This window comes from Phacochoerus africanus, chromosome 8, assembly GCF_016906955.1.
Source record: "Phacochoerus africanus isolate WHEZ1 chromosome 8, ROS_Pafr_v1, whole genome shotgun sequence".
Lineage (NCBI taxonomy): Eukaryota > Metazoa > Chordata > Mammalia > Artiodactyla > Suidae > Phacochoerus > Phacochoerus africanus.
Window position 1 is genome coordinate 52,316,140 of NC_062551.1, and position 117,912 is coordinate 52,434,051.

The window sequence follows — 117,912 nt, forward strand, 5'->3', positions numbered from 1 at the left end:
CAGATGTGGAGTCCATTGCTCTCGAAACATTCTTAATCTTTTTTTTGGCTGTGACAGCTGCAGGCAGAGGTTCCTAGGTCGGTGATGGAACCCACACGGCAGCAGTGACCCAAGCTGCTATAGTGACAACGCCTGATCCTTAATCCACTGAGCCACCAGGGAACTCCCCAAAGTCACAATTTTCATGGAGTTCCTGAAAAGAGAGGGAGAGAAAGACAATGGGAAAGTAAAGAATCACAGTTGGAGTTGCTATTGTCAATGTCACTATCAATATTCCTTGTCCGTGGGGGGAATTCCACCCCCACCAGTAGATTCTCAAGGCTTTGACCCTTTGCATGCATGTTTAGCGGGAGATGGATGTGTAATTTTTTTTGTCTGAGAAGCACTGCCTTGGGATCTGCATGTGAAGACAGAAGGGGAGCATCCACTTGCCTGAGGGATGCTGTGGGCTCAGTTCTGCAGGTCGCTCTGTGCAGTGCAGACTAGAAAGTCCTTCTCCCAGATTCTGCAGGAATCCATCTCTTGGGGCAGGGAGACCCTAGACTGCCCCCCAGCAAGGACAAGTTACTCTCCAGAGCTTGGAAGGGTGACTGGTCACATCTGTAGGGCAGCTGCACCCCACTTCCTGCACTTGGAAAATCCCTGCCTTCTGTGTCTCTGCTTCCCCAGTGGAGCCTCCAGTGCTGGTCCTCTCTGTGGAGCCCAGGCCCAGACGCAAGCTCCTCTTGAAATACTCCCCTTCTGGACAGAAGCCATGTGAGTGACCCAGTAGAGAGATTCCTTCACGGTAAGGCAGGAAGTGCATCAGTGTCCAGACCCAGCAGGAGCAGAGGATTTGGGGGAATAGCCAGGTCAGCTCGAAAAGTTGTCCCCCAGGTGAAGGCAGAGGGGTCCTCACCAGCCCAGTTCTGCGGGTGGATGTGGTGTAGACACTGATGTCCACACGTCCGGTTTCCTGTTTGGAAGTTAGCTTTACCTCTCTGAGCTTCAGTTTCCTTCCCTGTAAAATGGGGATAATCAGCTCCAGTTGAACCCCCCTTTTTTTTTTTGCTTTGAGGGCCACACCCACAGCACATGGAAGGTCCCAGGGTAGGGGCTGAATTGGAGCAGTCACAGGCACACAGGATCCAAGCCCCGTCTGCGACCTACACCACAGCTCATGGAAATGCTGGATCCTTAAACCACTGAGAAAGGCCAGGGATCGAACCTGTGTCCTCCTGGATGCCAGTCAGATTCATTAACTGCTGAGCCATGACGGGAATGCCAGCATTTTTTATTTTTGTTTATTTTTCCTTTTAAGGGCTGCACCAGCAGCGTATGGAAGTTCCCAGGCTAGGGTCGAATGCAGCTCCCGGCCTATGCCACAGTCACCATAGCCACAGCAAGGGGAGCTGTGGGGTAGGTCACAGATGCAGCTCCAATTCGACCCTTAGCCTGGGAACACCCTATGCTGCAGGTGCAGGCCCTCAAAAGGCAAAAACAAACAAACAAAGAATTAAGGAGGTATTTGGATTTTAGGGAGACAGCATGTGTATATGAATATGAGGTCAGCCCCGCTGGGTTCAGGGTGGCTCCTGGAATCAAGAAGATCAATATTTCCATGGTGAAATGTGGGCTTTTCACACCACAGTGAGATAAACACAGATTTAAATATTTATATTCAAATTTATTTGAATAGCCTGTGTCAGGTCATGTTTCGCCATCAAGTATGCCAGACAACAATCTCTCCTTTTCAGAGCTATTTGGATCATGGAATTGTGGATGACTGAGGGCGAGCCTGTAATTTATGATACCTATGAAGTGTTCCATTAGGGCCAATATTCACAGACATTACAGGACCAAATGTTCCTGCTGCTGACGGGTTGTAAGTTTAGATTTAAGGTAAATAAGACAAGATTCAGTCAAATATCTTTCATTATAGTTGACACTTTGAAATGAGCGCTAAATAAGTATGTTCATATGTCGGAATTCCCATCGTGGCGCAGTGGAAATGAATCCAACTAGAAACCATGAGGTTGCGGGCTCAATCCCTGGCCTTGCTCAGTGGGTGAAGGATCCAGCGTTGCCGTGAGCTGTGGTGTTGGTTGCAGACGCGGCTGGGATCCTGTGTTGCTGTGACTGTGGTGTAGGCTGGCAGCTGTAGCTCTGATTAGACCCCTAGCCTGGGAACTTCCATATACCGCGTGTGGGGCCCTAAAAAGAAAAAAAATTCATATGTCTATTAAGAGAGAAGTCACACAGATCCCTGGTGGCCTAGTGGTTACGGAAACAGAATTGTCACTGCTGTGGCTCAGGTTCAATCCCTCACCCAGTAACTCCTGCACACTGCAGATGCGGTCAAAAATGAGAGAGAGGAGAGAGAGAGAGAAGCCAAAAAAAGACTGTAACAGGCTAGATAGTCTGGGATTCCAGTGCCGTAAAGAGATTGACGTGGGTGCTATGATTCTGTGATATGGCCAACACTCCCAGGATCACTTCTGCCCTCTTTCGGGTATGATCATTCCTTTTTTTTTTTTTTTTTTTGCTATTTCTTGGGCCGCTCCTGTGGCATATGGTGGTTCCCAGGCTAGGGGTCAAATCGGAGCTGTAGCCACCGGCCTATGCCAGAGCCACAGCAATGCGGGATCCGAGCCGCGTCTGCAACCTACACCACAGCTCACGGCAATGCCGGATCGTTAACCAACTGAGCAAGGCCAGGGATCGAACCCGCAACCTCATGGTTCCTAGTCGGATTCGTTAACCACTGCGCCACGACGGGAACTCCCGGGTATGATCATTCTTTGATTCACATGCAGCTCCTGGAAAATTCAGAGTACATTAAAATAGTGCAAAATTCTTGCACTCTTGCTGTTGTAGAAATGGGAGCGGCTGTGGCCTGAGCTGTTAACAGATGCTTCCTGCGCCCGCGGACTCCAGCAGGACCCAGGAAACCCTTCCTGGTCTGGGCTGCGCAGTGCATCGCAAGAATGTGGATTCCCTGGCCCGGCCACCAAAGCCTTACAGATTTACACGCATCTCCTAGGACGGGCCCCATCTACAGACTTACTGAACCCTGAGAGAGGGATGTGAGCGCGAGGGGGCGGGACTCCGGGCGCTGGGAGGGGCCTCCTGGCCTCCCAGAGTCGAGCCAGAGATTTTCCTGCAGGGGGCGCCAGAGGACTGAGCATGCGAGCGGAGGACTTGGACCGCAGGCTCTATCACACTGTCGCGGGGCAGTTGCGTGCACCTGCACCAACAGATACATCAGCGTCTGCACAGGGAACCGTGACGTGCAAGAGACTTTTCCCTGTGTGTGGCTATAGACGTGTGTGTGAGTTTTACATGTTTTATTGGTGACAGGTGCCTTTATTACAGAACCCAGTTATGTAACCATGTCATTGTCCCTGCATGCAACATGCTTCCATGTGCTGACATCAAGAAGCAGGCTGACATCAAGGTACACCTAAGACTCAGGCGTAGATCTTGACCATGGTATGTGCAGACGTGTATTTGTCAGGCCCCGGGTGTTCATGCTGCATTTTGCGTTAATGGCAGCCTGTTACATGTCACTTACGTGTGTGACATCAACATGCACATGAACACATGTGCCTGTGGACATGTGGACAGTGAAAGTGCCTCTCTCAGCCTTGTGTATCCAACCTCCAGGATGGAGCCCCTTGGCTGGAGATTTGGAAACAATAATCCAACCTACCACATGGGGTATTATTATTATTTTCTTTTAGGGATATATATTCCTGTGGCATGTGGAAGTTCCCAGGCTAGGCGTCAAATCAGAGCTGCAGCTGCTGGCTTACGCCACAGCCACAGCAATGCAGGATCCCAGCCGCATCTGCAACCCAAGACACAAGATGTGGCAACTGGATCCTTACCCACTGAGTGAGGCCGGGGATGGAACCCACATCCTCATGGACACTATGTCAGGTTCTTAACCTGCTGAGGCACAGTGAGAACTCTGGGGATAGTATTTTTTTATTAAATGCATTTTTCAGAAATGACTCTCTGAATCACATGCCCAAGGTCACACAGCTGGCAAGTGATGGAGCCAAAATTTGAACCCAGGCTGGCTGGTTCTAGAACCATGGGTCACAACCACTAACCTACAGGAAAATAAGGGAGCTCGCCTAAGGGAGCTGTCACGAGGTTCCAATAAGAGCAGGAACAGCACTTGGCACTGAACCCGGGCCTAAGGCTTAGGGCTCGTCCTATTTACTTCCATCATCTAATTCCAGCTTGGCCTTGGCTCAAGTTTTGGAGGGAGTTTCTGCCCCTGGCAGTGTTCCAGGAATGCCAGTTGACCTTTATAAACCGGTATGATGAGGAGTCAGCGTCAAGGGAAGGGAGAGCGGAGATAAAATCAGATCACAGGAGGCAGCTATTGAGAGGTTAGGAGTCATTCCCCACGGTCTTGGGCATCAGGGAAGGCGAGTCATGCAGTGATGAATGAGCAGACGCGCGGCAGACAGTGGCCAGAACCGCTGACGTGTCAGATTGTGTGTGCGCATTGTTCTTCGGGCGTTATTGCTGAACCCTGTTTCTCTGTTGATAAAAAGCATTTTCCCCCCATATCCCAAAACCTAAGACTCCACCGCCATGGCTCCGCTCATAGGCAGAGCTCCAAGACAACGTCCCGTGAAGAGTGTGGCAGATATTTCTTCAAAGTGGCCACAGTCATATTTCCAGGTCCACGTGTTCTTCCCTGTGGAATCTTGAGCTTTCCCATCAGGAAGTGGAGTGTGTTTCCTTCCCTTGGGCCGGAAGGCGTGACTGCCTTGATGAAAAGAACGAGGAGGGAGTGACACTGCATGACTCCCAAGGCTAAGTCTTAAAGGAGACATGGTGTGCCTGTGCCATCTCTTCACTCCCGCTCCCTCACCCTTGTGACCAGCCGCCATGCTGTAAGGAAGCCCAAGCAGCCATGTGGGAAGGTCCCATGTAGACGATCCAGCCACAGCCCCCCCTCAGATCATTCCAGCCCACAGTCTATAAGCTGCCCCAGCTGATGCCAAGTGGAGGAGAGATGAGCTGTCCCCACTGAGCCCTGCCCAGACTGCAGATTTGTAAGCAAAATAAATCCTGTTAGGATGCTTTGTTTTGTAAGCCAGGGAACTTCCAGGTCTTTCTAACCTGAGAGGAAAGAGGACTTCATTCAGACCTAATTCAGGGAGTTCCCTGGTGGCCTAGTGGTTAAGGATCCAGTATTCTCACTAGGGTGGTGTGGGTTTGATCCTTGGCACGAGAACTTCTGCATGCCAAGGTCGTAGGAAAAAAAAAAAAAGGAATTCCCATTGTGGCACAGTGGAAACAAATCTGACTAGGAACCATGAGGTTGCAGGTTTGATCCCTGGCTTTGCTCAGTGGGTTAAGGATCTGGCATTGCCATGAGCTGTGGTGTAGGTGGAAGATGCAGCTCGGATCCCACATTGCTGTGACTGTGGCCAGCAGCTGTAGCTCTGATTCGACTCCCAGCCTGGGAACCTCCATATGCCATGCGTATGGCCCTAAAAAGCCAAAAAAAAAAAAGAATTACTGTGCTGATTTTTTTTTCCCCCACCATAGATGAGCCTTGCACGTTCTGGCACATCTTAGAATTGACATCACATTGCATTCTCTTTTGTGTCTGCCTTCTTTCATTCTGCATAATAATTCTGAGATTCATCCATATTGTATGTGTATCATAATTCATTCCCTTTTCTTACTGATAGTATTCATTGTATGGGTGTCCCTCAGTGTGTTTATCCATATCGATATAGTAATATGTTAATATATGCATGAATCTCAATATCTGTCACTCTGTCACCTCTCCTCTACCCCCTTCGCCCCTTCCTTGGCCCAGGCATCTCTTCTTTACACGCAGGTCTGCACCCCAGCCTTCTTCCTGTTCTCTGACCTCCAGTCTCACCTGTGTTATGCATTCTTTGTACAGTAACCAGAGGAATCTTTATAAGGCGCACATCGTGTTCCTGTCCTGCTCAAAACTCTGCCATGGCTCCCCAGGGCTCCCAGGACATTGCCCAGCCTTCTTTAATGGTGTTCGGACCTAATTTGATCTCACCTGCTTGCACCACTCCGCCACCACCTCTGCCTCCTCTCTTTACACACCATGTTGTAACCATAGGTAATTCTCAGGTATCTCAAAGTACCAAGACTTTTTTTTTTTCTGTGGCCACACCCATGGCATATGGAAATTGCAGGGCCAGGGACTGAATCCGAGCTGCAGCTCTGCAGCCTATGCTGCATCTGGAGCAACACCGGATCCTTAAACCCACTGGGTCAGGCCATGGATAGAACCCTTGGTCACCATAGAGACCAGAACCACTGCAGTCAAATTCTTTGTGTGTGTGTGTGTGTTTATTTATTTTATGGCTGTACCTGCAGCGTATGGAAGTTCCCTGGGCTAGGGCTAGGACTTATGCCACAGCCACAGCAACTTGGGATCTGAGCCACATCTTCGACCTACACCACAGCTCACAGCAACGCTGGATCCTTAACTGACTGAGCAAGGCAGGGGATTGAACCCTCATTCTCACGGACACTCTGTTAGGTTCTTAACCCACTGAGCCACAACAGGAACTCCTGCAGTCAGGTTTTTAACCCACTGTGCCACAGCGGGAACTGTTTTTTGCCTCTGAGCCATTGTATTCTCTTCCCTCTGCCAGGAATACTTTTCTCTCCCGCCCTCTTTACCTTCTTCACTCCTATTCATCCTTCAAGTCTCCATTTGCATGTCACCTCCTTAGGAAATCTCAACACCCCCACAGCCTGGGTGAGGTGACTCCATTAAGCTCCCAAAGTTCCTGGTGACTCGGATCACTCTATATTTTATCTTATTTTATTTTATTTATTTTATTTTTTGGCCACACACACAGCATGCAGAAGTTCTGGGGCCAGGGATCAAACTTGAGCCACAGCTGCACCCTGAGCCATGGCAGTGACAACACCAGATCCTTAACCCTCTGTGCCACCCGGGAACTCATCTACATTTTACTAATGACAAATTCTGCCCTAAACTTCTGCTCTGGGACCAAAATTTGTCTCGAGACAAACAGAACATATCCTTCTAGCAAGAGCTCAAAACCATTTCAACAAACACATTTTCCATATTGCCTTTGCTGCCAGGGACCACCAAGTGAAGTTTAATGCTAACCTAGATCATAGATGCTTCATGCATCCATGTATAAAAGTTTTAGTTCTGTTTTAAGATTTGTTTAACAAGTGCCAGTTTGCCTCGGGCACTGGAAATCCTCAGATTGCCTATCTGGTAGGACTCAGATAACCCCTGCTTCTTTGGATAGGACACTGCTTCCCTGCAGCCCTTTCTAATTCAAGCCTCTCATTCATATCAGCCCCAGTCACATATCCCACCCGCTTGGCAACTCCAGCAGCAAGAGAACCTCTTTCGTGGTAGTTGCTGCAAATGTCTCAGGGTTGGTTCTCACTGGACCAGGTTAGGGCACATGCCTTCCTGGAACCAATCCCTGTGATCAGGGGAAGAGAATAACCTGAAGAGGTCCAGTCCCTGGAGCTGGTGAGGGGAGGGGTATGGCCAGCCATCTTCAAATTAAATAGAATGAGAGGGGAGAGAACTGGTTTCCCCAAAGAAAACTGAGTAGGATGCCAGGGTGGGCAACAACCACAGACTCTGCTAGAGTGTCCTCTTCCGTGCCCCAAACTGCATCCAGAATACTGATGCAGAAGTCTTTGGAAGTTCCCATGTGACACAGAGGGTTAAGGATCTAGCGTTGCTGCAGCTGTGGCGCAGGTCGGAATGCCAGCAGGGGTTCCATCCCTGGCCCCAGAACTTTCATGTGCCACAGGTGCAGCCAAAAAAAAAAAAAAAAAGAGAGAATATTGATCCTCTTTGGATAAGTGCCCCACTACACACACCCACACACACACCACACACACCACACACACACACACACCACACACACCCACCCTCCTGCTTCTTATCCAGTTGTAATCCTTTGGCTACTCCTTGGTGACATTGTGCCTTTCACTTCTTACTTCACTGGTAGAAAGTCAGCATTTCTCTGCTCTTCTTAAAAGTGGGTGTGATTAACTTTGACATGTTTACTTGACATAAAGTTAATCACTCAACACAATGGGAACCTGAAAAGGGAGAGGCAAGGAGGTGGGGCTGGGGTACAGAGGGTGCCAGACCGGAGGAGCTGGGGCCGGAGGGAGTGGGCACCAGATGGAGAGATGAGGGTGGAAGGAAGGGGCCGGGGACGAAGAGGGAACGCTGGGGGTAGAGGAGGGGCGGGATTGTAGAGCTGGGGTGGGGCGGGGAGTTGGGGGCGGAGGAGAAAAGCGGGGGGACTCAGCGGACTGGGAAGAGAAGCTAAAGGAGGCAGAACTGGGCTACTGAGGGGCTGGGCTGGGAGGTCGGAGGGGCCCAGCCGGGGTGGGAAATGGAGGGATGGGAGTGGGAGTCAGAGGGCGGGGCCTGGGGTGTAAGGAACAGAGTGAACTTGGTGGGTTCCGAAGAGTGTTGGTGTCCGAACTTGGCGAGAGAGCCTGGGCCAGAAGGCTCGGCCCTCGGCCCATGCGTGGTGAGGGATACCCTGCCGAGAAGTCCGCGGCCACGGGTGTGGCTGGGGGGGTGTTGTGTATTCCACGGTACCCGCCCCCCATATACACACACTCCGGAGTTCCAAGTCTTCGTCTCTGGTCCCGCCTCTTTCTTGGAAGTGACAGGCCGCTCGCCCAATTAGAGCCGCGGGCCTGGCGCGGCGCAGCCAACCGCGCGTCGGGGGGCGGAGCTGGGGAGGGGGCTCGCGGGCCAGGGGAGGGGGCTGGGGGCCTCGAAGGGCTCCAGAGCGGCGAGTGGCGAGCCATGGCGCTGGGGCTACAGCGCGCAAGGTACTGGGCCTTGGGTGCAGGAATGCTAGGAATTGGGGGGCTCTTCTTGCAGCGACCCCCTGAACCGGGTGGGGAAGACGTGAAGGGCTCCCTCGGACGCGCGGTTGGAGGCACATCCCCGCCTCCCCCTCCACCCTAAGGGATTGCCGGGTGGGGGCATTTCCCCAAGTCCCCTGCTGCCACGCCCCTCTAGCCTAGGGCGACTTCGGGGTCTAATCCTTGATTTCCTGCTGCTCCGGGTTCGCTTCCCCTCCTCGTAGGGGGTGAAACTCGGGGTCCCCACAGAATTGGGGGTGGTTGCGTTTGAGCAGTTCCCGGTTTCTGCAGGAGGTATTTTCCGTCCGCATATTGACCATCTGGCCCCTGAGCCCCCAGAAGTGAAGTTGCTCGTTGCCACCAGACCCGTGGGATCCTAGGGGATACGAGGTGTCCCCAAATTGAGCCTTCCCAGATATAGTCTCTAGGAAGCGAAATCCCCTTTAATTGGACCCTCCCTGACATAGTCTTCCAAACCTTAGGTTCCCTAGAACTAGGCAGAGGGGGTCACCTTTCAGAAGCCACCTGGGACCCTTCCCGGGGCCTTTTTGTATCCTTTGGAAGGTAGGGTCACCCCTTTAATACCAGGAAAACAACCTGACCCAGTTATCAAGGTCCAATCTCTTATCTCACTCATCCACCCCCACGTAGTCCCTGCGAGGCTGGGAAGGGGCACCCAAGCCTTATTTTGGGAAGACCCCCGAGAGGTGCCCAGCCTGATTCAGGTCCAGCTGTGATGGGAGCACCCCTTGCCACGGGCCCAGGTGGGGTCACCCTGAGCAGGGGGTGGGTTTCTGTGTCCCCTCGCCAGCAGGTGCAGATCTGCTGGGGCAGCACAGACCGGTGCTCTGGGGCTACTGTCAAGGGGTCCTCTCTGGTCATGTTTTCATGGGACCCGGGAAAATGTCCCTGGCCCTTGGTTTCCCCCATCCAATCTGAGGCGTCCAGGAAGCCTCACCCCTTCCCCTCCTCCCTGGCTTTGCAGGTCTGATTGGATCCGTCCACACTTCCATGTTTTCTAACCCCCCATCTATTCCCCCCACCAATTCTATTCCAGTCTCTGGCTCTGGGCCTGCCAGGGAACTCTATCCCACCCTTTCTGGGCCAGCCCTGGCCCAGCCCCTTCCAGCACCCCCTCCTGGTCGGGTGGGCGCCCCTCTTAGCTGAGCTGGGGCGCGCCCCCCTCCCCATCCAAGGCCAGCCCTTTCCTGTGGTGTCATCCGAGCCCACGCACCTCCCATTCATAACTCGCACCCCGATCCCGGACACACTCCATCCCCTCCTGCACCCCCAGGATGGCACGTAGGCCAAACAGGGTCTGGGTGATGGTGAGTGGGGCCCCCCCATACTCCCTTACCCCCATCCCTTCTTCCAGTGTGGCCTTATGCCACCCCGCCTCAGGCAAGGATGCTTCTCGGGGGATCCCTGATGGGCACTCAGCCCCAGGCGTCCCCAGGTCAGAGGGTTCCTGGAGAACATAGGACCTCGGGCACAGGCCCCTCCCTGGATTACCATGTCCTTGGGAATTAACAGAGTCAGGGGTAGAGAGACTCCCCCCAACCCCAACCCCAACCCCAAGTCCCTTCTCAAATCCAGACTCTGGCTCTGGCCCCTCGGGTCTCTCAGGTCACCTCAGGGCAATCCAAGAGGTGTCTCTGCATGGATTTCAACCTAAACACCCTCCCCAACTTCTGCACTCTCTGTAAGACCCCCAATATCCAGCTGAGTGTCAGAAGAGAGAGGCCCAGGGGCAGCGCTGAATGTGAGGGAGGGTGTCCCGCTTTCTCCGTGCCTTTGCTCTTGGGGGGCAAGTTCTTCAGGGTGGGGAAGAAGTGGGCTTCTCCCTCTCTTGGCTGGGGTTGGGGAGGCACCAGGCCTCTGTCCCCGTTCCCAGACCCTACCGTGGGGCCTCCCAGCCTGGCCCCGCCCCCTGTTCTCTGCCGGAACACAGAGGAAGGGTGGCAGGGTTCCAGCTGCACGTCCCAACCTGGGCAGAGTGCCAAGGGGCTGGACCAGGGCCGGCAGGGAGCCAGCTGTGGAAATCTGGAGGCAGTGGGGTGGGACAAGGGGAAGGGACTGGGACCACTGGGCAGAGAAGGGGCAGGACAGGGGTCCTTCGAGTGGCACGCCCACCAAGGCATGGCATTTAAGAACATAGGCCCAAAGTCAGGGTTCACATCGCCGCTCACCCACTTCCTGGCTGTGTGGCTTTGTGCGGGCGATTGCCCTTTGAGGCTCAGTCAGTTTCCTAGCCTGGGCAGTGAGGGTTATGCCCCCCGACCTCGGCCCCTGCACCAGAGCAAGATAAGGAGCAGTGAGGGGACGGATCTTAGGTGTGGGCCACCTGAGAGGTGGGCAGTAAACTGTGCTCAAGTCAAACCAAGTTCTGGGCAGAAGCAGGTACGTGGTGGGACCGACAGACGTGGTGAGCGTTGTTGTGCATTGGCCGAGGGCTCCAGGATGACCAGCTAGGTTCTTTGGGCCGGATTAATGCCAGTGCTTAGAGCCTCCGTTTCTGACTCTATAAAAGGGAGCTTGCCTTTCCTGGTTCATAGAGTTACTCCAAGGATTTAATGGGGTCTCCAAGCTCACAAGTGTCCAGTACAGCAGAGCGCTCCTTATTATTGCTGTCACTATGATTTAGTCTTCTTTTCTTGTTTAAAAGTTATGTGTGCAATCACACACACACACACCCCGTGGGGTTACCACGGAAGCCCAAGGGTTTCTCTAGTGCCTAAGAGGCTCCTAAACCTTCCGCCCCTGATATGGACAAAAGCTTTATACAGCACTAGCCAATGGCCAGGCCTGGTACCAAGCCTTTAATGTATATTCACTGAACCTTGACAACAACCCTGTGAGTTTGTGTGGTTATTAGGCTCAGAGAGGCTGTGCAACTTGTCCGAAGTCACACAGCTAATAAGTAAGTGCCAGAGTGGAGACTGGAACCCTCGAACTGGAGGAACCAGCCACTACTCTGTTTAAAGGGAAAGGCTAGATCATCTGTGAGGCAAGCGAGAGGCCCACACTTTCTGTCAGAAGAACCTCTGGAGAACTGGCTGGGAGCTAGAAGGAGGGTCCCTCCGCAGCCACTAGCTACTCCTTCTATGGAGGGAGCAGGCACTGGGCCATGGAGAGGATTATAGAGCCCAGCTGCCCAGGAGGTGGGGGGCCAACCCCACCCCCACCCCATTCTTCTTCCCACCCCCTGTTCCCTGGCCCTGGGCCCCCAGCTCAGGGAGGCCCACCCACCCCCACCCTCTGGGCAGGAAGACAAACAGGGCTGGAGCAGAACGGGACAGGAGGACGGAATGTCCTCTGGGCAGAGCAGGACTGGAGGCCCCTGCCCCCTGCCAGCCAGGCGGGAGAGGGTGAGGGCAATTGCTGGCTCCCTCCATGCCTCCCCCAGCCTGGCCCCTTCTATGCCTCCCACCCAGTTGCAAGGAACAGTTTTTTCCTCATCTGTCTGCGGAGAAAGGAGAGTCCCCTCCTCTCCCCGGACCAAGCCTCTGGGTGGGCCCGGAGGTCTCCTGCTGGGGAGGGCAGGGAGTGAGTCTGGTGCCAGAAGTGGCCTCAGGCTCTTAGGAAGGGGCAGCTTTCCCTCCAAGAGTTTTGTTTGGGATGTGTGTGTGTGGGGGGGGGCGGTGCGTGTGGTGTCACAGGGAAAGAATTAGAAAAATGAAGGGTTTGGAACCTCACTGTCTGAGTTCAAATCCCAGCTCTGCCAGTTAATGGCTTTGTGACTTTGGGGGCAAAGGACTTCACTTCTCGGAGCCTCAGTTTTTGTTTTTGTTTTTTTTGGAGCATTTTTGTTTTTATTTTTTTTTTAAGGCCACACCTGGAGCATATGGACGTTTCTGAGCTAGGGGTCAAATCAGAGCTGCAGCTGCCAGCCTATGCCATAGCCACAGCAATGCTGGATGCAAGCTGGATCCTTAGCCCACTGAGGCCAGGGATCGAACCCGAATCCTCACGGACACTACGTTGGGTTCTTAACCCATTGAGCCACAATGAGAACTCCTGAAATGGAGGTTTAAAGTGCCCTTTGCCTGGCGTTCTCTTGGGATTGAATGAGTATCTGGAGGCTGAGCACTTACTTAGTGCAATGCCAGACAGATAAATACCTAGAAAATTATAGCTGCTTATTAATTGTTTTATCAATATCATAAGTATAGATAAGATTACATATACTATATTATATGCAATACATGCTATAATTTTTTCTCAAAAATATAGAGTTGGGATTCAGACAGACCTGGAATTTAACTTTTTTTTTTTTCTTTTTTGTCTTTTTGCCTTTTCTAGGGCCACTTCCACGGCATATGGAGGTTCCCAGGCTAGGGGTCCAATTGGAGCCATAGCCGAGGGCCTACGCCAGAGCCACAGCAACGCAGAATCCGAGCCGAGTCTGTGACCTACACCACAGCTCACGGCAACGCCAGATCCTTAACCCACTGAGCAAGGCCAGGGATCGAACCCGCAACCTCATGGTTCCTAGTCGGATTTGTTAACCGACGGGAACTCCTGGAATTTAACTTTTAAGACAGTGGCAGAAACAGGGAGATGTACTGAAACCTGGAGATAAACCCAGGGACATACAACTGAGGAAAGTGAAGGGTTCAGGAGTTCTCACTGTGGCTGATCAGTAACAAACCCAACTAGTGTCCATGAGGATGCAGGTTCGATCCCTATCCTCGCTCAGTGGGTTAAGAATCCTGTGTTGCCTTCAGCTGCAGTGTAGGTTCTGGATGCGGCTCAGGTCCTTCGTTGCTGTGGCTGTGGTGTAGGTCAGCAACTGTAGCTCTGATTTGATCCCTAGCCTGGGAACTTCCACATGCTGAGGGCGCGGCCCTAAAAAGACCAAAAAAAAAAAGGAAGTGAAGGGTTCAGGCATACCAGTGTTCAGACCTGGGCTTCACTGCTTATGCGAAAGCACTCTCCCTCTCTGAGTGTCATCTCTCTTTTTTTTTTTTTTTGGTCTTTTTGCCATTTTCTTGGGCCACTTTCATGGCATATGGAGGTTCCCAGGCTAGGAGTCGAATCAGAGCTGTAGCCACTGGCCTACGCCAGAGCCACAGCAATGCGGGATCCGAGCCGAGTCTGCGACCTACACCACAGCTCATGGCAACGCCAGATCCTTAACCCACTGAGCAAGGGCAGGGATCGAACCCACAACCTCATGGTTCCTAGTTGGATTTGTTAACCACTGAGCCACGACGGGAATTCCTGAGTTTCATCTCTTTAGTGAGGATGATTTTATTACCCTGCTTCTAGGGGTGTCAGAGCTAAAGGGGTTAATGTAAGTTACACATTTGGCACAGGCTCTGACACAATAGTAGAAGCTGGATAAGTGGCAGATATTTCTGAAAATACGATAGTCATCCACTGCTTCCAACCCCAAAGGCAGAATCCTGGCATTTGAAGTGGATTAAAGGGAAGGAATGAGTGGTTAGCCGTTGGCTGGACAGACCCTGGGGTTGGTTTGCTGTGTCACCCTGGCAGGGCCCCTGATGGTGGGTGGTTGGACTTTGAGATCTGTGCGCCAAGATTCTGAGAACTCTGCTCAGCTGAGGAGGGGAAAGGGCAGGAGAGGGGGTTTTGGGAGGCTGCAGCGCTGGGGACCTGCGGGGGCTGCAGGCTCTTCTTCATGTGCGCTCTCTTCCCTGGCTCCTGGCCAGCTCTGCCACCCTCCTTCTAGCAGGAGGCCTCCCTGTTCCCCAGTCGCCCCAAGCGCGGGGAATAAACAGCAGATACGTCAGGGAGGGGACAGAGCGGCCCTGGGCAGCCTTGGAGAGAAGTGAGGCGCCAGAGGGCAGCATGGGCTAGCGCGGGGACAGATAAAAGCCACTCCACGGTATAACCCAGCCAGGCCCTGAGAACTCTGGGAACTCACCAGGGCCACACAGCGAGGCCCTCACAGTCTCGGCTCTGCCCTCTGTAAGCCCAAGGCCCATGTGGAAGCACCCCACGCGCTTGTCCCATCCAAGTCCCTTCCCGGGGCGCCGCCAGTGAACTCTGCCCATGCCCTCAGGTCGAGCACCGAGCTGCGCAAGGAGAAGTCCCGGGATGCGGCCCGCAGCCGGCGCAGCCAGGAGACCGAGGTGCTGTACCAGCTGGCACACACGCTGCCCTTCGCGCGTGGGGTCAGCGCCCACCTGGACAAGGCCTCCATCATGCGCCTCACCATCAGCTACCTGCGCATGCACCGCCTCTGCGCCGCAGGTGAGCCCCGCCCCTGGGAAGTCCCCCCTCGGCGAGGCCCTGCCCCCGAAAAGGTACTTCCCCAGGGAGGCTCCTCCTCTGGGAAGCCCTATTCCGACAAGGCCCCGCCCCTCTGGAATCAACAGCCTTGCAGAGGCCCCGCCCCCTTCGAGTTATGGGCCCAACGGAGCCCTGTTTCCTAGAAAGCCCCGCAGTCTCTCATTTGCGAGGCCCCGCCCCTTGGAATGCGCCCCTGGGGAGTTCCACCAGGGAACCGGAGGCCCGCGAACTCCCGAGGGTTTTCCTTTGGAAGATCCCTACCTCCTTAGAATTCTGCCCCTACTCCCACCCCGGAGGCCCTGCTCCCTTAGAATTCCGGTCTGTGGTGGTCCCACCCTCTTCTTGGGACTCCAAGCCACTGGGACGTTCCCCGCTCCCCTGGGGGTACCTCTAAGTTCCTCTGAGTGAGGGAGGGAGAGGGTGGCTAGCCAGGGCGGGCTCACGGCTGACTAGAGATGCCCCATGACCCTGGCCCGGACACCAGGGGAGTGGAACCAGGTTGGAGCAGGGGGCGAACCATTGGACGCCTGCTACCTGAAGGCCCTGGAGGGTTTCGTTATGGTGCTCACCGCCGAGGGAGACATGGCTTACCTGTCGGAGAATGTCAGCAAACACCTGGGCCTCAGTCAGGTAAGAGGAGCTGCCTGCTCTGAGCAGGAAATGCGGGGATGCAGAGGTGACCACAATCTCCTTAGCCCTGTTTTGACACAGCACAGTGGGGAGACAAATATGTCACCAGACAGGAAGATGTGGAATGCGCAAGGCTGGGGCGGGGCAGCCTGGGGGCTGTACAAGCCTGGCGTGGAAGGTGGTACCTGACCCCTTCTGGGACGGAATTGAGGGCTTCCTGGAGGAGAAGGCATCTGAGCTAGAACCTGAAGGACTTAGCCGGGGGGCATGGATGGGGCCAGAGAAGACTGGCCTTGTACGTGGCCGAGGGAACAGAATATGCAAAGACACAGAGGTGAGCCAAAACAGCATTTTCAGCATTCTCTTGTGGCACAGCAGGTTAAGGATCCAGCATGGTCACTGCTGTGGCTCTGGTCACTGCTGTGGTGCAGGTTCGATCCCTGGCCTGGGAATGTCCACATGCCAAAAAAACAAGAACAAAAAAAACAAACCCCCACCAGAGCATTTTGGGGAAAGAAAGGCATTTATACAATCTAGATGTAGAGGCAGTGGGGAAAAGTGAGAGAAAAAAAGGCTAGACAGGTCATCATTTAGGACCAGAATAGAAGGTTTATCTCCAGGGTACTGGGGAGCCATGGAAGGATTATTAAGCACGGGAGAGGTTGTGTCAGAAAGGAAGAACCTGATTTATACTTTATGAAAGATCCCTCTAGGTGCTGCACAGAGATAGGAATTGGAGGGAGTGAGACTAGAGGCTGGAAAACCCATAAGGAGGAGGATGCAGGGCCCCAGGTGGGAGAAGAGGAACAGGGGTAGCGACCTGGGGATGAGAAGACAAACAAGAGACATGTGGGGAGTAGAACCACTTCCAGCTGCTCCTTACAGCGAGCGCCTGGAAGGGCTGCCGGCCTTCCGCCCAGCTCACATCCACAGTTGGCATCCGTTCCTTTCCCCCGCCTGGTTATCCCACTCGGTACCAGTTTCTCTGTCAGTCTGAGCTACAAGAGCTACTGTCAGGAGTTCCCATCATGGCTCAGTAGTTACTGAGCCGGACTAGTATCCATGAGGATGAGGGTTTGATCTCTGGCCTCGCTCAGTGGGTTAAGTATCCGGTGTTGCCATGAACTGTGGTGTAGATGCAGCTCAGATCTGGCGTTGCTGTGCCTGTGGTGTAGGCTGGCAGCTACAGCTCCGATTCGACCCCTAGCCTGGGAACCTCCATATCCCGCGGGTGCCGCCCTGAAAAAGATAGAAGACAAAAAAAAAGAGGTACTGTCAGGTGAGGGCCCTTGCACTCCTCCCCTAGCCAGCATTGGCTCAGGGCTGGGAGCTCTGGAGGTTCCCTTTCACTTATCCATCCCCTCCCAGCACCAGGCTCATTTTCCTGAACCGAAACAAGGAGTTGGGTCTTTGGCTTGCCAAACAAGTGGAATTTGACTGGAGTCTCACCACAGGGCCTTTGCACTTGCCGTTCCCTCTTTCTAGGACACACTACTCCAGAGAGCCACAGGGCCACCTCACTGGCTTTGTTCAGCAATTTGTGTAAATGTCACTTCCTCAAGACACCGTCCCTGACTTCTGCCCCTAAGATAGCATCTCTATCACTTCCTCTTCTTGCCCTGCTTTCATTTCCGTCGCATCATTTAGTATATTGTTTGATGCAGTGCGTTGTTTTCTTTGTATTTGTTCATTGGCTATCTCCCCCACAAGCCAGTAAGCTCTGAGAGGCAGGGATTTTGTTTTTTGTAGTCACTGCTGTGCCCATACCATTTGGAAGAGTACCCAGCATCTAGCAGGCTGAAGAAAGGAATGAATGAATGAATGAATGAGTGAATAAGGAGACTGGGGGAGACATCCAGGGTCATGAATGAGGGCAGGGCGACTAGGTGGGAAGGAGATGGGTCAAGGCCCTGATGAAAATGCTTTTCCTGGTTGTTCTTGTCATGGTTCTGTGGTTAAAAAATCTGACTAGGAACCATGAGGTTGCAGATTCGATCCCTGGCCTCACTCAGTGGGTTAAGGATCTGGTGTTGCCATGAGCTGTGGTGTAGGTCGCAGATGTGGCTCTGATCTGGCGTGGCTGTGGTATAGGCTGGCGACTACAGCTCTGATTGGACCCCTAGCCTGGGAACCTCCATGTGCCATGGGTGCGGCCCTAAAAGGACAAAAGACCAAAAAAAAAAAAACCCTCCCCCCCGCAAAAAAAACCCACTAGGAGTTCCTAGTCATGGCCCAGCAGTTAACAAACCTGACTAGCATCATGAGGGCACAGGTTCGATCCCCAGCCTTACTCAGTGGGTTGGGGATCCGGCGTTGCTGTGAGCTGTGGTGTAGGCCAGCAGCTGTAGCTCTGATTTGACCCCTTAAAAAGCAAAAAAAAAAAAAAGCTTTTCCTGCAAGACACCCTCCTGTTTCCCCCCTCCCAGCTTGAGCTGATCGGACACAGTATCTTCGATTTTATCCATCCCTGTGACCAAGAGGAGCTTCAGGATGCTCTGACTCCCCGGCAGAGTGAGTTCCCTGGAGGCCTCTGTCCCCACATTTCAGAAACAGGCTTCATTCTTCCTTCGGCATGCCCCCTCCCCCTCTGGAACACTGGCCTGAGAAAAATGGGAAGACGAGGACGTGGCCCTGTCTAAGGGTCTATGGGGACACGGCCCCAGCCTGGGGGCCTGAAGAAGCACGACCACCCCTGGGAGAGCCTCTCTGGTTCCAGGTCTCCATTTGGGGGGTGAGGCTGGGGAGAGCTTAGTAACCAGGGTGCTAGAGGGAACTGGGCCCTGCCCCCAGCTGCCCGGTGACCTGCTCCTCCCGGCCCCCCTGTGGCCCCCTCAGGCCTGTCCAAAAAGAAGCCGGAGGCCCCCACCGAGCGGTGCTTCTCCTTGCGCATGAAGAGCACGCTCACCAGCCGCGGGCGCACCCTCAACCTCAAGGCGGCCACCTGGAAGGTGCGCGGGGCCTGGCCTGGAGGAGGGTGAGGGGTGCTGGGGCTGGGCCTGAGCCCTGAAATTCCAACAGTGCGTGGGCGTCTGGGGGTTCCCTGGTCAGGGATGCAGTGGGGGCGTTCTCAGGCTGGCTCTAACGCCTCCTTTGGGTACCTAGGAGGTTGGGGATCTGGAGGGGAGGTGTCTTTGTATCTTTTCTGAATCTGGTCTCCGTGGGCCTGGGGCGGGGTCCTCAGCATCCTGGGCCTGGAGTCTCCATGGGGTTGAAACCCGGCATCCTTAGAGCTCCCTGAGTCTTAGAATCTGGAGGTTGTCAGAACCTCCTTAGGTCGGGTCTCTAGGGAGTTGAGGTCTGGGGGTCCTCAGAGTTCCCAAAGCTGGGTCCCTTCTCCACCTCAGCTCCCTGAGGGGAGGGGCCCACAGGGACGTACCTTCCAGCCCCTCGGGTAGCCTCAGGTCCAAGGGCATCACCGCCTTCCCTGCCCTCAGGTACTGCACTGTTCTGGACACATGAGGGCCTACAAGCCCCCTCCGCAGACTTCCCCCGCTGGGAGCCCTGGCCCCAACCTGGAGCCCCCCCTGCAATGCCTGGTGCTCATCTGTGAAGCCATCCCCCACCCTGGCAGCCTGGAGCCTCCGCTGGGCCGGGGGGCCTTCCTCAGCCGCCACAGCCTGGACATGAAGTTCACCTATTGTGACGAGAGGTGGGCAGGAGCCTGGGGCCCACCCATCCCCTACCCACCCACCCGCCCGCCAGCCCGGAGCCTCTTCTTCCTTTCTGCCCAAGTTCACTCACCAGCCACTCTCCTACTCCCCAGCTTCTCCCTCGGGTCTGTTACTGTCTCTCTGACTCAATCTGTCTCTGTCTCTGAATTTTCTGTGAGTCTTCTTGTTTGGGTTCAGATGGTGGGATTAAATACCAGCTGTTCACCCTTGGCCAAGTGACTTCACTTCTCTGTGCTCCTTTCCTCATCCACCCTATGGAGCTAACACAACCTACTTGGAACAGGTGTTCTGAGCACTCAGTTGTCTAGAATGAGGCACTCTTGAAGTGCCTCTTTTTTTTTTGTCTTTTGTCTTTTGTTGTTGTTGTTGTTGTTGTTGTTGCTATTTCTTGGGCCGCTCCCGTGGCATATGGAGGTTCCCAGGCTAGGGGTTGAATCGGAGCTGTAGCCACCGGTCTGTGCCAGAGCCACAGCAACTTGGGATCCCAGCCGCGTCTGCAACCTACACCACAGCTCACGGCAACGCCGGATCGTTAACCCACTGAGCAAGGGCAGGGACTGAACCCGCAACCTCATGGTTCCTAGTCGGATTCGTTAACCACTGCGCCACGACGGGAACTCCTGAAGTGCCTCTTTTTAAGAAATCATTATCATCATGATTACTTTTTTATTTTTAATTTTTATTTTTTTATTTTTTAGAATACTATTTTTATTTATTTATTTATTTATTTAGGTCTTTTTGCCATTTCTTGGGCCGCTCCTGCAGCATATGGAGGTTCCCAGGCTAGGGGTCAAATTGGAGCTGTATTTGCCAGCCTACGCCAGAGCCACAGCAATGCGAGATCCGAGCCGCGTCTGCCACCTACACCACAGCTCACCGCAATGCCGGATCGCCAATCCACCGAGCAAGGGGCAGGGATCGAACCCACAACCTCATGGTTCCCAGTCGGATTCATTAATCACTGCGCTACGACGGGAACTCCTATTTTTATTTTTATTTATTTTAATTTTTTTGTCTTTTTGCCTTTTCTAGGGCCACTCCCGTGGCATATGGACGTTCCCAGGCTAGGAGTCAAATCGGAGCTGTAGCCGCTGGCCTATACCACAGCCACAGCAATGCAGGATCCAAGCCTTGTCTGCAACCTACACCACAGCTCACAGCAATGCCAGATCCTTAACCTGCTGAGCGAGGCCAGGGATCGAACCCACAACTCATGGTTCCTAGTCGGATTTGCTAACCACTGAGCCACGATGGGAACTCCCATGATTACTGTTTAAAAAAAATTCTTTTGGCCATGGTGTTCAGCAGCTTGATGTGGGATTTCAGTTCCCAGACCAGGGATGGAACCCGGGCCGCAGCAGTGAAAGTGCCGAATCCCAACCACTAGACCACCAGGGAACTCCCCTTGTGATTACTTTTTATTTCTATTTCTTTCTTTCTTTCTTTTTTTTTTTTTGTCTTTTTGCTATTTCTTGGGCCGTTCCCGTGGCATATGGAGGTTCCCAGGCTAGGGGTCTAATCGGAGCTGTAGCCACTGACCTACGCCAGAGCCACAGCAACGCAGGATCTGAGCCGCGTCTGCAACCTACACCACAGCTCACGGCAACGCTGGATTGTTAACCCACTGAGCAAGGGCAGGGATGGAACCCGCAACCTCATGGTTCCTAGTCAGATTCGTTAACCACTGCGCCACGACGGGAACTCCCTATTTCTATTTCTTCTTTCTTATCTTTTGGTGATTTTCTGTCTTCCTTTCTTGTCCCCTCTCCTATTTCTTTCATGTTCTTTTTTTGCTTTCTTTTCATCCCTCTTCCCGCTTTTACCCTCTCCCCTCTCATATTCGTTTCCTATGGCAGCTGTAACAATATCAGGTGTAGTGGCTCAAAACACCACAAATTCAGGAGTTCCTGTCATGGCTCAGCGGTAATGAACCTGACCAGTATCCATGAGGATGTGGTTTCGATCCCTGGCCTCGCTCCGTGGGTTAAGGATCAGCATTGCCATGAGTCGTGACGTAGGTTGCAGATGTGTCTTGGATCTGGCGTTGCTGTGGCTGTGGTGTAGGCCAGCAGCTACAGCTCTGATTCAGCCCCTAGCCTGGGAACCTCCATGTGCTACAGGTGTGGCCCTAAAAAGACAAAAATGAAAACACCCCACAAATTCTCTCTCTCACCGTTCTGGAGGTAGGACGTCTCCGGATGCTAAGATCAGGGCTGTGTTCTTTCTGGAGGCTCCAGGGAAGATTGTTTCCTTCCACAGTGGCTCCTGGAGCCCTCCCGCATGCCTCGGCTCCTGGCCCCTTTCTCCATCTTCCAAGCAGGTCACTTCCATCTCCACCTCCACCATCACATCTCCTATTCTCCCCTCTCTTCTTTTTTTTTTAGGGCTGTATCTGCGAATATGGAGGTTCCCAGGCCAGGGGTTGAATTGGAGCTGTAGCTGCTGGCCTACACCACAGCTCACGGCAATGCCAGATCCTTAACCCACCGAGCAAGGCCAGGGATCAAACCCACATCCTCGTGGATTCTAGTCAGGTTAGTTACTGCTGAGCCAGGACAGGAACTCCCACCAGCTCCCCTCTTATAAGGACTCCTGTGATTACACTGCACCCACCCAGATAATCCAGGATAACCAATCTCAGGATCCTTGATTTAAGCACATCAGCAAACCCTCTTGCCCTGTAAGGTGGCCCATTCACAGGTCCCAGGAATTAGGATGCGGCCACCTTCAGGGGCCATCATTCATCCTCCCATGCTCCTTTTTCTGTTTCTCACTCTCCCTTTCTCTCTGTGACAACCCTGTCTCTCTCTGTCTTTCTGGCTTCCCCCCTGGGCCCCGGCCCCGGCCCTTGGCCCCTCTTCTGCCTCAGCCAGTTGAACTGACCGGGCCCCACTGCACCCACCTCAGGATCGCGGAGGTTGCCGGCTACAGGCCCGATGACCTGATTGGCTGTTCCGCCTACGAGTACATCCACGCGCTGGACTCGGACGCCGTCGGCCAGAGCATCCACGCTTGTATGTGTTCAGGTTCCATTTCCGGTGCTGCATGGCCCCCGCCAACACCAGCTCCCTGGTTCCCGCTCCCCCAAGGAAACTTCTCTACCCTGGCCCCTTCGTGCCCTGCCCCCAGAGCCTTCTCTCCCCAGTTGCCCTAACCCCTCCCCCTGCCCCTCCCCAGTGCTGAGCAAGGGCCAGGCAGTCACGGGGCAGTACCGCTTCCTGGCCCGGAGTGGTGGCTACCTGTGGACCCAGACCCAGGCCACAGTGGTGTCAGGGGGCCGGGGCCCCCAATCTGAGAGTATCGTCTGCGTCCACTTCCTGATCAGGTAAGCGGGAAGAAGGTGGGGTGGCTGTGTGCAAGGGTCTGGTCTGAGTGTTTGTGTATTGTGCACAGGTGTGTGAGAGGGCGTATGCATATGTATCCGTGTGGAGAACACGTGTGACTGACCACACACATGTCTGCATGTAGACACAGATGTACGTGTATGCTGTTAGTTTAAAATAAAAGCACTCTATATTCAAGTTTATTTTTATTTTTATTTTTTTGCTTTTAGGGCCGCACCTGCCGCACATGGAGGTTCCCAGGCTAGTGGTCAAATCAGAGCTATAGCTGCCAGGCTGCGCCACAGCCACAGCCACCCCAGATCCGAGCCGTGTCTGCGACCTACACCACAGCTCATGGCAATGCCAGCTCCCCCACCCACTGAGCGAGGCCAGGGGTTAAACCCACATCCTCATGGATACTGGTGGGATTTGTTTCCACTGTGCCACAACAGGAACTCCCCCCATTGTGGAATTTTTTCTTTTCCAGAATGTCATGTACATGGAATCCTACAGTATATAGCTTTTTGAACCTGTCTTCTTGCACTTAGCCTAATGTATTTTATTTTTAAAATTTTTTATTATAGTTGATTTACAGTGTTCTGTCGATTTCTGCTGTACAGCAAAGTGACCCAGTCATACATACATACATATATATATATACACACACGTTCTTTTTCTCATATTATCCTCCATCATGTTCTATCAAATGATTGGATATAGTCCTCTGTGCTATACAGCAGGGAGCCTCATATATTTTAAATTTATCTATATTGGGGGGTGTATCAGTAGTTCCTTTTTTTTTTTTTTTATCTTTTCTGGGGCTGCACTTGCGGCATATGGAGGTTCCCAGGCTAGGGGTCCAATTGGAGCTGTAGTTGCCGGCCTACACCACAGCCACAGCCACGCCAGATCCAAGCCATGTCTTTGACCTACACCACAGCTCACAACAACGCTGGATCCTTAACCCACTGAGTGAGGCCAGGGATCAAAGCTATGACCTCAGGGTTCCTAGTCGGATTTGTTTCTGCTGCGCCACGATGGGCACTCCAGTGGTTCCTTTGGATGCTGAGTAGTATTTTATGGTCTGAACAAAGGACCATAGTTTACCCATTCACCAGCTGGAGGACATTCCAGACCGTTTCCTATTTTGGGTGATTACAAAAACAGCTACTGTCAACATTCTCAAACAGGATTTTATGAGATCATATGTTTTCATTTCTCTTGAGTAAACACCTAGGAGTGGGATGGATGGGTCATATGGTCGGTATATGTTTAACTTCCTAAGAAGCTGCCAAACTGCCTTCCAGAGTGGCTGTACTCTTGCATTTCCCGTCTGCAACGCGTGAGCCTTCCAGTTTCTCTGCATCTTTGCCAGCATTTTGTATTGTCTGTATTTTTTTTTCCTCGTTTTTTTCTTAACTGGAACCATTCTAATGTGTGTGTGCTGGTAAAGAACAGGCTTCCTCCCTCCACGCATCTTAGAAGTGTGTCACCTTGATAACAGTGGGACGAGGGCAGCAAATTATCACACAAAACAGAATTATCGCTTTTCTTTGAAGATTCTCTTCTAGGACATGGCATTTATTTCTAAAGCCATAGGAGTTTTCCCAGAAGTTTTGCATCAAGAACGGATTCTACTCCCCCCCCAAAATTAAAAATAATAAACAGTAAAGAGGAGTTCCCACTGTGGTTCAGTGGGTTAAAGACTCGGCATTACCATAGCTGTGGCTTAGGTTGAAACTGTGACTCAGATTTGATCCCTGGCCTGGGAATTTACACGTGCCAAGGTTTAGCTATAAATAAATCAATAGAAATAAAAATACAAGGAACAGATTCTATTAGAAACCCTAATAGAAGTTGGTAACAGGAATATTCATACAAGTCTTCAGGCCACACACGAAAACAGGACTGGTCATCTTTGAAACGTTCTCACTTTAACACCTTTTCAAATCAGAATCTTTGAAAAATGTGTGTAGCCATGGAAAGAGGTCTCTTCGTTGTCAAAGCAAAGAAGGGGGACCCTCCCCTGTCTCTTCTGGAAGCTCCTTATCTTCATCATGAAGGTCTGCCCTTTTTTCCCCCCAACATTATGCGGAAGTTCCCGGGATCGAACCCTCGCCACAACAGCGACCTGAGCCATAGGGAACAACGCCAGATCCTTAACCCACTGAGTCACTAGAGAACTCCTAGGTGTGCCTTTGGATGGCCAGGCGCTGGGATTTCAATCCTTTGTCCTCCAAGCAAAGAGCAGGCCTGGGGAGTTCAGTGTTCCTGCCAGGAAAGTGGGTGAAGAGGGTCTAGAAGTTTACTTAGTAACAATGAGATGAGGAGCATAAGGTGTGACTCATCCTTTGTGCTGGGTACAAACTGTGTGGCGTGCAGCTGCGTGGCTCTGTATGTGCACTCAGGTGCTTATACTCTGCAGCATCTATCCCTCCTCTTCCACACTTAAGCCTCCTACCACTGCCGTGAACGCTTGCTCTGCAGGAAGAAAACTCAATGGATCCTTTTAACCCACTGTGCCAGGCTGGGGATTGCGCCCCTGCCTCTGAAGTGACCCAAGCCTCTGCAGTCAGGTTCTGAACCCACTGTGCCACAGCAGGAACTCCTATAGCTATTATCGATCCCCATTTTTTAGGGGGGAAAACTGAGGACAGAGAGGGGAAGTCACTTGCCCAAAGTCACAGAGCTAGTAACTGGCAGGGCAGGCTTTTGACCCAAGGCTGGACTGGAGGTTACACTTCCAACCACCAGATCGCACAGTCTCTTTTCTGACCATGTGCTGAAGTCAGAAAACCAGGAGTCTCTCCCGCATCCTTTTTCAAATCCCCTCCTGCTCCCATCAACTACCCACCTCGGGAGTGTATTTTGAATTTGTTTCCCTTCTCTCTGTTTCCATGGCCACCACCATTTCACACCTTGTTTATAACATACCTCCTGAGAGCTAAAGCTGGTCTGGACTCCACTGATCACACCAGAGCCGATGTCAGGGAGCAGGTTCTGAAATACAGATCAGTGCGTGTCTCTTCCCTGTTCAAAGCCCTTCTGCGGTTCCCCCGTTTCCCAGGGAGAAAGCTGAAGTACCTTGACATGGCTTGCCAGGCTGTGTGTGACCTGACTCCTGCTGGCCGTGCCTTCTCGCCCCCAACCTCAGGGCCTTTGCACATGTCGTCTCCTCTGCCCAGGATGCTCTTTCCTCTTCTCTCCTCCTCTTTCTCCTGAATTGTACCCACTCATTCTTCTGGTCTCAGCTCAAACATTACTTATCTGAGTCCCTATAGGAGGTCAGATCTCCCCATTTTCTCCCTGGTACCCTGTACTTTTGTTCCAGAGCAGTTAAAACTGTTTGTTCAAATTCCCTGGTGGCCTAGTGGTTAAAGATCTGGCATTGTCATTGCTGTGGCCCAGGTTCGATCCCTGGCCCAGGAACTTCCACAAGCCGGGGTGCAGCAAAAACAACAACAACAAAAACAAACCGTTTGTAATTCTCTTATTTGTGTGTGCAACGAGGCCTTCTTACTTGATTGCCCCTTTTCAAAAGTGCAAATCTTCTTCTCTGCTTTTTTTTTCCCCCAATACTATCTAACCCAACACTGCCCTATAAAAGTGTGACATGAGCCACATGTGTTATTTTGCATTTTCTCATAGCCATTAAAAAAGTAAAAAGAGGAGTTCCCATGTGGCTCAGTGGAAACGAACCTGACTAGTATCCATGAGGATTTGGGTTCGATCCCTGACCCCACTCAGTGGGTTAAGGATCTGGCATTGCAGTGAGCTGCAGTGTAGGTTGCGGATGTGGCTTAGATCTGGCGTTGCTGTGGCTGTGATGTAGGCCTGCAGTTGCAGCTCTGATTCGACCCCTAGCCTGGGAACTTCCACATGCCACGGGTGTGGCCCTAAAAAGACAATAAAATAAAATAATACAGTGTTCAATTCATTATTAATGTAATTAACAGCACACTATTGATGTATTATACATTGGTTGTCTTTTTTATTTTATTTTTTTGGCCATAGCGTGCACCGGCTTGAGGTGGAATCTGTTCCCAGAGCAGGAATTGATGGCCATTGTATTATATGTATTCATGTATATATTACATGTACATTATATGTATACATCCCAAACTGTCGTTTCAGCAAGTCATCCATATTAAAAATGATTAACAAGGTAGTTCAGATTCTTTTCTCATACTCAGTTTTTTCAATCCGGTGTGTATTTTTACACTGATGGTATGTCTCAATTCCAACCAGTTGTGTTTCGAGTACTTCATTTAGGGGAAGATATGGATTCTATAACGATAGGTATATTTGCCAGTAAATAATTATCTTCTATTTAGAGTTTGTCTTTTCCCACTAGCATTTAAGCTCCATGAGAGCAGGGAGCTGTATGTCTTGTTGGCTGCTAAGTCTCCAGTGCCTAGAACAGTGCCTGGCACGCAATAGTCACTCAATAAATAACTGCAAATACTTCCATAGAGCTCACCTCGTGCCAGACACAGGTCTATGCCTTTGACATGTATTAACTCATTTAGGCCTCAGGACAACCTGAGGAGGAGGTACTATTATTATTCCCTCTGTACAGAGGAGGAAAATGAGGCCCAGAAAGGTTCAGCCAGATGCTCAAGGTTACACAGCTCCTAAGAGGCAGAGCTGGAATGTGAACCCAGGCTGCTGGCTGCAGAGTCCTTGCTGTGTTTTTTTTTTTTTTTTTTTTTGCTTTTCAGGGCCACTCCCACAGCATATGGAGGGTCCCAGGCTAGGGATCCAATTGGAGCTACAGCTGCTGGCCTACGCCACAGCCACAGCAACACAGGATCCAAGCCACATCTGCAACCTACACCACAGCTCACTGCAACGCAGGATCCTTAACCCACTGATCAAGGCTAGGGATTGAACTCGTAACCTCATGGTTCCTAGTCAGATTTGCTTCTGCTGCGCCACGATGGGAACTCCCCCAGAGTCCTTGCTCTTAACCGTTAAGTGTGACTGGTTACCTAGGAACGGTCTGCGGAATGAAGGAGTGCGTGCTTCCGTGTGGCATGTGTGTGCCAACACAGGTGTATAGCGTTCGTGTGCGAGTCTGACCTTGTATATATACACCTGGTCGTACATGGATGTTCCTGTTTGTGCCTGTGAATACTGAGTGTGTGTCCACGTGTGACTCTGTGAGCTTGCATTTTCCCAAAGGGGTGAAGTGGCTTTGGTGCAGCCTAAATTGGCATGTTTCCAGCCCAGGAGTTGGTGAAGCTGAGAAGGGTCAGAGCTTCTCAAAAAGCTGGTGGAAGGACCACTCACGGTCTGGCCTGGAAAGTGTTATGCAAATGAGATGCAAATGAATGTCTGGTCCTCCACCCCAGACCAATTCTCCAGAAGCCAAGTTGCAGAGGGAACATTTGGGTTGCTTCGACAGCTAGAGACTTGGGGGGTGGTGGGGTGGCAGGGAGGTGCGAGGAACATAAGGATGTATTTATAAATTTGTTCCCTTGAATATGACAAATGGCTATGAATAGAAGCTTCATAACTAAAACCTTATTCATAAAAATATATCCCTATAAATTCTTCACATTTGGTAACATAAGAATATGGTAAAATATATTTTTCATCAATACGCCTTTAAGAATGTGTTTCTAAGTAAATACCTATAAAGAGAATATTTAGTTATGCCTTTCACTCCCCTGCTCTCTGTCCCTCGGGGTCCCTCAGTCTCCTCTCTTGACCCAGTCTGTGCTAAACACCAACTCTTTTCCTTTTTCCTGTCTTTCCTTCCACAGAGGGAGTTTGGGAAGACACACTTGACTTTCTTTTCGGTGCTATTATAATAAAAATCATTCAACAAAATTTAAATTCTCAAAAGAAACAAGCACGTTCTCTCCTGTGCCCTGTGCCCTCCAGCCCCTGGACGAGACTGTCTCCTCTAGCAGGACATCGGCTGAGGAGGCTTCCAGGGCTGGAGCCAAGGATGCTCCCCGACTCCCGCCCCCTTTCTGCCCTGTACCCCAGCCAGGTGGAAGAGACCGAAGTGGTGCTGTCCCTGGAGCAAACGGAGCGACACTCTCGCAGACCCATTCAGCGGGGCACCCCCTCTCAGGAGGATGCTCCTAATCCTGGGGACAGCCTTGGTATGGGCAGGGCTAGGGCTGGGAGGGTGTGTGTTCCCAGGACACCTGGGAGAAAGCCCCAGTGTCTCAATGTGACTCACTTGGCCTTGGCCCTGTGTGATCTGCCTCCTGTCCCCCTTGCTGCCATTTTTTTTTTTTTTTTTTTGGCTGTACCTACGGCAGGCACGCAGAAGGCCATGGCTGAATCCTTAACCACTAGACCACCAGGGAACTCCCTCCTTCCTCTTCTTACTCTGTGAACCACACCAGCTTCCTTAGTGCTCTGGGAACAGACCAGACTTTCACGTCTCAGGGCCTTTGCACCTGCGGTTTCCTTTACCCAGAATGCCCTCCTCTCCTCCTGTGTCCCTGATTGCTTCGGTTTTGTTGCTCTCTGCTCTGAATCCTGCTGTGGCTCCCGACTGCCCCCACTTTCTCTTTGTTCTCTGCTCCCACTTCATTGTTCTTTGGCTTCCAGTACTCCTGACCCTTCCAAGTCTGGCTCCATTCTACCTCTTCCTCCTGCCCTGCTTGACCCCTGCCCCCCAATCCTGGATCGATGAGCTTCCCTCCCTGTTTGTTCTTCAAGGCCTCACCTTCTCCAGACTGCTGCTGGCAACCCATGCTCCTGGGTGTGGTATCCTTTCCTTTTCTGGCTTAGAACTGGCTCAGGGCCACACCTGGACCTCCAGGGACCTTAGAACTTTCTTGAGGGCCTTGGGTCAGGCTTTTCTCCTAACATGCCACCCTCCTGGAACCGAATGGCCCAGTGCTGTTCTGGGCCGCTGGTGAATCTGGTCAGTCATGTGCCATGATCCAGCCGTGTACCTTTTAATACTAAAATATTTCCCCACCATTGGGCAGTTGCTACTGTCCTGAGCCTACTGTGTGCCCCCACATGTTGGCTTCTCCCCTAGGACCCTCCAGGGCCTCACCACAATCTGGTAACTGAAGGGACAGCACCTGGCCCAGCAGAGGTCCTCCAAGACTGAGCTCCCAGCACTGTGAACGGGGTCCACACTGATTATTCAGTCCACTGTGCTCCCTGGGGGTGGCATGGAGGGTCTGCCCGTCACCCAGGGTGACCGTCCTCTGTCTTCTCCATCTGTGTCCTGCAGACACCTCTGGTCCCCGGATCCTGGCCTTCCTGCACCCCCCTACCCTGAGTGAAGCTGCCCTGGCCGCTGACCCCCGTCGCTTCTGTAGCCCTGACCTCCGTCGCCTCCTGGCACCGATCCTGGATGGGACTTCAGTAGCTGCCACCCCCAGCGCACCCCCGGCCACATGGCGCCCCCTAAGTCCTCTTCCGGTAAGCAGTCCCTTCCAGTTCAGCCCTGAGGATCCAGGCTCTTTTCGGCCTTTGGCTTGAACCTTGCTATTCTCTGGGACTCGGTTGCTCCATCTGTGTCATAGAAGGGCTGGGAGGAGATGGCATCCGGGGTTCCTTTAAGATCGAGACTCCAGATTCTTCGACTGTTACCTGGACCAAAACCTAGGATGTTTGGGACTGGCCTGGGGGACCCCCTCGCGCTTAGGACCAAGCATCCAGGCTCTCTGAAGTTTGACCTCGAAGAGTCAAGAATGTGTAACATCTTAAGTTACACAAACCTGGATTCAAATCCTGACTCTGCCACTTACAGCTGTGTTACTCTGGGCACGTGGGGCCTCAATTTCTTCGCCTGGAAAATTAGGATAATATCAAGTAGCCATGTCATTGGTTACTGTGAGGGTTCAATGAAATCATTCATGGAAAGCACTTAGTAGGGGCTTGGCACCTAGTAGGTGCTCGACAGACTGTAATGGTTACTGGTTTTATCTAAGAGTCTGGATAGTCTGACCTTTGATTCAGGGGTCCATATTATCTGCTGTTGACTTTCCATATCCCCACTGTCACGACCCCCTCCCCCCCAAAATATCTTCTCTCCACCAGAGAAATAAACGGTGACCTTTGGCCTCACCCTTTACCCTTGGGACAACTGGGCTTTTCAGTGTTTTCCCCCAGACTGCAAGACCTTTAACCCCAGAGGGTTAAATATCTTGGCCTCAGGCTTTGGTCTTTTGAACTTTTGATGTCAGGCACTGAGACTTTTGAATACCCAGGTTCACAACTCACATTTGCTGTTTGACCCACTTGGTGTCCCAGCTATCTGGTGTTTGACCCTCACCTCTACCCCTGAGCGCAAGTGTTTAGCTGGCCTTACCGCTGCCGTCTCCCAGGCTCAAGGCGTCCTCAAGTCTCTACTCTCTCCCCACAGGCTGATCTCCCAGATGAACTGCTTGCAGACGTGGAGAACGCACACAAATTCTTTGCCTCTGGGAAAGACCTGGATGCAGTGGAGACAGACCTAGATATAGCTCAGGTAAGGGCTAGCGTACGTTTGCCTCTGGGTTCTGGCATATCTAAGCTTTCGAGAAGGATGGTGGGACGGTTAAGGGGAGGAGGGGATGGATGGATAGATGGGCAGCTGCATCATTAGGTGGATGATGGCAGAGAGGCGGATGGCTGATGCTTAGCTACTCGGATGGATGATGGATATTTGGATGGGTAGCTGGATAGATAGGCCGTTGGGTAGATGATAGATGGATAATGCCTGGAAGATTGATGGACTGGATAGATAAGTGACAGTGGTATGATGTATTAGCTGTATATCACTTTGTAACAGATGACCCCAAAACTCAGCGCCTTAAAACAAACATTTATTATATCACACAGTTTCTGAGAATGAGGTATCTGGGAGCAGCTTAGCGGAATGGTTTTTTCTCAGTCTCTCATGAGGTTGAAGTCAAGCTCTCAGTCAAGGCTACAGTCATCTGGGGCCAGAGGGTCTCCTTCTGAACTCATGCCCTCCATCCCTCACTGGCTTTGGCTGCAGGTCTCACTTCCTCACCACGTGGGCCTGTACTGAGGCTGCCTAAACATCCTCACAGCATGGCAGCCGACTTCCCCCAGAAAAAGTAATCCAAGAGACAGAGAGTGGACCCAAGACAGGAGGGACGTGGTCTTTTATATCCCCAAAGATCCATGACTCTCGCTCACACAAAATATACCTACCCCCTTGCAAGGCCCCCCAAGTCTCCTCCCATTATAGCATCACTTTAAGTCCAGAGCCTCATCACCTAAATCAGGTCTGGGTTATGTCAAAGCACCTCGAATACAGTTCCTCTTGACCTGTTGGCCTGTGGACTAAAGAGACACATTGTCTGCCACCCACAGGTCCAACATCCAGGGGTGGGACAGGGATAGAATAACTGCCCAAAATACTCCTATTCAAAAAAGCGGAACGGTGGGCACACAGGTATCACTGGTCTACAGCAGTTTTGAAATCCAGTTGGACAAATATCAAAAGTTCCTTGGTCAGGAGTTTCCGCTGTCGCACAGTGGGTTAAGAATCCGACTGCAGCAACTCAGGTTGCTGTGGAGGTGTGGGTTTGATCCCTGGCCTGGCGCAGTGGGTTAAAGGATCCAGTGTTGCTTCAGCTGTGGCTCAGATTCAGTCCCTTGCCTGGAATTTCAATATGCCACAGTGTGGCCATTTAAAAAAAAAAAAAAAAGTTCCTTGGTCAGAACTCATTCCTACTTCTTCCCAGGAGTTTTTCTCCATGGTTCTTGGCCCCACCCTCTGGGTGCTTGGGAATTCTTCAAGTCATCCTTCCTTTTTCATAAAAGGGTAACATGTTTTCATAGTGGGGTGACTGCTTATGGAACTTTAAGGATCCAAGATCTCTTTTCATTTGGCACCATCTCTGGCCCTTTCAGCGCATGCTGGCAATGCTTCTGTTCATATAATTCTCTTCAAACAAACAAACAAACAAACAACTTTGTGTGTCTTACATGAATCTCTTTGGATGTTTGTTTACTCCATTAGACAAAAGCCATACCCACAAACCTCTGAGATAAACCCTTCTCTACTTCAGGCTTCTGTCGAGATGGCTGAGGTTTAATAGAAGCCCTGCTGTTGGACTGAAGGGATCCATGAGGCACATCCTTAAACTCTAGAGCACCTTTTGTCTGACTGAGGATATCCCAGGGACACCTTTTGTCTTTCTGAGGTCTTAACGAGGAATTTTAGGGAGTTCCAGTCATGGCTCAGTGGTTAACGAATCTGACTAGGAACCATGAGGTTGCGGGTTCGATCCCTGGCCTTGCTCAGTGGGTTAAGGATCTGGCGTTGTCGTGAGCTGTGGTGTGGGTCGCAGATGCGGCTCGGATCCCGTGTTGCTGTGGCTCTGGCGTAGGCTGGTGGCTGCAGCTCCAATTGGACCCCTAGCCTGGGAACCTCCATATGCCACGGGAGCGGCCCTCAAAAGGCAAAAAGACAACAACAACAACAACAACAACAAAAACCAAGGAATTTTACAAGCACACCCTGAGCTTAATTTTTAGAGCATGCTTTCCTGAGAGTACCCTTCTTTGTTCAGAAACCATGTCTTCATTTTAGCGTCACTTGCCATTTGGGGAGTTTCCAGTCAGCAGACCCCAGGTGAGAGGCAGAATCCTTCAGACTGCTAAGTTTGCCCAAGACTTCTCATGTCAGCCTCATGTGTGGGGGTCCCCAGGGCCACTCTCACTTAGGGCAGCTCTCTACAAATCCAGAGATTCCCACGGCCTCCCTCAGGTTTGGCAATTCACTAGAACCAGTCATAAAACTTAGGAAAGCACTAGCCTTTTTTTTTTTTTTTTTTTAATGGCCTCTCCTGCATCATATGGAAGTTCCCAGGCTAGTGGTTGAATGGGAGCTACAGCTGCTAACCTGTACCTCAGCCACAGCAATGCTGGATCCTTAACCCACTGAGCAAAGCCTGAGATCGAACCCACATCTTCCTGGACACTATGTCGGGTACTTAACCCATTGAGCCACAGTGTGAACTCCAAAAGCACTCTGCTTATGATTACACTCTTCTCATAGCAAAAGAATATTAGAGCCAAAGGAAGAGATTCATAGGGTGGAATCTGGGATGGAGAGAATCCCAAATGCAACTTTCCCATCCCAGGACGGTTTTACGCTCCTGGCATTGATGTGTGGCAACTGGCCAGTGAGTCCAGGAAGCTCACCCCAGCTTTGGTCTCCAGAGTTTTTTTTTTTTTTTTTTTCTTTTTAGGGCTGTACCCATGGCATATGGAAGTTCCCAAGCTATGGGTTGGATCAGAGCTGCAGCTGCCGCCTACACCACAGCCACAGCCACAGCAGATCCAAGCTGCATCTGCGACCTATACCACAACTTGCAGCAAGGCCAGATCCTTAACCCACTGGGTGAGGCCAGAGATGGAACCTGCATCCTCATGGATGGAACTCCATCTTTTTTCCTCCCCCCGCCGCCCCATATCTTTATAAGCTAATGTTGGAAGTCACACACCATCATCTCAGTACCCTATTGTTACCAGGGCAGCCCCCTAGGCCCTCCAACAGGAGACATGGATACCGAGGGGTGAGGTCTGTGGGGGCCATCTTGGCAGCTGGCCACGAGAGTCCTTCTACCCATTTCACAGATGAGGAAATGGAAGTTCAGACTCTTGTCCCCAGGCATACAGCTCAGAAGTGGTGGAAATGGGACTGCAGCCCAGGCCCACCCAAGACCGAGGCTCGTGCTCCTAACTCCCTCCTGCCCTCCGCAGGACGCCGACGCTCTGGATTTGGAGATGCTGGCCCCCTACATCTCCATGGATGATGACTTCCAGCTCAACTCCAGCGAGCAGCTGCCCAGGGCCTACCACCGACTTTCAGGGGCTGTCCCCCGGCCCCGTGCTCGGAGTTTCCACGGCATGTCGCCCCCAACCCCTGAGCCCACTCTGCTGCCCCGCTGGGGGAGCGACCCCCGGCTGAGCTGCTCCAGCCCTTCCAGAGGGGTCCCCTCAGCAGCTTCCCCCAGGGCTGGGGCCCGGAAGAGGTGAGCCACAGTGGAGGGGGTATGAGGGAAGTGTAGAGAGGGCCCCAACCCTGTCTTTCTCCTCCCTCCTCCTGCCCTGAGCTCAGGCCCTCAGTGTGCCCAGCACAGGCTATGTTTGTTCCAGCCTTTACAGCTTTGCCTAGGCTGTACCCCCATCTGGAGGGCCCTCTAGAGACCCCTTGTTTATCCACATCCCATCAATCAGCCCGGGCCCTCACCTTTAGAGCAATTTGCATCTGGCCTAGTGACAATTTTTGTCATAGTTAAGAGGACCTTGCCACAGCATCAGAGAAACTGTCTAGAACTCAGCTTCCTAACACCTTTGAGGACCTGCTGAAAGCTATGGTCTCTTCCCAAGAAAATGTACACACACATGCAGGCACACAGTTTTGCACATAACTTCAGGGGCTACATGTCCCCCTTCCAAAGATGTCAGATGACTAGAACTCAAGCGTTTGCTCTTTGAGTTGTAGGCACGTGCCCATTTAGTCTCCAAGGTAGTCTCGTTACCATCCTTATAAGGCTTTCACGGACACGTGTCTTCATTTCCCCAGGCTCCCAGCTTGGTGCTAGATATGCAGTGGGTGCCTAATAAAGATGCACTAAATGAAAGAGGGAGGGTATTAGTGAACACAGTAGGTGGATGGACGGATGGGGAGTGGCTGGATGGGCAGGTGGGTGACTGGATGGAGAGCTGGATGGAAGTCGTATGGGTGGGTGGGTGATGGATCACTGGAGAGAGAAATGGGAAGAGGGACTGGGGGATGGGTGAATGGATGGCTTGGTGGGCGTGTGAGTAAAGGAATAAATCAGTGCCTGGGGGAGTGAATGAAGCTCGTCACCTGCCCACAGCTGCCCGGGTTTGCTGGGTTCTGAGATTCTTGCCTGTCTTCCTCCAGGGCCCTGGCCCAGAGCTCAGAGGATGAGGCAGAGGGGGTGGAGCTGCTGGGAGTGAGACCCCCCAAACGGTCCCCCAGCCCAGAACCTGAAAACTTCCTGCTGCCTCCCCTCAGCCTGGTATGTGCGGGGATTTGTGGGATTCTCTGGCCCTCAGAAGCCAGCAGGCTTAAACCTCCTGTTCTACAGACGGAAAAACCAGAAGGGCAAGGGCCGGCTGAAGCACACTGGCCGGCCGGTCGATTCGCCGGTTCAGGTGATAGGTATGGAAGGGCTTTGCGAATAGATGTAAGATGGTGGCAAGTGCCAAGGAGAACAAGTCAAGGCAGAGGGAGAGATGCCATGGCCGAGTGTCTGTAGGGATCTTCTCTGCTCTCACGGAAACCCCCCTCCCGAAGCCAACACAGGTCTTGGCTTTGGATTATTAGTGTGGCTTTAAGAGTATAGACACTAGGAGTTCCCTGGTGGCCTAGTGGTTAAGCATTCAGCACTGTCACTTCTGTGGTGTGGGAATCACTTCAATCCCTGGCCCTGGAACTTCTGCAAGCCTCAGGCACGGCCAGAAAAAAAAGTGCAGACAAGACTAGAGTCAGACTGGAGTTCCCATCGTGGCGCAGTGGAAACGAATCCGACTAGGAACGATGAGGTTCCGGGTTCGATCCCTGGCCTCGCTCAGTGGGTTAAGGATCCAGCGTTGCCGTGAGCTGTGGTGTAGGTGGCAGACGTGGCTTGGATGTGGCATTGCTGTGGCTGTGGTGTAGGATGGCAGCTGGAGCTCTGATTGAACCCCTAGCCTGGGAACCTCCATATGCCACAGGTGTGGCCCTAAAAAGCCAAAAAAAAAAAAAAAAGATTAGAGTCAGACTGACTTAGGTTTGAGTCCCATGTCCACCACCTCATAACTGTGAGACGTCACCTGCGTCTTGGGTGGCTGATGTCACCGCTCTGAGCCTCAGTTTCCTCATCTGGAAAGTAGTTACATTTCACAGGATGGGCATGAGATGCAATGCAATCAGGCCCTTCGCCGATCCTCAGTGGGCTGTGGGCAAATGCTTGTATAAAACAAACCCACAAAAGCAGCACCCGTGGTTTCTCACTCTGAACAGGGCTGTTTGAACGTGAGAGTATGGTTGATAATATCTGAGCTCATGTGCCATACGCTGAGGCACTCAGCACATGCCGAGACAGCACGCTTAAATGGGGCGCTGAGGAAAATCCAGGACCACGGCTGCTGGCAAAGGTGTGGGCGGCACCTAGGACTCAGCGAGGGCTGGGAGCTGGCACTGTCCCTCCCTGAAGGCACAGGGCAGGATGTGGTCCCCGGATCCTGGAGAGAGTAGGGCCAGCTCTTGTAAGAGCTGAAACCTTCCGCAGAAGGCAGGTGGCCAACCCCAGCGGCCCAGCGGGGAAGCAATTAGGTCCAGCAGCCCGTCTCCCTCCTTCTACTCTTGCTGCCATCTCCCGTCGCCTGACCCCAAATGCGCAGAGCAAGGCTGCGTGTGGCTGGGAGTCCACACGCACAGATCAGCCTGCTGGGGCAAGGAGGGGAGAACGAGGCTCTGGACTGCCACTCTCCCACAGCCACAGAGCCGGGGAGAGGCCGCTGAACCCCACGCTGCCCTTAATGATGGCAGCGTCTCAGCTCCTTGGACATGATGATGGTGGTGATGGTAGGGGCTTTGTCTCTGTCCCACAGAGTTTCCTTCTGACAGGAGGGCCAGCCCCAGGGAGCCGGCAGGACCCTGGCACCCACCTCCTGGAACTGAATGAGCCCCTGGGTGAGTAGCCACCTGGGCAGACAGAGAGGCCCTGGGTCCCCCTCTCCTGTGGGAGGTGCCTTAGATGGCTGGGGGGGGGGGCGACCCTGAGGGGTTGGGCAGGGGGCTGCTGCCAGCGCCTGGACACAATCCTAATGGAAACAGGCCGCCCCTTGCTCTTCTCAGGGGCACCGAGGCAGGGGAGAGAGGCCCAGAGGGAGGCAGGGCTGGCCAAATCTGCCTCTTGAGGTGGAAACTGAGCCTGGGTCCGGAAACCTGTGTCTGATTGTGCCTTGGTCATTCCCAGCTGGGTGTCTGTGGGCACTGGTTTCTGCTATATCAAGAGTTTGTACTTTAAGGCGATGTCCTGAGGATTTGTGGGGATGCAGAACAAGAAGCGCTTAGCACCAGACCCATTTCACAATAAACGCTCAGGAAATGTCACCCTTGTGGTGATGCTGGTTCCAGAGCCCACCCTTCCCCTCACTTCTGCCCCCTGCAGGGTACAAGACAAGCTGCTGTTTCTGCTTGTGTTGCTTCCACCATCTCCCACCCAAAACCTCCAGGCATCAGCCAGAGAGAGCTTTCGTTTTTCTTTTTTTCTTTTTTGTCTTTTGGGGGCCACACCTGCTGCGTATGGAGGTTCCCAGGCTAGGGGTCCAATTGGAGCTACAGCTGCTGCTCTACACCACAGCCACAGCAACGCCAGATCAGAGCCATGTCTGCAACCTACACCATAGCTCCCGGCAACAATGGATCCTTACTTAACCCACTGAGCAAGGCCAGGGATCGAACCCACAACCTCATGGTTCCTAGTCGGATTCGTTAACCATTGAGCCACGATGGGAACTCCAATGTCGTTATTCGATTATTGTCAGTCATACAGGGCAGGGGTCCTCCACTGTGTGTGCGAGGCTGGGCAGTGGCTGGGCAGAGAGAGCCGACATTTATCTAGTGCTCACTTTGTGCCAAGCTTTGTGCTAAATCTGTTATGTAAGTGATCCAATCGATTCCCCTCACTGGAATGCCAGCCCCGTGAAGGCAGCAAGTTTCCTCTGTCCTGTTCACTGCTGTGTCTGCCGTGCTTGGCACACACCAGGTATTCAGTAAGTTTTTGTAGGGGGGGCTGTGCCCACAGCATTTGGAAGTTCCCAGGCCAGGGATCAAACCTGAGCCTCAGCAGTGAGAACACCAGATCCTTAAGCCATTAGGCCACCAGGGAACTCCCTCCCCTCAATAACTATTTTTTGAATGAGTGATTCTCATGAAGGAGGTGGGTCTAAGTATCCCTGTTTTCCAGATAACAAGAGCTCACTGAGCGCTGTTCAAAGCGCTTTACATGGATTCACTCAATTACCCTCCTAACAGCCCTGGGAGGGAGGTTCTGCTCTTAGCCCACTTTGCAGACAGACGAGGTTAGGTGAGGCAAGGAGAGGTAACGTCACCTGCCCCCGGGGCATACAGCAAGTGAACAGTAGAGCCTGGATTCAAACTCAGGCAGCAACTGGCTCTGGGCTTCCTGACTCCTGCCTTAAACATCCTGGACACCTGAGGCTCAGGGAGACCGTGCCCAGGATTTCACTCCTGGTTGAATACAGGCATGCCAGCCTCGCCAGCCATACTCTTAACTGTTTGGAAGGGAGGCCGGGTTAGGGTGCATGACTCCTGTGAATTGCTTATCTTCCGTCTCCCCCACAGGCCTGGGCCCCTCCCTGCTCTCCCTCTCCCGGGATGAGGACGCCGCCCAGTCCAGGAGCCACTTCCAGCCAGCGGCAGACTTGGCCCAGGCCCACTGAGCCCAGCCCTCTTCCCACCTCCCTCCCACCCCCCGCAGAGAGGACGCCAATCATACTCCAAGCCGGCAGCCAACGCACAGGGTGGGGGTGCCGGGAGAGGGGTTCCCTCTCCTCTCAGGGGCCCCCACCCGCCTTGGGCCTACCTCAGCCCCCACCCCTCCGTACCCCCTACTGTCTGGGGGCGCTCTGGAGTGGTCTCAGCTCAGTGACCTCTGGGAGGGGGTTCCTGGCCCCCTCCTGCTTCTCTCAGGACTTCCCTTGGGGTTCTCAATACCGGTTACCTCATCCCTTTCTCCAGCTCTCTCGGCTTTGCTTTCAGTAATCAGGGGTTGGGGAGGGTTCAGAGCTATATTTGCAGGCTTGGGGGAGTGTGGATAACCATCACCAGGTTTCTTTCCATCTTTCTTTCATTCTTATTTTGATTTTTGTTGTTTTCATGATGTTTTTAATCACTGCAAATTACCTGCGGTTCATAATAATGTGGAACTCTCATCTCCCACCCCACCCCCCGCCCCAACTCAGGTGTCAATGGGGAGCGGGGGCCCTCTGGGTCAGATCTCATACCTCAAAATAGATTTCTAATCAAGCTCTTAGCTTCCCAAGTGGCCCCTCAGCTCTGCCCACTCCTCCGCCCTGGACTTCTGCTGGCCCCTCCCTGGCATAGACACCAGCTCCATTGGTGGGCTTCCACTGGGGGCGGGCCTCCACTGACACCTAGGACAGTTAGCTGGAGCCCCCAACCTCTGCTTCCAGACCTTAAACAGCAACATTCTATGGTTCTAGACCACAAAACCCCCAGCGTGGTCTGCTTCAGGCCTTGCAGCCTCCAAAAGCTCTGATTCCAGATGTCACAGTCTTCAGTTCTTTCTTGTTCTAGACTGTGCAACCTCTGAAATCGATTTTCCTGTTTCACAGTCTCTAAGGTTGTCTGGTTCTAGGCCTCACAGCCTCCAACTCCCGCAGGCCCATAACCATCAGCGTCCTCTGGCTCTAGAGCTCTCCCCATAAAGATTGCTTGTTCTCGATGGCACATACCCCAACTCCTGCTGATTCTGGCTCTTACGGCCAATGATTTCCTTTGATTCTGGACCCCGCAACCCTAAGCTTTGAATTGCTTCTAGTCTTCCTGATCTGTAATGCATTTGGTTGGTTCCAAATCCAGGCTTCCGAATGTCTAAATCATTTTGATTCTAAACCTCAAGATGCCCAGCTCAATTCTTTTTCAATGCTACATGCAAGACTTGCTTTTCTCATCAAAAAGAAGCAAAATGGGTTTCCCGTCTTGATCTTATACCAAGTACCTTCAGAACCACACTTTTTAGTTCATTTTTGCTCTAGACCTTAGGATCTCTACCATCTACTGGGTCTGGACTATATAACCTTTACACCTTGCGGTTTCCAGGGCCCTCTGATTGCGGATCTGATGACCTCTCTTTTCTCTGGTTTTAGAAATTGGCTTCGAATGTCTTCTGATTCCACACCTCATCCTATACCTGCCTGGATTCTAGACAATCTCCAATTCCCCCTCATTCCACATCTTATGGCTCCAAATCACCCTGCGTCTAGAACTTGGCCTTCACACATCTTCGGATTAGAGACCTTGCCCTATAAAATTTTCTGGTTCTAGGCCTACTGCTCTAAACTCCTGATTCTAGAGCTTATGACCCCAAATTCCTTTTGGTTCCAGAACTTGGTCTTAAATTCAGTCCTTACTCTAGAAATTCCTCTGGTTCTAGGCCTCACAGCCTCCAAGTGCCTCTGATCTCAGATCCAAATTCTTCTGATTCTAGAAATCAGCCTCCAAATGCTTCTGATTTGAGAGTCTGGACCTCTCCCTGTAGACTCCTCTGGTTCTGAATCTTAAAACCTCTGACTCAGATTCTGGGCTTCCCACCCGACTCCACTTGCTCCAATTCCTACTCTTAAGTCTTCCTATTCCAGATCCCCCCCTCCAGGTCCTTGTGCTAGTGGACTTCATGCTCAAGCCTCTTCATTCTCAAGCTCCTATCCCTAAAATTTCTCCGTCCTAGAACTCCCTCCATCCCCCACCTCTCAGCCAGCCAGATGTGCACGTACCTTTACCTAACCCCCAGGTATCCGGGGAACCTGGGGCTCCCTCACAACCCACAGACTTCCCCAGCCGCGCAGGCACACGCACAGACCTTCTGCATATCATGGGGTGGGACGAGAAGACAGGTCTCCTCAGTACTCCGCTACCACTTATGTGTCCCTGTCCCACCCTTCTTTCTACGATGGTGCTACTCTTACCCTTGAAGAGGCCTCCCTCTCTCAACCCAATTCACTCCCTTTTTGGAAGGCACTTCTCACTCTTTTGTCCAGGGATGGCCTGTCCCGATTGGTGCTATGGGGAGAGAAGGGCCTGACCCCTCCCTCCCTCTGGGGGTGACCTGGGCCCTCAATGGGGGGAATTGTGCTGGGCTGGGGGAGGGAAAGGGACTGAACCGACAATGCTGGCTCTGAAACCCACTAATCTTTAAACTCCTATAAAGATCTCTCCTTGGTAGGCACCAGCGCTCTTGTGTGTTGACTCATCTGTAGGGTCATGTCACCAGGTGTGGGTGCACTGGGTGTCCATGTCACTCTGTGATTCTGTGTGTGAGTGACACTGTGTTCCCATGTAGGTCTGTAACACTCTGTGTCTGGTGATGTTTTCATTCTGTGTGTATCTCTGTGACACAATTCTGTGAACCTGTGTATGGAGAGGGCTGTGTTTCCTCCTACACATATTAGTGTCTGGGTGAAGTGATTCAGCCTTACGTGTGTTTCTCATTACTTTGGATTTCTGTGTTCTGAGTGTAGGAGGCACTGCAATTTTTTTTTTTTTTTTGGTACCTATGTGTTGTCTGTGTAGTGTTGCGATTCTAGATATACCTATGGGGCTGTTGTGACACTAATTCTGTGTACTGATGTCTGCCTGACATGATTCTCTGTGTGTGTGTGCGCATGTGCAAAGGAGAAATCGTGAGTCTACAGATTCACGTGTGGATGGGTGTGCCTGTTCTGTCATGTCACCCTCATAAACCCTCTCCTATGTTCCACAAAGGAATCTTTTCAAAGGAAGAAAACGATTTTTTTTTTTCTTTTTAGGGCCGCACCTACAGCATATGGAAGTTCCCAGGCTAGGGGTCATCTTGGAGCTACAGCTACCGGCCTACACCATGTCACAGCAATGCGGGATCCAAGCTGTGCTGACAACCTATACCACAGCTGATTGCAATGCTGGATCTTTAACCCACTGAGCAAGGCCAGGGATCGAACCCACATCCTCATGGATGAGCGTCAGGCTCATTTCTGCTGAGCCACAACGGGAACTCCCAGAAAACCATTTTGAAGCCTTGGCACTTCCTGTTCCCTCTGTTTTAAATGTCTTTCTCCCTTCCCCCATCCTCCCTTAGTTACCTTCTAGTCATACTTCAGATCTTGGTTCAGACATCCCCTCCTCCAAGTCTTCCCTGCCCACCCCAGCCGGGTGAGGTTCTCCCACAACCTCCTGAGAGCTAACCCCCAACCACCACCCACTCTATCATAGCTTTACATACTCAGTCCCACTTTGAGTACTTATAATGGAGTGGAGTCGGATATAAAAAGTCCTTACTCTGTGTTAGGCCCTCTGTCACTTTATTTATGTGATTTTATCAAACTCTTCTCTAATCCTATACCATAGGCTCAGTTGTGATCCCAATTTGCAGAGGATGAAACTGAGGTTCAAAGAGGATGGTCACTTGCTCAAGGTCACACACCAGGGAAGGACTGAGCCAGACTCGAATCCACACACACCAAAAAAAAAAACAAAAAACAAAAAACAAAAAACCAAACCAAAACAAAACTAACCCACAAGGTAGGCTCTGGAATATACAGCGACGGTAGAGGAGGAATTGAGAGCACAGGAATTAGGGGGGACAGGTTCAAGTTCTGCCTCATCCACTTTCTCCTTGCACTACCTTGGGCAAGCGCATTGATCTCTGCAAATCTCACTGTCCTTATCTGTAAAATAGACATGGTACAAGTATTTACTTTCGAGGGCGACTTCTGGCTGTGGTAGGACAAGAGTGACAGGATAAGAAGGTTTGAGGGTGAGAGAGCTTGCGCTTTCAGGAAGGGAGCCAGAGCAGAGCCTTCAAGGATTTAGTGCTACTGTTCCGCTAGCAGCTGAGGATTTGGAAAGGATGGTTTGGAAGAGTGCAGTGAACGAGAATTGGGGATGGGAGTGGCGACTGGAGATGCTGCTTGAGGCTAGACTCTTCGGGGTCATCAGAAAGTTTTGGTTTTCTCCTAAAGGCGATGAGGAGCCAGGGAAGGCCGATGAGTGGGGAGTGAGGAAGAAGAAAGATGGTGCAACCAACTTCTGAGCTTAGGGGATCCAGGGCACCTTTGGTTAACAACTTAGAAACACCGACCCTTTCTTCGGTTGGTTTGAGAAACCACCCCTTTTTCAGAGAGGTAACTGAGGCCCTAGACTGGAAGGGAAGCTGTTCAAGGTCACACGTAATTGACAGCAGGGATAGACTCCCGGCTCTGGTCGATTCTGCTTCCGCACTGGGCATCCTGCTGTCGCACAGAAAAGCCACACCCACCAGCAGCATTCGCAACCCACCTACCCACCGGAGAAGACCGCTGCGAATCGCGCTTTAAGACCTCAAGAAACTTCGGCAGCTCGGAACACGGTTAACTTTGGGAGCCGGGCCAAGCCGGGCCTTTTTTGCCCGCGCGCCCCTTTTCGCCTTCCCCATTGGCTCATTCTGGAAGGGCGCCGTCAGGGGGCCCTCTGGTCACCTCGTCCTCCGCGCGCTCTATGGCGAAAGGGCCGTGCGCAGGCGCGCGAAGGGCGCCTTAAGGGCCCGCGCTTTACGACACTTGTGCAGCAGCGGCCGCGGCAACTCGGCACTCCTTCGCGACGATTCGGCCGGGTGCCGCTGGCGGCCGTTGCCAGGGTGGGGGTCGCTTTGCGGCATGGCGATGGCGGAGGGCGAGCGGACTGAGTGTGCTGAGCCCCCCCGGGACGAGCCCCCGGCTGATGGCGCGCTGAAGCGGGCAGAGGAGCTCAAGACGCAGGCCAACGACTACTTCAAAGGTGCGCCCGCCTTGGAAGGAGGAAGGGAGGGTGGAGAGCGGCCCAGGTCAAGGGGTGCCGGGCCGCGCGGAACCATGGCAACACGGAGCGGCAGCCGGGGCGCGGGGCAGGCACTACCAAGTGGCCGGGCGTGGGGAGGCTGAGAATGGCGCTACCAAAGGGCGACAGAGGGGGGTCTTGATAGAAGGGGTGATGCCTAGAAGTGGCGTGCAGAGCGGGTGTTGCTAAGTGGGGAGACTGATGAGGCCACTACCTAGTGTGAAGCGGGAGGAGAGCGGGAATGAGGGCACTACCAAATGTGAGACCCCAGAGGTGCCACCTTTTGGTGAAACCTGAAGAGGGCGCTACCAAGTAGTGACATGAGGCAGCCGACTGATGGCGCTACCAAGTGGGGGAAGACCCAAGTGGAGAGGAGCCAAGTGGGGAATGGGGGGAGGGGAACTGTCCCAAAAGAGTGGAGAATCGTGGGCGTGGGGAATTGATCATTAGGTGGGAGGGCGAGGAAGTAGGAGATTTGGACTTACTCCAGGAAGAGGGAGGCTCTGGGAGTAGAGGTCAGGCAGTCCCAGAAATAGTATGGCTTAGGATCTTGGGAAGGTAAGGTGTAGAGGTACCCGTTCATTCATTGATTCTGTATGTTGATTGAGCATCTGCTGTGTGCTGAGGACAGTGCTAGACTTTGAGGATATAGCAACAGAGGAGACAGATGCGGCCCTGCCTTTATATGGCTTGTGATTTAGCAGGACAGTTAGACATTGAATAAATACACAGATCGATAATGAAATATTTAGAAGTTGTGATGAGTCCTTTGAAAAAACCCCAACAGAGGTGTGAAATAGAGAATAAGGGTTGGAGACTGTTTTAGAGAGAGTGGTCAGGGAAGGGCTTGCTGAGAAGGCATTTTGAGTTGGGAAGGAGTGTGCCGGGTGGGTGGAGCTGCATGTGCAAAGGCCCTGAGGTAGGAAATGAGACTGCCGGCTTGGCTGGAACTTTAGTGAGTTCGCCAGGAGACTGATAGATAAGCTTAAGATGGGGGCTAGATCACTTAGGGCTTCACAAGTCATTGCCAAGACTAGTTTGGATTTGGAGTTCCCGCTGTGGCACAAGGGGATCGACAGCATCTGGGGAGCGTTGGGATGCAGCCTGGAACCCCGCCGCTGTACAGTGGGTTAAGGATCCGGCTTTGCCATAGCTGAGGCTTAGGTCGCGGTTATGGCATGAATCTGACCCCCAGCCTGGGAAACTCCATATGCCATGGGGCGGCCAAAAAAGAAAACAGGAAAAAAAAGACTAGTTTGGATTTGACTTGGCTGTCCAAGAGGAGACATTGAGTACATAGGCCAGTGTGGAACTCTTGAGGAGAGGAATTTGAGAATGATGGGCGACTGAATGGACTAGAACACTGGGGGTGGATGAGGTCACCTAGGAAGAGAAGGGGCCGGGGACGGAACCTCGAGACATTCTGATGTTTAGAGCAGAAGAGGCTGCATAGGAGTGGTCTGTGAGGTAGAAAGAAAATTAGGAAAGCTGAGAGAACAGAATGCTTCTAGAGAGGAGGGGCTGTGTTTTAGGTCAGATGCTGCCACGGTGAGGACCAAGATTGCCATTGGGTTTGGGTCCGTGAAATGTTGGTGGTAGCCTTGAGCAGAGCAGTTTCTAGGGAATGGTGGGGCGGCAGCAGAGGGGAGGGCACCGAAGAGTGAATGGGAAATGAGGGAGTGGAGTCAGCAAATGTGGATAGGTGTTTCAAGGATTTTGGTCTGGGGGGGAGTGCTTTATTTTTTTTTTTTTTAAAAAGATGGGTGATACTAAGAGTATGTTCCAATAGAGAGAGAGAATTGATCTAGCAGAAGAAAGAGGAGACCTAGAGCAGCAGAGCCCTGGAGAAAGGGTGGGGAGTGGAAAGAGACTAGAGCTTTAGTGGAGAACTGGCTTCTGGTGGGAACACAAACCCATTTCAAGAATGGGAAAGTCGGGTCAGGCTGGAGCAGCGAGGAGGTGGGACTGGTGAGAGGGGAGGCTGGAGATAGAGCCCTGGAGGCAGGTCATGGAGTGTGGACATCGGCCTTAGGGTGGGAAGAAGCCATGGAAAGTTTGGAGAGAGGAGTGACGTGGTCTGATTAGCCTTGGGAAGAAGACCCCCCCTGGCCGCTTTAAGAAGACCACACCCAAGGGCAAGGCTGGAGGCCAAGAGGGGGACTAGAATGATGGCCAGTCGAGGGGGTGCTGCTGCCCACCAGGCTGGAGAGAGGGAAACTGACTCGAGAAATACTTGACGGAAAATGACAGCGGCTGCCTGGAGAGAGGACGAACAGGGTGGCACAGGCCCAAAGGTGAGCAGAGCCTGGCACGGAGGAAGTGAGCGGGGCTGGAGCGTAAGAGGCAAGAGGAGTTTGTGGTGAGGCTGCAGGGAGGAGGAGCCTGGGCTTTCCGCTTGAGGACCCTGGGGAGCCGTGGGTGGTTCTGAATGGGGAAAGGACAGGCCCGGGGTGCGCTTTAGAAAGACCCCTCTGGAGGGGCAGGACTGGAGGCTGGGAGATGCAGGAGGAGGCTGGGGCAGGAGAGGATGAAGGCCAGACCAGGGCAGGGAAGGGCTGTGGGGATGGAAGTGAAAGACTAGGTTGGAGAGATGTGTGGGAGGCTGACTTGACGGAACAGGGTGACTGCCTGACTTTGGGGCTTGAGGGATCAGGTGTCGGGGCTGGGGTCCAGTCTCCAGCTGGGGGATGGCAGGGCTGTCCCTGAAATGGGGATGCAGAGGAGCAGCAAGTATAGGGGTGGTGCTGAGGCGGGAGAAGGATTCTGGGAAACGTAAGCCATTGGGAGGAGCTTCGTGCCCCCACCCCCAGGACCTGGGGTTTGAGCCCTTAGGACCCCTGAAGCTGGGCAGGTCTCCAGAAGTCCTGGCACGGAGCTGGAACGGTGGGGAATGCCCCTTCAAGTCCAGGCCCCTTCCTGTCTGGCAGACAGCCGCAGCCACAGAGCCCCAGTCTCCAGGGCTGGGGGAATAACAATAAAAAGAATAATTACAGCTCGCCTTAATTGAGCCCCTGTGGTGGCCAGGTACACCACTTTGCCTAATCCTGCCCCCGGCGCTGGGAGGTGGTGCTGGGAGGTAGGTAGCGGTAGCCCTGTTTGTTTTATAGAGGAAGCTGAGGCTCAGAGAAGTGAAACCACTTGCCCAAGGTCAGAGCGTGTGAGCAGCAGAGCCAGGATATCCCCCTTCCTCACCACGTGCTTGGCTCCCACGTTCCCGGTCCTTACCCACAGCCTAGCCTGGAGCCATCCTGGCCTGGGGTGGGGTGGGGAGAGGGCCCTCAGGGACTCAGAGGAGCCCCCCCCGCCCTGCCACGGCTGGGTCATCTCTGGGAGCTCAGGCCCATTCCAGAGGCCTGGGGGTGTGGGGGTGGGGACAGAGCCTGATCCCTGCTGTTCAGCTCTCCCCTTCCCTCTGGGCCTCATTGCCCCCCACCCCCTTCTGTAAAAAGAGAGGGTTCTATTTAACCCCTAAGGAGGCCTCCAAGCCTAGGAGTTTGTAGGCATAGTTAAGAGCTCAGGCTGCCTGGGTTCAAATCTTGTTTATTTCTCTTACCTGCTGTGTGACCCCTGGGTAAACCTTAACCTCTCTGTCCTCAGTTTCCTCCTCTCTAAGATGGAAACTGCCTTGAGGATTAAATGTGCTTTATTTTAGAGCACATGGAGCAGAGCTGGGACCTGGTGTCCCTGGGTAGCTGGGTAAAATACAGGCCCCTCCCATTTCCTCTGCTCTAGTCTCTTCTTCCTTCGTTTAGTTATTGATTCACTTCTTGTACAAGTGTCTGCTGATTGCTTTCTCTGCTGTAGCCCATTTCGTCGTGAGTTCCTTTAATCCTCACATCCACCCCATGAGGCAGGGCCGCTTGTGATTCCCGTGTTTCAGATGAGTGGGCTGAGGTTCAGAGAGGGGAGGCCACCTGCCCCAGGTCTCGCGGTCGGCATCCTCAGGGCCAGGCGTCAGGCTCCAAGGCGCCAGGCTCCCCACCCCATGCCAACGGCCACTCGAGTAACACCTCCCTCCGCAAGCGTGCTGGCCATTGGGCCAGCCTCTGAAGCCCAGCCAGGAGGCTGGAAGGAGTCCTCGAAGGTGTTGGCATTCCAGGGAGGGTCAGTCAAAAAGGACTGCGTGGTTCTCCCCGGGCTTGTTTCTGGGAAGTCCTGGGCCTGCCCTCTGGGGCTCACTGTCCTGGGGGACACACCCTTCCCCTAATGGTGACTACCCAGCGTGGGCAGGCCTGGACTAGGGGAGCCCAGGGGCTGGGGCAGCCCAGAAAAGTGCCCGACTCAGCCTGGGTGTCAAGGAAGGTTTCCTGAAGGAGGGGGCATCCAAGCCATTTGGAAGATTGCCAGACACTAGCCTGCAGAAGGAAACATTGTTACAGTTCCATGGCATCCCCCAGTACCTGGCTTCTCCTTTCTCTGCTGTTGGGGTCTGTCTCTCTCTCTCTCACCTACTTCCTTCCTTCCTTCCCGAACCGTTCATGGGGCCTGAAACCGTCTTCTTTCATTCTTTTCACCAGCATTCATTTCTCCTCCTCCAGCTCGCAGCTCCAGCATCCTCTCTGGGTTGCCCAGCTTCAGCATCCTCTCTTAAGTCATCACTTTTTGGGGGTGGATTTGTGTGTGTGTGGTTCCTCCCCCCTCCCCCCCCAGACCATGAGTCCCACAAGGGCAGGGCAAGGATTCAAAGAAGTAAGAACAGGGCCCCTTCTCTTATGGAGCTTACGTTCAGATTGGGAGGGTAGATTATAAGCAGGCAACAAAGTCATGGTTTATCAGATAGCTCTGGAGAAAGTATAGTAGGAGTCAGGGCAGGAATTCTCATTTTAGCCTGGGTATCAGGAAGGAAACTTTAGCCCAGAGGGGGTGCATAAGTTGTCCAAGGACACACAGCTAGTGAGAGTGCAGCCAGGGTCTGGGCCCAGGTGGCCTGCCCCTGTGTCTGCTCCTAGGCGGGGCTCCCGCCCAGAGGCTGCCTGGTACAGGGGATGAGAGTGGGACATTTAGAACTGCTCTGATTCAGAATCCCTGCCTGCCACTTGCCAGCACAATGGGGTTTTGCTCTTAGAGCCTCAGTCCCGTCATCTGGAAAATGGGGTTAATGCAGCCATCTTCATGGCTATGAGGGTTCAGTGAGGGGGCTCAGGTACCAAGAGCCCCCCGTGGCAGCTTGCACATCCTCGTCCCCCAGTTCAGGCACATCTCCTCGCTTCAGCCTCCTGCCTGTTGAGTGGCCACATGGGAGGGGTCCAAGACCACTCTGCAGATACTGACGGAGTGTTTGACCTTGAATGAGACTTTGGCCACTCACCGTACGTGAGCACCTGACAGGGCTTATGCCATGGAGATGGGAGGATTCCACGCGTCGAGGGGAACATGCAGGTCACAGCCATAGCTCGTTTCAGATAAAATCGAACTTTTCCCTTGGGCCGGATGTCATACCCTGTCACTCTCCACTTAGAGTGTCACGTCCACACCCCACTGTGGCTGTGGTTTTGGGAACTGACCTGCCAGCCCCCCTGCCCTTATCTCCTGTCCTCCCCCAGTGCAGTTCCCCCCAGCCACACCTCCCTTTCACTGGCCCTAGAATGCAGTGCTCTCGCGTCCCCCCTCCCGCCAGGGCCTTTGCACCTGCTGTTCCTTCTGTTGGGAATGCTCTTCCTCCAGCCTGGTTTGTCGCCTCCTTTGGGTCTCTGCTGCTGTGTCCCCCCTTTTTTTTTTTGTCTTTTTTTTGCCTTTGCTAGGGCCACTCCTGCAGCATATGGAGGTTCCCAAGCTAGGGGTCGAATCGGAGCTGTAGCCTCCGGCCTACGCCACAGCCACAGCAACGCGGAATCCTTAACCCACTGAGCAAGGCCAGGGATCGAACCCACAACCTCATGGTTCCTAGTCGGATTCGTTAACCACTGAGCCACGACGGGAACTCCTGTGTCCCCTTCTTGAGACTTAACTAGGTTCCTTTTCTCTTCCTACTTCCTATTCTTCTACTAAACCCCCTCTTTGGGCTTGTTCATCTGCTTCGGGGGGCTGGACAGCCAAGGGGCTAAGGGCAGACTCATCTGTTTGTTCATGTCTCAGGTCCGGCATCAGTAACATATCCTCCTAGCCATGGGGAACATTCAGGAAGACCTCTTGAAGTCCTGGAGGAAGTACAGCCCAGCTGCGGCCTCGAGGGGTGATGGTTAGGTGGCTAGTGTGTGGAAGTGATTTGGGGTCTCAGGGACGTGGGCCTGAGGAGGCGAGGCCTGTGCGAGGATGGGACAGTCAGGACAGGGAAGTGGGGGGGGTGCTGAAGAGAAGTATCCGAGCTCAGCCGTGGACCTCAGCTTCCCCATCTGTAAACGGGACTGGGCCAGTCCCAGCCTAGGGCCTGTTCTGGCTGGGTGGGGGCAGCCCTGCCTCATGCTGCCTCTTCCTCCGTCTTCACAGCCAAGGACTATGAGAACGCCATCAAGTTCTACAGCCAGGCCATAGAGCTGAACCCCAGTAATGCCATCTACTATGGCAACCGCAGCCTGGCCTACCTGCGCACCGAGTGCTACGGCTATGCGCTGGCCGACGCCACACGGGCCATCGAGATGGACAAGAAGTACATCAAGGGTTACTACCGCCGCGCAGCCAGCAACATGGCCCTGGGCAAGTTCCGGGCTGCCCTGCGCGACTACCAGACGGTGAGCTGGGCCCGGGGGTGGGGTGGGTGGGGCGGGCTGGCGAGGCTGGCGGAGCAGACAGGGTGTGAGCGTACATGTGTTTAGTCACCGCTCAGCTCATCCAGCAAATGGCCATGAGGCCCTGTGGCCCCCAGCAGATGACCTGGGTTTGCAGCCCGGCTCTGCCATCACTGCCTGGTGACCCTGGACAGGGTACTCTCTGTGCCTTCTTTCCTACATCTGTGAAATGGGAGAACAGTAAGACCTGCCTCCCAGCGTCGCCACGAAGAATAAATAAATGAGTTTCTGCTTTTCAGACATTTAGAGTAGTGCCTGGCACGTGGTCGTTGTTCTGTAACAAGTGTTATGATTATTGTTGTTGCTATTATTGGTGAACAAGAGGCACACAGCTCTTCTGCCGGCAGAGCTTGTCATTCAGAGGAGGGCAGAAGAGAAACCCGTGTCATGGCCGAGGTAACCAGCATCCTCACAGGGGAGGGTGTGGTCTGGAAGGAAACAGGGCTGCGTGCCGTCAAGGGACAGCGAGCGGAGGTCGTGTGTTCCTGCAGCAGCGAGCACGAGCACGGCTGGAACTGGCCAAGCGCGCTTGCTCATCCGCCCAGCCAGCGCCAGAGTGGCTCTGACAGTCCCCATAGCGGGAACGACCTGCAGAGCGAGCGGGGCAGGCGGCTTCTATTCCCTTCACTTAAACTGGCTGGTTGACCCTGTGTGTGGTCAACCCTCATCTCATCCAGCAAATGGCCATGAGGCCCTGTGGCCCCCAGCAGATGACCTGATGAGCTGAGCGTGTGGCAGCCCTGTGAGGTGGGGGCCGTGGTTCCCCCCACTGCCCAGATGAGATGGAGGCCCAGGAGGCTCAAGTCACCTGCCCATCAGGCAAGTGGCAGAGCTGGGATCTGATGCAGGCAGCCCAGCCCTCCGACCCATGTCTTTCCCTGCTTCAGGGAGTCGCTTCTTGAGAGTAGGGGTTTTGTTTGTTCTGTCCATCGGGGTGGTGCTTGGCACCCAACAGGGGCTCAGTGTTTGTTGAACAAATTGCTGTTCTCCCCCTGTACACACACACGCACACACACACACACACACACACGCTCCCTCCCTCTCTCCTTTCTTTTCACTCATCACACGCTCTGAGAGCTCCTGTTGTGTAAGGAGGGCGCAGGGGAGGTTGAGAGCCGCAGGCTGCAGGTGGAGGGAGCCAGGTCACCCGGCCGGGGCTGGCTGCTGGCTGCTGGCCCAGAGAGGAGCGCGGGCAGCCTTCAGGCCAAGCGCAGGCTTGAGCCAAGCCCTGGGGACACCTGGGTCAGGGCGGGGGCAGAGGCACGGGGGAGGGGGCGGCAAGGAGGAGGGGGCGGGGGCGATACTCGGGAGGATAAGAGAAGGCGCAGCAGAGCAGTGTTCTTACAAGCTTGGCCTCCCAAGCCACCCCCCAGCCAAGCCTCCTCCTTGTCCCCTGGTGTCCTCGTTTGGAGAAGAGCGATAAGAGGAGTGGCCTCCTGGTGGCTGCGGGGCTCTGGTGAAGTGGCATGAGTCATTGGGGTCACTGGGGTGGAGGGCTCGGTAATGAGGAACTCAGGAGGACAGCTGGGGTTGGACGGGGCAGGGCTTTTCTGCAGGTCTCAGGTGCGGGGAGGGCGGAAGACAAGAGGACCCCCAAGTGCAGGTCTGCACCTGGGGCCTGGCCCCACATGCTCTGCGAGGCTGAGAAGGTCAGGCCAGCCGACTTGCGGGCGCACCCCATCTGAGCTTTATCCCAGGCCTTGGCGGGTGCCGCGGAGGGCTGGGTCATGGCCCATTTCTCTGTGGGTGCGCTGCCAGCAGCCCTGGGGAGTCCCCCCACGAGATCCTTGCCTGCAGGCTGTCCTTTCTGACATGCTTCATCCTTCTCTGGGTGCGGGGCAGAGGGGCAGGGCCCTGGGCTGGCTTCCCATCCAGAGTCTGCTTCCAGAACTATTTTGTGACCTGCTGGAGTTTCGTGGAGGACGTACCCAGGCCTCCTCTTAGATCGTGGCATCCTTGGAGGTGGAACCAAGATACGACGTTGGTTAAACCCCAGGTTCTGCTTCTCAGCAGCCTGGGCCCTGGTGAAGGCCTTTCCTTTCTCAGCCTCAGCTTCCTTATCTGCACACTCCCTGTGGGCCTAGCCCCATTGGGAGCTCTTTATATGTATTTTACCTGAAGGAAACGCATTCAATCTAGCTTACAAGAGGGAAACTAAGGTCTGGAGAGAGGAAGTCCCTCCAAGGTCACCTAGCAGAGAAGAGGCAGGGCTGAGACCTGAACCCAGAGTCTTCACTTGTAGCTGTTGGCGGGCCCTGAGGTCAGCGTGACGGTTTGAGACCAGTGGAGTAGGGAGAAAACAGCAGTTCACTGGAGCAGGTACGCGTGTGTCTGTGAAGGCTGCTCTTCATCTGTGTGCGTCCGAGGGGTACGGGGTGTGGTGAGTGCATGTCTTTCTTACTCTGAGTTGTGGTCAGAAATGCTGAAGGTCCCTTGGCAGGGCCTCCAGGGTCAGATGCGCAGCTCTGAGCCGTGCAGCTCTGTGCTTGGGCTCTGGCTTCGTGTCCTCACCTGTAAAAGGACAGGAAGAGCAGAGCCGCCTCGGTGTCCTTGTGAGGAATTGGTGAGCTGTACGGTTAGAGTCAGACCTGCCCCTGTGGGTCCTGGTGCATTTCTCCTGGGGGCGTCTGGGGAAGCGCTGCGGCCTTGGACTGGATTGGGGGTGGTCCTCCATTCTTCTCTCCCTCCAGGGCCAAGCCTTGGACTCTTAGCAGGAGCCCAGCTCCCCTTTCCATGGGTCCATGTTGAATCCCCCCACCAACGCCCCTCCTCTCCCAGTTCATCTTTCAGGGGGACTTTGGCTCCAGGACTCCCTGCCCCCGCACTGGGTCATCTTCTCAGAAGATTCTGCCTGTCTTCTTTCCTGTCTGTGGCTGGGACTCAGGTGGTCACGTGGGCCCAGGCTGGATCTAAGGGACCCCTTCGGCACTCTCCACTCCACCCCTTCCTGGGGCTTGGGGGGTTTGGTTTGAAATATGGTTTGCGTTTAAGTTTCTTCTCAGAGCACATAGCCCAGTGCCGTTGGGTAGAAATGCCTTTTGCCCTGCACGTCTGTGCAAGCACCTGTGCACCTCAGGTGTGGATAGATGATAGTGACAGGAACAGTCACAGCTGGCACCTGACACCTGGCCTTCGCACTCTGAAAACTCATGTGATCTTCATGACAACCCCAGAAATGGGGCCTGTTACTATCCCTGATTGACAGGTGAGAAAGCCGCAGCCCAGGAGTAGGTCCCTCCCCTTAGGTCCCACAGCCAGGCAGAGACAGCCCGGTCCCAGAGTCAGGCTCCTGACCACTGGACGTAAGCAGTGGCCAGAATTTCTCAGCCTATTACTTGCCCTTAGCTCAGGCGGTGCGCTCCAGTGTCTTGCTTCTGTTTTATTGCGAAAGGAGTGTTGGTGTGACTTCCTAAATGAGTTCACTCGAGTTTTTCCACCTGTGGGGTGCAGACCCAAGTGTCATGCCTCCACTGCCTTCCCCGAGCACCTGGCTGGCCTCAGCTGTCCCTGTGCCTCTGGCAGGCACAGCCCCTGCCTGGGCTATGTCCTGTCACCTCTGCACTGGAAATAATCATGGAATTCCTGCTGTGGCTCAACGGGCTAAGAACCCGCCTGGTGTCTATGAGGGTGCGAGTTTGATCTGGTGGTGCTGTGGCTGTGGTGTAGGCTGGCAGCTGCAGCTCCGATTCGACCCCTAGACTGGGAACCTTCATGTGCTGGCGGGTGTGCCCTGCCCCCCGAAAGAAAATAATCATAATGGCCCGCCACATGTCATGTCACCCAGAGGTCAGGAGCACTTGGTGAGGGACCTGGTTTTTGCTGCTGGTCTCTAGTTCCTCACCTCAGTTCTAAACCCAAGTGTTTGAAAAAACAGTCTGGTAAGTTCAGTCAACTCGTTTGGTGATGAAATCTGACCTGGACTTAAACTAGGAGGCTGTCGATGGTCTTGAATGCTCCCAGGTGGTGCGATTGGAGGTTTTGCTGCAGAAACAGAAGGGTGTGTAGTCTCCAGGTGCCACCTGGTCCGCTGGGGGCGTCACATAACATACAGCCCTGGCACCGTGTCACCTTTCTGAAATCCGGGCAGTTCCCAGTTCCCCAGTACACGCAGCCCCCATGGCTTCACATGGGGATGTTGAGCCTGTGTTAGCGTTTTGTCGGTTGGAGCACTGTAGTTACTGCCCATTAGTACTCCCAGCTGAAAAGGCTCCTTTTTGAAAACAGCTTTTAATTTTGAGAGTGCCGTAGCTTCACTCGGAGTTATAAGAATATAGAGGTCCCATTCTCCCAGTTTCCCCACTGACATAACTGGCATCATTATGAAAATACCATAGTCAGATACTGACACGGACATGGCCTAGATCCCACTTTGTTGGTTTTTTGTTTTTTTTTTTTTTGGTCTTTTTGTCTTTTCTAGGGCCGCTCCTGCGGCATATGGAGGTTCCCAGGCTAGGGGTCTAATCAGAGCTATAGCCGCCGGCCTACGCCACAGCCATAGCAACGCCAGATCTGAGCCACGTCTGCGACCTACACCACAGCTCATGGCAACGGCGGATCCTTCACCCACTGAGCAAGGCCAGGGATCGAACCTGCAACCTCATGGTTTCTAGTTGGATTCATCTCTGCTACGCCACGACAGGAACTCCCGGGCCCGATGTTAAGTTGTCACATTACCCCTTCTCAGGATTGCTGGCACCCTCCTTGCTTTCTAGATGCTGAGGGAGGCCAGAGAGGTGGGGCTGCCTGCACTCTGACCATGACCAGCATCTCCCTGAAGGGGTGCAGGGCGCTGTGGGGACGATGGCCGAGGGTAGGGAGGTGAGCACGTCCCAGCGTGCATGGCGGGAGTCACGATCTTATGCAGGGAGAGAACCAAACGCTGGCTTCTTAGATCAGTGTCTTTGCCTCTCTGGGCCTCAGTTTCCTTATCTGTCCAGTGGAGATTGTGATCACACCACGTAGCGCTGCTCTGACGATCAAGTGAGCAGGGCAGTTGCTTATACCCTCAGACGCATAGTAAGCACTGCACTGGGTACGCTTGCCGCTGCTGTTACTGCCCCAGCTCCTTTAGTCCCGGCAGCGTAGTTTTGTCAGAGAACCCGGCAGGGGCTCAGAGGAGATGCTTGGGGTGGCGGGATCGTCCTTGTCCAGTCAGGACACTTGTTGACATCTGGGACTCAGCCTCAGCTCCCACCTCCCAGCCACCTTCCAGTGGGGAGGCAGGTTCCTGCAGTACTCGGCCTACTGGGGAGCCCCGAGGGGGTACCTGACGCAGCCTGGCGGATGGGGGCGGTGGTTGCACATGAGGGAGCTGAGAGCCGGAAGAGGAGCAGGAGCTAGAAAGGAGCTGGAGGTGGAAGTGTGCTCTGGGCCGAGCCTGTACGAGGCCTGGAGGTGAGCGGGAGCTGGCCCCTTTGGGGCTTGTGAGTTTGGTCTGGCTGGTAGTGCTGGGCAAACAGAGGGTGGCTTGGACTTTATCCTGGGTTGTGGACTATAACCTCTCCTCGTTGGGAAGGACTCCAGGGAATGCCTGGTGCTGCTTTTCTCCCAAGCCTGGCACGGCGCCCCCCACCCCAGGTGGAGCTGCCTGGCGGGGTGCCCTAGCCTGAGCCTGCCCAGACCCAGCTCCCTGCCACCCCACCTGGCCTGCATACCCATTCTGGGGGGTGGGGGAGCCCCATTGACCCTCGGGGATCAGCAAGTGCCTTTGTCCGGGCTTCTGACCCTTTCTGGTGGTCTCTTTCCACCAGGGACATGGCAGCCCTGGCAGCCCTTCCTGCCTGCTGTGGGGAGCAGGAGCTGAGGGGGCCCACACCTAGGGAGGCCAGCAGGATGGGCAGGTCAGCCAGGGTCCACTCCTAATTGCACTGACAGTAGCTAAAGGGCGTCTCGGAGTGAACTCACTTGCCCAAGGTCACACAGCAAGTGAGGGGCAGAGCCGGGCTCTGCGTGCAGGCCTGCCTGCTTCTGAGCTTGGAGGAGCAGAGTTTGTAGGAAGCAGCGTAGAAGGGAGGGAGAGCGCCGGCTCCTTTTACTGAGAACTAAGCGTGTCCTGAGGTCTGGGGCTCAGTGCGTGTGATCTCATTTAATCCGCACAGCAGCCTGTGAACGGCGGCCGAGGAGGGCAGCCTGCGAGCATGTGGAGTTGACTCTTGCCCGGCCCCGCTGCGTACACTCACTCAGTCCTCTCAGCTGCCCGCTGAGGGGGACGGGGTCGCAGGCAAACTCGTTGCCCAGGTCACGCTCCTGATGATTGCAGAGCTGAGATTGGAACCCACGAGGCCTGGATCTGTGACCCACAGTCTCCACCTTCCTTCAGAAGAGAAAACTCAGGGGCTCATTTGCCCTGGGTCCCTCCCCACCGCCCGCAAAGCCCAAAGTTGAATGAGGGCCTTGCCACCACTGGGTGCCGGCTGCTGCTCGCCCACCCAGGCTGCCCACCAGGCCCTGTGTTCATTACTTAGCCTCCCAACAGCCCTGGCAGGCGGAGCCTGTCGTCTCTGCATTTTGTGGATGAGAAAACTGAGGATCATGGAGTCCAGGTTCCCCGGCAAGTCATTTCCTCTTCAGATGAGTCTGGGCTGTTAACAGAGACTTTGGATTAGCCCCTGCTTTCCTCTCAATCCCACCCACCTTGGAAATAGCATCATGAACTGTGCCTCGGCCCACCCTGGTTCCAGCGAGGAAGCTGGAGCTGGACGTGTGCCTCCAGTCGCCAGTTGATGGTGGTCAGAGCTGAGATTTATTATGAGTGTCTGTGTGGGTTAACATGTTTACCTTCCCAGCAGCCCTGTGTTGGCAGCTCCGTCAGGCCCACTTTGGGGGTGCAGAAACCGAGGCCTAGAGGCTGAGCCCTAGCTTGTATCCCTGGTACCCGGTGGCCCAGCCGCTCTGCTCCGCGTTGGTGGAGTCTGGGGCCAGGCAGGCCAAGGACGGCCATGGCGTCTGTCTCCTTGAGGCTCCTTTGCCCGACCTCGGCCTGGGCGTTGATACCTGTTCCCTTCCCTCCCCTCTCACCCACCCACACACCCAGGTGGTGAAGGTGAAGCCCCACGACAAGGACGCCAAGATGAAGTACCAGGAGTGCAACAAGATCGTGAAGCAGAAAGCCTTTGAGCGGGCCATCGCGGGTGACGAGCACAAGCGCTCTGTCGTGGACTCACTCGACATCGAGAGCATGAGTGAGTAGGGTCTGGGTGCGCTCTCCGTGCCCTACCCAGAACATTCCACATCCTGGCCTGGACCTTCCATTCCCCTGCATGCTGGGGCCTGGGGGCCGTGGGGCTCACGCACCATCTGTTGCTCCTCTGCCTGCGCACCTGGGGACTCCACAGTCCAGAGATGGGCTGCAGGCCCCCGGGTCCAGCGAGCTTCCCTGCTGTACTGCCCACCCTGCCACCCACAGCTGCATCCACCTGTTGTGGGCCTCCCATGTCTGATTTGTCCGTAGGTCCCCTAGGCACTCAGATGAGTCATTCATTCCGCAGATGACTGTTGGGCACCTCCTGGGTGCCAAACGCTGGTGTAGGCCCTGGGGATGCAGCTGTGGACAGACCTGTCCCTGCCCTCGAGGGGCTGGTGTCCTGGTGGGGAGAGGATGGACTTGTCAGCTCACAGTGCTGAGCACGGTCACGTCCTGGCGGGGAGGGGCCGCGGTAGACGGGGAGGGCACCGAGAGGGCCTGGGAGCCGACCTGAGCGGAAGGAGCGGCCGTGAGAGGCCCCGGCCAGGGGAGGACGCTTCTCTCACTCCGTCCCCCTCTCAACCTGTGTGTCCAGAGCCGTGTCTGCCCCGTGCCTGGGAGCCAGGCCCCACTTCCCACCCTCCCAGTGGCCGTGGCCACTGACTCTGGTCCCCCCATTCACACACCAGCCATCGAGGATGAGTACAGCGGGCCCAAGCTGGAGGACGGCCGAGTGACAGCCACCTTCATGAAGGAGCTCATGCAGTGGTACAAGGACCAGAAGAAACTGCACCGGAAATGCGCCTACCAGGTAACACCCCGGCGGGGGCTGCCCAGCGCCGGCTGTGCCTGAAGCCCACCGCAGAGGACCACTCCAGGACGGGGGTCCCGGTGGCCTGTGCTTGCTGAGCCCGGGGTGCGCCAGGCGCCGTGCAAAGGAATCCTTTACTTCTAGCGTTTCCACTGGCTTATTTTTGAAGACCGCTTTCATCTTTCTGCCACATATGCTCGTGCATGTCATTTGCCTTTCCTGCTAGAGCCTTTAACACATTTTTCATGGTTATTTTCAAGTCTCTGTCTGGATATTCCACCATCTGGGTCATCTCGCGGTCTGCTTCCTTTGTCGGCTTTTTGTGTCTTTAAATTTTTTATTGTATGCCAGACATTTTGTGTAAACGAACAATAGTTCTCTTGTGGCAGTGGGTTAAGGATCCGGCATCGTCACTGCAGTGGCTCAGGTCACTTCCATGTGCCGTGGCCACGACCAAAAAAAACAGTTAGCGACCGAGGCAAATAACGTTTTTCTGCACATCATGGCAGGACCTGGTTCTGTCGGGCTGCTAGTGGCAGGGCTGTGTCCCTCTCATCGGCAGTCGAGGGGCAGCTCTTCTTGGCCTTTGTTCACGGCTGGCTTCAGATTTTTTTCAGAGTGAATCAGGACGCTCCTGTCAGCAGGGCTTGGGATCTCAGCCCTGCCAAAATCCTGAGCATGTCTTTGCGCTGTCAAGTCTCCAGCTTTTGAAACTGTAGGAAAACGCTACATTTTTTTTTTTTTTTTCCTCTACAGACCTGCTGCCAGATTTTGGGGTGGCTGGTGAGTTCTCCGCTCTCCAGTCTCGCCCCCACTTTTGTGCCTCAGAAGGCCTCTCTCCACCACGCCACCTCGTGCCCTCGTGGCCGTGGAGAGAATCGGTGGGCGAGGGCACAGGCCTGCAGCAGGGGCTCCTTGGGGCTTTGTCATGCCAGCTGCCGCGAGGGAGGCAGTCACAGTCCCTTTTTCCTGGGAACCCTCACTGTCCCCATTCGAGTAATTCAGACCTCTTTGCATCCTTGACTCAAATGTGTTTCAGAGTGTTTCTTTGTTTGTTAATTTGTTTTTGGTGTTTGGGTTTGTTTGTGGTTTTTTGTCCCTTTGGCTCTTTCTCCTCTTGGTCCAGAGGGACTATCTTCGATAACTTTCCGTGTTCTGACCAGCAGTTGCCATCTACTTGACTTTAACACTTTGTTGTCCTAACGTTTTATGTAGAAACGTGTCAAATCTACAGAAAAGTCAAAAGAACAGTTCTGTAAACATCTGTACCCTCTTCACCTAGATTCACCAACTGTTCACATTTTGACGCCTTCTGTGTATACACGCATATACGTGTGTGTCACGCACACACTTTTTACTTTCGCTGAACCACTCGAGAATAAGTTGCATCATAACCTGAATCCCCTAAAAACAGGACATTCTCTTGCTTGACTGTAACTTAGTCATCCCACCGCAGAACTTTAGCTCGGATACAGTAATACCAGCTAAGGCGGACAGCCCCAGGCCGACCATAAGACGCGCAGACACTGTCAGATACACATGACATTGTCAGGGTCATCTTCAATCACTGAGAACGGGCACTATCTGTGTTGCCAGGCGAATATTTTAATTTCCCCCAGTTATTTTTCAAAACATCATTTTAGCTGTTTTTTTATTTTTATTTTTATTTTTTTATTTATTTTTAATTTTATTTTCCCACTGTACAGCAAGGGGATTAAGTTATCCTTACATGTATACATTACAATTACATTTTTTTCCCCACCCTTTGTTCTGTTGCAACGTGAGTTTAGCTGTTTTTTTAAAATGCAGAATCCAAGAATCAATTACTGCATAGGACCTGCATTTTTTACCTCTTTCCATCTAGAATAGTCAGTCTCATACCTTTTTGCAAAATTATTATTTTTTTTTGGTCTTTTTTGCTATTTCTTGGGCTGCTCCTGTGGCATATGGAGGTTCCCAGGCTAGGGGTCCATTCGGAGCCGTAGCCACCGGCCTACGCCAGAGCCACAGCAACGCGGGATCCGAGCCGCGTCTGCAACTTACATCACAGCTCACGGCAACACCAGATCCTTAACCCACTGAGCAAGGCCAGGGATCGAACTCCGCCTAGTCTTATTTATTAACCACTGTGCCATGACGGGAACTCCATTTTTGCAAAATTCTTTTGTGACGCTGATATTTAGAGATTTCCAAGCCAGTTGTTTTATAAAATGTTACACATCTGGATTCAGCCTGGGTGTTTCTTTTTTCTTTTTTGTCTTTTTTCTTAGGGCCGCACCTGCAGCATATGTAGATTCCCAGGCTAGCAGTTGAATTGGAGCTGTAGCTGCCAGCCTGCACCAGAGCCACAGCAATGCCAGATCCATGTCTGCAACCTACACTACAGCTCACGGCCACACCGGATCCTTAACTCACTGAGCGAGGCCAGGGATCGAACCTGCATCCTTTTGGATGCTAGTCAGGTTCATTTCCACTGAGCCACGACAGGAACTCCCAGCTTGGGTGTTTCTTGGCGCTGATTGTTTTAGGAGAAATCAGGAGTCTAGGGCTTCCTGTGAAATAATCCTAATATTTAAATGCTACATAGGCTACTCAGGTCACAGCCTGGGGGCCATCTCTGTTTCCGGCCGGGCCTCCCCTGCCTGTTCCTCTTAGCACCCCACCTCTCACCCTCAGCCCAGCAGCGTGTCCTGGCCAGTCCAGTCCCCAGGGTCGGGGTGGGTGGCAGGCCATCCAGCTGGCCCCGCTCACAGCCCGTCTTGCCTTGCAGATCCTGGTACAGGTCAAAGAGGTCCTCTCTAAGCTGAGCACGCTGGTGGAGACCACGCTCAAAGAGGTGCGCGCCGGGGTGGGATGCGGGCGGCCAGGGGGGGCGGCTCCCTGGCTGGGTTGGGGCCTCGGGGCTCAGACACTCATGGGCCCACCCGGCTTGGTCTGCCCCTCTCCCTGATGCCCCCTGCCCTCCACCTCGGGTCCCCGCTGGCTGTCCCTCTCCATCCTCTTCATTTCTGTGCCCTCACCTGCGTCTTGCATGGTTCTTCTCGGTCTGCTCTGACCTCTCACCCTGCCCCTCCCCTCTGCCCCCTCCCCACATCTCTCTCTGGGCCCCTCCCTCTCCGGTGGCCTCTTTTCTTCCAGACAGAGAAGATTACAGTGTGCGGGGACACCCACGGCCAGTTCTATGATCTCCTCAACATATTTGAGCTCAACGGTTTACCCTCGGAGACCAACCCCTATGTATCCTTCCTCGGAAGGGCAAGCCCCTCCCCTGCCCCTCCTCTTGGGTTTGGGGTGCAGGAGGGAGAGGAACCCCTGCCTGAGAAAAAGGCGTGAACCTGAGAAGGGCCCCGAGACAGGGGGAGTGGTTGGCAGCCTTGTGCTCCGGGCCCCGGGGCCAGGCAGGCCTGTGTCAGAGCCCCAGCTTCTCCCCTCTTAGAAGAGGGCTGGATGCACCAGAGCACGTTGGTGCGGCACCCGGCCTGCCCATGCCTGGCTTCCCTCTTGGCTGTGCCATTTTCTGGCTCTATGACTGGCAGGTCGCCTCACCCCTCAGTTCCTTGGGCTCCTCATTTGTGAAATAGCTGGTGGTGAAGGGCCTGTCTCCTCAACTACCGAGAGGCCTGATGTGTTAACACCTGGCAGGTGCTCCGTGACCCACGGTCCCTGCTCTATAAGTGTTTGCTGCTGTTATGATGATTGCTTGATGAATGGTTGCTGTGCGGTGTCGCCCGTGTCCCGTTTCTTCTGTGGCTTTGGGTCTGAATTTGGGGGAGAGCTGAAGCCGGCTGACCACCTGGGGTGTGCACCTCAGCCATCAGTTTCCCTGAAAAGCAGGCGAGGTTGGGGACCTCAGTACCAGCCTGCTGAGGCTCAGAGGTCAAGCTGCTGGGCCAGACCCACACAGCGAGCAGAGACAAAAGCCCAGATGCCCTGAGCCCTGCTGGCATCCTCGACCCCAAGCTGGTGCCACCAGGGGCCCTGGGGTGTGGAGGGGCTGGGGAGGGAGCACCCCACCTTGTTTTCCTTAGCAGGGCAGATATTTAATGGTGACTTCGTGGACCGTGGCTCCTTTTCCGTAGAAGTGATCCTCACCCTTTTTGGTTTTAAGCTCCTCTACCCAGATCACTTTCACCTACTTCGAGGTGAGCTGGGGGGCAGGGTCTGGGGTCAGTGTAGGGCCTTCAGCAGGGCCCTCACTTTCTCCTCCATGAGCCTCCAACTTCTTAGCTGCTAAGTGGGGATACTGGTTGCAGCTCTGTTCATTTTGTGCCTTCACTGGGCTGGTGGACAGGGCTGCCGTGTAAGGTTGAGTGGGTTGTGCACTGCACAGGCGGCGTCATCTCAGTGGAGCTCTTTGGGCCCTAGTGAGGACTTTGGTCACGGGAGGGCTCTGAGCAGAGGAGGCTGACTCTGGGGTTAACAGGATCCCTTGGGTCTCTGTGGAGAACAGACCAAGGGCTGAGAGTGGGAACATGGAGACTGGTGGTGGCCAGACCCAGGTGGAACAGTGGTTGGATTGGGGTTCTTTTCAAAGTAGAGCCCGGGGTGTTTGCCGATGGGCTGGATGTGCATATGAGGGAAAGAAGGGGTCGGGGGTATTCCAAGGTTTTGGCTGGAGCATCTGAAGGGCTGTGGCTGCCACTGACGGATGGGAGGACGGGAAGAGCAGGGTGGGGAATGGGGAGCTTGGCTCCGGATGCGGTTCTCAGACTGAGATGTCTGGGCCCGATGGGCAGGACGAGCTCTCCAGGGAATCAGGGCCCCGGTGGGTGGGGTGGGGGCGCTGAGGTGTGGGGCGATGACTGGAGGTGCAGCCAGGAGAGGAGGAAGTGAGGGCAGCGGGCTGGGTTGGGGGCTCCCGGGGGCATGAGTGCTGACACCGGTCAGGCCCAGGGTTCACATGGCGACCCCAGGCATGGAACAGATGCTTGAGGAGCGCCAGCAGAGGACTTGAACAGCATGGGCTCAGCAGCCATGGGGGCCCGGCAGCTTCCTTGCCACCCTGCCCCTGAACCCTGGGAGGGAGGAGGGAGGTTGCTTGGGGGAAGATGGAGCCCCCATTTTGTCCAGACCTCCCCCTCCTTGGCACTTACAGCCTGAGACAGCCTGAAAAGTATGACAGGTCCTTTAAGGAGGAGCCTGAGGCTCCCAGGGGCTGGGGACGTGCCTGTGGCCACTTGGGGTTGGGACCGGGGTGAACCCAGGTCTCAGCCACTCCATGGCGATTGGTGCAGGCCTGGGCCCTGTGGCCACGTGCCCAGGCGTCTCAGCCTTTTGCCCTCTAGAAAGGGGACTGAGGACAGTGTCTCCACCCTGTCGGGTTTCTGGGAGGGACCAGCAAGCTGCTACATGGATGCCATTGGCTCGGGGCCGCCGGGCAGTCCTCCCCGGCCAGAGCCGAGGGCGCCCAGCAGTGCTGAGGTCTTTCTTCATCCTGCTGTTGGCCAGGCAACCATGAGACGGACAACATGAACCAGATCTATGGCTTCGAGGGCGAGGTGAAGGCCAAGTACACAGCCCAGATGTACGAGCTCTTCAGTGAGGTGTTCGAGTGGCTCCCGCTGGCCCAGTGCATCAATGGCAAAGTGCTGGTGAGCGAGCCCTCTGCCAGTCCTGGGAAGGTTGGAGTGTGGCTGGCTCCTCCCCTCACACTGCTGTCCCCACCTGAACCCCAGATCATGCACGGGGGCTTGTTCAGTGAAGACGGCGTCACGCTGGATGACATCAGGAAGATCGAGCGGAGTCGGCAGCCTCCAGATTCAGGTGACGGGGCAGGCTGGGGACAGCCCCTCCGTCTGGGGCCTCCCCAGTTTCCTCACTTGTGACTGGGGTCAGTGCAGCTCCCGCTGAGGCGGTGCTGGCCAGGGAGCATGAGTGCAGCAGCTGGCGTCCCTTATTTATTTGTTTGTGAGTTTATCCGCTGCTCCTGGAGTGACAGCATGGGGACAGACAGTGGGTGTCCCTACAGGTGGCTGTGGGGAGAGGGGGTGGACGGGGTGAGGGTATCAGGCGGTGGAGGCCCTCCCTGGGACAGCACGAGAGCACCCACCTACCTGCAGGAGGGTGGCCCGGCAAGCACAGGGGGCACGGGGCGAGCTTCCCACGACGGCTCAGCGAGGCCAGACCCTGGTGAGCCTCAGGGCCCGGGTGAGGAGCTGGGTCTTCGTTCCTAGGGCAGGAGGGGCCGCAGAGGCTTGAGCAGGGTATGGACCTGATCTGAATCGCAGTGTTAAAAGCCCCGTCCAGCTTTGGGGCCATAACAGATTGAATGGGGGGTGGAGGGGAGGTCGCGGGGAGGCCTGCAGCAGCTCTGAATCCCATCTCACGTGCCCCTTGCCTGCTCCCCCGTGGATGTCCCCTCCCAGTCCAGTCCTGACTCTGGACCACAGGCTTGGGAGGTGGCCTGTGCCTGATGCTCCCTCTCCTGCCTCTAGGTCCCATGTGTGACCTGCTCTGGTCGGACCCACAGCCACAGGTCAGTCTCCCTGGGGACAGGGGCTGCAGGTGTGGGCTGTGGGCAGAGGGTGTGGGTGGGGGGCGGCCAGCACCTGAGCACCCTGTCTCCCCAGAACGGGCGCTCGGTCAGCAAGCGAGGCGTGAGCTGCCAGTTCGGGCCTGACGTCACCAAGGCCTTCCTGGAGGAGAACCACCTGGACTACATCATCCGCAGCCATGAGGTCAAGGCTGAGGGCTATGAGGTGGCGCACGGTGGCCGCTGTGTCACCGTCTTCTCTGCCCCCAACTACTGGTACGGCCCTATCTCTACCTCTATCCGGGCCTCTCTTCCCCACCCACTGATTGTTTCTTTCTTTCTTTTTTTTTTCTTTTTCGAACTTTTTTTGTGATAGAAAATTCCAAAATGTGATAAAATAGTGTAATGAACACCCACATACCTGTCACCTAGGTTCAGCAGTTAGCAGCAGGGGGCCAATCTCTGTAGTCTAACCACCCCCCCCCCCACGGCTGTTGTAAAGCAAACCCCAGGCATCCTCCTCCTAGTCACTGAGGCCCAGGTGTGCTTCTGAAAGAGGAAACTCTTCTTTTCTGTACTGCTACCACAGTCACGCCTTCAAAAAATGTCACCTGAACCCAGCAGGAGTTCCATTTCCCCCCGATGTCTCATAATGTCTTTTTAGGTGATTTCTTTCAAGCAAGACCCAGACAAGGGCCGTGTTTTCAGTCTCCTTATCTTTGAGTTCCCTGTCCCCTCCCCTCTCCCTTGCTAGTTTTTTGTTGAAGAAACCAGAGTCTCTTATGCTCTGGACAAGGCCGATTCCATCCCCAGGTGGCTGGTCCCCACATTCTTTTGTCCCCTGTGTTTCCTAGTGGTTAGAGCCAGGGTGTGGTCACACTGGGGACCAGGTTTTGGCAAGAGCCCTGCTTGTGCCCTCTGCCCATCCTGACAGGAAGGACTGCTGCTGGCCAGGCTCCCTGCGCCCTCTCCTCCCCTCCTGGCCTCTGTCCATCTGGGTCCTTGACTCTGTCTGGGGCTCCTCTCCCTCCCCCAGCCCCACACAGCCCCACCCAGCCCCTGAATGACCATATGGCCACCTCTGCTCCTGTCCTTGTAGCGACCAGATGGGGAACAAAGCCGCCTACATCCACCTCCGGGGCTCTGACCTGCGGCCCCAGTTCCACCAGTTCACAGCAGTGGTGAGTCACCCCCTGGGGTGCGTGACCTGGGAGAAGGAGGCTGGTCAAGAGGGGCGAACTCGGTGCAGAGCAGCTCTCAGGGGCGGGGCTGCTTTCTGCCTCTGGGCTCAGAAGCCCCCCCTCGGCGCAGCCAGCCTCTCTGTCTGACCTGTGTGCCTCCGCTTCCGCAGCCTCATCCCGACGTCAAGCCCATGGCCTACGCCAGCACGCTGCTGCAGTTAGGGATGATGTGAGGCCCCCGCGGCAGGGCCCCGCTCCCCATCGACCCCAGGCCCAGCCCAGGGCAACGTTGGACCCCCTTTTACTTTGTAAAGTTTGTATTTATTCCCCTTTAGGTTTGCAGAGGGGGTGGGGGGCTGGCCAGATGGTCTGCTTCCTGGACAAAGGAGGAGGAGGTGGAGAGGCTGAGGGTGGGGCACCTACCGGGCATTCTGGAGGGAGGCCAGCACCGCTGTGGGCGGGGCGGGGCCCAGAGGCTTCCCCGCCCCCCTCGTTTGCATGGCCCCTCCCCTGCTAAAGCAATAGGGCCCCGCCATAGGAAGACCCCTGGAAGGAGGGTCATCAGGGAGGTCTCACCTGCACCCCCTCCTGGCAGCCCCGGGGCGGGGCAGGCTGGGGCTCACCCCCTTCCCCAGCTATTTTATGTCTGTAATTAAATATGTTAAAATAAAGTCATTATTGTAAGTCAGCTCGTCTCAGATGGGTGGAGCCTCGGGAGCTGCTGGGATTGGGGTGACTCCTTCATTGGGAGGAGATTGGGAGGGGTCGGGAGCCCCACCCCCTCATCTCTCATCTCCCTGGGGGGCACCCTGGAGCTGGGCAGGTGGGTCTCGGGTTGCCCAGCCTGCCAAGCAGCCCTGTGTCTGCCCATCGTAGTGGCTCCTGAGGGGGAGTTCTGCTCCTGGGCCAGAGAACCCCCATCTCTGCACGTGTGCAGGTGGGGAGAGCAGGGCGGAGCCAAAGCTGGAAGAAATTCCTCTCTGCCGTCCCCATGGCAAGTGTCACCGAGGCTGCTCACAGTCCAGCTCGCAGACCCCTCTTGGGGGAAGCCAACCTCGGTTCTTACATCCCACAGTGAGGCAGAAGTTTCCGGCCACCGAGGAAGACGAGGTATTTTCTGCCACTTGCCCTTTTATTCTGTCCATCAGAAGTTTATGTTGAATCCCATTCAGGTGGCTCGCCTTGGCTAGGCCTCTGGAAAGATTTCCCTTTTGAAGTCTGAGCTCTTTGGACCTACCTTTTCCAGATGACACCTGATGGAGGGTCGAGTCCAGTGAATACTTTGACCCCTGTTGCCTCCCCTGGGATAGAAATGAAGTCCTGGTTTCTTTGGGGCATTCAGAGAGGCCCCGCAGGTTGGTCCCCTTATCAAAGCAGGTGGGTGTGAACCACCTTCCGGGGGTGTGCACTGGGGTATCCTGAGGAAAATGGGCACAAATCCCACTTTGCCAGCTGCATTTACTTCCCACGGGAAACCAGGGTTGTGAGGAGTCTTCAGACCTGCAGATGGATCCTGGCAGGGGAGACACTGCAGGGCAGCACTGGGCATCCTGGGGGCTGGGTTACCCCTTGCTGCTCCAGTTGGAGACCCCAGGCCCACCCCCATGTTCAGTCACTTGCTGGAAGGACTCAACCCAGGAAAGCTTTTATATGCATTATTACAGCTTCTCACAGCAAGGACAAAAAATTAAAATCAGAAAAAGAAGAGGTACACAGGGTGGAGCCCAAGAGAGACCAGGCATGGGCTTCCGGTTGTCTTGGCCAGTGGAGTCACCCGGCTGACACTGGTTTCTCCCAACGACAGTGTGACAACATGCAAGGGAACCACTTGAGCCTTGGTTTTCAGGGTGTTGACTGGGGTTGATCACATTGGCTTCTCAGCCCACATGGCAGCCAGTGTGTCTCCAGAGAGACTGGCTGATGCTGTGCGGCCCAGGGTCTCCGGGATAAATCATGACTAAGTACAGGCTGCCTGGAGTGGCCCAAGGTCCCGGGTTAAAAGAAAGACCCTCATCAAGGAGGGCTTGGAAGTCCCCCTCAGCCACACCTTTTTTGGGGCAGGGTTATTCCTTTATTGCACAGCAAACCCTAAAGCCACTGGCTTTAAACACACATACTCATCTGTCTGTCTGTCTGTCTCAGTTCTGTGGGTTGACAGGGCTGGGCTGTGCAGTTCTCACTTGAGGTCTCGGGCATTTGTGGAAGGTGGCCTCTGGGGCTGGCCTGGCTGGACGTCCAGGATGGCTCCCTCCCATGCCTGGGGGCTGGTGCAGGCTGCGGCTGGGAACTGTCCCTGGAGCTCCACTGTGGCTTGGGCTTCCCACGGCGTGGTAGCCGGGGCCCATGAGGGAGCATCCTAGAGGCCCAGGCAGAAGCCCCAGGACCTCAGGGCCTGGCCCTGGAAGTCCTGATGCATCCCTCCCACCATGCCATGTCCATTGAACAGGTTGCTTAGGCCATCCCCCAGCATGCTGTGGGCCACAAGGCCTTGCCAAGACGGCACTTTCGGAGGAGGTTTTTAAATAATTTACTTAAATTTTCTTTTTTTTTTTCAGTCTTTTAGGGCTACACCCACAGCATATGGAGGTTCCCAGGCTAGGGGTCCAATCAGAGCTGTAGGTGCCGGCCTACACCACAGCCACGGCAATGCCAGATCCAAGCCATGTCTGAAACCTACATCACAGCTCAGAGCAACACCAGAGCCTTAACTCACTGAACAAGGCCAGGGATCAAACCCGTGTCCTCATGGATGCTAGTCGGGTTTGTTAACCACTGAGACATGATGGGAACTCCTAATTTACCTAAATTTCTGATTAAAAGCAAATTTATTGGTTGGTCCCAAGATGCTTGGAATTAACTTTAAGTTCAGAGCTGCAGTCACTCCTATAGAAAGAGGCCCATAGCTAGCATTTAATTTGACGACTGGCTTTTTATTTAAAGGATGACTCCATTCCGGATTGCATACTGCTGGCAGGCCTCTAAAAATAGTGATAGTTTGTTTCTTTTTTAACTTTGTGCTTGGAAACAGCTTTAAATGTAAAAAGTTGCAAAAAAGTTCCAAAGAACACCTGTGTATCGTTTATCTGGGTTTACCTATTACGAAATATTTTATTCCATTTGCTCGCACTGGATCAGGATGTGTGTCTGTGTGCGCGTGTGCTTGCATGCACACGCGCGCACATGCACACACACTTTTTCTGGGTCATTTGAGAGTAAGTTGCATAGCATACATCATGATCTTTGTCCTTACCTGCTTCAGTGTGTTTTCCTAAGATTGAAGGTGCATTGAAGTTCCTGTCATGACTCAGCAGAACCAAATCGGACTTAGCATCCATGAGGACGCGGGTTCGATCCCAGGCCTCGCTCAGTAGGTTAAGGATCTGGCATTGCTGTGAGCTGTGGTGTAGGTTGCAGGCACAGCTGGGATTTGGTGTTGCTGTGGCTGTGGTGTAGGCTGGCGGCTACAGCTTGGATTTGACCCTTAGCCTGAGAATCTCCATATGTCACGGGTACAGCCCTAAAAAGACAAAAAAAAAAAAGTTGCACCCATATAATCACACACGCAGCCACTAGAAAGTGTAACCTTGCAGTGCTGTTTGTATTTGAACCTACTGACTGTATCCAGTTGCATCTGTTGGCCAATCAGTAATACCCTGGGTTGCCCTTGGTTCTCCTGGCTCTTTGGTCTCTAATGGGGAACATTTCCTCGGCCTCTGTCTTTTATGATAATGACATTTGTGGAGAAGACAATCCTTCTCCCCATCCTTTTTCTTTCAAGAATGTTCATTTGGGGTCTGTCTGGTGTTTCTTCCTGATCAGACTGGTTGTGGATCTCCAGCTGTAACAGCGCAGAGTGAGGTCCCAAAAGGCCCTGTATTTGTGATATATGTTGCATATAATTTTCTGCCTTTATTTTTTTTTTAAGATACTATTGTGGTAAAAAAATCACCGGAGATCCTACCCCAGTCTGTCTTTTGTCTTTAGACTTCGTAGTGCTCTTGCCATGCAGAGGTGTATGTTTAAGAAATCAGATGCATTGGCTTCTCTTTTACTGCCTCTGGCCTGTGAGTCGGAGATGGCACGCCTTCTCCCGGCCTGGTCTCAGGGAGGTTCCCTCAGGTTCCCTTCTGGTATTTGCCTGATGAGGATGAGGAACAGGCCCCACCTGCTCAGGCGCACAGTGAGCCAGGACTCAGGCTGGACACCGCCGCCCCCAGGTCTGCGCACATGAGTTAACATGACCACCGGGCTGGAGGCCCAAAGAGTGAGGGGAACCAGCTCAAGGAATTTGCACATGATCTTGGACGGAAGCAGTTGAAGCCTGAGGGTGTGGGGCGGGCTGGCTCGGTCGGGGGGTGGAGGGCGCATCTCAGAATGGCTAAAGGGGTAGTGTCGGGTTTGGGGGGGGGCCTTGTGCTTTGCAGCGTATACTTTAAAGCCCAGCAGCCTTGGGGAAATGGGAACCCTCCCCTGTGGGTGGTAGGGATGGAAAATGGCGCAGCTGCAGTGCGGGCTGGTGGTTTCTCCCGAGGTTGAAGGGACCCCGCCTAGGCGCAGTCCCACGTGTGGCAATTCCACCCCAGGTATCCTCCCCAAAGAGGTGAGATCAGGTGTTCAAACCAGTTCTCGAATGTTCACACCAGCGGATTCACTCTAGCCAAATGGCAGCAACAACTCAAATGCCCGTCAGTGCATGAATGGATAAAAAATGTGGTCTGTCCATACAATGGAGCATTGCATTAACTCTGCCTTAGGAAGGAATGAAGGTCTGATACGTGCTACAGCTTGAACCTGGAAAACATGCTCAGGCAAGAAGCCAGACACAAAAGGCCGTGTCTTGTAGCATCCCGTTTATCTGAAAAGTCCCGAAGAGGTAAACCCATAGTGACAGGAACATGAATGGTTGCCAGGAGCTGGGCAGAAGGGAGCCGGGAGTGAGTGGCTGCTGAATGGATACGAGGGTTTTTAAGTCTGATGGAAATGTTTTGGAACAAAATAGATGCGAAAGTTGCACAATGTCATGAATGTACCAGGTGCGCTTGAATCATACACTTTGAAATGGTTTAAATGGTCATTTGTGTATTATGCATATTTTGCCACAATAAAAAACAGCCCACATTTGCAAAAAGGAAAATGCATTCACTTTAAAAACGTGGATGCCAGGTACGGGAGTGGGATGCAGACGTGGGGAGGAAGGCAGTGAGGCTGGGGAAACCCACCCACCCTGGGCTCGCAGAGTCCCTGTGTAGGATCACAGTCTGCCCAGACCTGTGGGCTCTGTGCCCGACATTGTGTTGGGTCCTGGGGGGAGGCCTTCAACGAAACCCTTGCATCTGTGTAAGCTTGTCTCCTCCCCGATAAAATGGAGACCTCAGGCGACTCATAAAGTCACTTAGAACAGGGCCAGCTCTGTTCTAAGTACCTGACATGTTTTAACATCGAATTCTTATGTCAACACGATGAATAGGCACACTTCTTTTTTTTTTTTTTTAACAGATGAGCAAATTGAGGGACAGAGAGGTTAAGTTATGCGTCTTAGGTCTCACCGCCAGCAAGGAGCAGAACTGGAATTTGAACACCGAGCTGGCTCAAGTCCGTGCGCTTAACCAGTTTGCAGTAATCCTGAGCACTCTCCGTGTCAGGCAGTTCACAGGCCTGAACACAGGGGTTCCTCACAACTGTCGCCATTTTACAGGTGAGGAAGCTGCGACACAGAGTCGGAGTAATTTGCCTTAGGACACAGCAAGGAAGGGGCAGAGCTGCTGCTTTTTCTGGTTCTACCACTTCTTTTATTATTTATTTTTGTCTTTTTAGAACCGTACCCATGGCATGTGGAGGTTCCCAGGCTTGGGTTGAAATTGGAGCTGTAGCTGCCGGCCTACGTCACACCTCAGGATCCAAGCCACGCCTGTGACCTACACCACAGCTCATGGCCACATTGGATCCTTAACCCACTGGGTGAGGCCAGGGGTCGAACCTGAGTCCTCATGGATACTAGTCAGATTTTGTTACCACCGAGCCACAACAGGAACTCCCAGAGCTTCTTTTTTTTTTGTCTTTTTCTTTTTTAGCTATTTCTTGGGCTGCTCCCGCGGCATATGGAGGTTCCCAGGCTAGGGGTCCAAACGGAGCTGCAGCCACCGGCCTACGCTAGAGCCACAGCAACGCAGGATCCGAGCCACGTCTGCAACCTACACCACAGCTCACAGCAACGCCGGGTCGTTAACCCACTGAGCAAGGGCAGGGACCGAACTCGCAACCTCATGGTTCCTAGTCGGATTCGTTAACCACTGCGCCACGATGGGAACTCCTCCCAGAGCTTCTTGAATGGGAGATAATAAAGCCTTTGGTGTTAATGCTAAAAGCAGAACATTTAGGGGAAAGCCTTTGGCTCTTTTCTGCAAACAAAATAGACAAATTTTCATGACGATGAGGCACAGAATACATAAAGATTTCAGTTCAATAATTAAGAATTCATCCCTCCTAGGTAATTTGCTCTTTTTTCTCTTTTTGGGACAGATGGTTCCCAATCTTGCCGCTGATAATAAAGGCTCATGAGTCCCTCAGAGCTCTGCAGTTCTCAAAGCGTTTTTGCTGAGCATCTGTCCTTTCCGGATTTCTCATTAGATGCTTTTGTGACTGTAGGCTGTAGGGGGCGCTACCAATGTCCGGTGTTCCATACTCATTATGGCACTGTTCCAGCAGGGGGCAGTGAAGATCCGCGTGTTTGGTTTTTTTCCTCCCTAATCCTTATCGTCTGTATAGGATGCCCATATTTCTAATTTGCATGATTTAGTTTCAAATCAAAGCCTGAAATCAAAGTGTATGGCGTTTATGTTTTTCTGTGTCCCCTCCTATCTAGACTTCAGTCTTCCTGTCACAGGACAGGGATGTTTAAAGGAGTTCTCAGGAGTTAGTGTTGTGGCTCACAGGGTTAAGAACCCAACTAGTTTCCATGAGGATGCAGGTTTGATCCCTGCCCTTGCTCGGTGGGTTAAGGATCCAGCATTGATGTGAGCTTCGAGGTAGGTGAAGGATCCTGCTTTGCTGTGGCTGTGGTATAGGCTGGCGGCTGTGGTTCACATTCAACCCCTAGCCTGGGAACTTTCACATGCCTCAAGTGTGGCCCTAAAAAGCAAAATAAAAGTTTTCTTGGCACCTCTTTCCTAGAGCTGCCCCACAACTCATTTGGGGCAGTTTCTGTCTTTGGAGCTGGTAAACCAAAGACTGGCTGCAGGCTCCCCAAAAGGCATAGCAGTCTCCCTCCAGACCTTCCGTGTGGGCCCAGCCCTCCCTCCCTCAGCCCTTTCTAGCTCCCTCCTCTTTTCTGGGGTCCAAAGCCCTGAATCTAATGTGAAGATACAGGTTCACTGTTGGCACGTCGTGTCCTCATGTGCAGGGTAGGGGACAGCCTTGGACTGCTGTCAGTGCTTAAAGGCACAGCAGGATTTATACAAGAAAGATGAGAGAGGAGCCCCTGCAGACGGTCTGGGAATGAGTTTTGTTTTTACATTCTTTGGGGGCAAAATGATTATCTGGAAACTAGAGAAGAGCAGGCTTGCTGAGGCCATTAAAGAAAAGAATTTCAGCAGTTCCCTTGTGATGCAGTGGGTTAAAGATCAGGAGTTATCACTGTAGCAGGTAGGGTTGCTGCAGTGGTGTGGGTTCAATCCCTGGCTCTGAAACAGCCACGTGCTGCAGGTGCGGCTTAAAAAAATTTCCTTTCAGATGTTTGGGATTTTTCAGAAACCCTTGCTGTGGAGCATATTGCATGTAGTTCCCTGGGCTGTACAGTGGGTCCTGTTGCTTATCTCAGGATGACAGTCATCTTGAGGGTTTTTTTCAGTCTGTTTATTTGGCAGAGCCGCTGCCATGTGCAAGTTCCTGGGTCAGAGATTGAACCCATGCCACAGCAGTGACAAAGCTGGATCCTTAACCACTAGGCCACCAGGGAACTCCTCCTGAGATCCTTAATTACATTGGTAAAGATCTTTTTTCCAAATGAGGTCGAAATCACAGATTCCAGGGGTTGGGTTGGGATGTGGACATTTCTTTGGGGGGTTGCCATTCACCTCACTGTGGTGTATATGTCTATATGTCTATAGCCATATCTTCAACCAGACCCTTATCTATAGCCAAATCTATATCTACATCCTTTCCTGCATTTATACCCACATAGATATCATTATTATTTTTATATGGCCACACCAGCGGCACATGGAAGTGCCCAGGCCAGGGATGGAATCTGAGCCACAGCTGTGGCAACGTTGGATCCTTAACCCACTGCACCAGACCAGGGATCGAACCTGCGCTTCTGCAAAGACCTGGGCTACTGTGGTTGATTCTTAACCCACTTCGCCACATTGGGAACTCCTGCATATGCTCATTTACATCTATTTCTGTATCATATTTATGTAACAGAGGTTATAAGTATACAACCAAGTAACAATAGGGATTGTTTTTTGGTTAAAGGATCCTAGTTGATGGTGTATGTGACTTTATCCAAATTCTTTCAGTGAGCATGTATTACTTTTTTGTTTTTTGGCTGTGCCCACTGCATATAGAAATTCCCAGACCAGGGATCAAACCTGAGCCGCAGCAGTGACAACACCAGATCCTTAACCTGCTGTGCCACGAGGCACTTCCTTTATGGATTATTTCATTTTTAGATTGAAAAAACCCACTGCATCGCATGCTGTTTTCACACACATGCTTGGATATAAATATTAAATAGGAGGGAGTGGGGATGCATGGAGTTCATAAAATTAAAAATGAAACCAACCCGAACATTAAAAAATAGCACATGGTAGCTGGAGTGATGAATAAGGATGAAAAAATAAATCTAAGACAGCAAGAGTGGCCCAACATCACTGCTCCGAAATAGCTATAAAAAGTATTTGGAGATTCAAGTGACAAACCATCTGCTCTGACTTGGTCAGACTTCCCAGTCTGTGCTGAGGCACACTGCAGCTTGTAAGTCCCCTTCTCTGTCTTCTGGTGAACACTTTCTGGCTTGTCTTCCGGGGAAAACTGGAGAGACTGCCCTCTGGAGAGGCACTTGCAGTCCTGTTTTGTCTGGGTGGAGCTAAAGGTCCCACAGTCATTCTCATTTTTCTGTTGTGGAATACGCTTTGTAACACCAGTCTGCCAACCCTGAAGAAATTCGGCTCTATTTTTCGCCTCTGGCTTCAGATAGCAAATACCTTCCTGTTTTCTCTCTTCAAAACTTAAAATGGCAGGGTTCCTACTGTGGTGCAGCGGACACAATCTGACTAGTATCTCTGAGGATGTAGGTTCAATCCCTCGCCTCACTCAGTGGGTTAAGGATCTGTTGTTGCCATGAGCTGTGGTGTAGGTTGCAGCCATGGCTCGGGTCCCCTGTTGCTGTGACTGTGATGTAGGCCAGTAGCTGTGGTTTTGATTGGATTCTTTGCCTGGGAATTTCTATATGCTGGTGCGGCCCTAAAAAGTAGCAGGAAAGAAAAAAAAAAAAAAAAAAAAGCTCCACACCTTAAAATGGCGAGTTCTCTGATAGTCTAGTGGTTGGGATTCGGTGCTTTCACCGCTGTGGCCCAGGTTCAGTCTCTGGTCTGGGAACTGAGATACCACATCAAGCCACTGCAACCTCAGCCAAAATAACAACCAAACAAACTTTAAATGCCTTGGTAGTCATAATTTGATTAGAGTGTCACAGTAACAAAAAAATCATGAATTTGTAGGTGAATGGACTTGACAGAGGACTTTTTTTTTTTTCCGTTTTGTTCTGTTTTGTTTGTCTTTTTAGGCTCACACCTGCATATGGAAGTTCCCAGGCTAGGGGTTGAATTGGAGCTGCAGCTTCCAGGCTTGGCCACAGCCACAGCAATGCCAGATCCAAGCCATATCTGTGATCTATGCTGCGGCTTTCTGCAATGCCTGTTTCTCAACCCACTGATCGAGGCCAGGGATCAAACCTCATAGATACTAGTTGGATTCTTAACCCGCCGAGCCACGACGGGATCTCTGACAGTGGACTCTTAAATCCACCTTTTCAGGCCATCTTTTGACTCCATGATAGCCTTTGGTTACCAGCTGTCTATGAAAAAAGTTGTCAAAATGACCATGGTTCACAGAAAACTCTTCCAAATTTTCTTAGAATGACCTTACATCTGTGGGCTGTAATAAGAACGCTTATCTCCACAGATTCTAATTCAAGCCTACATCTTCTCACAATTTAATAAGGGCAGATGCTCACTCTGGGGTCCGAGGGCAGCAATGTCCACCTGGAGCGGGACAAACCCACTGGGGTGTCGTCCCCACCAGCCGCCGCCAGAGGGCGCAGCGTGGAGAATTGTCTCCAAAACAGCCACAGTCAACTCCCCCTGCCTGTGCCTGGTACCTTTCCCACCAACAGGTAGAGTCTGTTTGGCCTCCTGCGCTGGCCTTATGGCTTGATTTGACCAAGGAGTCAGGTCTCAACCAGTCACTCCTTTCCTCTAATCCTCTAATGACTTCCTATGTCAATTATGTCCAAAATCAAAGTTCTTACAGTGGTCTAGACCTGCTCTGTCCAATAGGGTAACCAGCGGCCACAAGGGGAAGTCTAAATTTAAATGCGATTAGGAGTTCAGTGGAAACGAAGCTGTCTAACATCCGTCAGGATGCAGGTTCCATCCCTGGCCTCGCTCAGTGGGTTAAGGATCTGGCTTTGCAGTGAGCTGTGGTGTAGGTCGAAGACGTGCCTCGGATCCCGCGTTGCTGTGTCTGTGGTGCAGGCCAGCGGCTACAGCTCCGATTTGACCCCTAACCTGGGAACCTCCATATCCTGCAGTGTGGCTCTAAAAAGACAAAAAAAAAAAAAAAATTTTTAAATGTAATTAAAATTTAAAAAGAATGGACATTCGTTTCCTCAGCCACACCTGCTGCCTTACAGGTGCTCAGGAGCCACACATGGCCTATGGCTACCATACCAGTGCAAAATAGGACATTTCCGGAGTTCCCGTCGTGGCTCAGTGGTTAACGAATCTGACTAGGAACAATGAGGTTGTGGGTTCGATCCCTTCCCTTGCTCAGTGGGTTAAGGATCCTGCGTTGCCGTGAGCTGTGGTGTAGGTTGCAGACATGGCTCGGATCCCGCGTTGCTGTGGCTTTGGTGTAGGCCAGTGGCTACAGCTCCGATTCGACCCCTAGCCTGGGAACCTCCATATGCTGCAGAAGCGGCCCACCCAAGAAATGGCAAAAAGTCAAAAAAAAAAAAAAGACATTTCCATCACCATGGAAAGTTCTCTTGGATGGCATTGGTCTACTCGGTCCCCATGTCCCTTCTCTACCTCACGGTCCACCACTCAGGTGGTTTCAGCCTTGCTGTTTTCCTTGCTGTTCAGGGAACATGCCAGGCATATATATTCCTGCCTCAGGGCCTTTGCACTTGCTGTTTCTGCTGCTTAGGGTGTCCTTCCCCAGGATGTTTGCAGGGCTCTGTTCTTCACCTCATGTGGGTCTTTCTTCAAAGGTCACATTTCTGACCTCCCTATCAAAACTAACCCAGCCTATCCCCACTTTCAGAGCTCTGATTGTCATTTGGCACCCGTGTTTCTAAACAGCGCACTGTTTGTCAGGGGGGTTAATATAGGCATTGGTGACACAGGTATTGCAGGTGAAGTTCAAAAATGGGAAGGTCAGATTGACCAAAGATCGGGAATGCATCCGCTGCTCCTGCTCAGGGGAAGTCCTGCTGCCCCAGCCCAGGTTACCCCACCTGGAAACCTGGAGCTGCCCCGGGCCCCCCCGAGCAGGACCAGGAAGGGCCCGAGGGAGTATGTGGGTCACCAAAGACATGGCAGGGTCATAAGCTTCCTAGACAAGTACAAGCTACTGCCGGTGGAGGGCAGGGGTCGGAGGAGGTCGGGGTGGGAGAGGGTTATCACCTAGTTAAGGTGGCTTCTGAGTAAAGGCCCAAAGGAGGGGAGGGTGGAGGCCAGGGGATGCCCAAGGGAGCCCACACAGGAGGCAGGAACGGCCGCCGGTGCAAAAGCCCCTGAGCCAGGGCTGTGATGATCCGGGTGATCACGTGTAACCCTTGACCTCTCCAGTGCCAGGACTCCAGGTTGGACGTAGGGGAGACAAGGTCTCCCAAACAGGCCACATTCCTTAACGGGGGTGACTAATTGGATTCCACGTGACTGGAGTTTAGATTGCAAACGTGCAGAGGTCCTTAGGGTGGGGTGGAGTTGAGGCGTGCAAACAAGGCAGGGCGCGTGCTCCCCGTCCCCTTGGGACCATGAGGAGGCGCTCTCCCACCCCTGGACCAGATTAAACCCTAGGACTCCCTGGGATGTGACTTGGTTGTACAACGGCCCAGAGGGAGAAGCCAAGTCTCCAGGAACAGAAAACAATACCCTTTTCCCTCCAACCGGTTCCCCCAAACTGGGTGCCCCCAAGTTCCCGCCTTTTACATTGCAGGCCCCGCCTTTCACACAGCAAGTTCCGTCCCCCAACGTCCAGGCCTGCGGAGGTAGTAACTCAGGCGCGTTGCCGTGCCGCATTTATCCACCAGATGGCGCTCCAAGACCGCTGGTTAAAATCGAGACAGCCGTCGCTCTCAGGGTGCGCCCACGGTCTCCACCAGGAGGCGCTCCAGGACCGGCTATTAAAATCGTGGGCGCGTGATGGCGGCCCCTGGACTCTGGAGGTGTGCAGGCTCTGGCCCTCCGTCTTAAGCTCCAAAGCTCCGCCTGTTTTTCGAAGGCCAGGTTGCAGAAAGGGAACCTTTTCTGCGGGACAGCAGCTTTCAAAGTTAGATCCTGAGACCAGCAGTGTCAACTTAGAAGCATATATTCTAGGGCCCAGCCTGGACGTACAGAATCAGAAATAGCAAAAAGACAAAACAAAACAAAACAAAACCCTGTGTCCTGGATGCTAGTCAGATTTGTTTCTGCTGAGCCAAGATAGGAACTCCATAACTTTGTTTTCTGTGTCTGAGTCTATTTCTGCTTTGTAAAGAAGTTTCGCTTATATCCTTTTTAGATTCCACATGTAATTGATATCATATGATATTTGTCTTTGTCTGAATTACTTCGCTTAGTATGTTAATGTCTAGGTCTATCCATGTTGCTACAAATGGCATTGTTTCATTCTTTTTTATGGCTGAGTAATATTCCTTTGACTCTATGTACCACTTCTTCTTTTTTTTTTGTCTTTTGTCTTTTTTGTTGTTGTTGTTGCTATTTCTTGGGCTGCTCCCGCGGCATATGGAGGTTCCCAGGCTAGGGGTTGAATCGGAGCTGTAGCCACTGGCCTACGCCAGAGCCACAGCAACATGGGATCCGAGCCACGTCTGCAACCTACACCACAGCTCACGGCAACGCCGGATCGTTAACCCACTGAGCAAGGGCAGGGACCGAACCCGCAACCTCATGGTTCCTAGTCGGATTCGTTAACCACTGCGCCACGATGGGAACTCCTCACTTCTTCTTTATTTAGTCCTCTGTCAATGAACACTTAAGTGGCTTCCGTGTCTTGGCTGTTGTAAAGAGTGCTGCTATGAACACTGGGGTGCATGTATCTTTTTGAATTAGAGTTTGCTCTGGATATATGCCCAGGAGTGGGGTTGCAGGATCATATGGTGACTCTAGTTTTAGTTTTTTAAGGAACCTCTATACTATTTGCCATAAAGGCTACACCAATTTATATTCCCACAACAGTATAGGAAAATTTCTTTTTCTCTCCACCCAAGTACACATGATTTTTGTTCCCACCACATGACATCTCCCAAGCCCACAAGGTATGATCTCCTTCTCTTCATACTGTTCATCAAATGTGGTTTACCAGTTGTCTTTCTGCCGTGTTGCTGTCTTCGAGTAGAGATTTACAAACTTTGGCAAAGCTAAACATAATTTAGAATTCAAAGACAGCAATATACATCTTTCAGAAAAATTAAATAGTTCACTCTCTCTCTCTGGTTTTTCCTTTAGTTACGGTCTTCAGACAAAAAGGCAGGATTAATCACCAACTAGGATTATTCTCACCACGAAACACTTTCCAGACACCAGGAAGAAACATGATCACCTCAGCGACATAAACAAGTCTACCCTCCCTGGTTTTGCGCATTTGGTTTACAAGTGTTTTTTTAAACGCACACTTGTACTGCTGTGTTGCAAGACATGTTTCCTTGAAAACTCCATCTTGTCCTTCTTTACTTTATCCCATCTTCTTGTCTTACTTTATCCCATCTTCCTGCTTTGAAAAACAGTCACAGTGCTGGCAAATGACTTAAGCTTAAGAGCAAAGACCTAAAGGCATAAGTGACTTAAGCTTAAGAACTGTTATGTGCCTAGAGGTCAGAGTAAGAGCTTAACCCTTTACCACCTAAGTGGCTTTCTAAATAGTAATTGTTAGTTTAACTATTAAGGCCACTCCTCACTTGATCTCATCTAAAGAGCACAATAAAAGCAGTGTGGTTTCTTGAGGCAGGGCGCTCTTGGTCCCTGAGACCTTGAGTTCCCTGGCTCCCACCTCTACTTAAGATAAATGTCTCTGTGTCTTGTTTTATGTTAACTATTTTTCCTTAAGTTCCACAGCACCCGTTCTCCAACTCCATCCTGCTGAGCTGGCCCCGGCAAGTGGCGCCCAACGTGGGGCAGGCTCACAAATAGGCAGGCACAAGGAACCAAGGACCGTGACTACAGCGGAAATTTTATTCACTGGAAGTGCTGTGGAGCCCTGAGGAGAGAGGAATTTTGTGTGGCCACGCTAAAGAAATCTTGCAGATAAGTTCCCTCTCTCAGGTATTTACGGGGTAGAATGGGAAACTATAATCCTTACATTTGTTTGTTTGGACAACTCCTTAAAAAGGGGGGTGCAAAAACAAGTGAAAGTAAGCTTTCAAAACTTTTTCAGACTATTGAGAAACATTGTGATTGGCTTTTTACATCAGAAACATTATATTTAAAGATATGGGAAATGATAGGAATGGAACTTAGGATATTGCATGATGAGGGCATTCGAATTCCTGTGTCCATTTGGAGTACATGGAACTTAATTAAATCAGTTTTAGAACTTCCAGAGACCACAGAGGACTTAGAGGAAGAAGGGGAGTTTACACCTTTGTTGGAAGAATCTAAATATGCAGTCCCCGAACAAAATTATCATAGAGAATATTTGGCTCCTGAGCCTTCGGCTCCAATTGTTGATTCTGATATTCCTCAATCACCTCCTATTAGGAGTAAGGTGATGAGGACTCATCAAGCCTCTACTTCCAGGGTTGTAAAGAAAATGAGCGCTATCCCTGAACACCACCTATCATCCATTCAACAGGGAATTTTACAGGCTCAAAGGGAAGGCGATTTGGATGCCATACACTTAGCCTTTCCAGTAACTGTCAGGGAGACAGTGGCTCCAGGCATTGATCCCGCCAACCCTGATGGAGTTTATGAGTTCATTCATGAGCCCTTTCCTTTTAAAATTCTTAAAGAATTAAAACAGGCGGTTCAAAACTATGGTGTTAATTCTCCCTTTACAAAAGGAATCGTGCAGGGAGTAGCTGAAGGAAATCGTATGATTCCTGCTGATTGGCATAGCTTAACCCGTGCAGGGAGTAGCTGAAGGAAATCGTATGATTCCTGCTGATTGGCATAGCTTAACCCGTGCTGTGCTATCACCTAGTGAATATTTACAATTTAAGTCTTGGTGGCAAGATCATGCCCAAATTACTGCTAATTGTAATCAGGTTCGAAATCTTCCAATTACAATGGAACAATTGTTAGGGATTGGTCCTTGGAGTAATCTTCAAGATCAATTAAGAATGAATGATTTGGCTATTGAACAGATTAGACAATGTTGCTTAACGGCATGGGATAAAATTGAATCTATGGGTCAAATAAATATTTCTTTTCAAAAGATCCTACAATGCCCTAAGGAACCTTATACTGAATTTCTAGATCGTTTACAAGAGGCATTAAAATGACAAGTTACTAACTCTGAGGTGTCTGATATTATTTTTCAATTGTTAGCATATGAAAACGCAAACACTGTTTGCAAAAAGGCCATAGGATTTTTAAAAGGAAAAGCTAACATAGCCGAATATATTAAAGCCTGTCAGGGAGTGGGGACGGAGTCTTTTAAGGCCTCAATGCTAGCCCAAGCAATGGCTAATTTAAAAGTTAAAGACAAATTTTCAGGAAAATGTTTTAATTGTGGTAAGACAGGACATATTAAAAAACAATGTCGCGCTCTTCCACGAGCCCGACCTTTCTTTCACGGAGCTTCAGCACCTTCTAGTAACAAGAATAAACAGCCCAGACTATGTCCAAGATGTAATAAAGGAAATCACTGGGCTAACCAGTGCCGGTCCATCTTTCATAAAGATGGAACCCCCTTGTTGGGAAACTACCCTCGGGGCAAGCTTCCAGCCCCGTCAACCAAGGAAGCATTCCCCATTCAGAACAAGAGCCAGACTCCCTGGAACTACGCTCTGCACCAGAGTTCGACATCACAGTAGATCTCCCTAGTGTACAGGATTTAATTCTCCTTCCTAGTGAAACTCCTACTTCTATTACAACCAAATTGGAAAATCCATTACCATCAGATACAATAGGGTTGATAATAGGAAGGGCAGAGCTAACAGAACAAGGAATTCGAGTTCATACCAGGATATTGGATAATAACGGGGATGATAAAGTACAAGTGATGGTTTCCACTGCGATTCCTTGGAAAATTAAAAAAGGGGATCGAATTGCTCAAATCTTAATTTTACCTAGAGTCCAGAAGAAAAAAGACAGGAATAATTTTAGACAGAAGAGATTCAATACCACAGGAGGGGCAGGAGTGTTTTTATCAGAAAAGGTCCTAGAGGAACGACCCACTTGTCAAGTTATCATAAATGGGAAGTCTTTTAGAGGATTGATTGATACTGGTGCTGATGTTTCAATCATTAGCCATTTACATTGGCCAGACACCTGGCCTCTTCAGCCAGCTGATATTGAAGTCACTGGGTTAGGAAAAGCAGAGGGTCTCAAAAAGAGTGCCCAATGGCTTAATTGTGAAGGACCAGATGGGCAGCCAGCTAGATTGAAACCTTATGTTGCTCAACTCCCTATCAATCTATGGGGGAGAGATTTATTACAACAGTGGCATGCAGAAATTTACTTACCACCAGTAGATCAATATAGTCATCAAAGCCAAAAAATGTTGCAGAAACAGGGTTACATTCCCGGATTGGGATTAGGAAGACATCATCAAGGGAGAGTGGAACCTATTGAACCTGAGGTTAAAATGGACAAATCTGGTTTGGGATATCGGCCTTTTCATTAGCAGCCACTGCTTGTAAAAATAATTATGTTTCTCCTGAACCTATTCGACTGAAATGGACTACAGAAAAACCAGTTTGGGTTGAGCATTGACCTCTTTCTTCAGGAAAATTAAAGGTTTTAAGTGATCTTGTCCAAGAACAATTAGAGAAGGGCCATATAGAAGAATCAAACCATATCATGAGCAAGCTTGTGAAGCATCCCTCGACTCCAGACCCCAAAAGGAAGATGATAAGGGCTCATCTTCCCACTTGAGGTCAAATCAAACATCTAACCCGAGAAGCTGAAAATCTACTAAGAAAAGGAAAGCTTCTCACTCCAAATAATTTGGTCCTAGCTCTCTTTACTTTGGTTTCCATCGCAGTGAGTATTCTCACAACTGGCATAGGAATCATTTTATTACTTGTATAGTACAGGGATTAAAAGCCTCATGAGTAAAACCCATTAAAAACTATTGAAGGTTTAACAAGAGAGTCCATCAGCTTTCTTAGAAGGACTCAGAAGGGCACTGAGAAAACATACAAAGGAACCCAGAAACAATGGAGGGCCAAATAATTCTTAAGGATAAATTCATAGCTCAGCCGGTGCCAGATTTATGGAGAAAGCTCCAAAAATTGGCTTTTGGCCCTGATCAGGATCTGGAGCACCTCCTCAGAGTATGTTACAATCGGGGCCAGGAAGAATGAAAGGAGAACAAGAAGAGAGACTGAGAAAAGGCTGAGGCTCAAGTTATGGCGCTACAGGGAGTCAACCTGGGAGTCTCAAAGGTGAGAGGACTAGGGCAGAGACTTATGCCCGGAGTCTGTTTCCTCTAAGAAAAAGAGGGACCTTTAAATGGGAATGCCCCAAGACTCAGATCACTGGAAGAGGGATTGCCCCTGAAGACGAAGGCCTCTGTGGTTGACCCCTCAGGCCCAGGATCAAGACTGATGGGACATTTCCATAATGGCTCCTGTCCTTATCACCACTCAGCCCTGGGTGACTCTAAATGTAGGAATACAGAGCCACTTTTCAGTCCTCCTCTCCAATCCTGGGCCCCTCCCTCATGAATCTGCCACATTTATATTTCTGGCAAGCCGATTACAAAATTCTTTACACAACCTTTGAGTTGTGACTGGGAATTCATTTTCTTTTCTCAATACCTTTCTGATTGTTTCAGAGTCCAACTCCTCTTTTAGAAATTCCTAAAATATGGAAGGTAACTACATACACGTTGTTACAGTTGTCAACATTAGGTATAATATAATATACATATGTTTAACAGAAGTCAAATGAGACACTGAAACATCAGTTACTAAACAGAAACTAAAGGTCTTTAGAATGATTAAACAATATGATCAGTGCCACCTGAGCTGGTCTCTATAAGAAAAACTTGTTTTTAGAAATTATAAAAGTCAGTCCGTGGTTGCTTTAGAAAAGTAGGATATGTGTGTTTTCAATATAGAAGGAATGAGGAATGGAATTGCATCTTATTAAGGCAAAAGAAAGATAGTCTGTCTTCAGCTGATTGCTCTGGTTGGAAAATAAGGGACAGACTAATATGGATACAGAAAGTGATACAAGGTGTGTGGCAAGTGGACATTGAGAAGAGAATTTTGAACATGGTGGGGACTCTTTAGAATAAATTTGAGTAAGTTAACTTTAAGGTGATGCCATAAATCATACTGTTCAAAAGGACATAAGGTAGCTTTCCATTGCATGCTGACCAAGGTATACAAATGTTTCATAACCAGCCAGAGAAATCAGAAGAATCATGAGTTACCTGTGCTATTATAAAATCTAAATGTTGTATTCCTGATTGTTCACAGAATGTGTCTAATTCCCTGCTAGATCTTCATCAGTAGATTCATGAGCTGTCCAATCCAGCTCCAGCTTTTGGAGCTGCCCTGTGGAACCAGCTGACCTCCTCCTCCTGGTGGAAATATTTCTTTGAGGTATCCAAAGCAATGTATCAAAGCCCACTTGACCATTCCATGAGTGGAGACCTAACTGCTTTCCCTAACGACGCCCCTTTTCAGCAGGAAGAAGTTAGAGTGGTCGTCGCCCCTTTTCCCACAGTTAGAGTCTCCAACTCAAAGGGGGGGAATTAAGGTAGATTTTTAACTCAGGTAGTCAGTGTAGGGATATGGGCTTTGATACATTCTTTGTGGTTATTTATTAACATTTGTAAACTGAGAGTCGCATAGCAAGCCCAACTGCTATAAAGGTTGCGGGTATTGCCCCATGGATCCATCACATCAGAGTGAAGCATCCGCTGCTGACACGGACACTGGGGAGGCTGTACAGCACCTCGAGAATCTCTTCATGGTCAAGTTCCAGAGACTCCCTTCACCATCATCAGAATGCTAAGCCCTGCTCTGGCCGCCCATGGAAGTTGGTCAGTCTATGCACAGCAGAAGCCCGAGGAGTTCCACGTGAGACTTAAAACTTGAACTCTGAGACTTAACTTGGACTGTGTTCTGTCTAAGTGAATAATTCAAGAAGAAATGAAAAAAGTTGCAAGACCTATTTTTGTCTTCCCACAAAAACAAAAAGGGGGAGATGTTGCAAGACATGTTTCCTTGAAAACTCCATCTTGTCCTTCTTTACTTTATCCCATCTTCTTGTCTTACTTTATCCCATCTTCCTGCTTTGAAAAACAGTCACAGTGCTGGCAAATGACTTAAGCTTAAGAGCAAAGACCTAAAGGCATAAGTGACTTAAGCTTAAGAACTGTTATGTGCCTAGAGGTCAGAGTAAGAGCTTAACCCTTTACCACCTAAGTGGCTTTCTAAATAGTAATTGTTAGTTTAACTATTAAGGCCACTCCTCACTTGATCTCATCTAAAGAGCACAATAAAAGCAGTGTGGTTTCTTGAGGCAGGGCGCTCTTGGTCCCTGAGACCTTGAGTTCCCTGGCTCCCACCTCTACTTAAGATAAATGTCTCTGTGTCTTGTTTTATGTTAACTATTTTTCCTTAAGTTCCACAGCACCCGTTCTCCAACTCCATCCTGCTGAGCTGGCCCCGGCACTGCTGGCTTCAGATTTTCATCTGTGGAACATTCTAGAAAATAGACATAACATTTACTTCACTGCTGTACCCTGAATGAGTTACTGCCTTTAAAAAACATGTTTACGAGTTCCCGTTGTGGTTCAGCAGGTTAAAAACTCGACCAGTGGGAGTTCCCATTGTGGCTCAGCGGTAATAATACTGACTACTACCCAGCAGGACACAGGTTCAGTCCCTGGCCTCGCTCAGTGGGTTAAGGATCCGGTGTGGCTGTGAGCTGTGGTGTAGGTAGGTCACAGACATGGCTCGGATCCCACCTTGCTGTGGCTGAGTCGTATGTCAGTGGCTATGGCTCCAATTCATCCCCTGGCCTGGGAACCTCCATATGCCATGGGTGTGCCCCCCCCAAAAGGACAAAAGACAATAAAAGACATGTTTAAAGGTCATGGAATATGTAGCATGCGTACTGAAATATGCCCTAGACACCATTTAACAAATAAAGGTAACAAACTGGGGAGTTCCTGTCATGGCACGGTGGTTAACGAATCCGACTAGGAACCATGAGGTTGAGGGTTCGGTCCCTGCCCTTGCTCAGTGGGTTAACGATCCGGCGTTGCCGTGAGCTGTGGTGTAGGTTGCAGACACGGCTCGGATCCTGCGTTGCTGTGGCTCTGGCGTAGGCCAGTGGCTACAGCTCCGATTCAACCCCTAGCCTGGGAACCTCCATATGCCGCGGGAAGCGGCCCTAGAAAAGGCAAAAAGACAAAAAAAAAAAAGGTAACAAACTGTGATAATACGATCCATCATGTGTCCCACAAACTCCTCCCCCCACCATGGTAAATAATACCCCCTTTTGTGATAAACGCGTCTTTGCTTTTCTATAGATATGAAGTTTATAACCAAATTATGCATCTCTTGACAGCTGTAGAGTGGACTGTTTTTGAACGTGATATTAATGCAATGTTCCCATACGGATTATTTTGCTGTGTGGCTGTCTTTTAGGAAAAATAAATTAAGAAAAAGGACACGGGGCCTCTCAGTTTCCTGGCCACATTTCCTCCCTTGGAACTTTGTGTCTTTGCTGTAGAGAGTGCAGACAGCTGTGGATTTTTTTTTTTTTTTTTTCTCGAGAGAAAGTTCAGGGTCTGCAGCTGGCGGGTGCAACCCGAACCCCAGCGCAGAGAAGAGCACCTCTCTCCCCCTTCTAAGTGATCCTGGGCTTTGTTGGTTATTTCTAGAAAGGGAGAGAAAGAGCGAGGGAGGTGGGGAGAGAGAGAGAGAGGGAGAGAGAGCTTGGAAAGGCCCCAGGAGGGGATCGAGTTGCCAGGTCTGTGGTGTGGATGCATTGAGGCTGTAGCTTAGGTTCCTGTTCTGTAGGATGAAAACGGACACGCAGACACACCCTAGGTCTTTGAAAGAGCAGCCTCGTGTCAAACAAGTTGAGAAGTCACATCTGGATCCAAGCAACGTGAAAACCACCCACCAACGCGTCCCCGCTCTTGGTTTGAAATTGAAAAACAGTTGGCAACCCCTCCCCCAACAAATCCATCCATGAGGGAGCAGCCCATTAACCCACGGCCGTGGCCGCCGCAGGCCAGTGACCACCGTCCACGGTAAGAAACACGTTTTACTGTGACCCAGGACGCGTGGGTGCACACACCACACACACACTCACACACACACACACTGTAGAAAGTAAAGCTTCAACACACGAGATGAATTCAGGTATTTTGTGTGGTTTCCCCTTTTCTTTTTCTTTCTTTCCTTCTTCCTTGCTTGCTTGCTTCTTTTTTTTTTTTTTTTTTTTTTTTGGCCACACTGGTGGCATGAGGAAGTTCCCAGACCAGAGATCAAACCTGCGCCACAGCTGTAATCAGAGCCACAGCAGTGAGAGCACTGGATCCTTAAACCACTGAGCCGTGGGGGAACTCCCAGATATTTTATACTCTGTTGTTTTTGTGGGGAAAAACGGAAAGGCCTTGAGATGTACTAAAAAACTGACTGGTGTCTTGGCTGAAAAATTTGTGGTGTCTGGCGCCCTTTCTTGGGTTTCCCAGTTCCATGGGGTCTCTGAATCTGTGACCTCTTTACGCCTCTGCAAACGGCAGATAACAAAACAGTGCAGACCGTTGTCCATAGACATGCAAGGGAAGGTTGTCTGGTGGATGTGCTATTTCCTTCTCCCACTGGGCAAGAACCAGTTTTCTGTATATGAAGGAAATTCATTTTAGCCTCCCTAATGGCCTACCTGTGTGTCTGCCCTGGGGCTTTTTCTTCACTTTTTTTTTTTTTTTTTTTTTGTCTTTCTAGGGCCAGACCCATGGCATGTGGAGGTTCCCAGGCGAGGGGTCGAATTGGAGCTGTAGCCGCCAGCTTACTCTGGAGCTACAGCAACGCCAGATCCAAGCCACATCTGCCACTTACACCATAGCTCACGGCCACGCCGGATCCTTAACCCACTGGGCGAGGCCAGGGATGGAACCTGTGTCTTCATGGATGCTAGTCGGATTTGTTGCCGCTAAGCCATGACAGGAACTCCGGCTTTTTCCTTTTGAACTGGTCGTACAATCACGGAATTCTTTGATGAGTGAAACGGAACGTTTGACTTGTGTCCATTTTACCCTTGGATGAGAGTGGAGCCCTTACCTTTCACAATGTGGTAACGAGGTTCTCCACGCAACGTGAATTTGTGGGAGATTTTTCGTGTCCTCTTTTCAGTATTTTCTTCCCTAATAGATAGATACTGCTCTCTTTTGGTGTCTATAATCAGATTAAAATGCTAACTCTTAGGAACGGAGTGGGAGGTTGGGGTCAGGCGGTGTAAGCTGTTGTGCACGGAGCAGGTAAACGATACGTTCCGACTCTACCGCACAGGGAACTGTGTTCAATGTCCTATGATAAATATAATGCGAAAGAATATTTTAAAAGAGCGTGCGTGTGTGTGTGTGTGTACATAACTGAATCACTTTGCTGTACAGCAGAAATTAACACAACATTGTAAATCAACTATACTTCAAATTTTAAAAAATGCTTATTCATACGTGCTTCTCCCCCCCGTCCCCCATCAATTTGGAAAAGATAAAATAGGAGTTCCCGTCTTGGTGCAGCAGAAATGAATCCGACTGGGAACTGTGAGGTTGCAGGTTCGATCCCTGGCCTTGTTCAGTGGGTGAAGGATCTGGCGTAGCCGTGAGCTGTGGTGTCATGAGCTGTGGTGTAGGTCGCAGACGCGGCTCGGATCCTGCGTTGCTGTGGCTGTGGCATTGGCTGGCGTCTGTAGCTCCAATTAGACCCCTAGCCTGGGAACCTCCATATGCTGTGGGTGCAGCCCTAAAAAAAACCAGGAAAGGTAAAATAAGTGCTTGCTGGGAAAACTCATTCATGTCCCCATCTTGGATGTTGATAGTGATGAAAGCTGGCGTGTGCCGCGCGAGTTCTCTGTGCCTGGCCCCATGATTCACATGCATCATCTCCAGCATCCTCCCAACACCCCATTTTGCAGACAGAGAAGCTGAGGCTCAGAGAGATGGAGTGAAGAGATGGAGTGACAGGCTTAAAGTTTCCCAGCTCTCAGGTCATGGGGTCTGGGCTTGAACCCGAGCCTGACCCAAGTTCTTGCATCACCTTAAATTTTCTCCCTTCTTACATTAGTGTCTTTGGAGAATGTGTGGCAAATCTATCCAATAAAAATATTCCCCAAGCCCTTCCTCATGTCTGGCCTGTATTGGGGACACAGAGGTGACCAATGACAGTCCCAGCCCTGCCCTCCCAGGGTTCACAATCCAGTGGGGGAGATAGACCAATTTCTAGGCAGGGATGGCCCAGAGTGGGCAGAGGTGGGACGATGGAGCTTCAAGGGGGTGCTCGCCCCAGGTTGGGCAGTCAGGGAGGGCTTCCTGGAGGAGGTTGAGACATGAAGGACCAGGATTTGTGATCCAGGTCAAGAGTGACCAAGGTTGGAATTCCCATTGTGACACAAAGGGATCAGCAGCCTCGTGGGAGTGCTGGAACACAGATTCGATCCCGGCCCTGTACAGTGGGTTAAAGGATCTGGCATTGCCACAGCTGTGGCTCAGCTCTCAACTAAGCTCGGATCTGATCCCTGGTCTGGAACTCCAAATGCCTCAGGGTGGCCAAAAAATAAAAAGAGTGACCAAGGCTTTGCAGAGAGAAGCCCACGGCACTAAGAGTGTCCAGAAAGACTCAAAGTGAGTGGAGGAATCCAGATTGAGCAAGAAAGATAAATTCCAGCCCCTCCCCTAAGCTGCTCTTGGATAATCATATACCTCAGGACTGGCCATGAGGTTTGGTCTCTGGCTGGCGGCTGATGGAACAGAGGGAAGTCTCTGCTGAGGGCACCTGGCAAACTCTGCCAGGACCAGCCCTGCTCAAGGCTCAGTTCCAGAGCTGGGCTCATCAGGCTGGCCTGGTGACCCTTGCATGGTGTCCAAGTCCCCCATCAGGGAACAGCAAGGCAGACAGATATAGGTTCGAATTTTGGCTTTCCTGCAAACTGGATGTGTGGCTTCTGCACCTCCATGTCCCCATCTACATAACACATAAGTCCATGTGCCTTTTTTTTTTTTTTTTTTTTTTTTGGTTATAGGGCCGCACTTGAGGCTTATGGAAGTTCCCAGGCTGGGGTTGAATCAGAGTTGTTGCTGCTGACCTACACCACAGCTCACAGCAACACCAGATCCTTAACCCACTGAGTGAGGCCAGGAATCAAACCTGCATCCTCATGGATACTAGTCAGGTTTGTTACTGCTGGGCCACAACGGGAACTCCCCATGTGCCTTTTTGAGGGTTAAATTCAGATCAGATCACACCTCTGCTCAGAACCCCTCAGTGTCTCCCATGTTCCTCTGGAGAAAAAGCCAAGTGCTGCTAAGACCCCATTCCCTCTCTGATCTCATCTCCCACCCTCTCCCCCTCCCTCACTCTGCACCAGCTGCACGGGCCGCCTTGCTGCTCTTCAAACATCTCACGATCTCCAGCCCCTGGGCCTTTGCACTGACTGTTTTCCTTGTCCGGAAAGCCTTTAGTCTGCCTGCAAGGCTCATGGATTTTGTCTGTTTTGTTCACTGCTGTATAAACAGTGCTAGAACCTTGCTCAATAATCATAATAACAGACATTTTACATTATATGAATATGATAATGATTATAGTAAAGATAATAATTACAAGACCCCCCAGGCATATTCAAGGGCTCAGCTCCATCCATGCGTTCACCTTGTTACCAAGTCCAAGTTCGTACTGGTCACTGCACAACAGACTAATACAGCAAGAGATGAATTGTTGGAGTTCCCTTGTGGTGCAGTGGGTTAAGGATCTGGCGTTGTCACTCCAGCATCTTGAGTCACTGCTGTGGCTTAGGTTTGTTCCCTGGCTGGGGAACTTCCACATACTGCAGCAACCCCCCCCCAAAAAAAAAGAGAGAGAAATGAACTTTGGGGACAAAGAATAGTGACTTTATTTGGAAAGGAAAGGCAGCAAACCCAGAAGAAGGTGGACTAGCGTAGAACCATCATGCCCAGGGCGGGTGCTGGTTTCTTTTATTACAGAGTAAAGACGGGGAGATGAGGAGGTAAAGGAAAAAAGCTTAAGCTGCTGCAATTTATTTCCAGGTTCCAGGCAGACCCCAGAGGGGCTGTGTTGATTGCTTCCTGCCTGCAGTCCTTCACAGGTGGGCCTGGTTGGGATGTTTCCTGTGAGCTAAACAAAGGTACTTAACGTCATGCTCAGGCATGGGAGGCAGGGCTCCTGGAGATGGGCCGCTAGGTATACTTTAAACTGCAGGTGACATCCCTTTAGTGATTAACTTGTAGCAAAAGCCATCGAATACAAAGGTTAAAGTAAAAGAAGGGGTTCCAACATGGAGTCAGATTTGCTCTTCGCTGTTACAATCCCCCTTCCCCCGGCCCCTCCATTCTCTGGGCCCCAGCATGCATTGCAGCCAGCCCTGCGGGGCTGTCCTAGAAGGTGGCTCTCAGCTCTTTTCTCAACTGATGGGTTTTTCTAAAGCTGGACCACCGGGGAGAGGGAATTCAAGAAATCCCCTGGGAAAGCCTGCCAGGCGAAAAAGCATGTTTTGTGGTTAAGGCCTGTTACAAGCAGTGGAGATGTTTGAAAATGTATGTGTGTGATGAACATGGAGCTGGGGGGGTGGGGGCGGGGGGGGGGCGGACTTGAGCTGCAAATACTCCAACCTTGACGTGACCTGAGCTTAGAGAGAGGAGGCAGGGAGAGTGAAGATGGGCAAGTTTCCCAGGAATGCCACCCAGAGGACTGAGGGCCACTTGGAGTAAATGGCCTCATTGACTGTCACTGGGCGGGGGGAACATCTCCCTCCAAGGCACGGGAGGGCAGGAGTCTCTGAAGCGGTGTTTACTGTTTACCTGTCTACACTGAGGAATAAGCATGCCTTTGTTCCGGCTTTGTTCTCACAACCCTATTTCTTCTTATTTATTTATTTTTTAAGAGAGTGTCTCGCTCTCTGGCTTCAGCATTCCAATGGTCGTCCTGGTGGCCCACTCCATTTCCCACGCAGGATAGTCAGTGGACACAGTCACTTATTCATTCAGCAAAGAGTGATCCACTGTCCCTCTCTGGTGAACACTGTCTAGGCTCTGGGGAATCTGATGGTGAACGAATAGGGATGGTGACTACCTTTGAGGGCCTTGCTTTGTCCCTAATGGGGGAATACACCTTTGGATAGTGTAAGCACTATCTTTAAATTACTCTGGGAAGTAATTTGTTTGTTATGCACTGATGCTAACGGATACACTAATAAGCCAATGTGATTTTTGTGAAAGTGTGTGAGGGGAAAACTCCTGTACTCAGGTGGAGTCTGGTGAGGCTTCTTAGAGGAGGTGACATTTGGATCAAGGCTTCAATGACAAGGAGGAAACCACGCGAAGGACATATGGAAGGAACAGCGACATCCTAAGGTGAGAATCATGGAAGAAAGAGGCTGAAAAAGACCTAAATGAGCAGGGAAGAGCTTCCGTTCTTAAGCCGGGGATGGGGTGGTGGGCAAACCGGCATCCAGGTGCTCATTCAGTTATTATTTGTACTTTTTTTTCACATATCTAAGTATTTAATAATGACTTTTTTTTTTCTTTTTTTGCTGCTTCATGGCACATGGAATTCCTGGGTCCAGGGATCAACCCCAAGCCACAGTTGTGACCCATACCACAGCTGCAACAATGCCGGATCCCTAACCCACTGTGTTGGGCCCAGAGATACCGCTGATCCTGTTTTGCCACAGTGGGAACTCCAATAATGACAATTTTTAAGACTATGAGAACAATTATTTTATTATTATTATTATTATTTTGGTCTTTTTGCCTTTTCTCGGGCCGCTTCCCGCGGCATATGGAGGTTCCCAGGCTAGGGGTCTAATCGGGATCTACACCAGAGCCACAGCAACCCTGGATCCAAGGCGTGTCTGCGAACTACACCACAGCTCACGGCAACGCTGGATCCTTAACCCACTGAGCAAGGCCAGGAATCAAACCCACAACCTCATGGTTCTTAGTCAGATTCGTTAACCCCTGCGCCACGACGGGAACTCCAAGAGAACAATTATTTAAGTAGAGAACATGATACATACTTATTTGCTTAAATATCTGAATAAAACAAGGAAGGATAGGGTGCCTCCTTCTAATCAGTTAGCAATAATGGATTTTACCTTTTTTTTCTTTTTATGGCCACACCCAAGGCATACGGACGTTCTTGGGCTGCATCTGCAACCCCAGTGGGGTCCTTTAACCCACTGCACTGGGCTGGGGATCCAACCTACACCTTCACAGCGAGAGGAGGTGCTGCAGTCGAATTCTTAACCCACTGCACCAAGGCAGGAACTCCAGAATTTTACCTTTTAAAAGCTATAGTACAGACTATTTTATTAGAACAGTTGGGTTAAAACAAAATTCTGTGGGGAAGCATTTTGCTCTTTCTGTAAGCCATGTTACCGAGAGAGAGAGAAGAGGGGCGGGGAGGGGAAGAGAGGAGAGGAGGAGTTCACTTGTGGCTCAGTGGCTGAAGGATCCGATGTTGTCGATGCAGCATCTGGGTAGCTGCTCTGGCGTGTGTTCGATCCCTGGCCCAGGAACTTCCACCCCCTCCTAAAAAGAAAAGACCAAAGGCAAAAGGCATTTAAAAAAATTATTTTTTCTTATGGAAATTTAAAACTGTAAACAACAGCAGAAAAAAAGAATATAATGACCTCTGTAGATAATAATTTTTTTTCTGGGTCACCTTACGGCCAATCTTGTGTCATCTATCCTCCCATCCTCTTTTTTTTCTGAAGTATCTTAACAATAATTTTTTAAAAATATAAATAACTAAGGGAATTTGGAAATAATCTGTATTTTTTAATGATTATGTGAGATGGAGAAATATATGTGCCAACTCACACCAGATGTTTTTGATTGTTGTTTTTTTGCTTTTCAGGACCACATGTGCAGAACACGGAGGCTCCCAGGCTAGGGGTCCAATCAGAGCTGTAGCTGCCGGCCTACGCCACCGCCACAGCAACGTCAGATCCAAGCCTTGTCTGCCACCTACACCATAGCTCACAGCAGCACCTTTACCCCATGGGGAGCAAGGCCATGGAATGCATCTGCAACCTCATGGATACTAGTCGGGTTCGTGACCCGCTGGGCGACAATGGGAACTCTTCACACCAGATGTTGAGGCTGGCAGTCTGGGGGTGAGTGATGAGGGGGAAAGCCATGTCATGTGACCTTTAGAAGTACAAACTAAAGGAAGTCTGAAGACAGAAGGAGCTCTCCCAGCACAAACCAGATAGAACAAGCCAGATGAGTCACAGGGCCAACATGGCGGGTCATTACAACTTACTTGGCAGAGGAGAGCTGGGTGGGAGCCCAGAGCACCCCCAATCTTCTGTGTGTTCAGTATGCATGGAAATTCTGTGCGTTCTCAAATGAAATACACAAGAAGACAAAATAAACACCTAAAGGTGAAACGGGAAGAGAATGCAAAGGTAACCCTACAGTGCAGAGATGGGTGGAAGAGTGGGGGTTGCTGGGACAGGTCGTCATGGAAACTGCAGTTGTAAGTGCTGTCATGGAAACCACAGCCAGGACTTCTACTAAGGATGCTTCAAAACTATTTTAGGTCCACTGGTAATCATGGTGTTTCACTGATGGGAGGAGGGGCAGGTAGCTGACTCCACTTACACACACACACATACACATGCATATATGCATACATATACACATATAATTGTATATTTATAAATATGTATTTGTATATAACTTAAATTTGTGTGTATATATTTAAGGGTTTTTTTGGTCCTCTCCTGTGATCTGTGGAGGTTCCCAGGCCAGAGCTCAAACCTGAACCTTGAAGTTAGGACCTGTGCCACAGCTGTGGCAATGCCCGATCCTTAACCCACTGCACCACCGGGCAACTTCCCAAATGTAAGGTTTTTTTTCTCTCGTGTACTTATTTATGCATCTCTTAAACATTTTGGAATGCTTAATTACTTCAGTAATCTGTTTCTCTGATCGAACTCTGCTTGAAATACTAAAATAATGATAATAGTTTAGTATTTTAGTGTGTGAACATGCTATACAGTTTAGCTGTTCTTCTCCTGATTGGTGTTTGGGTAATTTCTAGATTTTAGTTACCGTGAACAGTGCTGCAACGAATATCCTCGCCCATGGCTTTTAGCGAAGACATTTCTGTTGAGTGTTTACACAGTTAGGCATGGAGTTCTTAAGTTGCAGGGTTTGTGTTGGTTTTTTTTTTTTTTACTTTTTAAAATGTTTTCAATTTATTTTTATTTTTTATTTTACAACTTTATTTTATTTTTTATTTTTTATTTTTATGACCGCACTCGTGATGTGTGGAAGTCCCTGAGCCAGAGCCAAGGATTGAATCGGAGCAGCTGCGGCAACACCAGATCCTTTAAGCCACTGCACTGGGCCGGGGATTGAACCCTCATCTCTGCAGCCACCAGAGCTGCTCTGGTCAGGTTCTTACCCCACTGAACCACATCATGCATTCTTGTTTATTTACTTATTTTTTTAATATATGGTTTGCTTTAGTAGGTACAGCCAGAGAGTTTCCAAAATACATGTACATGAACTGTGCACATGTGAAAGATCCAGCTGCTCTTCTGGTTTTTTTTTTTTTTTCTTTTTTGTCTTTTCAGGGCTGCACCCGCAACATGTGGAGTTTCCTGGGCTAGGGGTCTAATCAGAGCTGTAGCTGCCGGCCTACACCACAGCCACAGCAACGCGGGATCCTGAGCCATGTCTGAGACCTACACCACAGCTCATAGCAACGCTGGATCCTCAGCCCACTGAGCAAGGCCAGGGATCAAACCCGCAACCTCATAGTTCCTAGTCGGATCCATCAACAACTGCACCATGACGGGAACTCCAGCTCTTCTTGGTTTTGTTTTGCTTTATTTTGTTTTTGTTTTTCTTTTTGTTTTTGGCTTTTTAGGGCTACACATTTGGCAATATGACAATGGGAACTCCCAACATTTGTGGGTTTGTTTTTGTTTTTTCTTTTTGGTATATGGAGGTTCCCAGTCTAGGGGTCTAATCAGAGCTGTAGCTGCCGGCCTATGCCACAGCCACAGCAACTTGGGATCCGAGCCATGTCCGTGACCTACAACCCAGCTCATGGCAACACCGGATCTTTAACCCACTGAGGGAGACCAGGGATCCAATCTGCATCCTCATGGATGCTAGTTAGCTTTGTTACCACTGAGCTACAACAGGGATTCTTTTTTGTTTGTTTGTTTTTTTGCTTTTTAGAGTTGCACTCATGGCACACGGAGGCTCCCAGTCTAGGGGTCAAATCAGAGCTACAGCTGCCAGCCTACACCACAGCCACAGCAACGAGGGATCTGAGCCTCCTCTGTGACCTCCACCACAGCTCATGGAAATGCCAGATCTCTGACCCACGGAGCAAGGCCAGGGATCAAATCGACATCCTCACAGATGCTAGTTGGGTTTGTTCCAGGCCACATCGGAACCTCCCAATCACACAAATATTGATAATGCCCAAGTTCAGGGATGCCAGAGAGGAAGTGAAATGGATATTTGGCTCTTTGCCCCTGTGAAGGCCGAGTCCAAAATGGAATTCAAGCAACAGATTTTGGTTGACTACCTAGGCCCACTGCATCTTTCATACACGCTCGCCCTGAATTTTCAAAATTTCCGGATCCGAAAAGTTTTTATTTGTATTCCTACTGTGGAAAAGAGGAAGGAGCTCAGAGAGCTCAAATCGCTTAAATGGCACGGTTAGGAAGCTGCATTGCCAGGTGGCTGTATCCGTGAGGTCTGGACATGAAGCATGGCAACTCAAACCGAGTCATAAGGACTGCTCCATTAACAAAAGTGCTGTCTGTTAGGCAGTGATCGGAGGAAATCAGCAAAGAAAGATGAGGCACCATCCTCAGGCTTGTGGGGGTTGGGTGGGTGGGGGTGTGTGTGTGTGTGGGGGGGGGGGTGTGTGTGTGTACATTTCTAGAGGCTTCTGGAAATCTCTGGAAAAAGGAACTGTAGCTGAAGGAGAAGGCTCACAACAAAAACTCTGGCTTTTGTTAGAGGAACTCAGGGATTGAAGCCACTCTTCTTCCTCGCTCTCTGACTTCTGGTGGTGCCCACGAGTCCTGCTGGCTGAACCCAACAGGAAGGTAAAAGGCCTCGTTAGCGCAGCCTCATTAGTCAGCACTCCCCACCTCCCGTGCAGGGTGGAAAGGCGGCATGCGGAGGGACAATCAGAGAACATGCCTGGCTTGGTCAACAGCTGAGCAGTCTAACTCCCGCCCGGCTCCCCCCGCCCAATTACGAAGCCCACGCGCAGGCCCCGCAATCATCGGTTGCCATGGGGACCGCGGGCCTTGCGCGCCGGCTGCGCCGGAGCAAGTGCGAAAGTGCGCAAGCGCGCGCCGCCGACTCGCCCGCCTCGGGCTCCGAGCTGCTGACTGGATGAGGCCAGATGCCTTATGACCCGCTCGGGTCCGAGTTGGAACGGACGCTGGTGTCCCCGGGCCCTTGGCCCGAGCTGGCCCCTTCGTGCATCACGGTGGCCTTTCTTTGATTTTCGGTTTTCGGCTGATTCCGGGACACGTGTGAGCAACCGGGCACGGTTTGGGGAGGAAGGCCCTGGGAAAGCGCGAGGCCTCTGCCGCCCAGCCGTGGAGGGGGCCGCTGAGATCTCTGAGCCTGGCCCTGTTCCCGGGAATCTGACCCCCGCCCTCCTATCACCTTACAGAATTGCTATTTAGGGACGCTACAGCCCGGGTCTTCCCAGTAGACGCTTCAGTACACGTGGGATTGGAGACGTCAGGGTCTGCAGCCATGGCGGTGAACTTTTTGGAGGACTGGTGCCGGGGCATGGACGTGGACTTCCGGAGGTCCCTGTTGGTGCATCCCTGAGGACTGTGGGCAGGCGGAAATTGAGGAGACCTTGAATTGGGGTCCTCTCCCCACTGGGCCCATACTTCGTGCTCAATAAGATTTTTTTGAGAGAAGAGAATGCCAAAGCTGCCCTCATCGAGGTCGGCGAGGGCGTGAACCTGAGGGCTATACCCCGGGCATTCCCAGGAAGGGGGGGCGTCTGGAGAGTGGTCTGTAGGGACCCCACCCAGGATGCTGAGTTTTAACAAAACATGAATGAATTCCTGGATGCGGAGGGGCAGCACCTGGGAGGATGTGGTCCACCTGCTGCAGCTCAACGAGCCCCCACCACCCCGCAACCAGAATCAGCCCCCGGAGAACTGGGCAGAAGCCTTGGGGCTGCTTCTAGGGGCGGTGGTGCAAGCTATCTTCTACACGGATGCCGAGCTGAGTGCAGCAGGGAGGAAGCTAGGGCTCAGGAGCTTGCTGAGGCCCAGGCGGTGGCATCCTTGGTTTCTGCAGCAGGGAGGAAGGTCAAGAAGGAGCCAGGGTGGAAAATGGAGAAGGTGGACGACTGGAATGATGTGGAAGCTGAGGGTGACCCTCCTAAATCTGGGGTTAGAAAAGCTGGAGCTAAAATTCGCTCCAGGAGAACTAAGCAGAAAAAAACTCCCAAGCGGGAATCACTGCCCTGGAAGAAATCTAAAGGCAGCCATTCTCGTGGCTCGGCCTCTTTGGAGGCTCCTGAGGCTGGTGATGCTGAAAATACAGAGGGTTCAGAATATGTCGGGGGCAGCAAAAAGCCCTGTGTGAAGCAGGAATCAGCTCTGAAGAAGCCAGTAGTGAAATGTGCCTGGAAGTTTCCCAGCAGCGCACCTGACGATGCTGGGGCAGGAGCTGGGAGCCCTGGAGTTGCCTCTGAGTCAGACCAAGATGGTGGTCCAGAGGGCCCACCAAAGAAGAAGGCCATGGGCTGGGCCCTGGCCAAGAGCCCTGCCCCCAAGCGGAAGAAAAAGAAGGTGAGCTTGGGCCCTGTCTCCTATGTCCTTGTTGATTCGGAGGACACCAAGAAGAAACCAGTGGTGCCGAAGAAAGGGCCAGGCTTGGGAAGGGACGTAATGGTCCAGAAGGCCCCTCAGGGCCCACAGCCCGCTGAGTCGCAAGCCTCAAACTCACAGGGTCCAAAGGCCAAGCCACGAGGCTCTCCTCGAGCCTCCGATGGTGAGAATGATGAAAGAAGTCACTTGGGTTGAGTCAGCAAATGGGGGGGAGGAGCAGGGGGAGGTGGGGGCAGAGGAACCCAGGGGGTCAGCACATCAAATAGTGGGCGAGGCGGGCCCCAGTGCAGTGGAGGAGGCGGGTGACACCCTAGTTGAGGTTTTAGAGGTGGAGAGCCCTGACTCCCCTCCCAGGATCCCCTGAAGGCCAACATTAGGGACACCTCTGGGGACAGGAAGTGGCAGAGCCAAGCCACTGACCTGTCTTTTGTTGGTGAGTGTCTCTGGGGTATTCTCCAGCCACCCAACCCATCTCCGTCCGCAAGAGTTGGGTTGTTTGGGGTTATGTCATTTGTCAGGGTAGGTGGCTTTGAGGGTGGAGTTTTCTGGAGGCCTGCTCGGGAGTTAGAGATGTTCAAGGACTTCGAACGTTCAAGCAAGTGGGAAAACTTCCCAATGACCCTTCGCCCCGCTTCTGTTCTTGAGCTGTTCTAATTTATCCACAGAACCCCGAAAGCTTTGATTTGGGGGACCACCTGTACCTGAGGAGTTGAAAGAAGACCAAGGAAGAAGTTCTAAGTCAGGAACAACGTTTCTCTGGACATTGACTCTTGACTCTTTTAGGGACCCAGTTTGTAGAAATCCGGCTCTCAGAGGTAAATGGCGTGTGAGATCTTAGGTGGGAAGAATTCTGGAGGCTGGGGGGGGAGGCAGGCATACCCCTGTGGTTTATTCCTCTGCCAGTCCTGCTTTTTTACCTTCTCATAGACTCGCCTGCAGAGATTGGAGCGTCGCTAAGCAGATGGGGCACATTCTAGAACACTCTCCCTTACACATGGGCAGGGTCACTGTTACCTGGATCCGTGTTCGGCTTTTCTCCCCCACTCCCCGATTCCTCTTCTGGATGGTCAGCCAAGCTCTGCAGGGCCCCGCGTCTTAAAGAGTGGGGGGATCATTCGCTCCTCCCGCCGCCTCTGTGCTTTGACTGCTGGGTCAGTTGAGTCAAGGTCTTCGCTGCAGACCTGACTTCCTTGTCCTCCTACTGGTCTTTAGTGGCCATCCGCCAGTCATCTAACCAGAGGGCGGTAAGGTCCCAGGAGTTAGTTTTGGGGAAAAACAATGTCCACTTGGGTCTTGAAAGCGTCCAGTTTTAGGTTCTGTTTGTAAAAATGGCACTTGGATTCCCTTTTGGGGTAAAACCCGTGCGGGAAGCCTGTGGGCAAGAGGAATGATGGGTAGGAAGGACTCTGGGATGATCAGCTCTCCAGCTCTAATTCCATCCGGTGCTCCCAAACTCTCAATGTCTTTGAGGCTGGAGACTTTATCTCATGGTATAGGGAGACAGGGGAATACAGTCTTTAAAGATGATGTTAGGAGTTCCCGTTGTGGCTGAGCAGAAACGAATCTGACTAGTATCCATGAGAACACGGGTTTGATCCCTGGCCTCACTCAGTGGGTTAAGGATCCAGTGTTACCGTGAGCTGCGGTGTAGGTCATAGGCGTGGCTCGGATCTGGCGTTGCTGTGGCTGTGGCATAGGATGGCAGCTGCAGCTCCGATTCAATCCCTAGCCTGGGAGCCTCCATATGCTGCTGGTTCTGCCCTGAAAAGACAAAAAAAAAAAAAAAAGAGAGAGAGAGAGAGAGATCGGACGTTCATTTCTGCCCTCTGAATAAACCAGAAAACCGTGTTTCCTCTGTACGTGGGAGGAGGGCAAGGGGCAAGTTACCTGAGCTCAGTGGCTTCCAAACTGTGTCCTGGAGAGGCCCCAAGTGTGCTTAAAGAAGTAATCTGAATCTATTTCTTCATGCATTTAAACAAACAAACAAACAAACAGGAGTTCCCTGGTGGGTGAGTGGGTTGAGGATCTGGCATTGTCACTGCTGTGGCTTGGCTTCCATCCCTGGCCCAGGGACTTCTGCATGCCACAGGTGTGGCCAAAACCAAAAAACAAACAAAAGAACTGAAAAATTGCTGCTTGAATACGTCATAAGCCCATCAGTCACGTCAGATTGTGAAAACATTCCCTTGCATTCAGCAGTTGCTTGCTCTGGGGTAGGTACCCAGTTCCCCGGTCCTCCCGTCCATTGCCTGTCATTGAAATTCCTGCAGAGCGACTGAGAGGAAAGTCTCCAAGTGGGAGAAGGTGGTCCCGCGCATGCCCGTAGATCACTGAAGGATGTCTCCCTTCGGGACTCACAGGCTCTTGTCCTGCCGTGATACTCAGCTGTGGGATCGTAGGAATGTGGCACTTGGTCGTCACATTCTCTCCGAGTTTTAGCTCTTTATGTTCTCGGGGTCTCTCCTCTGACTTGAGTTTTTGTGATAAAAAATGTGAACGGTTGTTAGCGATTCAACTTGGAACACAGATTTCTTGTGACAATCATTTCAAAACCCTGGACAAGTCTGAGGATGCAGAAAAAAGGAAACGGTTTCCCTTTGCAGCCCTTCCTCTCTGTGTGGCACAGTTTTTCTGGGGTCTGAGCGAAACAGAACACAGGGGCGAATGGGCCTTTCAAGGTGATGAAAGCCTGTGGTTCTCTAGCTGCTAAGTTCGGAATCCACTAGGGCTTCATTGTGTTAACAACTTGACACTGTGGTGAGCAAATGTGAATCTATATGTTATAAAATAAAGTTGCTCAAACTCAGTATCTATTGAGTCTCTTATGGGTGCCAGTGGTGTGAACTGTTTGTTTATTTGTTTATTTTGTCTTTTTAGGGCCACACCCGTGGCATATGGAGGTTCCCCGGCTAGGGGTTGAATCAGAGCTGTAGCTGCTGCCTACACCAGAGCCACAGCAACACGGGATCCAAAAGCTGGTCTGCGACCTACACCACAGCTCACGGCAATGCCGGTTCCTCAACCCACTAAGCAAGGCCAGGGATTGAACCCACAACCCCATGGTTACTAGTGGGGTTCGTTAACCACTGAGCCATGACAGGAACTCCAGAAAGTAAATATTTTAAACAGGGAGTGTCTCTGGGGAGGGACCGGGATGTGAGGGGAGGAGAATGTCTTTTTCCCTTTGCTCCTTTTTTTGTGCCTTTTATGTTTTTAGCTTTGCATGTGAATTCTTTTTACTTCTGTAAAATATCAGTAGAGCTTTTATCTGAGAAGCAGGATGATAGGCCATTTTTTCCCCTCCCCAGTATTTGTGTTCTGTCACTTAAAGCCCATTGATGAAGGTTGTCAGGATAATCTGTTTTTCTGGAGGTTTTGGAATAAAGATTCTCCTTTGAGATGTGAACATCTATTGGACATTGTGTTCAGTGTGCCATGGATAGGATAGGTAAATTGGTAGCCTTCCGCCACTTTTTTAAAAAAATTGTGGTAAAATACACATAACATAAAATTTAACATTTAGCCGTTTTTAAGTATACAGGCCAGTGGAATTAAGTACATTCACACTGTTGTTCAGCCGTCACCTCCATCCATTCATAAAACTTTTTTCATCTTGTGAAACTAAAACTCTAAGCAATAATGATGACTGTCCACTGCCCCCTCCCCCCAGCCCCCAGCAATCACCGTTCTGCTTTCTGGCTCTGTGAGCTTGACTTCTAGGCACCTCGTAAAAGTGGAATCATACAGTATTGGTTTTTTTGTGACTAGCTAGATTCACTTAGAAGAGTGTACTCAACACTCATCTCTGGTAGAGCAGGTCTCAGAATTTTCTTCCTTTTAAAAAGGAAGAGCAGGAATTCCCATTGTGGTTAAGAACCAGTGGGTTAAGAACCTGACTGGTATCCAAGAGGATGTGGGTTCCATCCCTGGCCTTGCTCAGTGGGTTAAGGATTCGGAGCTGCAGCGTAGGTCGCAGATTCGGCTCCCATCTGGCGTTGCTGTGGCTGTGGTGTGGGCTGGCAGACGCAGCTCCGATTTGACCCCTATCCTGGTTACGTCCATAGGCCGTGGGTGCGGCCTTAAAAAGAAAAAAAAAAAGGAAGGGGAGTTCCCTGGTGGCCTAGCAGTTAAGGATCTGGCATTGTCACTGCAGTGGGGTGGGGTGGGAACTAGCCTGGGAACTTCTGTGTGCTGTGGGTATAGCCCAAAAAAGTAATAAGGAAGATTAAAATATGTTTCCTGAATAATATGCATTGTATTGTCTGCCACATCTTGTTTATCCATTCATCCATCAATGGACATTTGGGTTGCTTCCACCTTTTGGCGACTTCGAATTGTGCTGCTGTCAGTGTGGACGTACAAACATCTCAGAGTTCTCACTTTAATTCTTATGGGTACATACCCAGAAGTAGAATTACTGGATCATGTGGTAATTCTATCTTTAATTTTTTGAGGAAGGGCCATACAGTTTTCCATCGTGTTGCCTTGATTTCAAAACGCCAGCCTAGGTATACCCTCTTCTGCCAACCTGTAGTAGCAGAGGGGCTCAACCATGTGGCAGAAACTTCTCCAGCCCATCTGCTGCCCGTCTGCTCCAGTTTCACTGTGAGACTTATGGGAGCCTGGGACAGACTTTGTCAGCATAATCCAGTGTAATAGATGACTTTCATGCCTATTTTAAATTTGAGGTGTTCTCCTGATACCCTTTGTTTATGGGAAAAATGTGAGCAGTTGTTAGGTAGTGTTAAAAATTCAATGCTGCTATAAAAAAAGAATGTGTTTATATGTATGTATATCTGAGTCACTTTGCTGTGCAGCAGAATTTGGGCACAACATTGTAACTCAACTATACTTTAAACAACAAAAGACTCTGCCGAAAGTCTGAACATTAAAAAAAAAAGTCAACACAAACAAAAATCTCCCACTCTTCTTCCAAGGCTTAAGATCTGTTTAATTTGACCATTTCCTGTAATTGCAGGATGAGCAGTTTTAACATCCTTACAGCTGGATTAGCCAAGAAAATGCTAGAAAAGACCAGGAAAGAGGAAGGGTCGTGTGGGTTATTAAAAAGCTACTGTTAAGATGTATTACGAATCGACAGTCACAGTGCTGCAGAATAGATGAGCAAATCCAGAAATACATGCATAGATTTGGGAAATTTTGTTTGGTGGTTTTGCAGATCAGTGGGAAAAGAGATTATTTTTGTTTTGTTTTGTTTTGTTTTGTTTGCTATTTCTTTGGGCCGCTCCCGCGGCATATGGAGATTCCCAGGCTAGGTAGGGGTCTATTGGAGCTGTAGCCCGGGACCTACTCCAGAGCCACAGCAACGCCAGATCCGAGCCGCATCTGCAACCTACACCACAACTCATGGCAACGCCGGATCGTTAACCCACTGAGCAAGGGCAGGGACCGAACCCGCAACCTCATGGTTCCTAGTCGGATTCGTTAACCACTGCGCCACGACGGGAACTCCGGGAAAGAGATTATTGAACAGATGGTGTTGCAGCATCAATGGGAAGGGAATCTAGTTTTTATAAAAGAAAATTCCAGATTTATTAAAGAATGAGGTGCAAAAAACTAAAATTATAAAAGTTATAGAAAAAGCACAGGTGAATTTGTCCATCTTTGTGGCATGAGAAAAGCTTTTTCTTTGCTTTTTAGGCCTGTACCCACGGCATATAGAGGCTCCCAGGCTAGGCGTTGAATTGAGCTACAGCTGCTGGCCTACACCACAGCCACAGACACGCAGGATCCGAGCTGCGTCTGCAACCTACATCACAGCTCATGGCAGGTTGTGGCAACACCAGATCCTTAACCCACTGAGTGAGGCCAGGGATTGAACCTGCAACCTCATGGTTCCTAGTCGGATTTGTTTCCACTGTGCCACGACGGGAACTCCAAGAAAGGTCTTTCTAAGCAGGATACAAACCGTAGGGGCCAAGAGGGAGGGGGAGAGAGTGGGAGGGACTGGGAGTTTGGGGTTAGTAGATGCAAACTACTGCATGTAAGCAGTGAGATTGTGCTGTATAGCCCAAGGAACTATATCTGATCACTTGTGTTGGAACATGATGGAGGATAATGTGAAAAAAAGAATGTATTTATATGTATGACTGGGTCACTTTGCTGTACAGCAGAAATTGACTGAACATTATAAATCAACTATAATACATTTTTTTTAATTTACAAAAATAAAAATAAAAACAAACTCTAGGGGCCAAACCAAGGAAGAAAATGCATTTGCCAACATAAAAATTGAAGGTCAACCTATGACAAACATTACTATTAAAAAAAAAAAAAAAAAAAAAAGACTTGGAGGAGTTCCCGTCGTGGCACAGTGGTTAACGAATCTGACTAAGAACCATGAGGTTGCGGGTTCGATCCCTGGCCTTGCTCAGTGGGTTAAGGGTCCGGCATGGCCATGAGCTGTGGTGTAGGTTGCAGACGCGGCTTGGATCCCGAGTTGCTGTGGCTCTGGCGTAGGCCAGTGGCTACAGCTCCGATTAGACCCCTAGCCTGGGAACCTCCATATGCCATGGGGGAGGCCCTAAAAAGACAACAGCAACAACAAAAAAGACAAATAGTTCCCTGGTGACTCAGTGGGTTAAGGATCTGACATCACAGCTCTGGTTTGGATTGCAGCAATGGTACGTGTTCAGTCCCTGGCCCAGGAACAGCTCCCACACATCTTGGACACCCCCCAAAAAAAAGACAAATGATAGACTCGCAAAATGTTTCCAGTATATATCATAGTAAAGATTTAGTAAGACTGGTTCTTACTAAGTTCTTTAGTAAGTTGTTTAGTAAGAACTGCTTCGAGTTAATATGCAAAAAATGAACAACCTAATGAAAATATGGACAGAGTGTATGAACAGGCAATTCACTGGGCAGATACTACAAATGACTGATCACTTACAGGAAAAGTAAGCTTATGGCACTCAAACGACAATCAGTATAAATCAAAACAAGATAGGGAGTTCCCTGGTAGTCTCATAGTTAGGGCTCAGCACTTCCTCTGTTGTAGCTTGGATTCACTTCCTGATCTGGGAACTGAGATTCCAGATCAAGCCATTGCACCCCCCCCAAAAAAAAAAACAAACCCAAAAAACAGCAAGATAGCATTTTTCACCTGATGGGCAAATCATCTTATATAGTCTGTACCCTCATGGCAATCATATTAGAGAAAGGAAGCTTCATAGAACATATTTGTTTATTTAAATTGGTGCCAACTTTCTGGAGCTTTTATTGATATTTGGCGATTACAGCTGTTTTCAAAGAACACCAGTGAACCTGTGTTACTTTTATAAAATCTCATCAGTTCGGTGGTGCTACTTGAGGGGTAGGAAGGATTATGCTACATTTTTAAAATTTACTTTTTTCTATCTCCTCACATTAAAAAATACACCACCACAGGAATTCCCTGGTGGCTTAGTGGGTTAAGGATCCAGCATTGTCACTGCTGAAGCTCAGGTCACTGCTATGGCTTGGGTTCGAGGAACTTCTGCATGCTGCCTGCACAGCCAAAAACAAAAAAGTACAACACTACAGACACTTAAAAGCGCACAGATATGTGGTTCAACCCAAACATTAGCCCGTGTAGTAGGGTGGATTCATTTCTCCACAGGTAATGCAGTAATTTTTTCTGTCTATGCCTGCTTAGAGATTTGCACTTTTTGTGACAAAATATGTGGCTGAGAAGATTAGAGAGGTGTGCTAACACCACAGGGCACCTCCAGACCTGTAAAATTGGCCCCGTGAGTCCTGGGTCTGTACAGTGCATGTGTCCCACTCAATTAAACATCAGGCAGGAAGTTCCTGTCATGGCTCAGTGGTTAATGAATCCGACTAGGAATCATGAGGTTTCGGGTTCGATCTCTGGCCTCGCTCAGTGGGTTAAGGATCCAGCGTTGTCGTGAGCTGTGGTGTAGGTCACAGATGTGGCTTGGATCCCACGTTGCTGTGGCTGTGGTGTAGGCCGGCGGCTACAGCTCCGATTCGACCCCTAGCCTGGGAACCTTCATACGCCGAGGGTGCGGCCCTAGAAAATACAAAAAAAAAAGACTAAAATAAAATAAAATAAACATCAGGCGGGTAAAAGCTCCTGGTTCGTGGTGTCCTAGCTCTCGTCCAGTCCTAATGGCCATGAAACAGAGAATACGGGGCAGGTCTCAGCATGACTGCATGGCATTGGGATCATCTTGGTGCCCGGTGTACGGTTTGGGTTTCTGCTGTGACTTCTGCAGTTTTGATGAGCCAAGTAAGGCGTCTTTAGGTAGACTTAGTGGTTCCATAATGAGACCACATTTCCTGCAACTTCACTTTCAAGCTTCTGGCTCCATTTTAATTGAAGTGTATCCTGGATTTGCAAAATGAGCTATTGAAAAATTGTTATCATGAGAGAAGATAGGGACATTTCTGGGGAAAAATATACAGAGGAGGGCTTACCCTGTAATCCCCCCAAAATGCACAGAACACATAAACGTGTATGTTTTAATGCATTTAGAGGTATAGAGTCTGGGTTCTTAGCCACTGAAAAAGAAGTGAAAAAAAAAGATAAAGTGCACATTGTATAACTGAACATAATATTGTAAATCAACTACATTTTAATTTAAAAATGAGATAAACTGCAAACTGGAGAAAATATTAACAGCATGTGTAACACACACGGGCTGACTTCTTATTTACCAAAAGCAGATAAGAATAAGAAGAAAAAGACAACCTGGGAGTTCCCATCGTGGCTCAGTGGTTAACAAACCCGACTAAGATCCATGAGGACACGGGTTCGATCCTGGCCTCACTCTGTGGGCTAAGGATCCGGTGTTGCTGTAAGCCGTGGTGTAGGTCACAGACACGGCTCAGATCTGGCATAGCTGTGGCTGTGGTGTAGGCCAGCAGCTGTAGCTCTGATTCGACCCCTAGCCTGGGAACCTCGGTATGCCATGGGTGCAGCCCTAAAAAGCAAAAAAAAAGAAAAAGAAAACCTGGAAGGAGAATATGCAAAGAGCAGGGACAGGCAGTTTGGAAAAAAGACATTGAAGCAGCTAATAAGTGTGTGAAAAGAACACACTCAACCCCATTCCTATTTTAACTGAACTGATTCAGTTATATTTTTTTTTTATTTTTCAATGAGCTACAATTTTATTTATTTATTTGGCTCTCTTTCCCCCCCCCCCCGCCCGCCCCCGTGGTGGGCATGTGAAAGTTCCCTGGGCCGGGGCTCAAACCTATACCACAGCAGCAACCAGAGCCACGGCAACGACAATGCCGATCCTTGAACTGCTAGGCTCCCAGGGAACTCCGTGTCTATCTTATATATAGTAGCGTGCATGTGTTAATCCCAGACTCCTAATTTCTCTCTCCTTCCACTTTCCCTTTTGGTAATCATAAGTTTGTTTTCTATGGTTGAGTCTGTTTCTCTTTTGTAAATCAGTTCATTTGGATCATTTTTTTAGATTCCAGGTATGAGTGATATCATATATTCGTTTTTCTCCATCTGGCTTACTTCATTTAGGATGTTAATTTCTAGGTCTATCCATGTTGCTGCAAATGGCATTATTTCATTCTTTTACGGCTGAATAATAGTCCATTGTGTATCTATACCACATCTTCCTTATCCATTCCACTGTTGATAGACATTTACGTTGCTTCCATGTCTTGACTATTGTCAGCAGTGTTGCTGTGAACATTGGGGTGCATGTATCTTTTCAAATTAGTTTTCTGCAGATATATGCCCAGGAGTGGGACTGTTGGATCCTATGTTAACTCTAGTTTTAGTTTTTTAAGGAACCTCCATTCTGTTCTCCGTAGTGGCTGCAACCAATGTACATTCGCACCAATAGTGTAGGAGGGTTTCCTCTTCTCCACATCCTCTCCAACATTTATTATTTGTAGACTTTTTAGTGATAGCCATTCTAACCAGTGTGAGGTGGTATTTCCTTGTAGTTTTAATTTATATTTCTCTAATAATTAGTAATTCTGATCATCTTTTCTAAAAAACCTCATATGAAATTTGAACTTTAATCATTACAAGTATGTTGACAACCTACACTTGAAATTTTGAATAGAAAGTTTCTTTTATTATTATTATTTGTCTTTTTAGGGCTGCAGCTGTGGCATATGGAGGTTCCCAGGCTAGGCGTCGAATCGGAGCTGTTGCTGCCAGCCACAGCAACTCAGGATCCAAGCCGCGTCTGCCACCTACACCACAGTTCACAGCAATGCCGGATCCTTAACCCATTGAGCAAGCCCAGGGATGGAACCCGCATCCTCATAGATCCTAGTTGGGTTTGTTGACCACTGAGCCATGAAGGGAACTCCTAGGTTCTTTTTTAAAGTAGTCAGTATTCGCCATAAAAGGGAATGAATGAAGCGCTGGTTCATGCTACATGCGGCTGAACCTCAAAAACATGAAGCTAAGTGAAAAAAACTAGGCCCAAAAGGCCACATATTGTATGATTCCATTTGTATAAAATGTCCAGAGTTGGGAAATCTGTAGGGACAGAGAGTAGCTTAGTGGTTGTCAGGGGCTGGGGCAAGGGGAAATGGCTTACATTTTGGGGGTGATGAAAATGTTTTGGGAAAAATAGAGGTGGTGGTTGCATTACATTGTGTTTATTGAATGCTGAATTGTACACTTCAAAATGGTTAATTTTATGTTATGTGAATTTCAGTGCAGTTTTTTTAAGTAGTAAAAAAATCTAGCATATGAATCTCTTGGGGGGAGGGGTACAATGGAGGTCCCCCCCATTTTTTTTCTTTGAAAAATCTTTTGGAGCTCCTGTCGTGGCACAGTGGTTAACAAATCCGACTAGGAACCATGAGGTTGCGGGTTCGATCCCTGGCATCGCTCAATGGGTTAAGGATCTGGCGTTGCCGTGAGCTGTGGTGTAGGTTGCAGATGCAGCTCGGATCTGGTATTACTGTGGCTCTGGCGTAGGCTGGTGGCTACAGCTCTGATTAGACCCCTAGCCTGGGAACCTCCATATGCCACAGGAAATGGCCCTAGAGAAGGCAAAAAAAATATATATATATATATATATTTTTTGAAGGTTCTTTATTTTTTAAATTTTCATTTTTTAAAGTTTTTTTTATTATAGTTGATTTACAGTGTTCTGTCAATTTCCTCTGTACAGCAAAGTAACCCAGTGATATATCTCTATGCATTCTTTTTCTCATATTATCTTCCATCATGTTCAATTACAAATGATTGGCTATAGTTCTCTGTGCTATCCAGCAGGACCTCATTGCTTATCCACTCCAAATGCAATAGTTTGCATCTACTAACCCCAAACTCCCAGTCCAACCCACTCCCTCCTCTTCCCTCCTGACAACCACAAGTCTGTTCTCTAGGTCCATGAGTTTATTTCTGTTCTGTAGATAGGTTCATTTGTGCCATTTTTTATTTTTAGTTTTTAGTTTTTTGCTTTTAGGGCCACATCTGTGGCATATGGAAATTCCCAGACCAGGGACTGAATTGGAGCTACAGCTGCCGGCCTACACCATAGCTCACAGCAATGCCAAATCCCCGACCCACTGAGTGAGTCTAGAGATCGAACCCACATATTCATGGATTCTAGTCAGATTTGTTTCTGCTGTACCACAATGGGAACTCCCATTTGTGCCATACTTTAGATTTCACATATAAGTGACATATGGTATTTGTCTTTCTCTTTCTAACTTACTTGACTTAGTATGAGAAGCTCTAGTTCCATCCATGTTGCTGCAAATGGCATTATTTTGTTCTTTTTTATGGCTGAGTAATATTCCATTGTGTGTATGTACCACATCTTCTTAATCCATTCATCTGTTGCTGGACATTTAGGTTGTTTCCATGTCTTGGCTATTGTATACAGTGCTGCAATGAACATAGGGGTGCATGTATCTTTTTGAATGAAAGTTTGTCTGGATATATGCCCAGGAGTGGGATTGCTGCATCTTATGGTAGTTCTATGTTTAGTTTTCTGAGCCACCTCCGTACTGTTTTCTATAGTAGTTGTACCAGTTTACATTCCTACCAACAGTGTGGGAGGGTTCCCTTTTCTCCACACCCTCTCCAGCATTTATTGGTTAACTTACTAATGACAGCCATTCTGATTGGTATTAGGTGGTACCTCATTGTAGTTTTGATTTGCATTTCTATAAGAATTAATGATGTTGAGCATTTTTCATGTGCCTGTTGGGCAAGCATATGTCTCCTTTGGATAAATATCTATCTAGTTCTTCTGCCCATTTTTCAATTGGGTTGTTTGTTTTTTTACTGTTGAGTCGTATGAGATGTTTGTTTATTTTAGAGATTAAGCTCTTGTTGGTTGATCATTTGAAAGTATTTTTTTCCATTTGGTAGATTGTCTTTTTTTTTTTTTATGGTTTCCTTTGCTGTGCAAAAGCTTGTACGTTTGATTAGGTCCCGCTGGTTTATTTTTGGTTTTATTTATATTGCCTTGGGGCAATGACCTAAGAAAACATTTGTACAGTTGATGTCAGAGAATGTTTTGCCTGTGTTCTCTTCTAGGAGTTTTATGGTGTCTATGTTTAATAAGTCTTTAAGCAATTTTGAGTTTATTTTTGGGCATGATGTGAGGGAGTGTTCTAGTTTCATTGATTTACATGCAGCTGTCCAGTTTTCCCAGCACCACTTGCTGAGGAGACTGTCTTTTTCCCATTTTATATTCTTTCCTCCTTGGAGGTTCTTCTTTATATTTTCCTCCGCATTAAATAAACCATAAGACCAAACGCTCATGTTAGATGTGGAAACCACATTACCTCTCACTGCCTGGGAAACCAGCTCTGCCTCATATCTTGGAAGAAAGTTTTTACTGTCGTCTTTAGATGTGTATTTGAGTTTTGTAATAAACATGTTTTTGGTTGGAAAGCTTTTAGTTCCCCAAGGGTCAATTTTTTAAATTCCAGCCTGGGCTCTTCCATTCTTGCAAAACTGGGAAAGCAAGAGGACTTACAGAGAGTACAAGGCTGGTCATGCTCAAGTAAAGCAAAGCCTTGGGGCACCTGGCTCAGTGGGAATGTCCTGGAACAACCGCAAACGAGTAGCTAAGGTCAGCGATTATAGTCCACTTTCATGCCCCAGGTGAGTTCTGGGTGTTCTCCTGTGACTTTCACACTTCGATAAAAAGCGTGAGCACTTCCAGAAGTTTCAAGAGCAAACCCATGATGTGAAATTCTCTGACCACTGCTTTTCCATGATTCTGCACATGCTTAACCGAAGCGTTTCCTATGAGTGCAAGCTGAGCAGTTTTTAAAACTATCAATATATGAGCCTAGAGAAGGAAGCATCTGAAATAAAGAACCAAAAGACAGAGAGATAAGTCAGTAATGCAGGATTGGCTCTGATAAATATTAAGCTGTATGATGAGCCTATAATAATTAAAACAGTTCAGTAGAGACTGAAGAAATGGAGAAGCAGGGCGCCCTAAATATATGAAGAGTGTTTACAATATAGATGGGGCTTCAGATCAATGTGGGACAGATGAATTATTCAGAAAGGGGTCTTGGGACTACAAGGCTTACTGTTTGGGGAAACAGAGCCCACTTCTTACATCAAAATAAATTCCAGACAGGTCAAAATTTTATAATATGAAATTGTAAGGGTCGGGGAGGGAAAGATGAGTGGATCATTGATCATCTTGGAGGAGAGGAAGCTTTTCAAAGCCCACTGGGCTTGCAAAGTGCAAAGATCTGGTTACCCTCACACAGCTGGGACCCAGCAAAGGGTTCCAGTCTCACACACCTGAAACCACCGAGGAAAACCGGCTTCTTAACCACTGTGACGAACAGAAAAGTTAATTTTTTTTCATATGAGGAAAAAATAACAAAGTCAAAGCTAGTGACAAACTGGAAAAATAGAGATTTCATACCTCCCTTTACAAAAAGCTCATGTAAATAATCAAGAGAAAGAGGATTAACTCCTGAGAAAAAAGGTCAAGTGACATGAATTGGAATTTTCCTGAAAAACAAGCATCCACAGCTAGTAAACACATAAAAAGATGCTCAACATCACATTTAATTAAAGAGAAGCTCAGCAGACATAGTCGCAAGGTAAGGATGGGCTTCTAGATCAATAGAATAGAGCCGAGAGCCTAGAAATCAACTGTGAGATACCATTTTCCACCTATCTGATGGGCAAAAGTTCTAAAAGTTGTGCAATAGCGAGTGCTGGCCGGGGCGTGATGAAACAGTGTCACTCACTGTTATCGGGAGTGTGATCTGGTCCAAAGACCATTTGGCATTTGATGTCCAATTTTCAAAAAGAATTTTGCTTTGGGTCCCAGGGATCCTGCTGCTGTTTTCTTGCGCAGCATGGCGTCAAACATGCGCCATAGTAACCTAAGAGGTTTTAAAGGGGAGAATTTGTAAGAGTGGAAGATGAAGTCGGCCGAACGTCTGTCAATATGGAACTGATAAAATAAGCCCTGGGAGGATGAGGCGTCCAATAGATATTGTTAAAAATGCTTAGATGTCTATTGCTGATGGCAGAACAGCTTGGAAGATATTTTAAGTGAAAAATACCAAGATGCAGGAGGGCACATGGGATCACCTTCATAGAAATGAAAAATGTCATGTGGTTATGAACAGGAGTATGTGCATCAATTTTTTTTTTCCTGGAAGGAAAAACAACAAACTTTGAAAACAGATGGCTCCTGAAGTGGAAAATTGAGTAGAAGGTGGGCGGGTGGGGAGTTTTATTACCGTCCATCCCTCTCTGTAACTCTCACACTTGAGAATGCTGATGTGGTGAGAAAGAAAGATATTGCACATTTTCTCTGTATTTCTTTGCATTAAAAAGCAACACTAAACTTAAAAAAAAGAAAGTAAGATCACCCCAAATCACATTCACGGATACTGCTAAGTCAACGAGATTTTTCTACGGTTCTTGGCAGCGTTTCCTGCCTTTTCTGAGCAAACATTTGCGCTTCTTATAAAGCGTCTTTGTTTCGGAAGGTGTGTTCCTGTGGACACTGGTTAATTTTTAAACATTTTTGGTCTGGGCATGTCTCTGCCTGACAAACTCCACCAACTCTTTCTGCAAAGCACATGCCTTGTCACGCTCACCTCAGTGACAAGTAAACCTCGGGCATGGCTGTCGTGGAGAAAGCTCCCATTCCTGAGTAATAATAGTTCTGTAAAAGGCAGGGAATGTGTTTAACACCCGAGGTGTGATCACGTGCTATGGGGGACTCAGGGGCCTCCCTGTGACATGGACATTCAGACTAAGCAATGTGAATAGCTGAGATTCTGTGTAACTTAATGCTAAAATGAAAATTCCCCATTACCTGTTTGTCCACCTTCTGGAACTGAACATAGGTGGGCAAGATGGACTGGTGAAACATTGTTACCATACGAGCATAGTGGAGAAACCTGGAAGAAGCAGCATGGTATGTGGTGGTGGCAAGAGTGAGCCCTGTCATTACAATGGATAACGTTTCTAACAGTTTGGTGCCTGCAGATTTTCGGCTTTGATGAAGGCAGTGATCCATCTTATTGGGCAAGATAAGGACCAAGATGTCTTTCTTTGGAGAGTGAGGGGATAAACACTGGATTTCTTCATTCCTTTTGCTAAAATCCAGATAGAGCCAACATTTAAATGCAAACCTCGAAGCCATCAAGCATGCCAAAAAATGGGGGAATTAATATATGCACTTAGAAGCTGGGGAAATATTTTTCTAAGTGGAAAAACAAAACTCAGATGCTATTGGGGCAGGCTTGATACATTTGAATGCTAAAGCTTGTACATGATCAAAGAGTCATAAAGACAGTCTACAAAACTGACAAACTGAATGCATATATTTGAAATCATTCCGTTGATGTGTTCTTTTTTCTCCTCTCTTTACAAAATCTTTTCGTTATTGTATTTTTCTCAAACAGTTTAATGGTTGTTAAATGAGCTGCTGTCAACTTTCTTTTCAGCAAGGCCCCAGCTTGTGCGACTTGGTATCAGTTTTTAAACAGCTGCCAGTTCTAATCTCGGTTACACAGATCCAGAAGGATTCAAAGTGGTGCAATGGGAATTTTTTTTTTTTTTTAGTTTCAGAACAGAATTATGAAACTCTCGTCATTTCTAATCTTGGTTACACAGATCCAGAAGGATTCAGTGTGGTGCAGTGGGCGAATTTCCTTTTCTTCTCTTTTCTTTTTCCTGAACGAAATTGTGAAATTTCTCATTTCTTACCACAAATGAGAAAGTCCCAAGGGAAATACCCTAAATTTGCCAGCATGAAGCTATCTACAATAGCAAACCCTTGTGTGCAAACTCGTTACAGTTATTTGTTGTTAGGGGGCTCTTATGTCACAGGCCTGAGTAAATCCTTAGCAGATGCTCTTGTCATTTCCTGGAGCCTGAGGAATGTGAGAGGTGGCAGCTGTCAGGGTAAACAATTTCACAGGCAAGGACGTGCCCGGGCCGGGCTATTTAGCTAAGGCTGCAAGTATTTTTATTCAGTGACAGGTTTACAGGAGCAATTGGACCTGCAGAAAAAGGAAGGAAAAGAAGAAAAGCGAATCACTGCAGCTGCAGCCAATAATGTGGTCTTGGCTTCCAACACATTTTATTTTTAGGTCGTGCTGGTTTGGTTTTTATTTAATAAGGATCCATATAAAGAAGAAAACAAGAAACGACCCATTGACCCACTGCCAAAATAGCCCCTGTGGACATTTAAAAATAAGGTATACACAGTGTTAGACCTTCGAGCAGTGCAGATTTGAAAATAGAAAACCCCACTCCACCCCACTGCTTCTCTGCCTCCCCTAAAGGCTATGACCATCATTTTTCCTTCTAAAAGAGAAAAGATGTGTGTGGATATACCGGCACCTCCCTGTCTCTATCTTTGTATATGCATGTATGTTGTGTGTACATGTGTGTAGATGTATGTATATGTTTGTGTGTATGTGCATGCATATATAAGTGCATTTGTATTTGTATTTTTGTTTTTTTTGTTTTTTGTCTTTTTTTTTGCTATTTCTTTGGGCCGCTTCCGCGGCATATGGAGGTTCCCAGGCTAGGGGTTGAATCGGAGCTGTAGCCACCGGCCTATGCCAGAGCCACAGCAACGCAGGATCCGAGCCGCGTCTGCAACCTACACCACAGCTCACGGCAATGCCGGATCGTTAACCCACTGAGCAAGGCCAGGGACCGAACCCGCAACCTCATGGTTCCTAGTCGGATTCGTTAACCACTGCGCCACAACGGGAACTCCTGTATTTGAATTTTATATGTCTAAACATGATGTGTGCACATGATATGTGTGTATAAATGTATGCATGCATATTGGCGTTCATGTATGTATGTATTTGTGTATGTGCGTGTGTGAATGTGCATATGTCTGATAACAGCAGAAGTAGCAAGAAAGTGTGCATCTCTTTATGCACACTCAGTATATCACGAAGGATCTGTTAAGAAATAGCATCAGTTCTACTTTCCAGGTGGGCCCAGAATCCATCCACTTTTTACCTTGGTTTGGTCTCCATC

General features: G+C 50.7%; 3 protein-coding genes and 1 pseudogene across 7 annotated transcripts; all 4 read left to right on the forward strand.

Moving 5' to 3' along the window:
- The first annotated feature begins 8,791 nt into the window (after positions 1-8,791).
- On the forward strand, positions 8,792-41,742 carry HIF3A (hypoxia inducible factor 3 subunit alpha). 5 transcript variants are annotated; one of them, XM_047789674.1, is made up of 15 exons: positions 8,792-8,862; positions 14,927-15,117; positions 15,641-15,786; positions 18,213-18,297; positions 18,622-18,734; positions 19,221-19,435; positions 22,365-22,471; positions 22,635-22,782; positions 28,778-28,896; positions 29,994-30,184; positions 31,131-31,235; positions 34,490-34,761; positions 35,661-35,778; positions 37,355-37,436; positions 39,114-41,742. In XM_047789674.1, exons 1-15 carry the CDS (start codon positions 8,837-8,839, stop codon positions 39,209-39,211), a joined length of 2,016 nt encoding a protein of 671 aa, XP_047645630.1. In that variant the 5' UTR covers positions 8,792-8,836; the 3' UTR covers positions 39,212-41,742. The 5 variants fall into 5 exon arrangements, with proteins under 5 accessions (XP_047645630.1, XP_047645632.1, XP_047645629.1 ...); XM_047789676.1 differs by having other exon boundaries at positions 37,371-37,436; XM_047789673.1 differs by lacking the exons at positions 37,355-37,436; positions 39,114-41,742 and having other exon boundaries at positions 35,661-36,156.
- Positions 41,743-44,085: 2,343 nt separating this feature from the next.
- On the forward strand, positions 44,086-67,402 carry PPP5C (protein phosphatase 5 catalytic subunit). The gene is made up of 13 exons (XM_047789679.1): positions 44,086-44,303; positions 50,769-51,010; positions 58,101-58,248; positions 58,940-59,061; positions 61,832-61,897; positions 62,200-62,298; positions 63,098-63,203; positions 64,510-64,652; positions 64,737-64,824; positions 65,496-65,536; positions 65,631-65,809; positions 66,633-66,714; positions 66,885-67,402. Exons 1-13 carry the CDS (start codon positions 44,183-44,185, stop codon positions 66,945-66,947), a joined length of 1,500 nt encoding a protein of 499 aa, XP_047645635.1. The 5' UTR covers positions 44,086-44,182; the 3' UTR covers positions 66,948-67,402.
- Positions 67,403-99,339: 31,937 nt separating this feature from the next.
- Positions 99,340-99,644, forward strand: LOC125134033 (paraneoplastic antigen-like protein 8A; annotated as a pseudogene).
- Positions 99,645-99,650: 6 nt separating this feature from the next.
- PNMA8A (PNMA family member 8A) lies at positions 99,651-102,199 on the forward strand. Its single transcript, XM_047792841.1, has 2 exons — positions 99,651-100,599; positions 101,102-102,199. The coding sequence occupies exons 1-2, from the start codon at positions 99,651-99,653 to the stop codon at positions 101,116-101,118; spliced, it is 966 nt and encodes a 321-aa protein (XP_047648797.1). The 3' UTR covers positions 101,119-102,199.
- The last annotated feature ends 15,713 nt before the right edge of the window (positions 102,200-117,912 follow it).

Coding starts and splice junctions, on each gene's coding strand:
- HIF3A (XM_047789673.1), top strand. CDS start 8,837: ATGGCGCTGGGGCTACAGCGCGCAAG. Junction 15,787..18,212: donor AACACCTGGGCCTCAGTCAG/GTAAGAGGAGCT, acceptor CCCCCCTCCCAG/CTTGAGCTGATCGGACACAG. Junction 28,897..29,993: donor TAATCCTGGGGACAGCCTTG/GTATGGGCAGGG, acceptor TGTGTCCTGCAG/ACACCTCTGGTCCCCGGATC.
- PPP5C (XM_047789679.1), top strand. CDS start 44,183: ATGGCGATGGCGGAGGGCGAGCGGACTGAGTGTGCTGAGCCCCCCCGG. Junction 58,249..58,939: donor ACTCGACATCGAGAGCATGA/GTGAGTAGGGTC, acceptor TTCACACACCAG/CCATCGAGGATGAGTACAGC. Junction 65,537..65,630: donor GGTCGGACCCACAGCCACAG/GTCAGTCTCCCT, acceptor CTGTCTCCCCAG/AACGGGCGCTCGGTCAGCAA.
- PNMA8A (XM_047792841.1), top strand. CDS start 99,651: ATGAATGAATTCCTGGATGCGGAGGGGCAGCACCTGGGAGGATGTGGT.